This window comes from Elgaria multicarinata, chromosome 4 (genome assembly GCF_023053635.1).
Source record: "Elgaria multicarinata webbii isolate HBS135686 ecotype San Diego chromosome 4, rElgMul1.1.pri, whole genome shotgun sequence".
Classification (NCBI taxonomy): Eukaryota; Metazoa; Chordata; class Lepidosauria; order Squamata; family Anguidae; genus Elgaria; species Elgaria multicarinata.
In genome coordinates this window covers 142,789,320-142,933,498 of record NC_086174.1, presented here as the reverse complement: position 1 = coordinate 142,933,498, position 144,179 = coordinate 142,789,320, and the positions used below count along the sequence as shown (strand labels likewise).

Genomic DNA, 144,179 nt, shown 5'->3' with positions numbered 1-144,179 from the left:
TTGTTAGTATTGAAGGGAAAAAAACAACTGCCAGTCCAACCAGATTTTGTAAATGGAATAGGAGAGGGCACTCTTTTGTCCTTCACCTCAGGCAGCAAAATGTCTTGAGCTGGCCATTGTGGGCTCCCACTTACTGCTCAGATTGGTATAGTTAAATTATGGAACTCACTACCATGAGATGTAGTGATGGCCACCAATTTGGATGGCTTTAAAAGGGGGTTGGCTAAATCCCTGGAAGCGAAGGCTATCAATGGCTCCTAGCCCTGATGGTTGTGTGCTATCTCCAGGATTAGAGGCAGTAAGCCTGTGTGCACCAGATGCTGGGGAACATGGGTGGGAGGGTGCTGTTACACTATGTCCTTCTTGTTGATCCCTGGCCGATGGCTGGTTGGCCACTGTGTGAACAGAGTGCTGGACTAGATGGACCCTTGGTCTGATCCAGCATCAGGGCACTTCTTATGTTCTTACCTGATAATGGATTGTGTAAGCGGCGTGCTTTCCCTCCCATCAGTTGCTTTGGTTTTGTTGGTGTTTTCTTACACCCCTTTTCAGACTCCTTTATTGGATTTTCCTCGCCTTTGGATCCTGGCTCAAAGCTAGTTGGTGCCTTAACTGTCAACATTCCGTTGTCCTCCCTTCACACTGGAATTCTGCCGGTTTGCTTATACTCCGAATCTGTGCATGCGTATTTCAGTGAATATACAAAGGCTTGTTTCAGTGATCTGGCCATTCTTTATGGTTCTTCTTGGTCATCTGCCTTCCTCCAAACTCTACCTTGGCGCACTTCTACACACAGTGCGCACTGTCGTTTCAGCATTGAGCCAAGGGTGCTTCCAGACCATCCTTCCTCAACCTAGTGCTCTCCAGAAGTTTTGGATGTCAACTGCAATCAGCCCCCTGATTGGAGTAGTCAGGGATGATGGGGATTGTAGTCCAAAACATTTGGAGGATATCAGTTTTCAGAAAGGCTGTTCCAGATGGAGGGCTCTTAGCACTACCAATCAAAAAGCCTTGTGGAGCACCTCCGTCTCTCCCTCTTTAACTGGTTTTCTTTGGTAAGAAAAAAGACAGCAGAAGTGATGGGAAAACATGTGGGGGGGAATGACATCATTACCTGGATCATCTGTAAAATTCTATGAATGAATCAAGGCAATGACACAATAATAACCTTGCTTGGAGACACAAAAAGACTATGATGGTTTCGATCTGGAGTCCTATCTTTGGTTGTGCCTATGTTCATCCCATTGATTCAATAGGACCGGTCCTATATACTAATAGTGAATTCTTTCTCCAAGTGTGGATCATGGCACCATTATTATTATTATTATTATTATTATTATTATTATTATTTTATATAGCACCATCAATGTACATGGTGCTGTACAGATAACACAGTAAAAAGCAAGACCCTGCCGCATAGGCTTAGGAATCCCAAGGTTTAAAAAAGACAAAACTGCAAGAGCAGAATCAACCCCCCTAAACAGCCCAATAAGGACTTCGCATGCGAACTAGCCAGAGAATGCTATCTGTATGTTGAAGGAATGAATGGAAAACTAGGAGGAGGGAGGAAGAATGGGATGGCGTATCCTGAAGACTGACTGGAACCCTGAACAGGAACACTCCACTCTGCAACATTTTGTTGTGGGTTCCACTGCCTAATTTCCACATCTCTATTTCCCTGTGACAACTGAATCAGGTGAGGCTGTGCAGGTCCTGGACCAGTGCCTAGACTCAGTAATGGGCTGGATGAGGGCCAATAAACTGAGACTGAATCCTGGCAAGACGGAAGCCCTGTGGATGAGTGGTTCCCAAGTCCGGGAGACAGGCTCATTGCCTGTTCTGGATGGGGTTGCTCTGCCTCTGAAAGAACAGGTTCGTAGGTTGGGGGTACTCTTAGACCCATTTCTGTTGTTGGAGGCTCAAGTAGCTTCCACGGCTCGGAGTGCCTTTTGCCATCTTCTGTTGGTTCACCAACTACGGCCTCTCCTGGGCAGGGATAGCTTGGCCACGGTGGTACAGGCACTGGTAACCTCAAAATTGGATTACTGCAATGCGCTCTATGTGGGGCTGCCCTTGAATCGGCTCCGGAAGCTGGAGCTAGTGCAGAGTACTGCAGCTCAGCTGTTGTCTGGAGCTGCCCCTTTCCAGCATGGAACTCCTCTGCTGAGGGAACTGCACTGGCTGCCTATTCGCTACCGGGCCAGGTTTAAGGTTCTTGTACTTGTGTACAAAGCCCTAAACAACTTGGGACCAGGATACCTGAGAGAGCGCCTTCTCCCTTACCAACCTGCCCAGTCACTGAGGTCATCCAAGGGCCTGCTCTTGGTGGTTCCACATAGATCCATCCTCCGATTAGAATCCACCAGGGGATTGGTGGCTCCCCTCCTGTGGAATTCCCTGCCTCTGGAGGTCAGGCAGGCTCCAACCTTGTACTCCTTTCAGTGTCTCCTGAAAACATCTTTATTCCAGGAAGCCTTTACTTAATATGCAGCCTTGAATCTCTGTATTTGCTTCTTTTAAAATTTGTTTTAACTGTTTTATTCTGTTTTTATCTTCATTTTATCTTGTACACCACTCCAAAAATTTTCATTGGGGAGCGGTATATAAATATTCTAAATGAATAAATAATAAAATAAATAAATAAATAATTTTGAAAGCAGTTACAGTGTAGAGCCGATTTTAAAATAAGAGCATCATGTGGATAAGTTTTCATATCCATCAAACTTCTGCGCTCAGTTTCTGTAGGTTGATCATCTTCTGGGAACCCTTCCAAAACAGTTGTTTCCCCCTTTCCCCTTCTCTGCTTGTCCTACGTTTATTTTTTATTTTTTATTTATTTATTATATTTTTATACCGCCCAATAGCCAAAGCTCCCTGGTGGGCCACGTTTATTGCCAAAATATCTGCAAATGTTCCACTTCTGCTTTCTTTTGAGAAGCAGATGCCTCCACGATGTATCGCTTTTGAACCCAATCTTGGGAACTTGCTTGCCAACTGTACCTATTTAAGCTAAGACAAATATTTAGCTGTCTAAACTATTTTAAGCAGGTTTGCTGGTTTACGCTTGTGAATTTTGAAAGCTTTAGTTCTGAGATAATATATCTAAGCAGTTATGATGGTAATGCCATGTATCATTTGAAGAAGAGAGCGTCAAGTGTCTCTTGTGACTTGCTCGCTTATGACTTGCTCACCAACACCAATTGCAAGAGTGTTGGAAAGTGTTTAGTTAGTATGCAGTACGTTCAAGGAGCCTGTTTATGAGTCCCCCAGAGCCATCTCTGTTCCTTATCTCTCTGCCTCTGCCTTGGCTCATTGCCCTATGCAGTGGCTCACAGTCAAGTTAACCTCTTGACCCCTGAATCGTCCTTTCCCTTCGGAGTTTTGCCACTACTGTTCCAGCTTTCCCATTTCTCTCTCCCACAATTGTGTTCTCAAGTTCCTGCTCTTATCTGCTATAGCCCAGGCCACTTCTCCCTGAAGAGTGTTCTTGGATGAATACTTAAGCTAGGCTGAATCATCGGAGTGCCAACGGAGAGACGAATGGAAATTGGCATGAGGCTAAATTGGGACGGCGTTACCGTTGACCTATCTAGCTGGACGTGGCCCACCAGCTATGTATGGTGGCCTGTCAGGGACTCAGCAAACAGGGCTGGCCGTAGCATTAGGCAGAGTGAGATGGCTGCTTTGGGCAGCAGATTTTGGGTGTCCTGAAAGGGCAGCAAATTGTTAGTTATTGAATGTGCTATCATTGAACCTCCCAGAGAGCTTTGGCTATTGGGCGGTATAAAATGTAATAAATAAATAAATAAATTGCATTTTTTACTGCCATGGAGGGGGAGAGGTATTTGTGGGGTCCTCTTCCTAGAGTGTCAAAATAACTTGGCTGGCCTGGGCTACTGTGTACCTTGACTTACTGGGGGCAGAGGGGGCACCATTTGTTGATGTGCCTGAGGCAGAAAAATGCTTTGGGCTGGCCATTTAGATAAACCTTCTGTTTTTAACACCAGTGGGCTAGCAGGCCCTCTTCAGCTTGATGGGAATCTGAGGTGATGCAAACCTCATCTACGCTGAGCAGCTTTCTAATGAACTAAAACCACAGTCAGCCCTTTTATCCTTTTATTAATCATAACTTAACATTCTTATAACCCTTTTTGAGGGCTCAAATTTAAAGCATCGTCACAGACGATACCTCCGGGATGGGCAGACATTGGGCTTGTGCAATCTCCATTATTTTTGTTGGTTTGTTTTTACTAGGACCCAGAGGTCAACCAAGTGCAAAATTGTGGCTGTGGGGCAGAGCTAAGTGCAACATGGGACACTTAAGGGGTGGAGCTAATGGCCTGCCCGTGAGCCTGCCTATACAAGTACAAATCTACATCTGAGTTATGGCAGATCAGGGATGATGATGATGATGATGATTATATACCACCCCATAGCTGAAGTTCTCTGGGCAGATTCTGACACCAAACTCAGAGTTGCATAAAGACCTGGTCAAATGCAGCCAATCTTATAGGCAAGTAACACTGAAGCCAGAAGAGAAGTGATTACAATAAAGTCAGTCTTGTTGTTTTAACACGTGCAGTATTACTTGCAGTTTTTAAACGATTGAGAGTCAGAAACCCTTGGAGATCTGCTACAAGTCAATGAGAGAACTACCAGTAGACCCTGGCCAGATCTACACTTCATGTCATAGCGATACGATCCCATCCCTCTTGCACATTTGTACCTTGTAGCACACATAATGACATCTGTTGTGGCAGTTTAGATAATAGGGAATAAAAAGCAGGCAATAACAGTAGACAAGCAGTACATGGAATGCGTAATGTGCCCCAACAGTTATTAGTGCACTTCAATTCCAATAAAAAGTGCCAGTGTAGGTTTTGTCCTGAATTTGATTCTGCCCTCCCCTGCATTATCCGAGTTAATTCTTAACATGCCTGCAAGGTAGACTCATATTACTATTGCCATTTTGCCAGTCTGGAGGATGTGTGGGGAGAGGAGGAGGAGGAGGAGGAGGGTGCTGAGGTGAGATTTAAGCTAGCGGGCTAAGGGCAAGATGGTCTGGATGATTTCTTCCAGGGCAATCAAAGGCATGTTCTCTCCAAGGGAATATTTTGTATTTATTTAAAACAGTTTTTAGGCCACTTTAAGAACCCTCTCAAGTTAAAAATGATACGCAACTATGCAAAATAAATACAATGGAAAACCAGTCAGAAAAGGTTCAATGAAAATGCACTGAAAAGCAAAAATAATAGAAAAACAAACACAGTCTTTGTAAACCACCCAGAGAGCTTTGGCTGTTGGGTAGTATAAAAATGTAATGAATGGATGGATGGATGTAAAGAATGTCAGTAAGTCCCTCTGTGTTCGGTTGGGCTTATTCCCAAGTTAATGGGTCTAGTAGAAGAGGCAACAGGGGCCCCACATGGTCTTCAACTCCAGCCTGGCAGCCTCTCCTGCCAGGCTCTCTCTGTGATCTCGTTTTGCCCAGTACCTGAGGCAGGAAGCCTGTATACACCTGTTGCTGGGGGACATGGGTGGGTGGGTGCTGTTGCACCGTGTCCTGCTTGTGGGTCCTTGGTCGACAGCTAGTTGGCCACTGTGTGCACAGAGTGCTGGACTAGATGGACCCTTGCTCTGAACCAGCAGGGCTCTTCTTATGTTCACCCATCCTGCTCAGCTGTTTTTCTGTAGCTGAGCTGAGCAGAGCAAGAGGTGAAGATAAACCCCCATCCTGCTCCATCGATTGGTGGTAAATGGCTCAGTAGTGAAGAAAAAGACACTGTGGCTGAGCAGTAGGACCTTGCATCTTCTGGTTTCTCTGCTCCTCAGCTGTTTACCAGAGCTCAGCTGAGCCGCATGGGGAATTGTGTGCATGAGAATCGGGAAAGGATGTGCAGAAGGGTGTGTGTGTCTCATTCTCTCTCTCTCTCTCTTTCTCCCTCCTCCTCCTTTGTTGGTTTTGACTACCACCACCAGCTCCCAGCCACTTTCCCCCTGAAGGAATGTGGGCCTCAGGCAGGGCAGGAGAAAGGGTTCCCCACCTCTGGTGTATAGGTTTGTGGCTTCAGTGAGGTTCCCAGTACCACCATCAGTTTATTTGCATGCCGATTTTCCATGGTGAAGCCACGCTAAAAGAGACTTACAACAACATCGAGGAAATTTACACAATGCAATACGACATTTCCAAAGAATTAACCCTTATTAATCATAGCAAGGTTTAAGTAATTGTACACATAAAAACATCACACATTCACAAATATACACTAGGATAAAACAATCCAATAATAATTATACTAAGGTCAAATCAAGGAGAAATAAATCCAAACAGCAAAACTAACCACAGTGGCAGCAACCTTTGTAGCTAGAGTCAGTCAATCAGTCTCACAGTGTCGCATGCAATAGAGATTTTAGTATTGTGGCACCTCTTCATCACAACAGTTCAAGCTGCAGGAGCTATACTAGACACAAATGACTGAAATTTCCTTTTCTAATGCAATTGTTAAAGATACAGGAGCCCTGTCCTCCTTTCCATATGGTCACCCTTGTTTGATCTAGGGATTCTATCTTGCCTCTCCCCAAACAAGTCAGAATGGTAAACCATGGTTTATGTGGCTTATGACTCCGGCTTGTTTGGGGAGGCAAGCTAGAGCTTCCAGTTCAGATGTGTAGATAACCCAACCACAGATGAAGGGTCCATGGTTTGTTAGGTGCTCCCGCTTGTAGGAGAAACACCAGCATGCTGCTTGATACTAATAAGCTAGGGTTTCTGGAAACCTGATTTCTTTTGTTACAATGTGCAAACTGGACCATTGTCTTCTTCCCAAGTCCAGCAAGGTTAGAACTTAAGAATTTTGCTGCAAGAGACCTTATGAATTGAATGTAACACACAGAGTTTAAAACTTTATAGCTGGGATCCTAGGATCTCACAAGTTTGCCTCAGATGTAGAAGCGGTGGGTTCTCTGTTGTCAGTCTACAACTTTTGCAGTCAGTGGGCACATTGATGAAAGAGTGTTGTGGACACTGCAGGGGGTCTTGCCCATTCACAAAATAGCAGAGGTTGGGTCAGCCAAACCACATAACCACTCCTTTGAACACACACTTTTCTGCTCCAACAATAATTGGAGTTGGCAAATCGTTGAGTCTGAGAAGCATAGGACCTTGAGGCATTCATAGAAATAAAGATGGTGCTGGTGCTTGACATTTCACTTTGTAGCATGTCAGCCTCCCAGTTGATTTTTTTAAAAATTAAAAGAATCTTTAAAAATAAAATAAATAATCAGGCATGGCAGGACGCCTAGATGGGTGCGAAGAGAGGTAAACCCAGAGGCATTGCATTCAAGATCTTAGACTTATAGAGCATCAATGTTTGCATTTTCAGCTAGGAAAAGCAGAAGAAACTTTGTTAATATGTTGGGAGAAACCTGGGGCCTAGAGTCTAAATTATACTATGTAAATCCCCCCCTCTTTCTGTTATTTCTGTTTTTGAATGCACACTCTTTTTCTTGTGGTCTGTGGCTTGTGCAATGAAATGTTTAGCCGTCACTCAGTTTATATACAAACATGCATGGCTGACGGTTGGAAACAAAATTCTTCATCCTCCCTCTGCCCATTTCTGTGACAGCCTCAAGTCAGGGTGCCCAACATTTTCCACGCTGGTGACTTTCCCATGTCCCAACTCACAAGGGCAAGTTTAAAACAGGCACTTCACCCAGAAGCTAGAGTACCAGCTCTTATTAGCTCATCTTGTGGGGAGAAAAATGGTTGAGACGCGAAAACATCCGTTCTGCTCAAGGCCCTGGGAGCACGAGGGAGGTGAAAGGGAATGAGCATTGAAATACTTGCCCACAGCATATAACCAGCATCTATTACTTATCATAAAGCCCCTCCATCCCTTAAAAGAGGAGCACATGTCCTCTATTGCAAACCGCTGGATGTCAAGATTGAATGTCAAAGCTCTCTTGGTGCTGCAAGCCCATTGCAGTGAACTGGGCTTTCTCTGGTAACAAGGCTCTGATGATTACAGCGGTGAAAGTGTGTGGCTTGTAGGAATTCATATCTGCGCCCACAGACATCGCTGTTCTGCACAATGTCCATCTGTAGCAAGTGACCTCCCTGTTATACATTCTGCCAGAGATCCACACAGTGCATAGAGTGCATCCAGACAGAAAGTTAATCTAATGTTAGTCCATTGAAATGAATGGATCTACTCTACGTAGCATTGGACTTAAGCCATTGGGCTTCTAGCGCTAACATTCAAAAGGCATTGGGCAGCTCTTCGTTCTTTTCTATCTCAGCAAGACTTTTTTCTGGCTAAGAGAAAAGACAGAAGAAGCAGTGGGAAAATGCAGGAGGGCTACAAATTGAATATGACATCATCTAGACACCCTGTAAAATTCTGTGAATGAGGAAATGTGAATGTACAGGAAAAACCTCATCTGGAAGCACCCTAAGGGTGAAATCATAGATTATTTTAAAACTACATCTCCCCCCTCCATTTTATTCATTTTAGTCTAGAATAGGTGCAGGAGCCATATGTACTTTAGCATAGGAGTAGGGAGCGTTTAAGACCAAGACTGGGGGCCCTGCACCTACTCTGTAGTAAAAATGTAAAGAGGACGTAACTGCTAGACACACATTTAATGCAATGTCTCTTTTGGCGCTTAGATGGCTTTAAAAGGAGATTAGGTTAAGGTCACCAATGGCTGCTAGTCATAATGGCTTCACACTACCTCCAGAATGAGAGGCACCACCCATCTGAATACCAGTTCTGGAGGAACAGCAGTGGGAGAAGATTATTGTCCCCATATCCTGCCTTTGGGGTCGGGCCAGCCCAAGACGTTTTGCTGCCTGTTGCGAAGGACAAGATGGTGCCCCCTCCCAATCCATGTGCAAAATCTGTCTGGACAGGCAAATTAATCTACAATGAACCAATGTTCTCCACGGAACCTGAAGGCAGCAGGCTATCTTAAGGGGTGCAGAATAGTCTGCAAGGCATGCAGCTCTTTCCTTGAACCCCTTGCTGCTGCCACCCAGCAACTGCCACCCAAGGCAGCTGCCTCACCCTGCTTAATGGGAGGGCCGGCCCTGCTTTGGAGTTTCTATAAGCATCATGTTAGCTACTGTCTTTGCTGGTCTTGTGACTGTAATAAATTCTTCTTCTGCTGCTACTGTGGGAAACAGAACGCTGGACTTCATTTTATATATGCCTGCCCACACCCACACACATGCAACTGTACAAAACTCCTGTTGTGGTTGTTCAAATGCTAGGTGTGTCAGGGTTTCCCATGTTATGCAATACCTTCTTGAGCACACACTAAGGGAGAGGCCACAGCTCGGTGGAAGTGCAGATGCTTTGCATGGAAAAGGCCCTAGTTTCAATCCCTGGTATTTCCATTTAAATGAATATCAGGGAGCAAGTGCTGGGAAAGGCCTCTGTCTGAAAGCCTGGGGCCCCACGGCTAATCAGGGTAGACCAGTGGAGGCTGGTGGCTCCAATTTTGGTGGGACTGTAAGTAAGGGAGCTATCCAAGGTGCTGAACCTATTGGGGGATGGTTCAGCACCTTGGGTAGTTCCTTTAGAATTCTGGCTGGTTCTGACTGAAACCCGGAAGGGATTCACAGCACCACCGAAATCAGAGCCACCAGCCTGTACTGGTGTAGATGGGCTCATTCACCCTGCATGTGGAACAGTGCAAGTGCCGCTTTTCCTTATGCATCAGCTTCTTTGGCTCCAATCCAATCTATCTTTAATTATGGCGATGTCTGTGCTAATAAGTAGTTCTGAAATCACTAGCTATGGAAGAGCAGAATGTCCTTCACCATCTCAATTTTAGGGTCAAGCCTCTTGTTCTGGCAGAGTCATAGTAGATTTTGACCATTGAGAGCTGACCACAGAGAGATGTGGCTACAAAGTTTATAGGAAGGTGTAATTTGCCTGGGCAGATAATACTGTATTTAAGAAACTAGCACCGTATGTAATAAGGATTTTGCATGCCTGGCTGTGCATCTAAATTGGATTCACAAAATGTTTTGGGGAGATATTTTGCACCTACCATTAGACATTAATTTTGCATTTGCCGTTGACACAGAAAGAATCTCTTTGTGTGCTATTTTACATACCCCTATTTCCTGCCTCACTTGCTGCATGTAAACAGACACTTTCTATGTCCAAACACAAAATAATCTCTAGGATTGGAGTGAATGGGTGGGAACGGATATGGAGGTTTAAAGGGAAAAGAACAATGTTTGTGTTCTTCTTTCTTTCTTTACATATGGTATGTGTATGTTTTTGGTTGGCAGGTGGAATAGATGCTGTGGATTGTGTGATCTTGGACAAGATGGTGCAGTCCTAGTGTAGGTCACTTACATTTCTCCAAAAAGGAGGATGAGAGATCAAAAGAATTTAAGAAGAGCCATGCTAGATCAGACCAAAAGTCTACCTAGTCTAACCAGATGCCTATGGGAAATCCACAGTCAATAGTGCAATAGCACCCTCACACCCGTATACTCAAGCAACTGGTATTCAGAGGCTTACTGCCTCCAATACTGCTGGTAATATATAGCCATCATAACAAGTAGCCATTGATAGCATTATGTTCCAAGAAAGAAGATACAGATTTGCATTTGCCGATATACACACATACTCACATTCAAATTTGGAAATAATCACTGTAATTTAAATAGAAATATAGCAGGTCTCATCATTAGGGCCGGACTAAGGCCAGCTGATGTCCTAAGCACAGCCCAATAATAGTGCCTCCTTGGCCCTTCCATTGTTTAGCCGGCAAGACATTCTGGCCTTAGCTTGTTGTTGTTTATTCGTTCAGTCACTTCCGACTCTTCCAGACTTCATGGACCAGCCCACGCCAGAGCTTTCTGTCGGCTGTCGCCACCCCTAGCTCCCCCAAGGTCAAGTCTGTCACCTCCAGAATATCATCCATCCATCTTGCCCTTGGTCGGCCCCTCTTCCTTTTGCCTTCCACTTTCCCTAGCATCAGCCTCTTCTCCATAGTTTCCTGTCTTCTCATTATGTGGCCAAAGTACTTCAGTTTTGCCTTTAATACCATTCCCTCAAGTGAGCAGTCTGGCTTTATTTCCTGGAGTATGGACTGGTTGGATCTTCTTGCAGTCCAAGGCACTCTCAGAATTTTCCTCCAACACCACAGTTCAAAAGCATCTATCTTCCTTCGTTCAGCCTTCCTTATGGTTCAGCTCTCGCAGCCATAGGTTACTATGGGGAATACCATTGCTTTAACTATGCGGACCTTTGTTGTCAGTGTGGTGTCTCTGCTCTTAACTATTTTATCAAGATTTGTCATTGCTCTCCTCCCAAGAAGTAAACGTCTTCTGATTTCCTGGCTTCAGTCAGCGTCTGCAGTAATCTTTGCACCCAGAAATACAAAGTTTGTCACTGCCTCCACATTTTCTCCCTCTATTTGCCGGTTATCAATCAAGCTGGTTCCCATAACCTTGGTTTTTTTGAGGTTTAACTGCAACCCAGCTTTTGCACTTTCTTTTTCACCTTTGTCACAAGGCTCCTCAGCTCCACCTCGCTTTCAGCCATCAAAGTGGTGTCATCTGCATATCTGAGATTGTTAATGTTTCTTCCTGCGATTTTAACTCTAGCCTTGGATTCGTCAAGCCCAGCACGTCGCATGATGTGTTCTGCATACAAGTTGAATAGGTAAGGTGAGAGTATACAACCCTGCCGTACTCCTTTCCCAATCTTAAACCAGTCCGTTGTTCTGTGGTCTGTTCTTACCGTTGCTACTTGTTCGTTATACAGATTCCTCAGGAGGCAGACAAGATGACTTGGTATCCCCATACCACCAAGAACTTGCCACAGTTTGTTATGATCCACACAGTGAAAGGCTTTAGAATAGTCAATAAAACAGAAATAGATGTTTTTCTGAAACTCCCTGGCTTTCTCCATTATCCAGCGGATATTGGCAATTTGGTATCTAGTTTTTCTGCCTTTTCTAAACCCAGCTTGTACATCTGGCAATTCTCGCTCCATGAATTGCTGGAGTCTACCTTGCAGGATCTTGAGCATTACCTTGCTGGCATGTGAAATAAGTGCCACTGTCCGATAGTTTGAACATTCTTTAGTGTTTCCCTTTTTTGGTACGGGGATATAAGTTGTTTTTTTCCAGTCTGATGGCCATTCTTGTGTTTTCCAAATTTGCTGGCATATGGCATGCATCACCTTGACAGCATCATCTTGCAATATTTTAAACAGTTCAGCTGGGATACCGTCGTCTCCTGCTGCCTTGTTATTGGCAATGCTTCTTAAGGCCCATTCAACCTCACTCTTCAGGATGTCTGGCTCTAACTCACTGACCACACCGTCTGAGCTATCCCCGATATTATTATCCTTCCTATACAGATCTTCCGTATATTCTTGCCACCTTTTCTTGATCTCTTCTGTTTCTGTTAGGTCCTTGCCATCTTTGTTTTTGATCATATGCATTTTTGCCTGGAATTTACCTCCAATGTTTCTAATTTTCTGGAAGAGGTCTCTTGTCCTTCCTATTCTATTGTCTTCTTCCACTTCCGCACATTGCTTGTTTAAAAATAATTCCTTATCTCTTCTGGCTAACCTCTGGAATTTTGCATTTAATTGGGCATATCTCCCCCTATCACTGTTGCCTTTTGCTTTCCTTCTTTCTTGGGCTACTTCCCAAGTGTCTCAGCAGACAGCCATCTTGCCTTCTTGGTTTTCTTTTTCTTTGGGACGTTTTTTGTTGCCACCTCTTGGACAATGTTGCGAACTTCTGTCCATAGTTCTTCCGGGACCCTATCTACTAAATCTAGTCCCTTAAATCTATTCTTCACTTCCACTGCATATTCATTAGGAATATTAGTGAGCTCATATCTAACTGATCTGTGGGTCTTCCCTATTTTCTTTAGTTTGATTCTAAATTGTGCAATAAGAAGTTCGTGATCTGAACTACAGTCAGCTCCAGGTCTTGTTTTTACTGTCTGTATAGATGTCCGCCACCTTTGGCTGCAAAGGATGTAGTCAATCTGATTTCGGTGTCGGCCATCTGGTGAAGTCCATGTATAAAGCCGTCTTTTCGGTTGTTGGAAGAGAGTGTTTGTTATGCACAGTGAGTTGTCCTGGCAGAATTCTATCAGCCTATGTCCCACTTCATTTTGTTCTCCTAGACCATGCTTACCTGTAATTCCAGATGTCATTTGACTGCCCACCTTAGCGTTCCAGTCTCCTGTAACGAAAATAACATCTCTTTTTGGTGTATTATCCAGTAGGTGCTGCAGATCCTCATAGAACTGATCTACTTCTGCTTCTTCAGCATCTGTGGTTGGGGCATATATTTGGATCACTGTGATGTTAAATGGCTGAATTCAAATTGAGATCATTCTATCATTTTTTGGATTGTATCCAAGCACTGCTTTAGCCACTTTATTATTAATTATGAAGGCTACTCCATTTCTTCTGTGATCCTCTTGTCCACAGTAGTAGATCTGGTGGTGATCTGATGTGAAGTGTCCCATTCCAGTCCATTTCAGTTCACTGACACCCAATATATCTATATTTAATCTTGACATCTCACCAATAACCACATCCAATTTGCCCTGGCTCATAGATCTTACATTCCAGGTTCCTATGGTGTGTTGATCTTTAGAACATCGGATTCGTCGTTCACCACCAGCACCGTCGGCCGCTAGCCGTCCTTTCAGCTTTGAGCTAGCTGCGTCATCACATCTGGGGCTAGTTGAACTTATCCTCTGTTCCTCCCCAGTAGCATTTTGACCATCTTCCGACCTGGGGGTCCCATCTTCCGAAGGTATACCGACATATCTCTGGTTGTACTGATCCATTTAGTTTTCATGGCAAGAATACTGGGGTGGGTTGCCATTACCTTCCCCAGGGATTTACCTGGCTCCATGTGATTACTCTCACGGAGCCAGGAGCCACACACGGGGTGCAGCACTGGGGGTAGGGTGGGGGGAGTGGGGAAATAAGTTGAATGTTAAAAAAAACCCTTACGTCTGCGCACGACCGTTTGTGAGCTCTATTCCCCCTTTTTTTAAAAAAAAAAAAAAAAAAAAGGGCGGGTGCAACGCTTCTCTTCTTGAGGTCGTCACGCCTTACGTATAAATGGGGGTGACGTCCCGCATTAATTTCAATGTGAGGTCTCCCCTCCTCTCCCCCAGACTTTCAGGTAGGTCTAGCTAAGGCCTAAGACTCAATAAGTGCTGAAGGTGAAATAAGACATTAAAAACTCAGTTTTCTGCAAGGCCATCCCCCACGCCAGAACCCATAACTATATTAAATATAAACGGTTTTATATTATATTTATTTAACACAAAATAGCAGCAAGCAATGTAAGCCAATTACTTACTTATAACTAGGGCAACCAACAAAAAAATACAAGTTTTCATCACTGTTTTGTGCATTTTTTAATAAAACTGTTATAAGGGGGGAAATGCAAATGCAAAAATTAATTGAAAACTATTTTTTAATCTGGATTTCCTTAAAATTAGATGGCTACAGCTATGGTGACAGTACTCTGTGGTGCCCTCCCTTCCCTTGGTGTCCTAAGAATGTGCTTATATTGCTTAAAGGTTAATCCAGGGCTGCTCATCATAGTGGAGAAAAGTGTGACCAGGTGACCTCCTATGTGCTTTCTCAATCTGCTGCCCAAGTGCTACTGATGGACAACTTCAATGCCTCTAAGCTCGCTCTCCCTTCTTCTGGTTCTTTTTAAACCGGACTTGAACTGGACAGGCCTTCAAATAGAGGATGCCTTCAAATCAAGCCTTGTCCTCTGTTAAGTAGACGCCAGGTGAACACCTTTTTATTCTCCCAGCATTTTAACAGTCTATAAATAAATTTTAACTTGGTGTTTTACATTTGTAATTTTGCATTGCTGCTGTTTTTATCTGGTTGAGCTTTTATATTGTATTTTATACTATGGTTTTATACTGTTGTTTTATACTTTGAATGTTTTTAATTTTTGTGAACCGCCCAGAGAGCTCCAGCTATTGGGCGGTATAGAAATGTAATAAATAAATAAATAAATAAATAAATAAGTAGAACACATGGTCCACCGACCCTACAGCAACAAGGCACACAGTTTCTAGGGAAACCGTGTGCATTGTATGTGCTGAATATCATATTGGAAGCACTTTTTTCTCTTTCTTCCACCTACAATATTGTTGCTACTGCTGCGGCAGCTGCTACAATTGGATGGACCTGCGCCGGATCTACACCAAGCAGGATATAACTGTTATAAACCATTATAAAGCAGTAGTGTAGATCCTACCCTGATGAGGTTAGCAACTAAGGTAGTTTTTGGGAACAAAACTTACCCAAAATTTATAGCCCCTGAATTTCAACTTAAATTCACCTCCTGAGTTAGGGGCCTTCAACCAGCCATAAAGCCAAAGTTAACAATAACAGCCAAGGTGGAAGACCACCATGTTCACAAGGTCACCTAACATAAATCAGCTAGTTTTTGGAACACTTGAACACATGGTGGTTGGCCTGCATATTGCCTGTTCCATGTGCATTTGTGGGGAGCACCGTTGAGTCAGTCAACTACAATAATTTGCTTTGGTAATTCTGTGCTGCATATTGTAGCAGTTTGTCATAATGGCTATCTGGCCAAGGACTCACTAAGGTGATCAACCTGTGTCTGGGCTGCAGGTGGGAATTCACATGTTAGAATGCTCCTCCCTACAAAATAAGTAATAACAATTCCCTGCATGTAGAAAACAAGCACATCAGGGAAAAGATAGGCTCTTTCTCCTTCACATAGTGTTGTTTTTATGTGCAGGGACTTTAATGTAGAAGCACTCTATGAAGAGAGCCCTCACCATGGCCAGCTCAGGGAGTAATAAGACTGGATAATGCATTGGGTGTATCTGATTAAGAGATCTTGGACCAATGTAAGCTGCTAAAAGGATCATATGTAAGAAGAATGGATGTGGCTGAACAGTTCCACTGAATAATCTGACTTCTTGAATAACAAAAGTGTTTCTGGCATAGCACATTGTCTATTTTTGTTCTGAGTGATAGCTTGACAGCTAAGCAAATTTAAACATTCTTTAGCTGGCAAATGGCACCAGTTCCTGTCTCTTCTTTTCCCTCTCCCCTCGTCCCACCCCAATTGCATAAGAGGAACACTTATGAGCTATTTCCAACTCAATTTCATCATTTCTTTCATATATCCATGCAATTAAAAACTGAAATAAATGAACATTCTATGACTACAGCCAGGATTTGGCCCAGAACTGATTTTCAGTGCCAATTCTGAAATAATGTTTTAAAAATGTAAATGGAGAGTGAAAAAGTTCCTTACGTTCAGTTATAAAATGTATAAATTAACATATCATTACTGAGTAGCCATAGCCAAGTCACCACGTATTAGCCACCATAGCTACATGGTTCATGTTTTGATAGCCTTTTTATTGAATATTTATTTATTGTTAGTTTTGTCGTTTGTTTATTTATTTATTTATTTATTACATTTCTATACCGCCCAATAGCCGGAGCTCTCTGGGCGGTTCACAAAAATTAAAAACATTCAAAGTATAAAACAACAGTATAAAACCATAGTATAAAATACAATATAAAAGCTCAGCCAGATAAAAACAGCAGCAATGCAAAATTATAAATTTAAAACACCAAGTTAAAATTTATTTATAGACTGTTAAAATGCTGGGAGAATAAAAAGGTTTTCACCTGGTGTCTAAAAGCATATAATGTAGGTGCCAAGCGAACCTCCTTAGGTTCGTTGTATTTGTTTTGCATAGTTGTATATTGTTTTTATCTTGAAATTCATCTTGGGAGGCCTCTGCCCTTAAAAGAAGCCCAAAAATAATTTTAAAAACAACATAAATAAATAAATAAATAAATAAATAAATAAATAAATAAATTCAGAGGCAATAATGCCCCAGAAAGACACTGTGGCCCCTTTCAGACAACACGTTAAACCATGCTGCTTAACCTTAATGCATCCTATTAACCATTTTGTAGTTAAGCAGCATGGTTTAGCATGTTGTCTGAACGGGGCCTATGTTGGGGCGTTCTGGCGATTACAAAGAGTGACCAGATCCAACCACCATTGCTGCTCGGAGTGGGGCATGCATCCAGGAAGAGTGGGGCATAGGATTGTGCTGTGGCTAGTTACCCATATGGTGTGGTTATTTTTCTTGAGCAAGCCGTCTTGAGAACCCATGGTTTCTGGTTGGGTCATTCAGGGTGATTAACAAGCCACAGGTCTGGTTTTATTAAGCAGCCAGTCTGAGTGTTAAAACACAGGAAACAAAAATATTAAAGGGGTAGAAAAGTTAACTGAGCAGATTTGTTCTTGGTGGTTCTGATGCCTTTGTTGGCAGTACAGTGCGTCCATGGAAAAGCAGGTGGATGGGAGAACATGCCAACCAAAGCCAGCTTTGGAAGCACATGTACAATGTCAACAGGCAAGGAGGAAAGCCAAAAGTCATAGTGAGAAGGCAAGCTAGACTCTGCTACATCTTGAAACCGGAGAGGTGCTTCTATATTTGGCCCACGTTTTACATACTCGTATTATGCCTGAGACTAATGGTAGTGAATGGTTGAGCGAAAGGGAAGAACGTGACTTGGGGGTCAGTGGTGGAGACCCTGCTTTGACCGCCTATGATTTCATTGTTTTTTGAGCAGACTACTGTAACAACCATTTGAATTGCCCCGAGGAAGGACGTTTTTTGTCCGAAACGCGTAGGCTGTCTTCAGTAAATCTTTTTTCAAACAAATAAGATTTCTTAAGATTATCCTTGGTTCCGCCCCTGCCTTCGGCTTGTTTTCTCACTCCATCTCCAGGTAGGGCTGGGAAATTTCCTGTCTGAAACCCTGGAGAGGGCCATTGCTGCCAGCCTGTGCCAACAATACTGGGCTAAGGGTCCAATTCACTGTCAAGCAGCTTCCTATGCTTGTCAGGCTTTTACCCAGTGTTGATTTGCTGCTGGTATATGTCTGATAAATGAGCTTTGAAGGTAGGCTGGACCCCATCTGAAGAGCATACTCTGAGCTCTGCTATGCCTCTTACGTCTTTCTTTGACTTCAGTCCGACTCAGCCACCTGAACGCAACAATCAAGCAGAGTTTCCTAAATGTCACAAAACTGTCACCCCAGATCATGGCTTTAGGTATTTGCTGTGTTGTCACTTGTGCAAATCCAGATCAGTGCATTTCATATCCACTGTACGAACAATGATTTCTAAAGCACCAAAGCAACAATAAAAACCCTGCAAACAATCCAAATACTGTATTATTTCCTAATGTGAGCAGAACAACTGATGCTCATCCATTTTAGATATGTAGTGATTCGACTCGCTCTTCTTTTTCTCTTTTCCACGAAAAACCCATCTCACTTTTGCACACACTCCTCCCACTAGCACCACAAAAATGTACAGGCATTTTTGAAGCGAGTTACAAAGGTAAAACGGATACAGAAAGGAAGCAATGGATCAGCATTGATTAACAAAGAGATCATGTCCTGTTTTGAGGCAAAAATATATTTTCCAGACAAAAAGGATAAAGAAGGAAATGAAGGCATTTATATTTATGATACTAATCACACATGCACCTACTTATGGATGGGGGCTGTTTTAGTGTCATATATAAATGTTGCCAATCACCATAAGAATTTGAAAGAGAAATCAAAGAATTGGAAAGAGAAATCGGAGGATGGCAACAAGAGAGAAGGCCTTTTCTGTGGTGGCCCCCAATTCTGGAACAATCTTCCTGACGAGGTCAGCCTGGTGATGACATAGTTATCTTTTCAGAGCCAGGTCAAGGCTTTTCTCTTCTCCCAGGCGTTTAGCAATATGTAATTAACCTGGGTTTGTTTTTGTATGTTTTTGTGGTTTTAAATTTTTGTATGTTGTTTTGAAGTGTTTTTAACCTATGTAAACCTCCCAGAGAGCTTTGGCTATGGGGCAGTATACAAATTTTAATAATAACAACAATAACAATAACAATAACAATAATAATAATGTGCTCTGTGGCCAATAATATAAAGATTCCCAGGGTTGAACGATGTGTGGCCCTGCCGATGTGGTTAGACTGCAACTCCCATGATCTCACACCATCGGGTATGCTGGCTAGGGCTGATGGGAGTTGCAGTCCAACATTCATGTCAGAGAAACTCACTTGGAAAAATGGTCTTCATGTCTTTAATGTTTTCTGCCTCCTTGGCCCACCCATATACTCAGCCCCCTGCACCTGTGTCTCCTTGATTCCTTGTATCCTGAACTTTCAATTTCATGGTAACCTCCTCCCCCATTCTGTATACATCAGCCTGTAATTGAGAGTGGGGAAGCAGGGAGGGAAAAGGCAGATTTTGAACTACCTCCACTCCCTTGTTTTTTGGCCGTTTCCCCCAGTTCCTGTTTCTTTTAACCCTATACCCACTCACCCTTCCTTCCTTCCTTCTTTCATTCCTTCCGTCTTGCCTTACATCCTCAGTAGCATCTCAGTATCACAGCAACTTAGCCGATATCTGATAGTGGGCCTGGTCTACAGCTGACCACCAGTTTTAATACATATCACACATCTGCCCATGCTCCATCTCTTCCCACCTTTTGTGAAGGATAAAGGCAAACTCTCCTAAATTGGCTTTTTCTTTTTTCTTTTATCAAAGTCCCTCACATTGCGTGTCACACAAACAAAAGCCTTACCCAAACTTCTACTTCATCATCTTTTGTGTAAGTGACCGTTCTCCTTTGACACCCATAAACAAAGATGGTGTCATTAGTGTGACTTCCACAGGACACAATAGAAAGGGGGCTGGATCCAGGATCTGCCCTTTATAGGCCTTAGCTAGACTGGGCAAAATCCCGAGGCGAATCCCGGGATCATCCCACATGGCGCACAGGGGATCCTGGGATCAGGGAGGGATGATCCCTCCCTTGCCCTGGGATCTCGCCCTCCACTTTGGGCCCGCTTCTTCCATGGTCCTGGGCTGAGCCTGAGACCATGGAACGTGTGGCCCGTTGCCACAGCGTGACCCAGCTCCGTGCGATTACTCGCGTGGAGCTGGGAGCTGTGCAGGGACGCAGCGCTCCTCAGGAGCACTGCACCCATCAGGGGTAGGGTGGGGGGAGTGGGGAAATTAAGTTAAAATTTTAAAAAACCTTACCTTCGCACACGACCATTCATGTGCTCCCTCTTCTTTAAATTTTTTTAAAATGGCGGGGTGCGACGCCTCTCTTTCTGAGGTCGTCGTGCCTCACGTGTAAACGGAGGAGGGATCTTGCGTTAATCACAACTCGAGATCTTCCCACCTCTGTTGTGGGATAGAAGGTAGGTCTAGCTAAGGCCGTAGACAGAAGGGCTCCACTCAAAGAAGGTACCTCCACCTAATATTCAGGAATTCCCCTTGCCTTCGTCCCCAGCTCGACCCATTCAGCAGGGTCCCCCAACCCTCTGAGTAGCATTTTCAGGGGCCTGAAAGGGCCTGCTGGGGGAAGGAAGGACGGATATGTCTGCTTCTGCCAGCACAGTCAGATATGCAAATCTGGATCCAACCCAGAATTTGTAGTCTTCATCCTTTTTAATCATTCACTGCTAATTCCTGATCCTTGGTCTCCTGTGCTGAATCATACTGTAAATGCTGGTGAGGATACTGCCTGAGGGAGAAATGGCTCTATCCCCCATTTTGTTCCATTACTTAGTTCCTCAGATGAAATGGCTTTGCTGTGGATGTACAGCTGATGGATTTTGTCATCTGTCACTTTCATGTATCTGCTACCATTCAGGGCACCCATGAATCTCTCCTCAGTAGCTGCATCTGGGTGTAATTAAGTGCTAGTGAGTGATGCTGCTTGCACACAGCGGAGCCAACTTCACTTGCATCTACAATAGTCATGAGGGCATGGGTTTGTGTGCAGCTCTGGAACCTGTGCACATACAACTGTGCCAATGCTTCCATGTGACCTGGAACTCTGATAGCAGAGGTTCTTAGGTTGCATGGAAGTCTTTGAGAGCACAGTTGTACATGCCCTGCAGATGAATACAGTGTAAGCATTAACATCAAGGGGAGGAGCTATTCTGAATGCACAATGTTGGGGAGGAGCCACTTGGAACAGCCCTGTTCTGTACTCATGTGATCAATTTACCTGAAGTTAGTGCCTGAATAGGGTTCTAGTCATAGCTAACATAGTTGGACATGTCACAATAGGATAAAGTCTATGAAGTAGATCCCACAATAGATATATTACTATTTAAGATGCCAGTAATAAATATATTTAATAAATATATGAAATAGTAATAAATATATTACTATTTAAGACTAACATACCAATCCCACTGGAGTTATGCCTTTGTTTTTCAAGCTGCATTCCCAGGGCTAAAACATTGCTATGATCATATGCCTAGCAGTTACATCTTCTTTTCATTTTTTCTCTAGAGTAGTTTCAGAGGGCCTACTCTATGTTTAATCACTGGATTAAACAGGCTCATGTCTCTGGATTAAATGGTTTATAGAGCTGGTTGCCCAATTTCACTCCACATACAATGGAAATTGGGGCATTTACATGTCAACCCACCATAGAGCCAAATCTAAGCACTAATATACAGGCTTCAGCAGTGTGTCGATTATACTTCAAGTCTCAAAATGTAAAGTTATTTCAGTTGAAAGAAGGCTGTTCATAGAATATCCAGTGGTGAGAGTGTAGGGGAAAATAGGAAAAGTGGGTCTTAGTTAAAATGTGACTAGCTATGACAAATATTTCTAATAATATGTCATTTTATGGATGTTCCCATTAACTGCAACAGTGAGAGTACAACTTAATTTAATGTCAAGGAAAACAATTTTGTGATGGAGTTCTCAGCTCAAAACATTTGTACAAAAAATGTGTATATTAGGGGAGAATGTATGCAAAAATTGGTATTTTATGGTGAAAATCTGTACAATTCAATGCAGATATCCATAGTTTTGTTTGTTTGTTTTTCAAGTTAGCAGAAAATGGGAAGGAATGGGTTTATGATTGAGCACACCTGAAATTGACACAAACCCAAAATAGACTAGTCTTAGTATCTGCCGAAAGTGGAAAGATGGCGAAGATTAGCATGTGGGTTCTCCTGCATCTTATGCAAGCTTTCATTTCAAGAAGTCAACCTCCTTCTGAGCCTAGATGCTTATCATTGAGTAAATAACAGAAAGGATTTCATTTGGTTCCCATTGAAATCAACGGAAAACCAGTTAAAGTTTGAGCGTGTTCAGAGGAGGACAACCAGGTTGATCAGGCGTCTGGAAACAAAGCCCTATGAAGAGAGACTGAAAGAACTGGGCATGTTTAGCCTGGAGAAGAGAAGATTGAAGGGAGACATGAGAGCACTCTTCAAGGGCCAGGATCTCTTCTCGATCCTCCCAGAGTGCAGGACACGGAATAACAGGCTGAAGTTGAAGGAAGCCAGATTCCAGCTAGACATCAGGAAAAACTTCCTGACTGTTAGAGCAGTATGACAATGGAACTAGTTACCTAGGGAGGTTGTGGGCTCTCCCACACTAGAGGCATTCAAGAGGCAGCTGGACAGCCATCTGTCAGGGATGCTTTAGGGTGGATTCCAGCACTGAGCAGGGGGTTGGACTCAATAGCCTTGTAGGCTCCTTCCAACTCTGCTATTCTATGATTCTATGAAAACATGGCCAGTTTGTCCAATTGATTTCAATGGTATCTATTAGTTCAACTGACTTGGATCCATCCCAAATCATTTGTGTCATAAACTTGATTTTTATTTTCATCCTGGCAGAAGAAAAAAGTTGTAACTTGATCTATTTGTTACCCTTTCAGCACTCTTTTTAAAAGACATAACACACTCTTCTGAAATAGCAGCCACCACTGCTGAAGTCTCATTAAGCTAACCTTGCTCCAAGGGAAGTGAAGGACCCATTCATTATTTTAAATCCTGTTGCTTTTCAATTGTCAAATGAAATTAAGGGGCCATTTGTGGTTTCATTGGGAAAAGGGCAATGACAATAAAATAAAACTTGAACTGCTGGGAATTAAAAACAAAAGCAAAAAAATATAGCCACTGCAATATGATATCCAAGTTACCTTAGGCAGTGAACAGATAGTGAGTGGGTTCTATTCATAAAATGTAGTTATTTACACAAGTCGAGCAACAAAAATTGAATTCAGAAAAACTACGTTATAAGACCCACAGCAGCCATGGGTGGGCAGTGTCATAATGATTATACTGGCCCAAATCTAGACATTATTTTTGTCTCTCTACCCAGAATCTCTTTCTCACACACCCCATTGAAATCAAGGTCACAAGCTTGTCGCAGAATGCTCTGTGCAGTGTGACATTTTAAGCAGTAGTGTATCCATAGTCTGGGCTTAATTATACAAGGCTTTTCTTGCACACTTGTCATTGGCCACTCACAGACTTTTGTGGTTCCTTTACATGACGTTGTCGACCTCCAGAGCATCTTCCATGCATTTGGACCTTTATCCCACTTTCAAAAAGATCGGGGAGAACCTGATAAGAAGACTTCAAAATGTCCTTAAAAGGAAGTGCTTGAAGGGCAACAAATGGATCAAGTCACTACTTCTTTCTTCTGCCAGAAAAAAAATGACACAAATTATTTGGGATGGATCCAAGAGAGTTGAACTAATATGCATCATTGAAATCATTGGAGCAAGTTATTCATGACAGTGGATTGATAACATTTGGGAGGCGATGTTTATGTGTAAAACTTAATCATCAATTGCAGCAAGCAAGGAGTCCTAATTTTTTTAAAAAAGTTATTATGGCACCATGGTTTCCTTTTATTTCCTATGTGGAAGCTCTTCAAATTTCTTCAAACAAGTATAGTTGCCTATAGTTTTTCTGACGAATACACATGCACCTACACCACGAATATGCTATACCACTTGTATTTTCATTCTTTCATTCGACAATGAGCTTCTACTTAGACTATTTTATTCTAAGTGTTTTACAAGCATATTAAAGATAGAATTATAATTAGGGAGTTTCTTTAGTGATATTGTTATGTTATTATGTACATTCATTTTTGTTGCCTTTACTTTTTAACTTTATTTCAAAATTATCGTGAACCACCCAGAGACCTTTGGCTATTGGGCAGTAAAGAAATGTAATTAATTAAATAACACAACATAAAATACATTTTCATGGAAAGGGGGGGGGGAAATGAGAAAGTTCTATCAAATTACTTAAAAAGCAAATTGGGCTACACTTCCTCCTCCCTGCCACTATCCACTAGAGATGCAGATTCACTTTAAAATATATGAAAGGAATCAGTCCCATTCATTTTAGTTGCAAAAATGCCTGGGTCCAGCTCCAGCTGAGAGCCCCCTCCCTCCTGCTACCAACTGTCTCTGGAGAGGCCACCAGTGAAGGAGGAAGCAGCAGCCAGGCACCTCTCCACCGTGCCTGGCTCCAGCTCCAGCTGAGAGACCCCTCCCTCCTGCTGTCAACTGTAACTGCTGACCTTTCCAACTAAGATTGTAGTGCCTGAATTTGCTTTCCTTTCCCCCCTCCTCCTCCTCCTCCCTCCCAATCCCCTTTCCTTTTGTGTCATGTCTTTTAGATTGTAAGCCTGTGGGCAGGGACTGTCAAGAAATACTTTTGTAAGCCACCGTGAGAGCCTTTTTTGGCTGAATGGCGGCATAAAAATCCTTAAATAAATAAATAAATAAATAAAAAATGAGTGGGATTTGAAACAAATGAGCTCCAAATGAAAACCAGTTCATTTCTCATTCATTTGTATTTTCCTATTGGTTTCTGATTGAAACTATGGATGAATAATACTTACATTTATATCTCTTCTATGAATGCCTATAAAATGGGTATTGCTTTTCTCTGAAATCTGGCATGTCTTGAGGGTGTAGCAGAATACCAGTAAAATGTATGCATTTTAGATGGCAAACAACAAAGTTACACACAGCAGAAGACTGGCTAGGTATCCCATTGAAATAAATGGGAAATGACAATGAATGGGAGTTACTGAAATGAGTTAACTACTCCTAAATGATGAATGAAACTCGAATATAATAAGTGACTTGCACAATACATGTTTACTCAGACGTAAATCCCACCATGCTCAGTTGGATTTATTCCCTAGTAATTGTGTTTTTGGATTGCAGCCCAATAATGCAAGTTTATATATCAGGGGTGGGCAGCCCGTGGACTTAGGGCTACATGTGCCCCCAGCCAAATTTCACATGGTTCTCAGCATAATTTCAAAAGCTGTCTATAAGCGATCATTTCAGACCTCTGGCGATCTGTCCATTCCTTGGTATCCTGCTAGGTGAGGAGGGAGAGGGAAGACAGTGGCCTTCGTGGATGGTCCCACCCACAACTGCCTTTGGCTCTGCCCACCACTGGCAGGTGGCCCCCAGCAGGCTATCCTCCAAGGGAGTACGGCCCTTGACAGAAGAAAAAAAAAGGTTCTCCACTCCTGCTATATGTGTAAATTCCATTCAGCTCAGTTGGACGTACTCCCAGTTATGTGACAGCAGCCTAAACAAATGATCCTTTTTTTTTTAAAGGAAGCAAACTTGTTTATTTAGCACACAATCCTATCTGGTTGCCCATTAGCCTCCAAAATCAGAGGCTGAGGATTATGCAATGCAGGGCAGGAGGAGTGTGGAGGTGATCATTGCCTCCGCACTCCTCTTGCCCTACATTTCCGCTAGATGGGGAATTTTGCCCATCTAGCTGGAGCTCTGCAGGCCAGGAAAGAAGGAGGTGGGGGTGGCTGGAGGATTCTTCATAAGCTGGCCACCTCAGTCTCCTCCCCCCACCCACCCACCCACAGAACCACCCCCTCTCCCTCATCTCTAAGCTCGTGTTTGCAAGCTCATAGAGGCAGCCGGAGTGATTCTCTGGAGGGGGCAGGGGGCCTGGACTCCTGAGGGGCCATAGGATGTTCTGGATTCCTAGATCCAAGGCCCATGGCCCCTCAGACTTTGTCTAGGGCCATAGGATTGCTTTCTTATTTATTTATTTCGCATAATCCTGCTATCTGCTCTTAAACGGATCTAGCTTTACTTTCTGTTCCCTTATGTCATGATCTGTTAGTGAGCGATCATGAACTAGCCGCACTGTGGTGCTCAGTACAGCAGTTTAGAATGGCAACGATTTCCCCTCCTGGATTGCTTTCACTGTTCATTGCATTCTACCTTCTCCAAGAGGTATTTCTTAAGCAGAACAAACTGCTCCCAAATCCAGAGCCATGGAGTTCTCTTGCTTAAGGGATAATCTCCTCAGGCTGTCAGTGAACTTTGGATGCCATTGACGCATCACATTTGATCACACTCCTTCCCAAGCAATGGTCTATCAAGCTGCAGTCAATGGCCCACTGAATGGTTGACCTGCAATGTCTGCAGCTGCTGAAGTGTGGGTGGGTGGTGGTGATCTGCTCCTGCTGTTAGAATTCAGATTCTCAGATTGCTGAGGAAGCTGCAGTCCATCATATTAATTCCTCTGTCAAAACTGAATGGTTGGGGTGGGACCATAGCTCCATGGTACAAAACACGCTTTGCGTGTAGAAGGTTCCAGATTCAATCCTTGGCAGGGCCAGCATCAAGGGTAGGCACATGTCAAGAGCCCACACCACAGCAGGAGTCCATTGACAAGTGCCCTGTGGACTTGCTCTTCGTCTTCATCATTGCAACCTGAAATATCAAATCAGAGCCTCCATCCCCTAGGTGTCTCTTATGTGTGGTGTTGGGTGTGGTTCCCTGTAACAGCACTCCCCATGTAGTTCTTTGGATCAGGATACTTATAGTATGCATGCTCTCTCTATGGCCTAAGCTACTCCAAGCAGGATATTGCACTATGCAGGGGTATGAAAGCAGTATATAAAAAGCAGCGTATAACTCTATGAAAGCGGTATATGGGATGTGTCAGTGGGCCCCAACAGTTGTCGGTGCACTTCAATACCGCTATAAAGCAGTCATGTGGCTCTTGCCTTTTATATACCGCTTTCATAGAGCAATATCCTGCTTGGTGTAGATTAGGCCTCTCTCTTTTTCTCTTTCATTACAAGAATCTAGTTATCAAGTTGTATGTGGCCCAGTGGAAGCTGGTAAAAAAAATGAGAAGCAAGTTTAAATTGTTCTAAACTGTCCTTGGCTTCCGAGTAAGAGGAGGATAGTTTTGAGATACTACAGAGCTCGTTGGGGACACCAAACAAGCCGAGAACTGCTTTCTTTTGCATTCAGGTGACATTGTTTTAATATTGTACTAATGTTTGCGAAATCACAGTAAGGTGTGTTTTCCCCAGCTCCTGTTGAAGGATGTGTTTCCAAAACGTGTAGAGCAGATCAAAGTAATCATTAAAGATTAAAGGAAAAGATTGTTTCATAGCACCAGAGCTTGGCTCTCATTTTTTCATTGGTTCGGTGGTGCTCGTTTCCCTGTCTTTTTTTCCAGTGGAAGCTGGTGCTGTATGTCAGTGGGGCGGTGAATCCTCTCTGGTTTTCAGTCAGAACCAGTGAGAACTCTAAGGGAGTTATCCAAGGTGTGAAGCCCTTGGTTTGACTGAGGCCACAGCTAGACCTAAGGTTTATCCTGGGATCATCCAGGGTTCACCCCTGGAGCACTGGATCCCCTGTGTGTCACCTAGGTGAACAGGTTTGACCCCTGGACGATCCAGGGATAAACCTTAGGTCTAGCTATGGCCTAGGTGACACACAGGGGATCCAGTGCTCAGGCAGGGGAGAACCCTGGATGATCCCAGGATAAACCTTAGGTCTAGTTGTGGCCTGAGCTGGCTGCCTATTTTCTTGGTAATGAATATGCAGCTAATGAAGTTCCTTCAGAACTGATGTGACATGGATCCATCTTGGTATACCAGTTGGAATTCTAACAGCCAAATTCTGTACTATTTGAAGCTTCTGAACTGTTTCCAAGGGGCAGCCCCACATATAATCTATCCTGGTGGTTACCAGAGCATGGATCGGTGTAGCCAGGCTATCTCTATCCAGGAAAGGCTGCAGCTGATGAATCAACTAAAGTTGGTAAGAGATGTCCTTAGCCACCGAGGGCACTTGAGCCTCCAGTGGCTATGTCAGATAGGTGCGTTTCAAGGGATACAAACAGACTTACCTCTGAGAAGACACGTGTAGGATTGTTCTGTCGATGCCTTTTACTTCTGAGGTTTTTTAAATAATTCTTTACCCATGGCCCAATATTTGGCATATGTTCAACCTTCATCAGAATCATAAGATAATTAAATGACATTTCAATAAAACCTGGAGGCCTTTAGTAGCTGGTGAGCCAGCTGGAGTGTTGGATCTGTCACTTCCGAGGAATGTGTTGATTTGCATTCCTATTCTTTTTAGGAGGAGGGCTTTTTGGGTTTTTTTAAAAAATGATTTCTTTTGAAGAAGGCTGGCAGAAGGACCTGCCTACAATCCCATTGTTTACCACCCAACAGCCGTCTGCCATGAAATATCTGCGATACTGTGAGTTTCATATTTTGAAATAACCGTGATCAAGCTGCATTTCTGCAATTTAAAAACAAACCTTCCTGATACTACTAATTTTTCAGAAAGCTGAGAACACTTATTAGGAGTTGGTTATTTCTGATTAAAACCACTGTATAAATGTAAAAGGTGTAAACAACAACAACAACAACAACAATTTTTAAAATGACAATTTTAGTTTCTAGTTGTATTTTCTTTTTGTCCTGCTGTTAAAAAAAACCCAATCCCAATGTATTCTGCATCTTAAATAAAAAAGTCCCAAAATCATAAATGGAGATTATGAATTGAAATTCCAAGGCCCAAATGTCCCTCTCTATCTAGTGGCTTTCAAGGCTTACTCTAGTAGAAAGAAGTGGGAAGTGCCTCAACATATCCAATGTTTGAGATTTAGGCCTTAGCTAGACCAGGCTACTACTGTCACTGTACTTCTGATCCCCAGTTCAAACTGCTGTCCATCTTTAAACCCCTAAAAAACCTGGGACCAGTTTATTTGAAGGACTGCCTGCAGCAATATGAGCCTGTCTGGCCCTTAAGACTGGCCATAGAGATCCTGCACATAGGGCCACTAGTAAGGTCCATCAGGTTGGTGGGCATAAGAGAAAGGGCTTTCTCAGTGTTGACCATGTCATTATGGAATTCAGTTATCCAGGATGTGGTTCTGGCTCTGTTGTTGACTGTTTTGATATGGAATCTAAAGACTTGGTTGTTTACAACCTAAAGTTACCATATGAAAAGGAGGACAGGGCTCCTGTATCTTTAACAGTTGTGTAGAAAAGGGTATTTCAGCAGGTGTCATTTGTAGGCATGCAGCACCTGGTGAAATTTCCTCTTCATCACAACAGTTAAAGCTACAGGAGCCCTGTCCTCCTTTTCATATGGTCACCTTAGGTTGTAAACAACCAAGTCTTTAGATTATATATTGTATATATTTATATGGTCACTAATATAGCTTTCAAACTCTATAGAGATGGAGAATCAGCCTACAGTGGAGGGAGTTTGCTGTGTTAACGGAACTGGAAGAACATAGTCCATATGTGCATAATGTTTCCACTTCGTTTGCCATTTTGAAACGTTTCGCACAGTTTATAGTAGCTCAAACTCATTATCAGCAGTGGAGTGTCTTACTCCTCATTTCAGCTTAATTAAATCTTTCAGTCAATTGCTGGCAGAAGAGAAGAAAAGTATTAGGGACACTGAACTATTAATTCCACCATCTCACTTTCTGTGGCAATTTTCTAACAAACAGCTCTTAAGCTGTCAGCCAAAGAGATTCAAAAATTCTGTAATTTCCTCAAACAATGAGAGAGATTTCCCTCCTAAAATTTCCTGGGATGTTAAAATCTGAGGGGTCTATTTCATTCTATGGGGATTTGTGGGTTATTTTTAGACAAATTCTCCAGTTTTTCTTTACAGTCACACGACTGAACATTGTTGACAAAGAAACAAGTATTCTACTAAATTGCTGCTGACTTTTAACAACTTAAATTATAAAATTTAAGAGCCAGTGTGGCGTAGTGGCTAAAGTGTTGGACTGGGAGTCAGGAGATTCAGGTTCTAGTCCCCACTCAGCCATGGAAACCCACTAGGTGACTTTTTGCCAGTCACAGACTCTCAGCCCAACCTACCTCACAGGGTTGTTGTTGTGAGGATAAAATAGAGAGGAGGTGGATTGTGTATACCGTCTTGGGTTACTGGGAGGAAAAAAGGATGGATATAAATGCAATAATAAATAAAATTAATAAAAAATAATAAAAGAGTAAGTGTAACCAAGCCTCTTTTGACACTAATCACTATAGGTTCTAGTATTATGTTCCCAGTTCTTACATCCCAGGATTCCCATTACATGTCGAGCGGAGCTTTGCAATAAAAATCATATGATGCACTCCATTTTCATAGTAAATCTCAATTATGGGGCTGACGGGTTCACCTGTCCAATGCAGGCAATGATATTTGCCTGCAGGATCTGCATGTGGGCCTTTAGGATTTTTTCTGGGCTGGTGGGGGTAGGGCACCATAACTGAGGTTTGGCACCCTCCTGTGGCAGAATGTGTGGGAATTGCACGATATTACAATAGGGACGGTGAACACTCTGGCACCTTTTCGTGATTGGCATATCCAGAGGTCCTGCTCCTCGGGGGCTGTGCAGCTCTCATGTCTGGATATGGTTTGCCATTGGGGACCTTGAAGCTGTGCAGCACCAGATGGCGGTGATGCAGGCCGGTCTCCCCACACTTTCAAAGTGTCACATAAGAGAGGGGCCGGGTTTACCCAACTCCTGGCTTTGGAGAGTGGCTCACCCATAATGGCCGGCTAGGTGCCTGAAGAAAGGATCTAATAGATTCCCGCACTTTCAGATGCAGATCCAGGGAGGGGTAAAGTTCCCTTATTTAAATTATAGAGGCCCTAGTTTATCCCAAGCTCTCGTGTCTGTGTCTTTATTCCATGCTTCCTTCTCCACTCTTAAAAGGATCTCAATGAAAAAATTGTTCCAGAGTGGAGTGGATTTGAAAAAAAAGCAATTTTCATGTTAGTGATCTAAGAAAGAGATTGGAAGAGATTCTACAAATATATTGTGTAACCACTATTTATTTATTTATTTATTTATTACATTTTTATACCGCCCAATAGCCGAAGCTCTCTGGGCGGTTCACAAAAATTAAAACCACAGTAAAACACCCAACAGGTTAAAACACAATTACAAAATACAGTATAAAAAGCGCAACCAGGATAAAACCACACAGCAAAGTTGATATAAGATTAAAATACAGAGTTAAAACAGTAAAATTTAAATTTAAGTTAAAATTAAGTGTTAAAATACTGAGTGAATAAAAAGGTCTTCAGCTGGCGACGAAAGGAGTACAGTGTAGGCGCCAGGTGGACCTCTCTGGGGAGCTCGTTCCACAACCGGGGTGCCACAGCGGAGAAAGCCCTCCTCCTAGTAGCCACCTGCCTCACTTCCTTTGGCAGGGGCTCACAGAGAAGGTCCCCTGTAGATGATCTTAAGGTCCGGGTAGGTACATATGGGAGGAGGCGTTCCTTCAGATAACCTGGCCCCAAACCGTTTAGGGCTTTAAATGTCAATACCAGCACTTTGAATTGGGCCCGGACCTGGACTGGCAGCCAATGAAGCTGGAAAAGGACTGGTGTGATGTGATCTCGCCAGCCAGTCCCTAGAAACGTAAAAATTTCCAGAAATTTTGAGGTCATGTAAAAACCCTGTTTTTTTCCCCCACAGAAAGAAATCAGGCATCTTAAAGCAACAAAATGATGTCAAATCTTTAAAATAAATTTAAAAATTAGCAATACTTTTTTTAAAAAAAGAGCTCTTTACAGATTTGACGTCATTTTATTGCTTTAAGATAGCCTTCCCCAACCTGGTGAACTCCAGGCAGCATAGTCAGGAATACTGGGCACTGTAGTCCCAATCCAGAGGGCACCAGGTTAGAGAGGGCTGCTTTAGAAACTTAACATTGTGTTTATGTTCTTACAATTATTTTATATATAACTTAGGCAGGATCTACACTGCTGCTTTAAAGCACTTTATAACAGTTTTGACAACTGTTGAGGCCTAGGACACACTCCATATACTGTTTTCAGAACTGTTATAAAGCGTTTTAAAGTGCTTTAAAGTAGTAGTGTAGATCCAGCCAAAATTATCATTATATTTTAAAATGTTGAAAAGTAAACTCAGTTAATACATTTGTTATTATTCTCTGAATAGACGAGAACTATGTTAAATGACAGCTCCATCATCAGAAACACAGTGTTCTATAGAAGAAAAACCAAACTGTCAAGAAGGCACATTTACTGGCAAGGAATTAAAGAACAAAGAGGAACACAATAGAAATTTATAAAATTATACATGGGGTGGAGAATGTGGATAAACATTTTTTCTCACTCTTACATGATATTAGAGTCGAGGGTCATCCAATGAAGCCAAATGGGGAGGGGAAGAGGAGGGGGGGATTCAGGACAAAAGGAAGTATTTTCCTTACACACTGCATAGTTCAGCTATGGAACCTGTTGCCACATGATGGGGCGCTGATAGCCACTAGGTTAGACGGCTTTAAAGGGGGATTAGGCAGATTCATGGAGGATAAAGTTATCTAAGGCCACTTGTCATGATAGCTATCTGCTGCCTCACCAGAGGCAGTGTGTCTACGCCAGTTTCTGGGGAACATAAGCAGAAGGGTGCCAGTGTATTCATGTCCTGCTTGTGGGCTTTCCAGGGGCATCTGATTAGCCCGTGTGTGGACGCTGGACTAAATAAGCCTTCCATGCGATCCGGCAGGACTTTACTTCTGACATCAATTAGGGCAAATGAAGTTGATTGAAATAGAAAGAGAGAAAGGGTGGGGTGGAGGATGGCGGTGCCAATGAACAGATGCACATTTTCATAAGCGCTGCCAAAAAAACCATGAAAAGGAGGAGTTGTTTTTTCAACACGGTTGAAAATGTTCGTCAAAGACAGCAAGTAGTTTTGGCTCAGCAACAGTGTATGCCACCAATCTTTAAAATATTGAGTAAAATGAGTTCATGTATCATGTGCTAGTAGGAGAATGAGAGCATTATAATTCCTTTCCTTCCTGTACCTACCCCAAATTACTTAGAATGTCATGTTGTCACATTTCTCAAGAATTATACTGATTTTATAGACGTTCTTATCACCATAAACAGTGATGTTCAAAGGCAGCATTCGGTTTCTGTAATACAGTGTGTGTGTGTGTGTGTGTGTGTGTATACACACACACACACACACACACACACACACACACACACACACACAGGCATGTATCTCATATGCCCTGAGATATATACCTAGGCTGCAATACTAGACACACTTATCTGGGAGTAAGCCCCATTCAATTCAATGGGACTTCTCGCTGAGCAGGTATGCACAGAATTACAGATTAAATGTAATGGAGTGGGGAATGTAAGCCTGAGATTAGAGAGATAAATTTTCCCATTTTCATTTCGGGTTATCGTGACTAAGATCTAATCTATTTCCTTTGTAGAAATATACGTTGTGTCCTTGAAGCAGAAACAATATTATGTAATTGTGTGTATCTGACAATCTCTGATCAGAAAAGCCTTGCTCTGGCATTCCAATTGAGTCAGAGCTTGTGGTTCTCTGGACAAGACAGGGGCATTTGGAGGAACAATTATGAAACAGGCCCTGCCTGCACTGAACCAGCCTTGCCAGGGAACACAAGTTTAATTTCCTGAAAAGCCATTTCCTGGGGCTTCAGACACAGAAATATCTTTGATTTCCCCCTCCCCCCCCCACATACACACACTAGAGAGGGACTGGAAATGAGATGAACTCAAAGTGTTAGAAGCTTTGTTCAAAAAGAGGATTCATTTGCTTAGCTAGGTGCCTACTTTCATTTACTGTTTATAGAAAGATAGATAGATATTCCTAACAAAGCCTCCATCTATCTATCTGTATTCTCAACAGAGCCCATGGTCATGAATTGCCAAAAAAGGAAGCTTTATTTTCTACACAAGGTAAGCCAGAGGTGCTACTGCATAAAACAAAGGAGTCTGGAAGTCAAAGCTTGTTCTTCTTCTTTTGACCTGTGTATTGACTGCTCTGAAAAATCAGCCTCTTAGACAAAAAGAGTGACATGTGACCCATGTCTGGCATTAAAGGCAGAATGAAGCATTTTCCCTCTTCACTGCACTTTCCCAGCTGGCTTGATTGGGCTGGAATATTCTGGGGTGTCGTGTTAGTTCTTTCATGCCTTTGCTCTGAAAACAAAACAAAACAGCCCTTTTCTGCTCCTCCGTATTTGGTACTGCAGCCTTTCTCTCAAACGGAGTGCTTTCAGCAGCAGCCCCATCAATCTTTGCTTGTATACCTTGAGGCTCTTCGGCTCTCACAGCTATATGCTAGTTAAAATAAGTAAACATGGAGCAAACTGGTTTATTATGATTGACTATTTATACATCCAGGAATGAATGTGTGTCCTGCATTGAAATATAGTGTGCAATTCTCACTTGATGGGCTGTTTTACACACACAATACCTCAACAATGAAGGGGAGGTTCTTCTAGATGACAGGAGCTGTCGCTCTGGTGTTTGGCCTGCAGTGCAAGATGTTGCAGTGGTTCTGAGAGGAACAGCTGTGGGTTCACTGTGTTGGGTATAAGGGGCACCTAGAAAGATATGGACGTAAGAAGCTGCCTTATACTGAGTCAGATTCTTGGTCCGTCCAGCTCAGTAGTGTCAACACTGACTGGCAGCAGCTCTTCAGGGTTTCTGGCAGGAGTTTTTTTCCCAGGCCTACCTGGAGATGCTGGGGATTGAACCTGGGCCCTTCCTGATGCACAGCAGGTGCTCCACCACTGATGTGTGTTTTTGTTTCATGGTAGATGTTTTAAGAACTCACCATTGGGGAAGTGGTTCCAATGATATTTTCAGCCCAACTGCCTTAGGGGAATGTATTTACAATCCCTCTTTTATCATGTACTGTTATGCTCATCCATAATTTTACTAGGCCAATTAGGGCCAGATCTACACCAAGCAGGTATGAAAGCAGTATATAAGAGGCAGGAGCCACACCAAGCAGGATATAGCGGTATGAAAGTGGAATATGGTATAGGCCAATGGGCCCCAACAGTTGTAGTGCTCTTCAATACCGCTACAAAGCAGTAGTGTGGCTCCTGCCTCTTATATACTGCTTTCATAGTGCAATATCCTGCTTGGTGTAGAACTGGCCTAGGTCTTATGGGAGCTCTGCCACTTATGCAGAGTGTGGATTCTGCCTCTTTCTGAACCAAATGGTTACAGGTCCATTTCCCCCCTCAAAAGTAGGGATATCACAAGATTCAAACCTGCCTTGAAAAAAAGCTCTTAGTACTACACTTTTTGTGACTCTTTGCAACTGTTTGCAGACATGGATTCCCTCCCACATTGGCTGCTACTTTGGTACCCTTCCCTTTCGCTGTTTCATTTCTCCTTGAGTAAGTCCAGCCAATCAGGGACTGTGTATTGGGTGTGGAGACATCAAAACACTCCCCAGCCAATCAGATTTAGCTAAGTGCTGATGTCACTAAAGGCCCATCAGCATGAGAGCAATGCTTCCTGTACACCATAAAGGTGATCCTAGTCTATCAGAGATCTCTAAGAGTCAAAATATTCCTTGGGCCACTGTAACAATCCCTTAAAAAAAATCACCAAAAGGAACAGCCCTCTTTCAAACCTGATGAAGATTTTTAGATAACGGCTCTTCCACCACTGTACTTTTAGCTCACCATCTCCATAGGTTTCCTACTGTTTAGCAGTTTGGTAGATTAAGGCCACACTAGACCTAAGGTTTATCCTGGGATCATCCAGGGTTCGCCCCTGCCCGAGCATTGGAACCCCTGCATGTCACCTAGATGAACAGGTTTGACCCCTGGACGATCCAGGGATAAACCTTAGGTCTAGCTATGGCCTAAGGCTGCAATCTTATACACACTTACCCGCTGAACTCAACAGGGCTGAGTAGTCATGCATAAGATTGCACTGTAAGTCATGTAGGAAACCAGACAAAACAAGCAAACACTGGAATCAGTTCTTTTTGACTAGTCTTGGAGCACCTGTAAATGTACCCGGAGCAATAAAAGCACCAGAGGCAGAAGTGCTTCTGGCAAATTTAATCAAGTGCTCTCCCCCCTCTGATCAGGATGATGAAGGCACACAGCCAAGAGTCATCCCTCTGTTTGCTGCCTTTTGACACTGATTGACAGACGCACAGTGGGAGATTTGAAGCCTGATTATCTCTTTTCTTTCATCCGTTTTCTCAGAGAAAGTCTTATTATAATAGCACAGTATAGTTACAGCTGCATCCAACTATTTCCTTCAAAAACAATAACACCTCGGGAACCATAGAGGACAGAGGAAAATAGAAAACAGCATTATAAACCAGAGACGGGCTGCGCTTTCAGCAAAGCTGTTCTAAGGAAGTCACGGACAATTCCATTTTCAGGACATCTTCAGGAAATTATGATATGGCAAACTGAATGGCACACACACACGTGCACAGTTCTCTCTCTCTCTCTCTCTCTCTCTCTCTCTCTGTGTGTGTGTGTGTGTGTGTGTGTGTATGTGTGTACTTATCTGCTCCCATAAATCTGTGAGACCCAACCACATTTAAATGACTCAACCATGTGGGTCATTTAAGCATTTCTAGCCTTTAACAAAAATGGCATCAATACAACACAGAGCTAAGTGCAGAATTTTTCAGAGCACATTTAGGGGCATCCGGGAGGTTGCAGGAAGGCGGGGGGGGGATTCATTCTAACAGTGGTTTCCATTCCACTGGTAGATGGAAAGGATTAGATGCAATTCATCATTCTGAAGAGAGAGAGAGAAAGCACCCATCATTACTTTCTTTTTAAATGGTGAGTGTACTTTGCAGCAGATTTTCATTTATTTATGAGTGGATTTGTAAATAAAAATCTACATAAAACAGCTTAACAGTAAACTACAAAATTCACAATAATAAACAGTGACATAAAAACAAATAATTCCAAAACCAGCAGTAAAATCACAGCAGCTACAATCTAAACTTAAGTGTACGCATCAGAATCATGAATCAATTGAAAGTGGTTATACTACTAGTTGCATGGGGACCTCTTCCCCAAAACAAGAGTCCACATCATCAGAGCTTGCAACTAAATACAGGAATAGCATGGATAGGGCCAATTTCATGGGTCTTTCCAAGCAATGATTTCCCTCCCACCCTGCCAAGTGACAATTGGATAAGAGGGACCTAATGAGATTGGCTGTGCCTGGACGAAACAAGTATCCAGACAGTACTGAAGTGAAACAAAATGTTGCCATGGAGAAGCAGCTCTAAGGTGGCTATGGGCATGTCTACACCTTTCCTATATCCCAGGATCATCCCTGTGCAGCCAGATGACACACAGGGGAACCTGGGAGCAAGCAGGGACGATCCCTCCATTTGCCTGGGATAATCCTTGGGTATAGAAAGGGCCCATGTGTCCTACTTTACAAAGGACTATACTCTATTTGAAGGCTGCCAACCCTCTAGTTGAAGGCATCCCCTAGTTGAAGTGCTGTCCAGTCCAAGTCTAATTTAAAGGCAGTGGGGAGTCATGAGAAGGAAGAGGCCGTGAAATTGTCCATCAGCAGCAGGCACCTGGACAGCAAACTGAGCAAGCAAACCAGTCCCCTGCGCTAGATCTACACTTCTGCTTTATAAGGGTATTGAAGTGTACTGCTAACTGTTGGGGCACAGGACACATTCCATATACCGCTTTGATAGTGTTATTTCCTGCTTTTTATTCTACATTATCCAAAATACCACGACACATGTCATTGTGTGTCCTACGAGGTATAAATGTGCAAGAGGGATATAGCATTACCATGATGGGATCATAATGATATGACACAAGATGTGGCCCTGGCCCTGGTCACAGGCTTCCCCCACAATGATGACATTCATTTTACTGTATATCTCATGAAATTTCTGCTGTCCTTCCTAAATTTACAGCTCTACATATCAAATAGTATATGCAGATTGTATGAAAATCTGTGATCTCTGTTATTCTCTTGAGTTGGTAGTGCCTCTTATTTTTGTTTGGCAAGATATGTGGCCACCCTAAGCAGCTCCCACATCACTAGTGAACGAGGCCTAAGTGAATCAATGGGTTTGTGTTTCCTTAGCACTGTATCAAGTTTCAGCGAATGTTGAAATCTCTGCATTGAGGACTGAAGGTTATATGGTAGACCCCTCTGCTGGCACTGACGAGATATGACTATGAACTGTATATATCGCATGCCAACCAAGTGACAGCCACAAAGTGCTGCCTCTTGGACTTGCTGCACTTTTGTCCACATGCATGAAAGACAGGCAGCGTCTATTATGAAAACTGAAGTGAGGCAGTCTTTTAATAGACCTTTCTTTTAACAGTAATGAAAGGCTTCCTCATTGTGTCAGCTTTTGCACCAGTTTGTATACCTGCATATTTTACAGGTTTTTTTTTTTAAAAAAAAATTAGATCATCTGCACAAATAGCATGTGGAAGAAGACCAATCAACTTTGCATAGCATTTAAAATTGATGGTGATGGGTTAGTCATTCTTAGAGCCTTAAGTTAGTAATAAACCAATTTGATATCAACTGGATTATTCTTAGTAAATCTAATTCCAGTCCAAAGTCATCTTATTCCATTAGATTACCATATGTTGATATTTACAATAAAAAGTCACGTGCACAGATACTGTTATTTCATTTTCTGTTTTAGAAAGGAAAATGAAATCTAACAAGTGGGATTTGCCGACAAAATGTTGCAGCGTGAAGTGCTCTGTTCCATTTTCGAGCTGCTCTGTTCCATCCCCACAGCACCCTGATTTTCAATCAGCAAAATGGATCAGTGAAACAAATGGCAGGGTGAAGGAGAGATTTCACAAAATGATTTTCTCCTTGGTTTCAGGGTGTGTGTGTGATTCCTTTCTGGGTTTTAGTCAGAACTAGCCCTAACTTCAAGGAGCTGTCCAAGGTACTGAACCATATCCCAAAGTGGCTTCAGCTCTTTGAGTAGCTCCTTCAGCGTTCTGGTTCAAAAGCGACTGATTCCATTCACATTACCAGTTTTCCTTTGCAATGCAAGTCTCACCTGCTATTTTATCACTAGTGAAGCTTTCCTTCCCCCCACTCTCTCCTCTCTATGGCTGGCTCAAAAGAATGATAATCTAAGACGTCTTGCTCATATCAGAATGAGTTGTTTCAATTAGGGGTGACATTAGAATCATTTTTATTGTTTGTAGCCAATGGCCATTACAACATCATAACCATTAAGAACATTAAAACATTAATCTGTTTAAAACTGTTAAAACAATAAAATAAATTAACACATTAAGCTAAATAAGGCAGCAATAGAACACGTCATCTTGAATCAATGCCATACTCTTCGTGTTATTATCTACCTTACCCAAGGTCAGAATCCAGACTCGCCACAAAAGCTTTCCTTAACTTTAGTGCTGCTAGGGCAAATAGGGCCACCCTATAGCTTACAAAGTTGTCCGTATTTGCCAGCAACCACCTGATTTTAAACTCCTCCGTGTGACCTTCAAAATAATTTAGGAAGGGAAGGATGAATTTAATACGTGGTGATTTATAAAGGCGGCAGTGAAGAGCATAATGAACCAGGTCCTCAACTTGGCCTGCTCCGCAAATGCATAGACCCTCACTTACGGGAAAGTTACCATGTCTCCCCTTCAAGAGTTCCATGGGCATCTGTTGAAGTCTTAATTGCGTGAACGCTCGCCTGACACTTTAGGATCATGACAAATTTAAGGTCAGCAAAGTTGATTAAAAAAACTAATTGATTTTGTGTGTGTGTGTGTGTGTGAGTACATACAATCTCATTCTTTCCCATTTTCGCAAGGAAATTAATAAAATAATTGCAACAATGTGTAACAACAAAGATGTGCAGAATGGTTTGCAGTAATATCCAGTCCTGGCAGTATGATGAATATAAGGTAAAAAGATTACTTCCTAATAACATAATCTTGTCCATGTTTACTCAGCAGTAAATTCTAGAGCTTACTGCCTAGTAATTTTTTTGTATGTTTTTTCCGTCTAAATCAGTTTTGTGTTGGAAACAAGATGCAATTGCATTATCCAAATGCTCTGATATGTGCATATTGATTGACCAATATGCTATTGATTTACTGATGCCAGTGCTCTTTTTATGCTATTGATTTACTGATGCCACTGCCCTTTTAACAGAATGGGTTAATAAAACTCTAGTAAACCACACTATAAATTACAGACTCTGTGTCTTAGAACAAGACAAAAGACCACAGTTCTTTAATATCTTTCAGGGCCTTGTTCTTCAGGTAAGCATTCATCATGAGAATCATCTTTGTGATATTGGAAAGGGAATCGCTACATGATCTCACAAGCTTTTAATAATAACATCTTTCAACATAGCACTGCACTAAAAGCTGGAGTGCATGTTTTTGTCTGTGCAATGGTAGTGAGTGAATTTTTAATGCCATTTTCCAAATGCGAGGAGAGCAAAAGAGCAAAATGAGAATTTTCACTTAGGAAGTGACAGAACAAACATTTGCAGTATCAGCATTGCAATATCAGGATCCAGTTAATACATATATATGAAAAAATGATGGTGCATGGATGCAAGGATGGATTAATCATAGTCCATATTCAAAGTCATTGACACAACTTTGAGCCATTTTGACATCAAAATACTTTTTACAAACACACAACACATGTTACATGAAACAAATAATGATTGTTCTATACAGTTCTCTGTCAAAAAGGAAGACTAACAGTGCAATCCTCTGCATTTCTACTCAAAAGTAAGTCCAATTGTGTTTATAGGATTCCAGGTAAGTGTTTATAGGATTCCAGATTTAGGGGTTATCTAAACAAGTGATTTATTATTATTATTATTATTATTATTATTATTATTTATTTATTTATTTATTTATATAGCACCATCAATGTACATGGTGCTGTACAGAGTAAAACAGTAAATAGCAAGACCCTGCCACATAGGCTTACAATCTAATAAAATCATAGTAAAACAATAAGGAGGGGAAGAGAATGCAAACAGGTACAGGGTAGGGTAAGCAGGCACAGGGTAGGGAAAAACTAACAGTAGAAACTAACAGTAGAAGTCTGCACAACATTGGATGCTTGTGATTGGATGCTTGTGATTGGGCACTCATGGAAGTTTTGGGGGCAATTTCATGATGCCATCAACAACCATGATATCTCCCACAGAATCGTCTAGAGATCCCACAATAAAAAAAGAAACACTTTTAAAGTGGTAATAGCCAGGAAACAGCAGGGTCTTCTGCCACTAGATGGTGCTGTCTCATTAGAACTCAATGGAACTGAACAGATGGGAAGTATTCAATTCCAACCCTTTATTGCCCCTCTCCTTTGTAATGCAACCCATAACAATCACACCAAAGAACCAAGAAGCACAAAAGCCCCAGGTAAACAATGCAAATTCCATGAATGTAGAGACACTCTTACTCATACCCACTTACCTGGGAATAAGCCCCATTGAAATGCAATGATTAGACATGTAAAGCATTGCTCTGTTAGGGAGTCATCTCATGCAATGCAATCCTGTACATGTTTGCTAAGAAATAATTGATTTCAGAGTAAGTGTGCATAGGATTGCTGCCTTAACAAGGGTTACACTGAATATACTCCCATTTTCACTGTAAGGTCAACAAAAGTAGTGTTGTTATTATTAGTGAGATGAAATATTGGTGTCTAATCTGAATTGTGAGAATCTTAATCTTTTTTTATCAGTCTGAAGCCTTTGTTTCTCCTCTCTACCACCACTGTATCACTTTTTTTTTTTTACTGTGTCTTCTCAGTTAATCATGCAAAAGTTCCCAGCCAATTGGGGATTGCGTAGTGAAAGGATGACATCACAATGCTACATAACCAATTGGATTTGGCTAGGTGACAATGGCGTGGAGGTCATATGACCAATTAAAATACACGAACCCTGCTTCAACACAACTCCCAACAAATCGTCAATGGGAGGAAGTAGATTGGGTTCTCGGGCGGGTGAAAATGTTAATGAAAAACACCCCTCTCTCCTCTTTTGGCATAACCCTACTCATAACTAATGGTATATTTAATGTGCATATACTGCCCTGATTTAATTTAATATACAGGATCCCCCCATAAAACTGCATGAGCGAGCTGGTAATTTACAGTCACAACCATAAGTATACAAGAATGTTCAAGGAAATTGAGAAGTCTGATGTCAACTGACCTGTTCCTCACCTCCTGGAGTAATGTGTGAATCGGAACATAACTATCATTTGGATTTCTCACTTCTGCAAATTTTACAATGTAGTTCTCAGCTCAAAATAGAACAAAATGAATCTAAAAATGAATATTCCACACACAAAAGGCTCCATCTATTCCAGACAGTGGTCAATCAGCTGTTGTCCAGGAGCCTACAAGCCTGACATGAGTGCAACAGCACCCTCCCACCCATGTTCCCCAGCAACTGGCATACATTGTCATATTGCTTCTGATATTGGAAGTAGCACATTGCCATGTAGACTAGTAGCCATTAGTAGCCTTCTCCTTCAGGAATTTATCCAACCCCCTTTTTAAAGCCATCCAAATTGGTGGCCATCACTACATCTTGTGGTAGTGAATTCCATAGTTTAACTATGGGCTGTGTAAAGAAGTCCTTCCTTTTATCTGTCCTGAATCTCCCACTGATCAGGTTCCCACTGATCAATTTTGAGAGAGGACAGAAAATGTCTCCCTATCCACATTCTCTACACCATGCATAATTTTAAACACATCTCTCATGTCTCCCTTTACCTCCTTTTATCCAAACTAAACAATCCCAGCTGTTGTAACCTTCCCTCATAGGGGAGACGCTCCAGCCCCTTGATCATGTTAGCTGCCCTTTTCTGCCCTTTTTCCAGCTCTACAATATCTTTTTTTAGGTATGGTAACCAGAACTGTATACAATATTCTAAGTGTGGTCCCACCATAGATTTATATAACAGCAGTTATATTCTCAATTCCTTTTCTAATTATGCCTAGCATGAAATGTGCCTTTTTTTACAGCAGGCCAAAGCAACCATATCAACCCTGGCAATTAGTAGGGTGACAGATGCTGCAACCAGATTGCCCTCACATCCAATGTGAAGCCAATCTGACCGGGATACCTTTTTACAACAGCCACACACTGGGTTGACATTTTCATCAAACTGTCTACCACAACCCCAAAATCTCTTTTTTGGTCAGTCACCACTAGCTCAGATTCCTTATGGTCATACTTGAAGTTGGGATTTTTGGTCCTTACGTGCATCACTTTACATTTGCTTACAGTGTACTGCATTTGCCATTTGGATGCCCATTCTCCCATTTTGGAGAGATTTGGGGGGGAGCTCATCACAATCCCATTTTGTTTCAACTACCCTGAATGATTGGGTGTCATCAGCAAACTTGGCCACTTCACTGCTCCTTCCTAATTCCAGATCAGTTATGTTTCTTGTTTTAGAAATAAGATTTTTACTATTATGTAGCTTAAACAATAGATCAACCGACTAAAACTCATGATATTTTTTTAAAAAATGTTGTTTTAAAATATATATTGTGGAGGAAGCCACTGAAACCTCTGTAGGCTTGCATCACTTTTCTGTTTCCAAACATGGTTTTTTTCTTGGGGGGGGGGGTAAACTTCCGAGCCTGCTTATATAAAAATAACTTGCCAGTTCAGTTTCACCATTCCTAAATACAATAAACTTTAAGCAAACAACTAAATGACCTAGCTAGATTGATCAACTAACAGTGAAGATGTTCCGGGCAAGCCTATATGTGTCTTCTTAGAAGTAAGTCCTATTGTTTTCAATAAGGTTTACTGCCAACGAAGTGTGTATAGGATTGCAGGCCTTAGGCCTTAGCTAGACCTAAGGTTTATCCTGGGATCGTTCCGGGGTCATCCCTGTTCATGTAAATGACACACAGGGGATCTCGGGAGCAGGCAGGGACAACCCTGGGACAATCTTGGGATAAACCTTAGGTCTAGCTAAGGCCCCAGTGTATGGCTTGGGACCAGAGTATCTAAAGACAGGTCTTCTCCCATATGTACCTGCTCAGACCCTTAGGTCATCTTCAGAAGCCCTCCTCTGGGTACCACCACCAAAGAAAGATAGGTGGGTGGCTACCAAAAAGAGGGCCTTTTCAGTGGTGGCACCTCACTTAAGGGATATAGTCCCCAACGAGGTTTGCCTGGCACCTACATTGTTATCTTTTTGGTACCAGGCAAAGACTTTTCTTTTCTCCCAGGCATTTAAGAAACCTAGTTCTAATTTATTGTGGCTGTTTTATTGATTCCTGTGCAGTTTATTATTTTTCATTATATTGTATTTGATTCTTTTAAATATTTATGTTGAAATTCCTATTTTTAACGGTCTTTTCAAATGGCATTTTAGTTTTTTAACTGGCTGTAATCCGCTCAGAGAACATTAGTCACTGGGAGAATTAGAAATGTACTAAACAAACAAAAATAAGTATAAGATCATACTGTGCTTTGATAGCATTGTATTTCAGCTTTGGTGAAGGACACTGTCAGCAGGAACCGTGCAAATTTGTATCACTATTCTGTGCTTATCTCATCCTGAGGAGCAAATAACCAAAGGCTAAACGAAAGAAGGAAAAGGGGTTCTATAGCATTGTTTTGTATATTACCACTACTGCTTCTCTGAGGATAGATTTTTGAGGAGAATATTCTAACTCAAGACCTAGTTGTGTTCCAGATCAGGAATGGGTAGACATCAGGCTTGTGGGACCTATTTTGTTTTTTGTTTTTACTAGATCGAATCCAACAGTCTACCGTCAGAGACAAATGCAAAATCAGTGGCTGAGTGGGCAGAGGCAGATGCAAAATGGTGAGTCAGGGGGTGGAGCGATTTACCTAACACACGCACCACACGATCCTTCATATACAAGTACAGTTCTGTATCTGAGCTACTATAGATCACAGATTTTCTTAACACTAAACTAAAACTGGTCAGTTGTTGTGCCCAAAGACCTGGTCAACGTATCTCATATTTTACAGGAGAGGAACATTGAGTCGGAGCATGAAGTAATTAGCACAAGGACAGCCATGGTGGAGACTTTATGTTTTTACTTGCAGTTTTGCATGCAATTTTTTAACTACTGACAGTTGGGAACCCTTGGAGATGTGTGGCATATCACTCAGAGATCTAGCAGTAGATCCCTTTTCTAGATGTTCAGAAATGGATGCTATCCCAAAAACGGTGCGTTTAGAACCTGCTGCTGTTCAGGAGGTAAGTGAAACAAAAATCTCATTTGCCATTCTGAAGGAGCAGTTCTTACACACATTGACACAGATCTAGATTGCTTTGAAATTCATGTCTTGCCTGTACGTTAAATTATCTCTCTGCTGCAGCAGAATTCAAGTGTCCGGTGCTTTACATTAAAACAAGGCAAAAATGGTCTTGGTTTTAGCTTGAGTAGGATATATCAGGCTTTCCTCCCACTGATAAAGCAAAGCTTCTCAAATGATATATTGAGGATTCTGTCTGCTTCCGTTGCCCTCTTTTAAGGTGTTTGTAGTCTAAGCTAATTCCCCAAAGCTTGCAGGTACCCCTCCCCTTGCACGAGTACCCTTTGATCAAGTATTATTGGAATGAGTTAAAGGATTCCTGTGAGGCTAATATTACTACATCACTCAGCATAACAATTTGACTCACACAAATGCACAGGAAAGGACAAAACTGTAACTATTTTTTTTTTTTAAAAAAAAGATATTAATCTGGGAAATCATTACTGTTTAGCAAAACATCCATGTTTGCAAAGTACCACATCTATATGGAAGCTAATGTGACATTTTAATACTTTTATTACATTTTTATCCTTTGCTCTATTCTCTCTCTCTCTGTCCTTCTCTCTCTCTGTCCTTCTCTCTCTCTCTCTGTCCTTCTCTCTCTCTCTCTCTCTCTCTCTCTCTGTGTGTGTGTGTGTGTTAGGTAGGGGTGGGTGAATTAACCTATTTTTGGTCAATAGATTGAATCCAGTGTTAGTCCTGCTTAGAGTAGACTTTGAAATCAAAGAGACTGCAGTTAATCACTACTAAGTTGTGCTATCGATTTCAATAGGTCTACTGTAAGCATGGTTATGTTTGCATCCAGCCGCATGTCAGTTTTGGTAATCAATCATAAGTTTGTTATGTCCAATTTCCACATTTGTTTTTGATTTTTTTTTAAAAAAAAACAGCACTACAAAAATTTGCATTTGCTTTTGTAAGCAGTTTTCCCTAATATGTGTATTCTTTTATGCAATCTTTGAGCTGAGGAGTGCATCACAAAATTCAGAAAAGCAGAACTATTTTCTTATCCATATATTTGTCTGGGAAGTGTAAATTAGGTTGTTTCACTTAAAGATCTTGACCAAATGTAATTCTTCCTCATCCCTACTGTTAGGCACATCATGCACAACAACCATTTCATGCCATTCCAGAAGACAAATCCAATTGCATGGTTGAAGCTGCATGCTGTAGATGACAAAAGTCTTGGATCCAGACTAAGTTAGGTTGCAATCCTATGCACACTTAGGGCAGTATCCAATGCAACACAAGCGCTAACATAAATTACAATTGCGCTAGCAGGAGGGACCCCTCACACAACACCAATAGCTATAGCTGGTGGAACGAGATAACCCAATACGCTATCAAACACTATTGACATTGTGCCTGAGGTCCCTTATGATACCGCAACATCATTTACATTAGTGCTCATGTCGCATTGGACACTGGCCATACCTGGGAGTAAAGCCCACCCAACTCTGTGGGACTTGTCTGAGTATGAGATTATATAAGATGTATAAGGCTGCACTGTATAAGACATGTAGACACGTATAAGATTGTACTAGTACACACATAAACCCCATTGAAATAAATACAGAAATGTAGCCGTGCTCAACTTAAGTACCTTTAATTTCAATGGGACATGGGCCTCATCTACACCAAGCAGGATATTTTTTATTTATTTATTTATTACATTTCTATACCGCCCAATCCCTCCCTTGCCCCGGGATACAGCCCTCCCCTTTGGGCCCAGTTTTTCCATGGTCTCGAAGCATGTGGCCCGTTTCCGCAGGCGAGATCTCGCGTTAATCACAACGCGAGGTCTCCCCTCCTCTCCCCCGGACTTTCAGGTAGGTCTAGCTAAGGCCACAGACTCTCAGCCCAACCCACCTCACAGGGTTGTTGTTGTGAAGATAAAATGGAGAGGAGGAGGATTATATACACCGCCTTGGATTCCTTGGAGGAAAAAAGGCAGGATATAAATGTTATAAATAAATAAATAAATTTTGTAGGCAGCACTTGTGTTGTTTACTTGCGTTGTCAGGCTGATGTGGTCTATTGTGGGGTGGGGTGGGGGTGGGGGAGGGATCTAAACTTTTGTCAACACTTCTTCTGCCCCCTTGATCCACACATTCATTATTGGCATCATGCTTTGGTTCCATTGCAGGCTGCATTTACTTATTCCATATTTGTAGAAATGGTGTTTAATTGCAACTGGTGGGGTTTCTAGAAGAAAGGCTGCTGAGCTTAGCAGACATTTTTTGAATGGAACACCTTGCCTTGGTCCAGGCCACTGGCGAAGATCAGTACCGTTGGATGCTTTCAGCTCCACTCTTTCTTTGGTTCAGTGAAAGATGGAAGGCTGTAACGTCGGGAATCATCCTGAAGATCTAGCATCGAGATCCTCCACAGATACAAAACCAATGATTTTAGTGGAGCCATGCCAATGTTCATCAGCTGGGCATCGTTAATACAGGAGATGCGGTTTTCTGAGTCAGTTTTGAAGACTCTTACAGCTTGAATGCAGGGCAAATTGATTTCACACTTCTTCAGCAAGTATATCATCATCATTTCAATTATAGAAAGGCTCAATTAATGCTAATACATTTCGTTAATGCAGAAATAAATTTCAGACTTCTGGCTTAAATTTTTCCCTTAGGCAACTGCAAACATGTATTCATTATTCTCTCCCTTCCCGTCTCTGCACACAGACATCTTTCTCCCCTGATAAATCTCCATCTCTGTCCTTGACACTTCTGTAACGTTTCTCATCTAATGCAGAACAGTAAAAAGAAAGATCAACAAATATTTTGGCTCTTGCAGTCATTAGGGCTGTGCACTCACCCCCGATCTGCCTCGGAGGCTGATCCGGAGCCCCTGAAGCAGCCCCGATCCGCTTCGGATTCGAGGTTCGGGTCCAAGGCGGTGCACAGGGGAAGTTATTTGAAGTGCAGAACGTTTTCTTTTTTTTTAAAGAAACATTTAGCATTTTGTGAATCTGTTTGGTCAGAGACTCAAGCTTCAATCCTACGCAGTGTATAGGGTTAAGAAGATCTATACCGTGTCTAGGGTTACCTCGGAGTAAGTCACATGGAAGTCAGTGGGGCTTCCTGAGTGGACATGTATAAGGCTGCACGGTCCCTTACATTAAAAGTGGTTCAAATTTGCCCATTCCCTTTCACAGCCTTTTAGTACAACAGAGTTTGGAGACGTACAACCAACAATTTATTTATTTATTTATTTATTTATTTATTTATTTATTTACAATATTTAAATACTGCTCCCCATTGAAAATTTTGGAACGGTGTCCAAGATAAAATGAAAATAAAAACAGAATAAAACACTTAAAACAGATTTTAAAAGAAGCAAATACAGTGACTCATGGCTGGACATTAAGGAAAGGCTTCCTGGAATAAAGATATTTCAGGAGGCGTCGAAAGGAGTACAAGGTTGGAGCCTGCCTGACCTCCAGGGGCAGGGAATTCCACAGGAGGTGCGCCACCACGCTGAAGGTTCTTCCCCTGGTGGATTCCAATCGGAGGATGGAGCTATATGGAACCACCAGGAGCAGGCCCTCGGATGACCTAAGGGACCGGGCAGGTTGGTAAGGGAGAAGGCGCCCTCTCAGGTATCCTGGTCCCAAGTTGTTTAGGGCTTTGTACACAAGTACAAGAACCTTCAACCTGGCCCGGTAGCGAATAGGCAGCCAGTGCAGTTCCCTCAGCAGAGGAGTTACATGCTGGAAAGGGGCAGCTCCAGACAACAGCCGAGTTGCAGCATTCTGCACTAGCTCCAGCTTCCGGAGCAGCTTCAAGGGCAGCCCCACATAGAGCGCGTTGCAGTAATCCAATCTTGACGTTATATGTGGTTGTCAAACACCTGTAAGAAACAAGAATTAACCTTCTGAACTGTGAAACCGCTTGTGAACTAAGAAACTGCAAAGAATATGTACTGTATAATGCCATAGATAGTAGCATATAGTTATAAATTATAGAGCTATAATGTATAGACCTATAATTATAGATTTCCCTTCAATGTACTTCCTGTAGAAGGTGTGAGGGCCTAGTCCTAAGGTTTATCCCAGGATCATCCCGTAGTCATTCCTGTTCATGTAAATGACACACAGGGGATTCCGGGAGCAGGCAGGGACAACCCCGGGATGATCCCAGGATGAACCTTACGTCTGAGATGGTAAACCTATGTCTGGGCCATACCACATGCAGATGTGGGCTCACATGAGTGAATGTTCTTTTCACCGCACATAGAAAACTAGAGGGGATCTAGTCTAGTCTTCTCCATGTCAAGGTGTTTTTGTTTGTTTTATTTTTATGGACGAGTATTAAGAACACGAGAATAGTGTTTAATCTGGTATTCTGATCACAAAGTGTCCAGCCAAGATGCCTATGGGAGGCTCACAACAGAATATGAATACAATGGCACCCTCCCTATCATGTTCTCTCAGCAACTAGTATTTAGAGGCCTGCTGCTTTTGATATTGGAGGTAATATACAGCCATCATGATTAGTAGCCATTGATAATTATTGTTGATGATAGCAGCCACTGATAGCCCTATCATCCATGCATTTATCTACTCTCTCTTTAGAACCATCCATGCTGGTGGCCATCTTGTGGTCGTGAATTCCATATGCAAGTCTCTACCTGCAGCCTGAAATGGCCTGGCCCAAACACACGTAGACCATGTCTGTGAGAACGAGGCCTACTTCTCTCTGGTGTAAGACTGCGTGCTTCACTCTGAAACCAGAAGTGGGAGTTAGTTACATGTTTCCTAGGCAACCGTGGCATGCTTCTCCCCTTTTCTTGATGAAACATGGAGGCCAAAGTCAGTTCAATAAATGTCATAGATCTGAGCTATATAGTGGTGTAGCTGTTGGGGGCGAGGGTGGCACCATCAACATTGCCATGACCAATAGCTGGCCCTACGACAGACCTGAAACAGAAGTCTAATACAGACCTCACTCTTTTCGTCAGGAAATCTTGTTTGAGAGAATCTGTTTGCTAATGTCAGCTGAGGCATCAAAACATAGCATTAAAAGATTGGCTTTCAGTGAGGAGCAGGTGGATCAATGTTCTCCAAACGCCAACAATGTTTCTTTGTTGATTCTGTGCCACCAGCTTTTACTATTGCTGTACAAGCCCGCCTTGTCTTTTATTTATTTAGTTGAATTTATTTCATTGTGCATCTCTATTAGATGTTGCTCATGGGTCAGCCGTCCCGAGACACCCTGCTGTGCTGTGGTGTGACCAGTGAAGGCATTTTCAACAATAAACAAGGTATTGTGTGCTTGAGAAGAAACATTGACAATGACAAGACTCAGATGACTTGGAATTGTTTCAATGTTTCCTTCATTGCAGATTGCGTTGATTGCAGTAATTTCGTGGGGTGTGTTGGAGGGGAGGGAATGACCAATTGAGGATACATTTGGAATACAGACTGACAAATTAGATTAGCAGTACTCAAAAGCAGTGTCCGCTGCAGCTGTGTGCAGATGTTCGTCACGCTTTTAAAGGAATGCTTGGAGGGAGATTAGGCAAGGAATCATGCCTGCTAGCCCTCACCTGAACTTTCAGAGGTTGGATCCAATTTTGGTCATACTTAGAGCAGATACATTGGAATCAATGTTTTCCATAGCTAACTTCACTCTCATTGATTTCAGTGGGTCCATTCTGTATGATCACATACTCAAGTTGGTGTATGAACAAGGGCCTATGTGTGTGCACTTGAATCAACACATGGTTCGTTTTTGTTTTTTGCATGGGAGGGTTTAACACAGGGGTCCTCTGGATGCAGGATTTTGGATTTACAGACAGACTGATAGATTTGGAATGGATTGTGGAGGCCATCCAGTCCAACAACCTGCTCAGTGCAGGATCTACAGTGCATCTTAGCTAGATTGGGCATAGGACCAGCAGAATGCTCCCAGTCGTCTCCTCCACACATTCCTTTGTACCCTCAACATTGCTTGCACATGGCTTAACCCTCAAGGGATGCTTTTCTTTTCTCTCCAGCAACCTCTTCACCCTGTTCCCTTCCCTCCACAAGCGTGGCCCATTAAGAACAGGGGTGATTGCTATTAGCATTGCTTACTGCTGCTGAAATACATGTGGCAGGCTGAGGAGAGGCAGAAGAGCTGTCCATGCCAAAGATATTCAGGGAAATTACCAAGCAAGCTTGACTCAGGAGAAGTGGGAGGCCGGGGGTATTGATGAATGTGAAGCCTTGAGAGCTGAGAAACCTGGGTAAACAGCACTCCCATGTCTCTCTCATAAGATGGGCAGAGAGTTTGCTAACATTGAAAGTGTTTGACCAGTAACAACCAGTGGGGGCTGATGTCTCCAATTTTGGTGGGGCTGTGAATCCATTCTGCGTTTCAGTCAGAACTGGGCAGAACTCTAAAGGAGCTTTTGAAGGTGCCACACCTGTTTTGGGGATAGGGTTCAGCATCTTGGAAAGCTCCTTTAGAGTTCTGACTGGAACCAAGAGTGGATTCACAGCCCCACTGAATACAGAGCCACCAGCCTCCACTGACAATGGCCACCAAGAAGAAAGCATTGGCTCACTGAATTACACAAAGACTCTAGGATCCAGATCCAGAGCTCCCTGACCTACTTTAGAGTAAAAATGGTGGGGGAGAGATGTAGGTGCTAGATACGGACTTAAAGTAATTTTTGTTTTGGCCCTCTGTCTATGCAGTATAATAAAGAATTAGTCAAATACATAACTTGAAAACAATTTAAAACAACAACAACAACAACAACAGAAGTTTTTTCGGGGGGAGAGAATTTTGCAAGTATATAGAGCAAGAGAGGCACGTTCCAAAATATCTGCTTCAAGCAGTACCATAATTCCAAATCATGTTCAGGAGAATTCCATTGCCACGTATGGGACATTTATACTCAAGTTCAGGACAAAGAATCTTTTGCATATACTACTAATGTTTAAAGTGAAACGATTTATTTTGCAGCATATGAATACAATGGTCATTACTAACAGAACAGGGTTAGTAACTTTAAATTCAGCAAGAAAAAATTATCTTAGATACTATTAATATTGTGTCACGTATGGGACACAAGAATTTCCATTTTCGTGCACTTGGTTATCTTCAATTAAATATTTCTGTGAACTGTGAACTTGAAACTAATTCAACTTTTTTCTGATAATTCCTGAGATATCACCTCACATTTATATCCATGTTAGACTCAATTTTTACATTGTAGCTCAGTCAAAAAAATGTTTTTTTGATGTCACGTATGGGACACTGTCTGCACTACAATATAAAAAACTCACTTAGGACTACTAAATATGAATTATTAATTGATTTAAGACACTAGCATCAACAAATAATGTAGTTAGTGTTTAAGCATTGATATTTGAAAAGTTCCCTTACATTAGAATAATTCTGAAAATTTATACATGGTGCAGCGACGAGAGTTCAGAGCCACAGTTGGTGGGTCTTTTGTTTTGGCCCTCTGTCTATGCAGTATAATAAAGAATTAGTCAAATACATAACTTGAAAACAATTTAAAACAACAATACAATTGTATTACTGATATGTAATACAATCAGGAGTGTGGGCAACTTATAATGATGTTTGTTGGCAGGAACCATTACACTCACTTTAACTCCATCCATGCCACAGACTTCCATAACACTGCCTGGGTAGGCCACCTTATTATAACTAACCAAGCACCAAGCACCTATATTGAATTTCACATTTGAAGTAGGCCTAGTAACAGGAACAGATTCTTCACTCTCCAGGGCATGGTGTTTGAAGGAAACTAGACCGTTTGGTTTAGCCTGCACAATATGATATGATGCTATCCCAGGCACAATGATAGTTCCTTCCCAAGGCTTGTCTTTCTCTACTTGGGAATGTATTTCACTCTGGGAAATGTACAGAGTGCATGTTGAGGGAGCAAGTTCATTTGCTAACTGTGCAAACTCCACTGCATTCTGTACGACACTGACATTGCCTTGGCTCATGGTCTTTTGTCGTACAAGCCTTTTCACATTGCCTCCCACACCATCAACTATTCCTTTACCATGTGAGGTGGCAAAATATTTCCAACTGAACTTTCTTTGGTATTTTTTTGCTAGAAGCTTCAGCACGTGCACCATGTATTTGTTCTTGAACTCAGATGCAGGTCAATCACTCCAAATGATGTCCTGAGTAACACCAGTTTCTTCACTCATCATCTCATAGAGTTTCATCAACATTACATGCACAGTGTGTTCGTCCTTCTGTGTTATATCTGAGCACAAGAGGAAGATTCTAAAAGATCCATTTAAGAAGACAGCTGCAGTGAAAAGCGTTACACTTGCTCGAGACCAAAGGGCACTCTGAATCTTGTTCCGATACTCACAGCTATAAGACATAGCAAAATCAATTTGCAGCACTCTTACATTTTCCAGTTTTTGATCACTTAAGAAAGCATTTGCTTGTATTCTTATTATGTGAACCTGACCCAGAAAGTTTTCATAACTTGAAACAATATCTTCGTGTAATTCACCAGCACAACCATCTTTCATGCTTAACACTAGTCTTCCATCAGCATCCTTTTCCCACTGCTTCCATGTGACGTGCTTTGCTGGCTCTTCAGGAAATGGAATATTTTTTCCACTGGAACATTTTTCACATGTATTTAGTTTTTTTCTTGTGTGCTCTCTGCAACCTCTTTCGAACTCTTTCATACTCTTTAGCCCTATTTGAAAGGTTTTGTGAAATGGGGTTTCCTGTTAGGACTAGTACCAACCCAAAATGGCTAAACTGTTGCTCAGACTGGTGCTTCCAAGGTAACGGGAGCCAATTGTCCTTTTAATGTTTCTAGCCGCAAGGTTCACTATGGCTCCTCATTGGATAAATGTTCTTTCAAGATCTACAATGCCACACTCTGATTAAACTTTTATCAGTTGATCAGGAAAGATGTGCACCTGGGAGAAGCTTAATGTGAGGTGCCGTCTCTTGTTTATTACACCTTTTGCTACTTTCCTTTATCCAAGATTGGTTTCTCGACTACGTAGTTTACTCCTCAGGTTACAAAATTGCATGTGCCACAAAAGCTGACCTGCATATCCATCTGATGAATTCAGGACAAAAAGAAGGGGTTTGTGCAAAAAGACTGACATTTTTTTCCTAAGCTGGACAAGTCTTAGCAGCATCTATAATACGATGTTTCTATATTAAAAGTTGAAGTTCTGTATCACTGTGAACTATTCAGGGATGGGCACCATGCTTTTATACTGTCTGTTTTATTCTTTGGTTTTAATCTTTGTGAACCTCCCAGAGAGCTTCTGCTATTGGGCAGTATAAAAATGCAATAAATAAATAAATTGGTAGCCCTCCATGTGGTTTGGCCTACAACTCCCAGGATCTCTCACTGTTGGCTAAGGTTGGGCAAATGAGCAATGTTGAAGATTGCCAGGATGTGCCCTATTTCCATTCACAATTAGGAACATTGGAACATAGGAACATAGGAAGTTGGCTTATACTGAGTCAGACCCTTGGTCCATCTTGCCCAGTATTGTCGACAGTGACTGGTCACCAGTTCCAGGGTTTCAGAGAGGAGTTTTTCCAGCCCTATCTGGAGATGCCTGGGATTGAACCTGGGGCTTTCTGAATTATTATTTTATATTTATTTTATTTATTGCATTTCTATACCGCCCAATAGCCGAAGCTCTCTGGGTGGTTTACAAATCTCTCTGGGCAATTGACATCTGCATGCAAAGCAGATGCTCTATCACTGATCTATGGCCCTCTCCCATTTGCAGTCGCTACTTGTGTTGCACGAATGGGAAATCTGCACAAATTGAGCAGTGATCAAACATGAAATTTCTGCAACTTCCCTTGTGAAATTTGTGCAAACTTCCTAACTTTAGGCAACTCTCCTAAATTTACTCAGCTTTTCTCCATAGACTAAACCAGAGCTGATTCAGTCTACCTGGGAGTGGGGGTGGGGGATTGAGCAAATTACAAAATTTGCATAAATTTTAGGCATTTCTGTAAATTCAAGAAATGTGCATAGATTTGGAATATTTATACAAATCGAACATAAGCGTATGTTTTCCAGTTTATAAACATTTTCAATGGACATGGGCTCATGCTCGTGATGATGTTCAGAGTTGTGAACAGGGCAGGTTCACAAGTTTTGCAAACAAATCGAAATTTTCATACATACTCACTATTGGTTATGCTGGCTAGAACTGGTGGGAGTTGTAGGCCAAAACATCGGGGGGGGGGGCGCAAGTTGCCCACCCTGCATACTTCATAGTGATACAGAACTTCAGACTTTTAATATAGAAATATAGGATAGTATCCATGATGATGGTGGAAGCAAAGCTTTGTTTTTGATATGATTTTGTCAAAACAAGGAAGTGTCTACAAATTGCTTTGGAAAAGCATGCTCAACTCTTGCTACGTCTTACTCAGTCTCCGAACCAGGTAAGCCATTAGATCATGGCAAACTGCAGCCCTCCAGTGTCAGGTTTCTGGGTGAGTGAGCCAAAAAGTGACTAGAGGTTTTTCTGCCATTATGACACATAAGGAGAAATCCAGATTAGCTGGTGGTTTTTTCATGGCCAAAGTGATTATTGCACCTACAGTTAGGTGACTAATTAAGAGCAGCTGGAATGGTTTGCTGACTCACAAAGAGTGTGGTAAAGCTGATGTAATAATACCACATGGTAAGAATGCCACTAACTGATTGGCTCAAAGGACTATAAAGAAGAATATGGACTATGGATAGTGTGGAGAAGAAGGGTTAGGTTTAGAGTAAAAGTCGTTGTGTATGTTGATGTAAATATCTACTGCTGCACTGCCATGCTGTAATGATACTGCACAGTAAAGGACTTAGTTGAGCACCACTGATCTTTGTCTGTGTGGTCTTTCATCTTGAGATCAGCTTCTTTGTCTTGACGCTGGACTTCCTGAAAAACTCTGCTTGTGTGAGTTGCATTCTGCACTAGCTTGAAAAAGTGCATTACTATACTTACCACATCATCCAGATGTTCTTGGAGTCCAGCTCACAGCTTCCCTGGCCATGCTGCCTGGAGCTGGTGGAAGTTGCAGGCCGACAACATCTGGAGGGCCACAGGTTGCCCCCTCCTCCCTTAGACATATGTAACAAATAATAATTTATATGAAGTTAAAAAATGGAAGATATCCCTAACATAAAAAATGAAGCCCATACTGTGAAGAATGTGAATGCATGGCCTGTTTTCCTTCTATTAAAATCTAACATCAAACACCAAACAAAATATTTTATAATTATAATAAAATATTTGTTTGTTTGTTTATTTAAAATATTTATTTCCCACCCTATATCACTAAGATCTCAGAGCGGCGTACAGATAAATACATACAGTATAAAACAATAAATATACACAGTTAAAAACAAATTAAATAGGGTGACCATATTTTGGAAACCAAAAAGGAGGACAACATGGTCACCCCCAAGGGGGCGTGTCCAGCACCAAGGGGGCGTGCCCACCCGAACATAGCCTTGGTCACATGTCTGATTTTACAGCACACATTTAAGACAAATTTGTTCTACATAACATCTTAATGTTAAAATCACTGAAATAAAGAACAAGTGAGAGATTCAATGTATCTGAAATTAACTTCACTCACTCCTACTTTTGTAGGTTTTGCTGTACTTTGAAGCTGTTGCTATACTCTGTGTGTTACATTCTCCCTTTCCCTCAAATATCTTTTCTGACTTTATCTTCACTCATTGCAAGCTGCTGTTGTTGTTAACAGGGTTTGATACTGGCCCCAGATCTGTTTCAAATTTGGTATGGCTAAAGCTCTATCTAAAAGCTATCATGGTGCCAACTTTCAGCTCTTTATCTTTAAAAATGATGATTTTAAAAATAATAATTTTAAAACCTCAATTTTTAAAAAAATCCTAAAAAATCAATGGATGAAAAGATCTGTTTCAAATTTGGTGTGGCTAAAGATCTACCTAAATCCTTTCATGGTGCAAAGTTTCATCTCTTTATCTTTCAAAAGGACAATTTTAAAAATAATAGTTTTAAAACCTATTTTTTAAAAAAATTCCTAAAAAATCAATGGATGAACGGATCTGTTTCAAATTTAGGATGACTATATCCCTTCCTAAGAGCTACCATTGTCCCAAGTGTCATGTCTTTATCTTAAAAATGACAGAGTTATAAGCATTTTTGTTAATTCCCATTAGAGCTGCTCTTTGAAAAAAAATCCAGATTTCCCCTCCCCCTCCCAGATTTGCCATCAAAAACCCGGACAAATCCAGGCAAATCCGGTCATATGGTCACCCTAAATTAAACCATGATCCAAGTTAAAACAATATATAATTTAAAAGCAATAGATACAGTTAACCACTCACTAATGGCAATTTTTCAGAAGGGAGAAACAAGCTGGAAAGATGCAAATGTTTAGTCTGGAGAAGAGAAGATTGAAGGGAGATATGATAGCACTCTTCCAATATTTAAATGGTTGTCACACAGGATCTCTTCTCGATCCTCCCAGAGTGCAGGACACGGAATAATGGGTTCAAGTTACAGGAAGCCAGATTCCGGCTGGACATCAGGAAAACTTCCTCACTGTTAGAGCAGTATGACAATGGAACCAATGACCTAGGGAGGTGGTGGGCTCTCCCACAATAGAGGCCTTCAAGATGCAGCTGGACAGCCATCTGTCAGGGATGCTTTAAGGTAGATTCCTGCAAATGAGCAGGGGGTTGGACTGGATGGTCTTGTAGGCCCCTTCCAACTCTACTATTCTATGATTCTATTAGGGGTGTGCACGGACCCCCCGCTCCGCCCCTGGAGTTATGCACTATCCTTACACTTGTAAAGTTTTCCTTCTTGCTGTTATCTCAGCATGCAGCACCTATTCTTACTGAGCTTCTGGAAAACGCAGGAAACTAAACCTGCCAAGTAAATCACTCTGTTTCTGATTTAATAGTTCTGAAAGTAAGTTCCGAATGTGCACCATATTACTCTAGTAAAATACATTGCAATTTACAACACTGTGCCAAGATAATATCATTTATTACAGCAATTAAACAGTGAGTATATGTGACAGGTTTATAAAGTGCTGGAAGGAGCAATTCAATTTCGGCTCAGTTCTTTTCGCCCTTTTGCTGTTGGGAGCCAAAATGCAGTTTCACAGAACGTATGGAACTGGTCCTGTCTGTTTTTGCCTTGATATATTCACTTAGGGCTGTACCTCACATTGATCTCAGAGCAGACCCATTGAAATGAATGGGACATGTTAGATATCATTGGATACAAATGTTAAGACACAATCCTATGCATGTTTAGACAGAAAAACTGCCCTGCTTCACCTTGCATTCCCCAGACAGCTGGGGACTTTTTTTGCTGTCTAAACAGGCTTCGTTTTGCAACCTGGGCTGACTCCGCGGCATTACAGATGTTGCTTTTGTGTGCACCTAAGTCAGCTTCCAGTCAAGCTGATCGCAGAGGACGTGGGCTTCAGGGTGCTGAACAACAGGTCGTGGTGTGCAGTCAGAAGGCCAGATCAATGCACTGCACAGCTAAACACCCCTTGAACTCTGATGCTCAAGGGCAGAGCCTGGAGCAACGGGAGGCCACCCCAAGTTGGCTGTGTCAGTAGAGCACTTCCACAGGCTAGCTTTATAGCGATCAGAAAGCGATTCATAGGGCTGTGAGCATGCCTAAGGCAGTGCAGGCTGATGGCTCCGATTTTGGTGGGGCTGTGAATCCATTCTGGCTTTCAGTCAGAACCAGCCAGAACTCTAAAGGAGCTATCCAAGGTGCTGAACCTATTGGGGGACCAGTTCTGGCTGGTTCTGACCACAACCCAGAATGGATTCACAGCCCCACCAAAATCAGAGCCATCAGCCTCCATTGGCCTGAGGTCAGGGAGTTCTGCACGTGCAGGTTTCAGCCACAAAACGGGACGGCAACAATAGCCTCTCAACTAAGGCCTTAGCTAGACCTGAGGTTTATCCCGGGATCATCCCTGTTCATGTAAATGACACACAGGGGAGCAGGCAGGGACGACCCCGGGACGATCCCAGGATAAACCTCAGGTCTAGCTAAGGCCTAAGTTAACAATAAAACTATTTAAAATTACTCTGTTCATTTTCTGTACTTTACCAAAGCTTTTTCCAGAGAAGATGCTACTGAAAATATAATATATTTATATTTAAAGCCACACTTTAAATAATTAATGACATGTAGTGGTTAGAGTGCTGGACTAGGACTGGCAGAAACTCCGTTTTAGTTGCCACTCAGCCATGAAGCTCACTGGGTGTCTTTGGGCCGGTCCCTGACTCTCAGTCTAACCCACCTCATAGGGTTGTGATGATGATAAAATGGAAAGGAGGAAGTTCAAGGCCTTGGGCTCATTGGAGGAAAGGCGTTATACAAATGTAACAAAGAAACAGAAAATATTAATGCAATCTTGCAAAGGATTCATAGATCAATTCTAGTTGGGTTTACTCTATAAGTCCCATTTTATTCGGGGGAGCTTATGTCTAAGTAATAGTCCATAAGACTGGCAATCCTATACGCATTCATCTGGGAGTGAGCCTCATATAATTCATTGACCCAGTTTGCATGTTCACTGTGGCTTAAACAAGCTAAGGTGGCTTGTTTAAGCTGCAGCACATGCCAGCAGGTGCTATTTGACTAATTATCTGCCCAGGATCAGCTTGTCATGTCATCCAAACCCAAGCAGCATGGCTTATTTGAGGGGGGAACAACCCTCAAATAACCAATGGCCTGTTGTTGGATTATTTCAGAGTTGTTTTCTCTACTATCAAGCCATGCTGCCCAGGTTCAGATGACACAACAAGCTACACCTGGGCGGGTTTAAACCACAGTGATTGTGCAAATGGGCCAGTAAGGCTTACTTTATTTATTTATTTGTTTGTTTGTTTGTTACATTTATATCCTGCCTTTTTTCCTCCAATGAACCCAATGTGGCATACATAATCCTCCTCCTCTCCATTTTATCCTCACAACAACAACCCTGTGAGGTAGGTTGGGCTGAGAGTCTGTGACTGGCCCAAAGTCACCCAGTGGGTTTCCATGGTTGAGTGGGGACTAGAACCTGGATCTCCCAAATCCCAGTCCAACACTTTAGCCACTACGCCACACTGAAGAGACTTGCATAAGATTGCATTGTAAGACAGCTGTTTTGCAGAAATCCACATTCTTAGGCTGCGATCATAAACACACTTACTAGACAGTAAATCCCACTGAATTTAGAGAGTTTCTTCTGAGTAGACATGGTTAGGATTGTACTGCATGTAATCATCTTCTTCTTCTTCTTCTTCTTCTTCTTCTTCTTCTTCTTCTTCTTCTTCTTCTTCTTCTTCTTCGTCTTCTTCTTCTTGAAGCTGCAGGGGTTATGGCATCTTCCTTAATAGTGAATCTCTCATTTTCCCTGCAGCTTTTGTTAAAAATGTACAGTCCGGTGGAGGGGTGTCTCTAAAACCAAAAGCAAAACAACATAAAAATCATTCTGCAAATCTAGAAATTACTATTATTTAAATAGAAATACAGTATTTATTTATTTATGATTGTATTTTTGTACTGCCCAATAGCTGAAGCTCTCTGAGCAGTTTGCAACAATTAAAACCATAAAATGTAATGCAGTAAAATACAGGATAAACACTTAGAACTACAGTACTCTATATAATAAAAATAATAACCAAATGGAATCTAGCAATAGTGCAAACATTTAAAATACAGTACCAGATTTAATACAGAAACTGAAAAACTAAATGCTTGGGAAAATAAAAAAAGGTCTTCACCTGGTGTCGAAAAGAGCACAATGTAGGCACCAGTACCTGTTGCCATAATGGAGAATACTGTAGCCAGGTGCATGTCTACACTATACTTTTTTCCCTGGGTCATCCATGTGCGTCCAAATGATGCACAGGGGATCCCGGGGTTAGCCAGGGACGACCCATCCATTTCCCTGGGATGACTGCTTCTGCAGTTATCCTGAATTTCACCGCAGTCCTGAGACCATCCTGAGGACTGCGGGTGGTGTGGGCCCCATCCCAGCTTCCCCCTTCCTCCCCGCAAGTAGCAGGGCTGGGCACAGAGCTGTTTGGGGGAGCTCTGTGCCCTTTGGGGGGGCAGCAATTTTGCCATCCCAGGGATGGGGGGGTTGGGGCATGTTGCGTGGTGGCCATGCCGCTGGGAGAGGATCGCGGAAGCAAGTAAGTCTGCGATCCTCCCCCCTCCCTCCCTCGACAGCCTTAGGGGTAGACATGCCCCAGGTACAGTGTGCCTTTCTCAGAGTGTTGTCCAGGTGTTGTTGATGGGCAACTTCAGGTCCCTAAGCTCACCCTCCCTTATGGTTCTTTAAGCCAGACTTGGCAGGACAGCCCTTAAAAATCTGACCACCACTTGGACACACAATAGATCAAACAGAATGTCATCCTTCTAGAATTGTTGCCCATAGCCCTCCCAGAGCCTGCATGACCTTTGTTTTTACTTCCCCTTCTCCAGTTTAAGTCTGCTGGTCAAAATTTGTTTTCCTTATCCATCTTCTAAATTACTTCTCCCCAGATGGTGGCCTGAGCTTCCCTGTATCTTGCACTGTATATTACCTCCTAGAGCTATGCAGCTGCACACAATTGGCCTCCTGCTGATTTTCACACTTTAACCATGGAGCCAAGAAGAGCAGGCCGGCAAACTGATTAAAGTTATTTCAAGGCCACTGGCAGATAAGGAAGTGAGTAATTTTGTCAGAGTGAGGAGAAATAGGACTCCCATTTCTCCTGCTCTTATAAAGAACTAGATCTTATCAGAGCAGTTTATGCTCCATGTACTGTTATATCAAATGAATACTCTATTTATTTATTTATTTATTTTTACCGTACCTTTCTGATAAAAGAAACACTCAAAGCAGCTAACAACAGAAATAAAACAACGTTGCAATTCTGTACAACCTTATGGGGTAGTAAGTTACACTGAACACAATGGGTAGAGATGTGTAGATTTTGCACTGTAGCGCCTCATCTACACCAAGCAGGATATTGCACTATGAAAGCGGTATATAAAAGGCAGGAGCCCCACTACTGCTTTATAGCGGTATTGAAGTGCACCGACAACTGTTGGGGCCCATTGACACATGCCATATATCGCTTTCATACTGCTATATCCTGCTTGGTGTGGCTCCTGCCTCTTACATACCGCTTTCATACAGCTTTCATAATGCTATATCCTGCTTGGTGTAGATTAGGTCTAAGGCATAACCATACAAGCAACAATGTTATATAGACAAAAGCTAGAAATAAAAGTTGACAGATTTTTAAAAAAATGTCAGAAGCTAAAAAGTCAGAAGATAAAAAAACACCATCCTCTAACTGACAGGTCAAATGCCTGTTTTGAGAGGCCTTCATGCATCAACAAAATGTGCTTCCTTAGGAAGGGCATTCCAGATCCTAAGCATGGCCATAGAGGAGGGGCCTTTTCATTCAATGCAATTTTATTCCATATATGTTTTGAATGAACTATCATGTAATGATCACACTCTCAACTTTACAAATGGGGACAGTTGTGATCTGAAGGGAATTGCCTTTCCTTGATTCACTGGACATGGCCTCCTTCTGTCCCGTCCCCCCCAATGAGCCTAATAGAGGGTTTGAATGTGGAGGAGAGTTGGATCAAGCAAAGGAGGGAAAGCTTTACCTTCCTCTCTTAGTACTGCTGCCTCAGGCCAAGTCAATCTCCTGCCACAGTTGCACAAGTTCCAAACACAGACCTCCTGTATCATGTCTAGTGTGGCCCTGTGACAGATTGTTGGTCAACCACTGTCTAAGGCCTTAGAAGGAGCTCCCCTGCGGCCCTGCACCCTGCTGTCCTTTTACTGGAGATGTCAGAGACTAAACCAAAGGTCTTCTGCATGCAAAGTGTGAGCTTTGCCACCAAATTCTGGCCTTTCCCCCTTCATCTATGGCACAGCTTCTCAGCCTTGGGTTCACAGATGCTGTTGGACTTTGACTCCCACCATCCCTGACCTTTGGGCACATTGGCTGGGGATGATTGGAGTTGTAGTCCAACAGCACCTAGGGATCCATGGATGGGACCTACTGATCTATAGGCTAGACATAAACTTTTGATCTAAATGAAAACATACATTTTAGCTACTCCCCTTGTGTCCAAATGACCACTCTAGTTGTGAAACATCTCCTTTCAAATATTTTAACATTGGTACCTTCTGTTCTGGAGCTGGTCATAATGCAGATTTCTCAAGTAAGAGTCTTGTGGCACCTTAAAGACTAATGCATTTATTATGGCATAAGCTTTGGTGGACTAGAGTCCTCTTAAATCAGATGCATAAAATGTTATCCATTTCTCAGTTATCCAGTAATGCATATTGTGTTTTCTCAATTATGGAAAATACCATAATGCAAAGATTCTCTCTCTCTCTCTCTCTCTCTCTTTCCCTCCAGGTTTTCCCACCATGTTTGGAAAGAAAAAGAAAAAGCTTGAAATTTCCGGCCCCTCAAATTTTGAACACAGGGTGCACACTGGGTTTGATCACAGGGAACAGAAATTCACAGGACTACCTCAACAGTGGCATAGTTTACTGGCGGACACAGCTAATAGGCCGAAGCCTATGGTGGATCCTTCATGCATCACACCCATCCAACTTGCTCCTATGAAGGTAGTGCTGAATATTTTTTTTAACCTATTTGACTTTAACATGGTTTCTTTGTTTCTGGGATGCCTAACATTTTATTTAATCCACAGGGCACTTCCCATCTCTAACCTTTGGACTAGAATTATCTTTGTCAATCTGGTGCCCTCCAGATATTTTGGACTTCAACTCCCATTAGCCCCAGCCAGCATGGCCAATAGTCAGGAATTCTGGGAGTTGTAGCTCAAAACATATGGAGGGTGTCAGGTTGGGGATGGCTGCTCTGCTGTAAAAGGCATATAGAAGTAGGCTGCCATGGTGAGTCAGCAATTTCTTACAAGGATGCCATATTATTTGAATTGGAAACCAGAGATCCCCATGCCAAATGGACATGGCCACAGTCAGATGCTCTGTGCATGAAATAGCATTCAGGAGGACCTGGATCAGGGAACAGTCTCCATCCCAAATACTGCAGCCTGGCATCAATGTTCTGATGCAATCAGTGTGGCTTCCATGACAGTCGGACAGATTGGATTTCCTGTGCAGATATTGTAGTTCTGATGATGTAAATGTTTATCCCGAACCCACTTCCATTCCAATTCTAATTTACTTTCCACTAAGGCCTTAGCTAGACCTAGCTAAGTTTATCCCGGGGTCATCCCTGCCTGCTCCCAGGATATCCTGTGTGTCAAGTGTGTCAAGTGGCTGAAACAGAGGCCCCGCCCAGGCCTTCGATGAGGACCTGGAGACTAGCAGCTACAGGCCTCTTAAAGGTACATACATCCACATATCACATCCCCCCTTCTCCATAAAAACAATATCTTTTGTTCAATTAAATCTTAACATGTCAATCTTCGCTCTTCACCACTATCCCATAACATAGTCCTTAAACTTTGCTGGTAGTCTCACTTCTCGCCCACTCCGTGTCCGTTCGATTCCATCTGCTGTTACATCTGACGAAAGCTCCAGCTCACCTTGAGGTCCTTCTGGCAAGACCGCTGCCTCAGGGGATGCCAGCTCCTCTGCAACCCCCAGATCCACATTGGTTGCACCCACAGGGGAAAAGCAATCCCTCCCGAGGTGCCCCCTGTTCCTTCTATTAGTTTGACCTTGGGGAGTCTCCACTACATATGAGCGTGGCTCTCTTCTTTTCTGAGCTACTGATGCTGGCATCCAACCTAAAGCGGTTTGCAACCTGACCCTGTCTCCTACTTGCAAAGGTGGAAGAGGTGCTGTGTGCTTGTCATAATATGCTTTCTGCTGCCTCTGTCGATCTTGTAATCTAGGGTGCGCTCCACGTGGCACCCTGGGCTTCTGGGTAGATGTAATAGCTGGCAGTGTGCTCCTTAGTAAACGTCCAAATACATATTCAGATGTACAAACCATTCAAGGTGATGGAGAGCATCCAGCTCTGGACATGCATTCTGGGAGCCATGTCACTTTACACTGCAGTTCCTAAAATCAAGGATATCTAAGAGTAGGGTGACCCTATGAAAAGGAGGACTGGGCTCTTGTATCTTTAACAGTTGCATAGAAAAGGGAATTTCAGTAAGTGTCATTTGTATATATGGGGAACCTGGTGAAATTTCCTCTTCATCACAACAGTTAAAGCTTCAGGTGCCCTGCCCTCATTTAAATCTGGTCACTCTAGTATAGCTCCTGCACTTTAACTGCGGTGATGTAGAAGGAATTTCACCAGGTTCTCCATATATGCAAATGAGACCTGCTGAAATTCCCCTTTCTATGCAACCGTTAAAGATACAGGAGCCCTGTCCTCTTTTTCATATGGTCACCCTATCCAAGAGTCTTTACAAAGTTTTAGTAGATCTCTAAGACCACTGGGCAGAAAAGCCCCCCAAAAAACAAACTTATCACCACTGATTCCCAGCCCGCCCCTAACAAAAAATATTGAATAATTTTGCTCTCACCCTGAAAATAATCTCAATTCATCAGCTGTGAATGTAGTGGTGAATTATGTGTGCATTGGGGTCAGGCTGGGATTTTCATCCAGCCCGAAATTACATAGCCAAGCGATGGAGAGTTCTGGAGTCAATATGGATTAAAGATCCAAAATGCTCATTTTAAAGCTTCATTTAAAGCTGCATGGTCATTTTTTAAAAAAGGTAAAAGAGATCCTTGCATGCATAGAACTGTTACCACTAGAGAGGAATCCTTTGGCATCTGTCAAGGCTATGAACAAAGACAGGCATTTGCTTGTGTGCATTTGAGATGAACTTTTCAGCCGCCATAAAATGTTTGTCTCTACCAATGCAGTATCACTTTATGTGGATTACAAAATCTGTCTCTCTGGCAAAAATTAATATTACTTACCCTAAATCCTTAGACAGTCTTAATTTAGGTGGTACAAGAAGTAGCAGGGATAATGACCAACTAGGTTCATTATTTTTAAAACCGAGAACTGTCTGAAATACTGCTCCATTCCGACATGCATCTAAAGCCACTGTGAACTATTTTACTTTTGGAGCTGAACAATGCAGGCCTCTGTTAATTGGTCAATATTGCAGTGGCTACAGTATCTGGAAACGGGCAACCAGGAACCACTCAGTAGCCAATTAGTTTGTACAATCCAGCCACACATAAGCCCAGCATTTTCACTCTCTGCAGCTGCTTCAGAAAGTAGGGGAGGCATAATAATTTGTGGGTTACCCTGTGGCTGGCTACTACAAACAACCACTTCTCCATGCCGTATGCTTTTAAATATGTACCATATGGTTCCCAAACAATGCTTTCATCCCGATCGGTAAGAGTAATTTAGAGCACTTCCCTAAATGGCCTTTAAGTGGATTTTTTTTTTTAAAAAAAGAAGTCCCTTCACTGACCATCTTGCTTGTTGGCCATTAGGAAATCCTTTGACGTTAACAAAAAGATGCTGCTGTGAGAGGGAGAATTTTAAAATTCATGCGAAGAGGTACTTTTTGTTTGCTTGTCTATATTAGGCACGAGGGATAAATTCATTCTGTTCGCATGTTAATGTAAACTTACCTAATTTGCACCTTCTGAATGGATACATGCACTGAAACAGTTACACTTTGATATTCTCATTTTTCTGAATTTTCCAGTGCAATTCTCCAATCAAAAATGCATACAAAACTGTGCATCATAGGGGAAAGCATGCACAAAAATCCGTACATTAGACTACTACAAAAGACATACACAAGCACACTATATATCCTTGCAAAAATGCTCATATTAGGCAATTTTGCGGCTCATTTCGGGTTCCTGCATAAGTGTTTGAATGAAACAGGCATCTTAGGGCCTGGAAATACTCAGAGGGGTGGCAGATAAGAGATTCATTATAGGTTTTGGACTCCATGGAAGCCTAGAAAAAGAGGATTAGGTCAGGAGATTAAGAATAACTCAGGCCTTAGCTAGACTGGGCGAAATCCCGGGGCGAACCCTGGGATTGTCCCTGTGCATCCACATGACGCACAGGGGATCCCGGGATCAGGGAGGGATGCTCTCTCCCTTGCCCCGGGATCTCGCCCTACACTTTGGACCCTCTTTTTCCGCAGTCCCGGGCTGAGCCTCAGGAGCGCTATGCCCATCGGGGTTGGGGGGGGGGGAGTGGGAAAAGTAATTTTTTTTACCAAAAAAAACCTTACCTTTCGCGCAAGAGTTTCGTGCGCTCCTTCCTCTTTAAAAAAAAATGGCGGGCACAACGCCTCTCCTCCTGAGGACATCGCGCCTCATGTGTTAACAGAGAAGGGATCTCGCGTTAAACACAACGTGAGATCTTCCCTCCTCCATCCCGGATTAAAAAGTAGGTCTAGCTAAGGCCTCAGACCATCTAGAGAGGTCACACTGCCCGGGGGCAGGAGCAGGGCTGGAGAGGCCATAGGATACAGTGGATCTCAACTTTTCCTCTCCCCTTACCCACCAAAATGTCCCCCTTTGAACTCTGTGAGGTCATCTGAGGTTGCTTTTCCAACCTCAGGAAGTAACTGCTGTAGTTCTTTCTGTGGCTGCTGTGAGGTGGAGGGGGGCGGGAAATCAGTTGTAGGAGTGTCTGTCTATGGTTTCAGCAGGGAGACTCTGACATATCCTTATGGTCCCTAGGATGCTCCCTGAAGCAAAGCATACTTTTTATTGCTTTAGGCTGAAGCCTGTTGACAACATGGGATTCCATCTCCTCTGAGATATATGGTTGTATATGAGTATATGACATCTAACTGCCAACGAACAAGGGCAGCTGTGGCAGATTCAAGCAGGAAGAAGTATGCCAAATATTCAGTGAAACTAAATCTATGGCACATTCAGTCTGGTGTTTTGTTTTGGGTTTTTTAAAAAAAATATCTAATGTTACTTTAGCTTTTTATACCATTCCAGTGGGATAATGGTTTGCTGTTTTGAAAGACAAGCTCACACTTTAAAGCATTTAGTTTCCAGGTATGGGGGGAGGGGGGGGGCAGAGAACTGCAATTGGCTTTTTTTTTTTTTTTTTTGGCAAAAATTAGAGTACCTGCTGTATATACAGATATGAGACACCGTATTCACTAAATGTGACGGATGCACATTTGGCACCAGAAATTTGCTTCCTCTACCACTAACCCTCTCATTTGTAGATTCCTCCAATGTATTTCCTTGAATGTATACTTCAAAAAAAGCTGAGTCTTATTGTTAGTATTACATTAACATCTGATGAATCTACAAGAAAAAAACTCATTGCCAAGCAAACCAGCTTCATTTGCAAAAGGGATTCCCCCCCTCCCCATCAATGCATTATTAATGTGTTTATTTTGAGTTCATTAAAATAACAAATGAAAATGAATAGTATAGGGTTACACTATAGTGTTTGGAGGAGAGAGAGGAGGGGGGAAATTCAAGAATAAGATATTAAAAACAAAGACTTATGGGGGAGGGGGGAATCCAAGCATGGGTCCGGCCTTTATTAGGACAAACTGTAATTCCACAAAAATGTACAAGTTTATGAGTTCTACAGAACTCATAATCAGGCTGTGGGATCCAAAACACAACAAATGGCAGAAGGAATGGAGAAGTCCAAACATTTAACCAGATGTGGAGGCCGTGAAGTCTGCAGTCTAGATAGATCCAGTCTCAAAATGGAGGTTTGCAGACTGAATTAGGGCCTTGCTAGACCTAAGTGAGAATCCGGGGGAGAGGAGGGGAGACCTCGCGTTATGAATAACATGAGATCTCGCCCTTATTCAGACGGGAGCCGTGACGAGCTCTGGAGGGGAGCTGTCGCGGCTGCCATTTTTTTTAATTTTTAAAGTGGCAGGAGGCAGGAAATGTAAGTAGGTTTTTTTAAAAAATTCTCCTCCCCCCCCATCCACGATCTCCCCCCCGGCCCCATTCTCCTTCCCCCACCCCCCACCCCGCCCGTGATGTCCAATCCCCTGCCCGCCCACCCCGGCCTCATTCTCCACCCCCACCCCCGCCCGCGATGTCCGATCCCCCGCCCGGTGTCCCCCTCGCCTGCAATTCCCCCCTGATGTCCCCTGGGCCGCGATTCCCCCACCGATCTCCCCGGCCTCCATTTCCTGCCCCCACATGTCTCCACCATAGCCCTGATGACTGCAGCTCTCCTGTGGAACGGTGCGGCCCATCCACTGCTTTTCCCAGCTACTCGGGAGTAAATCTGGTAGCCAGGAAAAGCGGCAGACCTGGCTACATACCCTGACCTGAGGCCGGGACCGCAGGAAGGACCGCGCTACAAGCGGTTCCCGTTAGCGTGGTGCCAGGGCAGCTTGAGGCATGGCTTAGGCCAGGATCCCCTGTGCGTCATCTGGACACACAGGGACGAGCACGGGCCTCGCACCACACTAATCCCTGGTCTAGCAAGGCCCTTAGTCACTGGTAGGTGTGTTGGAGTCAGTTTACACCTAGCCAGGCATTCTGGGATAGAGACGGATGTGGTAGTCTACAAAGAATGGATTCCCTTACTCAGATCCTGTTCATGTTAAATGGTGGAAATAAACTCCCTTAATATCAAAAATTTCCCAAAATTGTATCTCCTAATGGAGCGGGGGAGGGGGGAGAACACCGTTAATTTTCAGGTTAATCTGAGGCAAGTTCATTTCTGTAGTGAAATGAATGACCAAGCCATCTGCCCTGAGAAAATACGCTAAAGCTGCTGCCCTATACATACTTCCCTGGGAATAAGCACCATTGAACTCCATGGGACTTTCCCCCCAGTAGACATGGATAGGGTTGCGCTGTAAGAGCCCTGTCGTTCAACAGTCCTGCTTGTTGTGCCCCTGAGGCCTATTCTTTCATCTGGCCTTCCATCTAACCACGTTTTCCTAGGTTGCAATGCTGGCTTCCCATTAGGCCATAGCATCTTGTTCTTTAATGTAAGGTCAGTGGAAGAGAAATATGCTGTCATTCATGATGTTATTCTGGACACTGTGCTGACCTGGCATGGATCATGGAGATTTGGGTGGATGAGGGTGATGGGTTTTTATATGATTGCACCTGTATGCACCAGGTTATTCAGTGATACTGCAGCACAGAGCCAGTGGGTGGGGAGGGTTAGGGTTGTCATTGTTTATCATCATACCTTTGCCAGTTTCAGGAGTCCTGCCCATCAATCTACAGGGTATGAGTGCTTGCATCTGAGACTGAAAATCCAGGACAGGATAAGGATCCTGTGGGTGTCCTATCCACCCCACTTCCCAACATTTTCCCTGCCTGAGTTGAGGTCATTTCCTGGGTGGTGCTTTAGACTCTGAAGCTTATTCTCCTGCAATCACTGATTTGTTAACTGCAGCTCAGGACTGCTTGGCCACCATGGACCTGTTTGACTTGGAAACTGGACCCACTCATGATGTAGAGTAGATGTTTTGTTCTGACCAAAGAGGAAGTGATCTGAGGGTAGAGGGAGTAGCAGTGCTGTCTTTGCCATGAGCCTGGTTAAGTTTAGACTTCAGACAATCTCTAAAACACTCTGCTCCAGCCTGGTGCCTTCCAGATGTTTTAGACTACAGAATTCTTGACCATTGGTCATGGTGGTTGGGGATGAAGGGTGTTGGTCCAAAACATCTGGAAGCCACCATTTTAGCGAAGGCTGGTGACAACCATTAATCTCTGCAGGGATGATGGCAAACCTATTCAAATGGTCCACCTTGGAGACCAATTTATCCAGATGTATTCCTGAAGGCACTGGGAGATGGCACTGGCCATCTCCAAGCAAAAAGTTACTGCTTTGGATAAGATATCATTAATGCCGAAATCATTGTGCCCTGTTTTCCGTTCTCACTCAATCATCCAACTTTTCATGAACCAGTAAGCTGAAGGTCTTAAACACAACAATGGAGTCTAAATAAATTCAGGCCTACCTTTTGAGTTCATTTAAAATTCTGCTTAGCTTTTTATGCCTTTATGGGTGATTGCCAATTAAATTTTCCATGAAACCATGTAGAAAATTAAACAGCAAAGATGTATCATTCCAGTTGCCAGGACTGTTTGTTTGTTTTAAATCCAAGCAAACATCCAAAGCCTTGCCAGTGGAATTCGTTTGCAAAGAACAATGGTTATTGAGGCTTGACTGGATTATCTCCTTTTCTTGACTTTTCCTTCCTGAGTTTTCTTTATTTCTTATAGACCATACTCACTATCACCTGAGCAGCACTTTGGATGGAGAACAGCAATTATTCTGTTAGTACAGCTTGACTAAGGCCATAGCTAGACCTAAGGTTTATCCCAGGATCATCCTGGATTTGTCCCTGCCTGAGCGCTGGATGCCCTGTGTGGCACTTAGATGAACAGGTTTGACCCCAGGACAATCCTGGGATAAACCTTAGGTCTAGCTATGGCCTAAGGCTAGCATCACTAGATGCTGGGCTAACTTGCTTGTTAACCACCTCACATGTGCTGGGTGCAGCCCCCTGATTTCCTTAGGATGCAATCCTATGGGTTGCCCCCTCAATGATTGGATGCCTTCCTTGCCTTTCTGTCCTGAATTTTTGGCTAGCAAGGGTGTTTCAGAGGGGGAAGGAAGGTGGCTGGAGAGGCCTGGGGATAGCTTGCATGGAGTCCAACCCCCTGCATTGAGCTGGAGGTTGGACTTGATGGCCTTATAGGCCCCTTCCAACTCTACTATTCTATGATTGTATCCTGGCCTCTTCAGTCTCCTCCCCTCTGAAACACCCCCTTTTCCCTCTCCCTGAGGTTGATTTCCCAACCTAGGGTGGGTGGGCAGCCAGAGTGGTTCTTTCCACACCAGCTGGGAGGGCGATCTACAGTTCCCTGCTCTGACATCAGAGCACAGTCTCTTGATAGTAACTATTTTAAAATATTTGATTCGACAAAGAAGGAAGCCTGGGTGCAGAACATAGGAAGCCAGTGAATCTACATCAAGCAAACCACTGTTTGTGTCATCACATTTACCCATAGTATAGGATTAGGATACTCGTCTGTTTTCCAGGTGTACATTTATTTTATTTTATTTTTACCAAAAGGTTCCTATAGGTTCTACGTCTCATGCAGAAATACCTGGGAAGGGAGACAAAGGGCATGTCTTCACCAGCCCTATATCTCAGGATCATCCCGGCATCGTTTCTGTGCATCCAAATGCCACACAGGGGATCCCGGGAGCAGGCAGAGACTATCCCTCCATTTTCCTGGGATAATCCTTAGGTGTAGAAAGGGCCTGTAATGCATCCCAGTACTGACCTGTTAGTTAGATTAGGCTAAGAGTCACTGACTGGACCAAGGTCACCTCGTGTGCTTCATAGCTGAGTGGGGACTTGAACCCAGGTCTCTTAAGTCTCAGTCCAACATTCTAATCACTACACCAGCCTGGCTCTTCATTATTGCAATGGATTGGATACAATAGAAGACAGCAGTAAACTTTACCTTTCTTCTAGGATCTTGAAGTTTTGCTGTCATCTAGTGGTCATGTCCTTTATTGTCCAGAATTAAAGATATTCATTGTCCAGTTGTGGGTAGTATTTGGTGATGGAGGGAGTTCTTTATCCCGTCTTCTTCTTATGCTTTTGTTGTTCAGAGATTTTGATCTCCTACAAAGCACTGCTTTGCTGTTTTCCATGCCATGTTACCTTTCCCTGATGGGATATGGTAGAAATGGCAAATGTTAATTAACATACTTTTATGCAAAGTTTCTACATTGTACACAACTTGAGCCTTGGGTGAGGAGAAGCTAAGGCTAAAAAATACAAGAAAAAATACTTCCTATTTTTGATTGCTTAATTCTGAGGACAAACTAGCATAAAAACCTGCCATGTGGTAGGAGAACCCAGCCAGCCTGCTTTACAGCTGGTTGGGAACCCTAAATCCAAGCATTGGCAAACTGGAAGTCAACATTTAATTAATGTATGTAATTAGATGGTGTATGAGTGCCTGCACACATGCGCCTTTCTATGCTTTGAAGACATTGGTGAAGGGCTTTAAGGCATTCCCTGGCTCACACCCAAAGAGCAAGAAGTTGGATCCTAAAGAGTGACTTGTAGTCAGGCAACCAATCCAGGCATGGCTGAAGTGCAGGGACATTCCCAATGCATTCCGGTGGATTGTTGTTTAGTGCAGCTCTGGGCAGCTGCACTCCATGTGTTCCACTGTATGCCAAGAGCAATCCCTGCTGAATGAAGCTTTCCGCATATGGAGCTTTGAATAGGAGCTCAATGCACGTATGGAGTTTTAGGCCATAGCTAGACGGGGCTTTATCCTGGGGTGATCCCTGGGATCGTCCCTGTGTGTTCACATGGTGCACAGGGGATCCCGGGGTCAGGGAGGGATGATCCCTGCCTTGCCCCGGAATATGGCCCTACACTTTAGGCCCGCTTTTTCCGTGGTCTCGGGCTGATTCCGAGACCGTGGGATGTGTGGGCGGGCCTCGCACATGGCATCACACTTACTCGCGAGCAGCTGGGACCTGCACACGGGGCGCAGAGCTCCTCAGGAGCTCTTGCACTCATCAGGAGTGGGGTGGGGTGAGCAGGAAAAATGTTTAAAATAAAGAACCACTTGCCTTTTGTGCACGAGTGCTCGTGCGCTCCTTCCTCTTTAAACAAAATAATGGCAGGTGCGACATCCTCTCCCTCTGAGGTCGTCGCGCACCACATGCAAACGGGGAGATCTCGCAATAAAATTTCGTGAAATCTTCACCCCTCCATCATGCTAGACCGGTAGGTCTAGCTGAGGCCTTAGACTACCATCAATATTTATTAGCTTTAGAAAACTGTCCAGTATATAAAGGGTTAGATCCCACCAGTTTTGTTCAGCATGCACAGGATATTCACCTTCTCCCATTGTCTTCCAGAGGGTCTGCAACCCTCCAGAGCAGCCTTTCAGAGGCACTGCAGGGGCATAGGGAGCAGCAGAGGGGGAGGGAGTCTCTGAACACACACACATTCTGCTAGTGGAAATACTCTGTTGGATCAAAAGCATTCTGCAGGTATAATAAGTCCTTCCATTTGGAGGAAGGCAGCATCTTCTTGATCCAAGCCAATGTGCTTTACAAAGACCTCACAATAACACATGAACACGTGGAGCCATGTTTTCCAGCTCAGACAATGGATTCAATATCAGCACATATTTTTTACTTGAACAGACTACTAATAGAAACTCTAATAGAAGCTTTCCTGCCCCACCCTGTGCTGTATGTACTTTATAGAAGAGTTGTTCTTGCACAGCTGTCTAGAAATGGTGTTAGTGCGCCACCTAGTGCCAAAGGAGAATGTGGCTGATGAATTATGGTGAGTGAGTAAAAGCAATAGTCTCGTAGCACCTTAAAGACTATTAGATTTATTGGCCCCGTTCAGACAACACACTAAACCATGCTGCGTGTTGTCTGAACAGGGCCATTGTGGGATAAGCATTCGTAGACTAGATGCACAAATTGCATCTGGCATTTGCTGTGTGTTTGTGCATGCACGCACATGTACACATGTATGTAAATGTGTGTTTACACACACACACACACACACACACACACAGTATTTTAAACTGTTGGACTAAAAGGACATGAATTGCAAGAATTCCCATATTTCATGGCCCTTTCGTCCCCATTGTTTAAAATAACTAAACCATGAAATCCACAGCAAATCTGTTAATCTTCAAGGTTCTACAACACTCTTTGTTGTTGTTTTGCTGTAATAGACTAGCCTGTCTACCTTTATGGCATTTGCTATGAGCAGTGCAATCCTATGGGGGGAGTGGCAGCAAGTCCAGTACATCTGAAGTCCAGGTGGCTCACTGCAGCCAGAGTGGGAGGGGGCAAGGCTGAGGCTTTTTGCAGAGATCTAAGCTGGTGTTTGTTTGTTTTTCACTTTCCCCTCCCTTTGTAACCACTGGGAAGGAATTATCTGTGCCAGCTCCAAGTATGGTGTATTTACGGGCCTGTTTGGGGGATCTTGGGGGCCAGAGGAAGCTGAGAATTCAGTAGATCCATCACCTCCCCTGATGCATCCCAACATGTCCCTGGAATGACCCATTGTGGGCCCCCTCTGCCCTTGGAACAATGCAGGTGAGGTCTGCCACAGCCACAGGAATTTCCGTTGCCCCACATGGGAGCCCCACCTATGGAGAGGGAGACCTCCATCACCCTGAAGCCCCCCAGCAGCCCACCCCAAAAGTTCAGAATTGCCCCTTAAGGGGACTGATGATTTCACCAATGTCCAAGATGTAAATAGCTCCCTGCAATATGTTAACTTTAAACTGCAAACACTTTTATTATAGTTCTGCTCTAATAATGAAGCATCACAGAAAACGTTCTTTCTTGATCTCCAAAATGACAAGGAGATGCTAAGGATGAGGGGTGTGGGTGTGGGTGTGGGTGTGGGTGTGGGTGGGTGTTTGTAGAAGTTAGACAGTGACAGGAAGGTTGAAGCCATCAAAGTAGCAAGGGAAATGCTTTGAAGTGGGACAGTTCTTAGTTCCCTGTACAACTGTGTGGCAGTGTGTCAAATTGTCAACCCAGGATGTAGTTCCAAAAATATGAGCAGCCAGTATAGACAAGCGCTGTACTTTTACACCTCTCTCTCTCTCACTCACTCTCTCTCTCTCTCTCTCACACACACACCCCTTGATTCCAACGATGGAAATGGGGTGGGAGGGGAGGAAACGTAAATAATCCTCTCCAAAAGCACCACAGTCCCTATCCAAATTGGGATGTGTGTGCTTGCCCAGAGTCCGTGAACAGAGAGCGTGCATCATGGCTGAGCAAATAACTTCAATCCTTGGTTCATTTGAAGAGGAAAAACAGAGGTGAGGATGTGTGTGTGTGTGTGTGTGTGTGTGTGTGTGTGTGTGTGCTTTTTGTGGAGTTTGCTTTCCTGAGGACTGGAAGACCAGCACAGCAATCCTACCACTAAGGTCTTTGCATGTTTTTGGTTGGAGTGAAAGGGGTGTGTGTGTTGTCCTTGTGATTCTGTTCCTATTTACTTAATGGTGGGTTTAAAATTAAAAACATGATTCCCCTCTGTCAGAACATTGCTGTTGCTTGACTCCAGCACAATCCTATGCATGTACACTCGGAAGAAAGCACCATGGAGTGCAATGTTTCTTACTCCCATGTAAGTGCATAGACGATTGAAGCTCTATTTAGAAAACAAAAAGCCTTTAACTTGAATGAAGGGGTGGTTGGGTTTTGGAATGGTTCTCTTGCTGTTCATTTAAAGATGGATTTATACTTGATTTTTTCCCCCCTCTGGCTGGTGTTTGCTGTTGCTTTACTTAATTTTAACAATTGTGGTGTTGGTGGTGGCGAATTAATTTCATTTAAATCCATCCATTATGAGCCATCTTGGGGGAGAGGGGTTTTATTTCTAGCTTGAATATAGAGGGGGTAAGGCGGGGGGAATTTATAGGTACATTTCCTTCTCTGTAGCTGTATTAATTTAAAGCCTCAGCTGCTGCAAGATGATGGATTTCTGGCTTGAATGTAGGGGGACTGTGCTGGGTAACGACACCTGGGCTGCTTAAGATGCTTAGAACTAGCTGGTGATGCTTGCTCCCATGTAATCCAGCCCTGTGTACTTGTCAGAGGTCAATAAGCTTGGTGTTTGTCTGTTTTACTGTGCTGCTCATTTCTAAGGCATTTGGGAGAGGGGTGGCTGTGGGAATACTCATGTAAAGAGACGTTTGCTTGGAGGCTCAGAACTTTCTGGCCATACTTAATCCTGAGTGACCCAGTCGTTTTGGCTTCGGAGTATAAAAAGGATTTATTTTTTTCATACTGTGTGTACTGCTTTCTGCTGTTGCTTGAGAGGGTTGCGGAGACGTATGCTTGGAGGCTCAGAACTTTCTTGCAGTGTGAGGCTCTGGGACGAGGATGATCTCTTTTGCAATGGGATGCAGCTGGGTTCCAAACGCTGCTGTTCGGTATGGTTCTGAGGATTATTATTATTATTTTATTTTATTTTTTATTTATTTATTTATATAGCACCATCAATGTCATCATCATCTTGTGTGGCTTTGTGGATTCTCCCACAGTTTTGTACTCATGGTTCTCTGTGCAGTGGGAGCTTTTGCCGGAACAGGAAAATGTGGGTCTAAATACATGCTTTTTTCTTTTTCTTTTTTTGGCTTTGTGAATCCTGCACCCCCTTTGGATTTAAAGTGGTGGGAATGCACATATAAGGAAGTGGATTTTGGATGCTGTGCAATGGCTTGCTGCTGCTGGTGCAGGATAATGTGGGTTCAAAAGGACATTTTCTGGTAGTGTTTTATTGGTCAGAGACATCTCCCAGCCCTTTGCCTCTCATGGCCCCTTCGGCCTGCTTCTGCCCACCAGTCACAGTAGCCACCAGCTGCCACTGAATCCTTTATTATACAGTTATCTGGGATGAAGTCTCATTGAACTTACCAGGACTTGCCGCTGAGTATACTTGCATCAGTGTACAGAACTTAGCACTGCTATGTGCTACGGTCCTTAATCAAATTTCTACTAGGGATGGCTGTTGCTGGGAAATCTGGTCCTTCTGGGGCCCAACAGATCCCCGCAGTGCCCCGAGCACAGCTTGCATTTGCGAGCCAAGTGGCTTGTCAGTTCCCAGAACTTGGGAGTTTTGCCGACTTTTGTGAGTCACAATTTGCACAAAATCGCAGCTCGAAATATGGATGGAAATTGCGCTTTTCACAAAATCATGGCTATAAAGAGCACAATTTGCGCAAACTTGTGGGTGTAATGGTCTACCATTTATGCCCACAATGTTGCACAAATTGTGCTGTTAAGGCCTCCGTTTTGCACAAATCACTACTTTTGCAATTTTTTAAAAAGTGGCTAAAAACTGTGAGCTGGCCCATCTCCTCATGCAATGAGCTCATGGATGAGCAAGATGGCATCCAAGGGGCGAAGCTGACAAAAATGCATAATCAAGCTCTACCCCCCACCCCGATTCCTCCAACATTCACAATTTCTACTAACTCTGTTAGTAGAACATCTTTCATCTTTCTGTTAGTAGAACAGAAAGATGAAAAATCTTTCATCTTTCTCTCCAACCCCTTTGGAGAGTAGACCATTTTGCCATATCAGAATCTGTTTTGCTGAGGTTTCTCTATTTCAGAAATAGTTTTACATGTGGTGGTGGTGGGGTTGCTGTTTGAGAGAATCAAGCCCAATCTCCCCTTTGGTGTGCAGAACTGGTGGTGCGGTCCTTTATGTCTCAGACAATATGACTTAATCAAGAACCATCCCCTTAAACAGGTGAATATCCATCTAAAAACCTGCCCAAAAGGTCTAAGGCTGTAGTCCTATGGACACATACCTGGGAGAGAGCCTCACTGAATAAATGGGATTTATTTCTGAATAAACATGCATTGAATCAGGATATAAAGTGTTCAAAAATCTGCATGCAAGCATGCATGCACACACACATCATTTCAAACTCAAATTTCGAGGCCATTTCCTGAAATTTAATTTCTGATTTTTTTTTATTGTAAAATTTCAACAAAAGGAAAGGAAGGGAAGGGAAGGGAGGAAGGAAGGAAGGAAGGAAGGAAGGGAGCAACATAAATTTGAATATACCAATATCACTGCATACATATCTGCATATATTTCTGGAATTACAAGTTTCTAAGAATTTCTTTTCAGCTCTGATCTGTTAACAGGGGCATTCATTCCCGAGAAAAAGGCTAGAGAACCCAGTGCTCTACTATAAGCTGTTGATTATTGTGGACTATCAGTATCCAACACAAGGGGGCAGCAGAAAGTATCTTAAAGTTCTTATGATAAGGCTTTCATCTACCTGAACAGAAATGCATAGTGGGTTCTGCCAAACTGTTGTTTACAGCTGTTCAGTGTGATGGAGTTGCCAGTTTCACCTGATTGTCCTCTGAGAGCAGGGGTAGGGAACATGTGTTCCTCCAGATGTTGTTGAACTGCAACTCCCATCAGCTCTTGCCATCATAGCCAATAGTGAGGGATGATGGGAGTTTCAGTCCAACAACATCTGGATGGACCCACACTCTCCATTCCTGTGTTGGAGGAATGGGGAACTGCTTTCACACATTGTAATCCTGGGTTGCAATTCAGCCTGTAGTTCCCAATATATGAAGAGGCAGAAGAATAATGGCTGTTGGGATAGGGGGAGGAGTCACCCTCCCATTTCCTCTGAAAAGGAGAAGAAGCTTTTGGAATGTTACAGCTAACACCAAAAGAAACCCTCCCCCTGCCCCCGAAACCCCAAAAGCTTACCTTGAAGCTGGGACAGCCAACACAGGCAAGTGCGCCCTGTCTCCGGTCTAAAGTCATTTCCCATTTAGACTACAACCCCCAGAATTCCCAGGGGGAAAGAGTGCCTCTATATGTGTTTTCCACCCAGGATTCTTGGACATGTTCCAGCCCTAGGCAGGAAACAGTGGTCTTCTAGGGACTGGGAGCTTCCTCTGTTTCCCCTCCTGCCCTTCTGGGCCCTTGAGGCAAGAGGGAAGCAGCAGAGAAGGGTCTATCCATAATCAAAGGTGGTTATCCACTTCTAGGCAGGAAGCAACACAGCCAGGTTCCGATGCAAACTCCAGCTGGGGTCTTGATGGGCATTCAAGCACCATGAGGACCTTGGACAGCTGCAAATGGAGCTCAGACTACATGATAACACACAGGGCTGAGAAGTTATTTTGACAGCATTCGGGAGATGCTCAGTCTTTTCCACTGGGAAAAGACTGCTGTATTTAAATGGGCCTTGCCTGGTTTCATAAGCATTGGCTCCAATGGGGCTGAGAGGATCATGGCTTGATTGTGGGTTCTGGGGTCCTTGCAGTCTGAGAATAGGATAGGGAGGTGGTGGGCAGATGAGCCCCGCCACCTCATGCTCATGCTCCAGGATCGGTATGTTGGAGAAATCCACAACAGATTCAAATGAATTCATATATCTATGAATCCAGTCTTAAGATTCCACAGCGGGCAGGCTTGTTCCATGTCATGAGGATTCTGCAGACTTATGGAAAGTTTTTTTCACTTTTGGGAGGGATTTGCACCATTTCACATTAGCATTAATGCGGATTAGCACCTTTGCGCAAGTGCGCACTAGTGCTAACGTGAATTAGTGTAAAAAGAATGGCATTCTGGTAAAAGTAATCCAATCCCATCAATGAGAAGATGATGGAAGAAAAGACGCCTGACAATCTGCAAAACATTGGATTGAACAAAATCCATACATTCCTACTCCAGGGTCCTGGTGGGAATAATAATAATAATAATAATAATAATAATAATAATAATAATAATAATATATTTATTTATTTGTTACCCGCCTCTCCCTCTGGATTGAGGCAGGGTACAACACAAATAAAAATACCATACAATACATAAAACTAATTCAAACGTTTAAAATCAGTGCATCATTAAAAGCAACAAACCATTAAAAAAGGCATCTTAAAATTCAACTGGGTAGGCCTGCCGGAAGAGATAAGTCTGTATGGCTTTCTTAAATTCTGGAAGACTGTTAAGTTGATGAATCTCTCCTGGCAAGCCATTCCACAAACTGGGAGCAGCACAAGAAAAGGCCCTCTGGGTAATAGTTGTCAGCCTTGTTTTTGTTGGCTGGAGTGAATTCTTCCCAGAGGACCTGAGTGTGCAGGGCGGATTGTACGGGAGAAGGCAATCCCGCAGGTAGCCTGGACCCAAACCATGTAGGACTTTAAAGGTGATAACCAACACTTTATACTTCACTTGGAAACTAATTGGCAGCCAGTGAAGAGATTTTAAGACTGGTGTGATGTGGTCCCCCCTAGGTGTACCGGTGACCAACCTGGCTGCCATATTTTGAACTAGTTGAAGTTTCCGGACTAGGCACAAAGGTAGCCCTATGTAGAGTGCGTTGCAGAAGTCGAGCCTCGGAGTTACCAGCTCATGCACGACCATCTTTAGGCCTTCGAACTCTAGGAAGGGGCGCAGCTGGCGTATCAGTGGAAGCTGATAGTAGGGCACTCCTGGCCATCACATCTATCTGGGCTGTCATTTGGAGCGACGGATCCAGAAGCACCCACAAGCTGCAAACGCAGTCTTTCAGGGGGAGTGTAACCCCCTGAAGTCTGTACTGTAAGTGGATCCTGCCCCCACTCCCCGACTTCCTTGTAATCTGTGGCCTCATCCCCCAAATGCAGGAAGTTCAAACCCACGTTTGTGTCATGGGCACAGAATATCTTGTAACACCTCTAAATGCTCATTCCAGCAGCTGAACCAGACATTACTTTAAATGTATATCTGGCATCTACATCTTCTTTTCATTTTTTACTCCAGAGTAGGTGCAATGGCCCCTGATCCAGAAATTAAAAAGCCCCCTATTTCCTACACAAGGATCCCAGTCCAGATTGGGACCATTGCACTTACTTTAGAGTTAAAATTGAGGGGGGGATAAGTGCTAGACAAATATTTAAAGTAATGTCTGTTTGGCACCAGTCAGCCCAGTCTCAGGCCAGTTATGGCTGGTTCCCTGTATTTGTATGAGTAATGGGGGAAGGTTCTTCTAGTCATCTTTTATGAAAAAGGGTCAACACAGTTTGTGGAGAGGAACTGCCGGCCCCCCAACACACCCCACTGCACTAGTCCTAGAACCTGCTATTGTCAGTGGGTTTGGCATGGTAGATTCTCTTTACTTTCTCTCTCTGCTCAGTTTCCACTCTTCAGCCCTGCACCCAGTATGCAGAAGTATTAGGACAGCACTGAGAAGTTCAGATATCATACCTGTACAAGCAGGTGCCATTATACTACACATTTCTTTTATTCGGTAATCATCCCAAATGGATTCATCCCAAAATCATGGCAGTCTGTGAAGGAGACCACTACTGTCTCCATTTTGCTGTAGGCCAAACTGAGGCCGAGAGATAGTAACTTCCCAAAGCCATACGACCAGTCAGTCCATGGGAGAGAAAGCTTTTGATCCCCACTCTCTGAAATCCAACTATGTGCCCAATAGCCCTGCACTCCAAGCATAATATCATCCTTTGTGACATCACGCTGTCATGGCAATGGGCAAATCCTCATCCTAAACACTGATGTGCTGGCATAGGAGGATCAGACAGCCTGAGCACCTTCCAGCTAAATTGCATTTCTAATTAACTAGTATGTTTTCTAGGTACTGTGCCTTTTTTATGCCTTGATTTGCTATATACTGAAACTAACAAATGCCTCTGAGAGCACAGAAAGTGGCCTTATTACTCAGTAAAACAATATGGCAGGAATAAGGAACATGTGGCCCTTCCCATATTGTTGGACTGCAACTCCCATCATCCCTCAGTATTGACTATGTTGACTAGGGTTGATGGGAATTGTAATTAGTGAAGTACTGAGGTTAAGAGATGGCAGACAACAGATCCCTAAATTTATAGAGGAATGGAAACCTTTCATTGATTATTGGAAAAATAATTATGATAGAGAAATTAATATATATTCTTGTTTTACTATATAATAAAACATTGCTTGGGAGATATGTGATATTCTGATCTTATGTACTGTCTAATCTATTTAGTTCAATTTACATTTAATTTATTTTGGGATGCTTTGTGTAGTGTTATGAAAATTCTATTGGATAAAAAAAAATTCTTAATTTATTCTTAGATATTAATAGGTGTGTTATGCTGAGTGTTTTTTTTTTTGTTGTTGTTGAATAGCTGAAATAATTGACAGTGTATAATGAATATTCTATAAACAAAAAACCTACAGTTTATAAAACAACGTTGAGGACGTACACTTTTCCACCAAGCACCAAAAAGCGGGGAAATGGGGAGTTAAGGCTCACCAGCCTTAACGCCACATCCTCCCTAAGGAGGCAGAAAGTACCAGTGAAAATCTCATTCTGCCAAAGCAGATAAACCATGAGGACAGGATGGAGAATAGGCTATGCAGAGGTGACTGTGGGGTTGTGGAAAACTGATGACGAACAACTTAGAGCCACCTACTTCTTTTTTTCTTTAGAGCAGCCCTTCCCCAACCTGGTGCCCTCCAAAGGTGTTGGACTGCGACGATCCATTATTGCAAGACAGTATGTCCCATGGTCAGGAATGCTGGGACAGCAGGATGGGGAATGTAGGGCGGCGGCTCCAGGCAAGCCCCCCCCCCTACCCCACCCCACTTACCTGCTCTGTCGTCGCTGGGCCCGGGCTTGAACTGAGCGCCCTGGTGCACCCGGAAGCAAGGCCACACCTGCAGCCTTGCTTCTGGGTGGACCCAGGGGCGCTATTCAAGCCTGGGCCAGGCGACAACGGAGCAGGTAAGAACCCCCCCACCTGGCCCCTTACCTGGACCTGCTGCCACCGCTGTACAAAGTGCGGCAGCTCCAGGCAACCCCCCTCCTGCCTGGCCCCTTACCTGGAGCCGCCACTGCACAAACTTGCGGTGGCAGCTCCAGGCAAGCCCCCCCCCCCCCCGCACCCCACCACTTACCTTCTCCGTCATGGCCTGGCCCGTGCTTGAATCGAGCCCCCGAGTCCACCCAGAAGCAAGGCTGCAGGTGTGGACTTGCTTCTGGGTGGACCAGGGTGCTCAATTCAAGCCCGGGCCCAGCGACAACGGAGCAGGTAAGTGGGGTGGGCTGGGGTGGGGCCTTGCCTGGAGCCAGCGCCGCAGTTTGCACAGCAGCGGCAGCGGGTCCAGGTAAGGGCCAAGGCAGGAGGGGGGGTTCTTACCTGCTCCGTCGTCACCGGGCCCAGGCTTGAATTGAGCTTCCGGATGGACCAGGGCGCTCAGTTCAAGCCCGGGCCCAGTGACGATGGAACATGTAAGTGGGTTGCGGCTTACCTGGCAGCAGGGCCAGGCAGGGGGGGGGTTCTTACCTGCTCCGTCGTCGCAGTCCAACACCTTTGGAGGGCACCAGGTTGGGGAAGGGCTGCTCTAAACAAAAAAAGAAGTAGGTGGCTCTAAGTTGTTCGTCATCAGTTTTCCACAACCCCACAGTCACCTCTGCATATCCTATTCTCCATCCTGTCCTCATGGTTTATCTGCTTTGGCAGAATGAGAATTTCACTGGTACTTTCTGCCTCCTTAGGGAGGATGTGGCGTTAAGGCTGGCGAGCCTTAACTCCCAATTTCCCCGCTTTTTGGTGCTTGGTGGAAAAGTGTACGGCCTTAACGTTGTTATATAAACCGTAGGTTTTTTGTTCATTGAATTTCATGGCTTTTTGTAAAGGATGACGAGAGCCCTGCCCTCTTTTAAATGCGGTCACTGTAGTATAGATCCTACAGCTTTAACGGTTGTGATGAAGAGGGAATTTCACCAGGTTCTCCATATATACAAAATGACACCTGCTGAAATTCCCTTTTCTATGCAACTGTTAAAGAAACAGGAGCCCTGTCCTCCTTTCCATATGGTCACTCTACAGGAGCGAGACATGCTAAATCCAGCAGCGGCTTGTGACTCCGATGTCAGTGGGGTGGTGAATCCGCTCTGGGTTTCAGCCAGAACTCTAAAGGAGCTTTTCAAAGTGCTGCACCTATTTTGGGGATGGGGTTCCACACCTTGGAGAGCTCCTTTGGAGTTCTGGCTAGCTATAACTGAAACTTGGCACGGATTCATAGCCCCACTGACATCGGAGTCACCAGCCCCCTCATGACCATATGAAAAGGAGGACACGGCTCCTGTATCTTTAACAGTTGTATAGAAAAAGGAATTTCAGCAGGTGTCATTTGTATGCATGCAGAACCTGGTGAAATTCCCTCTTCATCACAACAGTGAAAGCTGCAGGAGCTATACTAGAGTGATCAGATACAAAACTGGTCAGGGCTCCTACAGCTTTAACTGTTGTGATGAAGAGGGCATTTCACCAGGTGCTGCATGCATACAGATGACACCTGCTGAAATTCCCTTTTCTATGCAACTGTTAAAAATACAGGAGCCGTGTCCTCCTTTTCATATGGTCACCCTAGCCATATGGAAAGGAGGACAGGGCTCCTGTATCTTTAACAGTTGCATAGAAAAGGGAATTTCAGAAGGTGTCATTTGTAGGCATGCAGCACCTGGTGAAATTCTCTCTTCAACACAACAATTAAAGTCACAGAAGCCTTGCCTCTTTTGTATCTGGTCAAGAGGGCAGGGATCCTGCAGCTTTAAATGTTGGGATGAAGATGGAATTTCAGCAGGTGCTGCATGCATACAAATTAGATGTGTGCACGGACCCCCCGATCCGCTTCTCTTCCAGATCCGCAATTTGCAGATCGGGACACTTCACTCCGCCTATAGTCCGCTCCGCTCCGCTGTGGAGCTCTGGATCCGGATCGGAGCTCCGTTCCCCCCCCCCCCCCCCCGTAGGCTTGCATTGAAATCCAAAAAAGTCTACAACTTTTTTTCTGTAAAAGTTAAAAATCTCAATTTTGGCACCATGACACCTCATGGATATATACACACGCATGCCAAGCCTCAAGCCAATCCAAGCGTCCCCTGATTTTTGGGGAATTTATGAAAATCGGACACCCCATTTTCAGACATAGACTGTTCTCCGACAATTTGACAGATAAAAAAATTGGAAGTGAGCACCCTCACAGATGCCATCTAGATCCACAATCATGCCAAGTGTCAAGCAAATCCCATCATCCCCTGATTTTTAGCGGGGTTTAAACCTCTAACGCACCACCCATAACCCCAATTCACACCCCTTTTGATATCTTGTCAATTTTCACGTTAGAAACCTCAAACTTGGCACCATGATAGATTATCCATGGATACACATGCATGCCGAGACTCAAGCCAATCCCATCATCCCCTGATTTTTGGGGAATTTATGAAAATCGGACACCCCATTTCCAGACGTGAACTGTTCTCCGACATTTTGACAGATAAAAAAATTGGTAGTGGGCACCCTCACAGATGCCATCTACATCCACATTCATGCCAAGTTTCAAGCAAATCCCATGATCCCCTGATTTTTGGCGGGGCTTAAACCTTTTAACTCACCCCAAATCAAGTCCCATGCTAGAACTACGTCAATTTTCATGTTAGAAACCTCAAACTCGGCACCATGATAGATTATCCATGGATACACATGCATGCCGAGACTCAAGCCAATCCCATCATCCCCTGATTTTTGGGGAATTTATGAAAATCGGACACCCCAGTATCTCAGCGATTTAAAGCTGCAGACAGCTCAATGGGGCCATTTCAAAGGAAATCCCAACATGCCATAAATTGGGGAGTAGAGATAAACCTATATGAATCTTCTTCCACACTTGACAAAATGGTTTGGAACTTCCAAAAGTCTAAGTGAGCGCAGGAAGGACTTATCCCCTGCTAGGCGGGCAGGCGAGGAGGGAGGGAAGGCAGGCAAGCAGCAGACATTTCTGGGGGCATAAGGAAGTGAGCCAAGGATAGTTTCAAAGCCACTAATGCAAACCATCCCTTTGAGGTGGGAGCAGCACAGAGAGATGCCTTTTCTTTTGCATCCCATAACTAGGAGGCTAGGAGGATAAGAGTAAAGCTTTGTGATCCTTGCTTCAGAGTTGATTGACTGCACTGTGATCACAGCCATTACTAAACAACAAAATAATAATGTTAATAGCAGTACTAATTAATATTAATAGCAACAATAACAACAACAACAACAATAAGGAGTTGAACCACAATGAAAGCCTGCCTGACTTCACTGAAGAGGAAAAGCCAGGAGACCTTGGGCTATGGGGTGTAAATAATATAAAATGGAATAAATAAATAAATAAATAAATAAAGGAGGGGTGGAATTAAAAGTGTTGCTGAATAAACAACAGGAAGAGTTTGGGGGCTCCCAAAGAGTTCCAGGGAAGCCCCCTCACCCCACTTACCTCATCCCTTCAGGGATGAACGCCGGCCGCACTCTCCCTGCTAATCCCCCCTCCCTCCGGGGAATCTGATGGTGACGCGCATGCGTTAGCTTATCAGATTCCTCATAGGGAAACATGGGGATTTAAAAAATTAATTAAAAATTGATGGAATGGTCTTTTGAAAAAAGAAAGGCCATTCCATCAATGGGCTGGATAGGGGAATGCAATCCTACTAATGGATTGCATGGGGAGGCTTCCCCTTTAGCGCTATAAGTGCGCAAAAAAAAAAAGTTGCCAACCCGGAAGTGTGCCTGATCAGATTGATACAGACATGCTTCCCCCTTTTTCTGCTTTAAACTCCCATCCAGCCCTCAATATTCCAGCAATCTCCCTGAAACACGCAGGGTTTGTAAAGCCAGCATTTCTCTCTGGCAGTACTGCGTTTCAGAAAGATTGCTGAAATATTTTTCATTTTAGCCTGCTAGGTTGACCCTCCCCCCAGTAACTCCATTTAACATGGCGGAATGTTCGTTTTACTGACCGTCCTTAACTACACTTTGTAATGTTGCATGGCAGTATGTTGTTTATTTTTTTGATGAAATAAATAAAGCATTAAAACTTGGGGGGGGGGAGAAAAGAAAGTAATACAACAACTCCCACACTCCTGATCTATGGTCTACTACTGGAGTAGGCAATTTGTGGTCCAGATGTTTTGCCCTACAACTCCCTCCAGCCCTAGTCAGCATAGCGATAGTGAGGGATTATGGGAGTTGTCGGTCGGTCGAAACTTTGGGAAGGAGAGATTAGTCTGCTAAGACTGGCAGCGGCTCTCTAAGTAAAGAGACTGCTCCAAGGTACTTTTTTTCCTGGAACACCAAGGATTGAACTTGGAACCTTCTGCTCACAAGCATGTGCTTTACCACTGGTGCTTCCTCGTGCCCTAATCATACATCACCTTGAACCCTTCAGTACTTGTCTTTATTATTATTTTAATTGTCATTATTAAAGATTTTCTTTTACGTGAGGCAAAAAGAAGAAGACAATATATATAAAAATAATGATTCTACAGAAATGTAATGCCTTTTGGGATCGAAGCTCCAGTGACGGGCAAAGCACATGGAGGGACAGCATGGAGACGGAATGGAGCACCTGCCATGTAAATAGCTTCATACAGGCTGCCTGCCCAACCTACACACAGAAAGATGGTTTTCCTGCACTAAATGCTGTCATATTAAAAGAAAAAAAGTTTTGTTGAAAATTTAGGAAGCTGTTAGTTGAAGCCATTTCGTCAATGATCCTAAATAGGACTAGTATATCAAAAGATTCCAGATTAATTAAGAGCACCATCCTATGCAGGTTTAGACACGAAAAAAAATTCCTACAACTCCCGGCACTCCCCAGCCAGTCAGTTGTAGGGCAACTTTGTCCTGTGCAAACATGCATAGGATTCTGCCCTAAAGCTTCCATCTTGTACTCATTCATTCATAGCATCTATTCAGTAGTTCCACATCTTGGGTCCCCAGATGTTATTGGAATAGAGTTCCCCTGATCATTGGACAAGCTGCCTGGGGAAGATAGGAGTTGTCCAATGACATCTGGGGATCCAAGGCTGGGAACTGCCAATCCAACCCCTACTGTCTATAAGAATACTGAATTGGCAGGGAGACTTCGGCCATAGCTAGACCTAAAGTTTATCCCTGGATTGTCCAGGGGTCAGACCTGTTCATCTAGGTGACATACAGGGGATCCAGTGCTCAGGCAAGGGTGAACCCTGGATGATCCCAGGATAAGCCTTAGGTCTAGCTGTGGCCTTAGTGTCTTTGTTACTTCCTCTCTTGCCATGAGGGGGTATCAGGGGGCGGGTCTGTGGAAGGGGAGGGGACTGACCTCAAAGGAAGCATATCATAGAATCATAGAATAGCAGAGTTGGAACGGGCCTACAAGGCCATCGAGTCCAACTCCCTGCTCAATGCAGGAATCCACCCTCAAGCATCCCTGACAGGTGGTCGTCCAGCTGCCTCTTGAAGGCCTCTAGTGTTGGAGAGCCCACAACCTCCCTAGGTAACTGATTCCATTGTCGCACTGCTCTAACAGTCAGGTTCCCTCACCCAATTACCCTTCATGCTTTAAATTATAACAGGGCAAACCATTTTTCACAATGTTGCTATTTTCATGATCACTATGGATGTATGGAATAGGACCTTCCCCTTTATTTTTTGCAGAATTTTCAGTTTGGCCTAATTATGTCAGATATCTTTAAAAACTTTGCTATCTCAGATAACCTTGCTATTAGAAGCTGTGGGTGTACATTGGCTGTATATCAAAATGCACATTCACATCTGAATGCTATCCGTCTTTCTCAATGGGATGCACCCCTTTAATGCACTTCCCCATTCTTACCTACTCAAAAGCCTATATTCATCGAGCTGTTGATATTTTTTGCCCCCTCAATGGAAAGTAAATTGGATAAAGGCTTGGTACAATTATCTGCATCACCAGAATGACAGTATCTGTATCCGAAAGCAATTTATCCACACTCATTGTGAATACACATTTGTTATTAATGTGGGGTGGGGTTTTCCCCCCAGTTGCCGCTTGTGAAGACAAATAGTCAGACATAATTGTTTATACTTAATTTATCTTTAAAGATGTATGTGCCTTTCTCTCCCTTTTTGGAAGAAAGATTATTTTTCAGATGTCCATTAAGTAAAATAAGAAAATCAGTTAGATTGATTCACACTTTGGATCTTGATGTTTAAACAATAAATATACACACCATTTCTGCTGTCACTATATAACATTTAAATGCAGACTTAGATACTCTTGATTATTATTATTTTAAGGAAGGGGAGGAATATAGTATTATTTGTTTAAGGCGAGGTCTTACTGGGGCAAGGCAGTTAATTACCTACTTCTTTATAGTCAACATTAATACAGTGGTTTGAGAACAGAAGCTGTTTTTCATCTCCTCTTTGTAACAAGGTGAGACAGCTGTTCTTACAGACAGATCCATTATAGCTTATCACCAAAGGACAGACCACGAACATAACACCATGAAATATGGGTTTTGTCACTGGTAGCCAGAACAAATGCCGGCACTCTTCAGAAAGCAATGGAAAACAGAGGATATCTGCTCTTCGGGAGAAGTGGAGTTTAAGTCAAATAGATTGACTTTCATTGATTTTAATGTACGACAGTCGCTCGGGCACAAAGGCGTGCCATAACTCCCCATTGTAATATTGATTTCTCCTAAGCTGCACTCCATTTTGCATTAATATATGCAGTCTAACGCTCATCAGATGTCAACGTCTGATAACAAATAGCAACTGAAATTGTATGGTAATGTGTGTTTGGGGATTGACTCTACATAGGGCTGCTATTTGGGGGTGTTCTCTTCCCACTTATTATTATTATTATTATTATTATTATTATTATTATTATTGCCCACCTCTCCACTTGGATCAAGGTTGGATCCACTTGGATCAAGGTTGGATCCACTTGGATCAACAACAGTGAATATAAAACACATTAAAAACTGATTAAAAACATAGCATACATGATTAAAACATCCTTAAAACATCCTAAAAACATATAATTGTGCAGAAGCACACTGGTTATGCACATGGAATAACAACCATTGTGATCAACAATTAAGTGGCCCTACCTATTAGAAATGCATGCCAAAGGCACAAAACCTTTTTACTGTTCATTTCAAAAATACACATCAAAATGATTACATTTCAGAAATGCATACATTTCAAAAATGCGTACACTTCAAAAATGTGCGCAATTGATGTATACACTTGGGAAAATGTGCATGGATTTTCATTCAAAACCCCCCAAAAAACCCAAATCTCTCAATCTCATATGAGGTTGAGTAGGAATGAGCTTCAAGATGGAATTCAGAGAACTTTGGTGAGCTCGGGTTTTGCTTATTTCAATATAGGAGCAAATGAAGAAGAGCCCTGCTGGGTCTTCTTCATATGCTCCTATGTTAAATAGTATGGGGGACGAAATGGAACGCTGAGGGACTCCACAGGCCAATGGCCAAGGAGTCGAACAGAAGTCCCCCTGCACCACCTTCTGGGTCCGTTCCTCCAGGAAGAAATGGCACCACTGTAAAACAGTGCCTCCAAGTCCCATCCCAGCAAGGCAGCCAAAAAGATACCATGGTTGATGGTATCGAATGCTGCTGAGAGGTTCAGCAGAACCAACAGGGACACACTCCCCCTGTCCAGTTCCCAGCACTGGTCATCCACCAAGGCGACCAAAGCTGTTTCTGTCCTATAACCAGGTCTGAATCCAGATTGAAATGGATCTAAATAATCTGTCTCATCCAAGAATCCCTGGAGTTGGGAGGCCACCACGCACTCCAATATCTTGCCCAGAAATTGAATATTGGAGACTGGCCGGTAATAATACATTGGGGATCAAAGAGTGTTTTTTCAACATAGGTTGTACTACCGCCTCCTTCAGGCAGGGTGGAATCCTGCCTTAGTGGAGGGAGGCCCTTGACCACTTAAAACAACTCCACTAGACAGCTCTTTGCAGACACAATAGAGGCAGGAAAAGGGTGTGTGTGTGTGTGTTTTGCTGCCTGTATTGCTACGGAGTAGGCTTTCAAATAGGCTCTAGCCATGTTTGATTGGATTTCTGCCAAGGTTGCTCTAATCACGGTCTCACTCATTTCATCACCGTCAGCTCCCTAGAAAATGAGGGGGCTGGTGTGGCTCCACTTCATAAGAGAGGATGCTCAGGAGCAATTGTGTCCACCGCCCTGGTAATTTCTCCATTCCAGAGATCAACCAGGGCTTCAACAGAATCACCTGACAAGGCAACAGGAAAATCCTCATCAGGAAACTATTCAGTTCCATCAGCCTCCAAGGGCAGACCATCTTAATTGGTCCTCCATGCCTGCAGAGGTTCTGAGTGCCAGCAAGTCTAAAACCCACCAGATAGTGATCTGTCCATGACAATGGACAAAGTTTGCTCCACTCTCAGTTCACTATCACCCTGTCTAACACAGAAAACAAGGTCCAGAGTGTGCCCAGCAGCATGGGTGGAGCCAGAGACCATTTGGGACAAACCCATGGTTGTCATGGTGGACAAGAAGTCATGAGTTGTTCCTGACAGGGCAGGCTCAGCATGGATGTTGAAAAACCCCAGCACAACAAGCCAAGGGGACTCCCATGCCAGCCCCGAGACTACCCTGGCTAGCTCAGGAAGGGAGACTGTTGAGCAGCATGGTGGACAGAACACCAACATGATCCCTATTCTGTCTTGGGCACCCACCCTCAGGTACACACACTCAAACTCTGCAGACCATGGGATAGGGTATCACTACCCCTGAAATTTCTCATCACGGAAATGGGATGCATGCAACAATACTTTTGAGTATATTACTATGACCATGAATCTACAGAGTTTCCAACCATGTTTGGGCACTTTTTTGAGTGGTGAAGAATTCCATGGGCAGTGGTGCCTGAGTTTGGTTTCCTTTGGAGGAGAGGTCATTGTGAATATTCTGTCCTATATGGAGCCCTTTGTGTCTTTATTTATTTATTAATTTAGAACCTGGCTTGAATTTTTCAAACCATCCTCCCAATTAAATGGGATCAGCAATTTCCCAGGAAAATATTGCCACCACCTTGGAGTTGGGCAAGGCGCAATTAGTGACTGGCACAAGCCCGTGTCATCAATGGTCCATGCCAGCTACTACTAAAGGTCTTTGCACATCTACAGCTTGGCTCAGGGCCAAGAGAGGGAATGTGCCTGCAGAATTCCTCCATCTGGAAGCAAGGGGGAGATTTGAACATCCCAGCATAAGGCAGAAATGAAAGACAGCAGTGCCCCCGAGGGAAATGATGCATTTGTGTGCAGAGCAATCTCCTGCTTGCAAAGGGTCCTCTCTGCTCAAATGAGCAGAGAGAATCCACAAGAACAGGCAAAAGAATTGAAGCTCTGTAGCCAAGGAAGAGAAGAAGATCCCCTTCTTTGAAGCATAAACACAGGGAGAATATTAAATCAGCACTTGTATCAGTGCCACACAAGGGAAGCGGATGTCTCTTGGGCACTTCAGTCTCCCATTAAATTATGAAGCATTTCATTTTCAATCGTGCTGTTTTACGAGGCGATAATTAAATATGAATAACACAGAACCATCCTGTCAATGAAAGACGAGCACATCATGAAACACGTCTGTGTCACTGAATGGCTTCAAAGTCACAAGGAAGCCGGTTGGCACACGCTTCTTTGACCGGTCTTTATTAGAATCCACATCTGCAAAGTAGCAAGCTGGACTCCTCATTGCACACAGAAATCAGTACAAGGATCTGTGACAGGTCAATGTTGCTGGGCATTTACTGCACTGACGGATTTAATTGTCATAGATGAATTGGCCAAAAACGTTGAGCCAGGGTGGAATCCATGTGGAAAAAAATATTGATGCTTAGAGACTGGGGGATCAGAAACTAACTTGTATTATTTATCTAGTTGTTGTCCCCAAACCAATAAACTATGGACTCCTCTACCATAAAATAAGACAAGGAACTGAGAATAAAATGGCCTGTATCGTACTGCCCTTATACAAATCGATGGTGCGACCACACTTAGAATACTGTGTACAGTTCTGGTCACCACACCTAAAAAAGGATATTATAGAGATGGAAAAAGTGCAGAAAAGGGCAACGAAAATGATCAAGGGGCTGGAGCATCTCCCCTACAAGGGAAGGTTACATCAACTGGGATTGTTTAGCTTGGAAAAAAGGAGACTAAGGGGAGACATGATAAAGGCATACAAAAGGATGCGTGGAATGGAGAATGTGGGCAGGTAGACATTTTTCTCCCTCTCTTAAAATACTAGAACTCGGGGTCATCCCATGAAACTGATTGGTGGGAAATCCAGGACAAATAAAAGGAAGTACTTCTTCACACAGCGCATAGTTAAATTATGGAAGTCACTGCTATAGGATGTGGTGATGGTCACTAATCTGGATGGCTTCAAAAGGGGGTTGGATAAATTCCTGGAGGCAAAGGGTATCCATGGCTACTAGCCCTGATGGTTGTGTGCTACTTCCAGTATTCTAAGCAATAAGCCTGTGAGCACCAGTTGCTGGGGAACATGGTGGGAGGGTGCTGTTGCACCATGTCCCGCTTTGTTGGTCCTTGGTCAACAGCTGGTTGGCCACTGTGTGAACAGAGTGCTGGACTACATGGACCCTTGGTCTGATCCAGCAGGGCTCTTCTGATGTTCTTATGTTCTTAAACATATCTACGGCCGCCACCAGGTTCCGGGAGCAGGGCCTCTGAAAAGCGCTCAATTTCCCCATCATGCTGATGGCTTTTATATTAACTTTAGTTCTTTTAGATTAACTTTGAATTCTCTGTCAATACTTGTAAGCACAGCTTGCTAATTAATGGGATACAATGTTGATTGTCCAATATCTTCAGGTTAAGGTAAGAAGCATTCCTCTCCATCACTCTGTTCACAGACACCTCAATCCTCAAACACACAAGTCAGTTTCACTGAAATTAATTGGAAGGAAGGTCAACAAAAGATTGATTAAATTAATGCTTATCCTACGATCCATGCCTTTGTCACCTTTGAATTAGATATCTGTCAAATTCATGTCTGCCTCAGTCCAAGACAGGGTGAACCATTTTTTTGGGGGGGGGGGATTGTTCAAATATCCAACATGAAACTGGAGTTGTTTGTTTGTTTTTAAGGCAATTCTCCAGATCAGGGACAATAAAAAGGTATTTCAGAGGTGGCACTTTTTAAAAAAACAATAGGCACAATCCAGTCTTAAACATTTTTAATATTTCAATTCCACACACATCTCCCCAGAAGTAAGTCCCATGGAGTTGAATAGACCTCACTCCCAGGTACGTGGATATAGGACTAAAACCTATGTTGCACTCACTTAAGTGAGAGATATTTAGGCTCCAATCCTATATACACTTTCCTGGGAATAAGACCCATTGAACTCAGTGAGACTTACTTCTGAGTAGACACGTCTAGGATTGTACTGTTAAGCATATGCTTAGTTCTCCTGTTGAATCAACCCTGGTGATTTTAAGGATTGGGTATGTTTATGTTTTGTATCAACTACACATGGCTTATCTTTGTTCTTAATATCGTCCCCCCATTTGAATAGCAAATGGTCTGTCTTACCCAGCCTTATAAACACTGCATTATATCAGAACATCAAGAGATACCAATTCTTAAGAGTTTTACCAGACTGCTTCCGAATGCTGTTGTTTTGCTCTTTTATTTGCCACACCATACAGGTCATTGTGTTGCAGGTTGTATTAGTTCAACAACACTTTTTTTAAAGGTTCCCAGAGAATTTTAGGATCAGATAAGATTTCTAAGGTTATTGTATGGTGGATGGGTCCACCAGACTGAAATTATTCCCATACCTCTATTTCAGTGTTGCCCAATCAGGCAAAAACCAACCAACCAACCAAACAGCAGCTGTTTCACATTCCCTGGCTACGCATAAGTTTGACATGGTCTAGATCTACACTACTGCTTTATAGTGGTATTGAAGTGCACTGATAACTGTTGGGCTGCAGTACACAAGCTATATATCGCTATATCCAAAATACCACAACAAATAACATTGTGTGTCCTACAAGGTATGAATGTGCAAGAGGGATATAGCAAGAGGGATGATGGGAGTTGGAGTCCAACGACAACAACTGGATGGCTACAAGCTTCCCACCCCTGCTTTAAATGGAGATGTTGAGGGTTGAATCCTAGATGACCCATTCTGGCCCTTTGAGAGGGCAGCAAATAATTCTAGCCCAGCTTGAGATACTATGACAGTTGCATAGAGGAGGAAAAAACATCTGGAGTTCTCTCTCTCTCTCTCTCTCTCTCTGCCTTGATAGTCTTACTTTCAATGATCTTTTGTGGAAAATATAAAGTGCCCGGTAATAAGCAGTCCACCGTTTGCTATGCCATTCCCCATAACAACCTATATAAATGAATCCAAACTGGGGAAAGATTTATTTTCATTCAGTCATATGCCAACAAACTGAACGTTAGCTTTGCCTGGACATGATTCAGACTAACATCAAATGGCAATTTATTATAATAGTCTACAGTTGTGTATAGAGTTTGCAAGAGGATGCAATAATGCATCTCGAGGGGAAATTACATTTTTGTCCTAAAATGTTAGATTTGATAGAAGGACGCTGCAGACTGTCAGTATGTTCCTTGCAGTGTCATCGAAATTGCTCTGCTCAATAGTTTTATCGCTGTGACATTAAATCTAAGGCGGTCTTTAATCAAAAGCTATCTTCTGTTCCCAGACCATCGTTAGAGGAAATAAACCTTGCAAGGATACTTCAATCAATGGCCTGCTCGAAGAATTTGACAATATCTCTGTGACGCGTTCCAACTCCCTTCGGAAGGAGAGCCCTCCCATCCTGCACCTGGGACACCCGAACCATGTCGAAATCCACCAGAAGGAAAATGGCTACATCACATATTCTCAGTATTCGAGCGAGTCAGAGACGGCCGCGGACTTCCTTGCTGACAAATACAGGGACAAAACTATTCATGGGGAAGAACCAGACAGATACTTGAAAGGCAGCTGCACTGCCAAACAGAACGGACACGTGGTGAAAATGAAACCCAGCGAAATGTATTTTTCGGAAGCAAAGCCCCTGAAGTCCGACATCTCTAGGTTCTTGCCAGATTATCCTGCCCATATGGAAACGAAAAGTAAACTGAATGAGTTTGGTGGTCTGAAGCTGGAGTATCAGAGGGCTCCTAGTGGATCTTCTCTGGATTACAAAGAGTCTTTCCATTACACACCTACTAGAACTTCCCTTCACAGCCAATGCTCAAGAGAGAGGCTAGAATACAGTGACAGCGACTGGGCCAAGGATGATTATGACAAAAGACCAAAGTCATCCTATGTAAACCAGACAAGCCCTCAACCTGCCATGAGACAGAGGTCCAGGTCAGGCTCTGGTCTGCAAGAGCCAATCATGCCCTATGGAGCACATGCTTTTAAGTCCAATCAGCAAGGCTATTCGTATAGTTCATATACCTACCCTCGATTGTCAGAAACAGCAGCAGGCATTCCAAAGGTAAACTTTTACAGGTCAACATTTTCAACGTTGTGGTCATTTCAGTATTTAGAGCTCAACGCCTATTTTGCGCTCTAGTATGGTCCCAGTATTTCAGTTCTCAAGAAGCGCTTGTTTCTGCTGTTGGTATCACACAAAGAGGTGAAAGGTAGGAATGGGGGGAGAACTTACTTCATTTGCACTGAACCACAACGCAAATCAGAATGCAGTTCTGCTTTGATATTTGCACTTTTCTGGATTTTGCAGTGCAGTTCTCTGCTCAAAAAGGGCATTAAAAATGTATCATATTAGGAAGAAAGTACACACAAACATTTTAGTGAAAACAACATACAAAAATGCATTGTTTAGGGGAATGTGCTTGCAGAAAAAGTGTATATCAGGCAAAACTTCATTGAACTGTGTATTTTAGGAGAAATGCACATGGAAATGCCTATGATTTTCCATGCACCCTTTTAAAAAAACAACCAATGTGGAATCATGACAAAACCAACCTATGGTTAGAAAAATGAGGAACTGAATGAAACTGATATAGCAGATACATCCAGGGCTGAGCAACTTGTGGTCATCCAGATGTTTTGACCTAAAACTCCCATCCCTCAGCACTGCTTATTCTGGCTAAGGCTGATGGGATTTGGAAGCTAAAACACCTGGAGGACCATGCGTTGCCAATCCCTGCAGTAGATCCTGAACAGTTTATTCCACAAGGAACACCAAGACTTTCACAAGGCATTGTTCAAAGCCTTCTTCCATGAGAAGGATTTGAGTGCATCGTAATCCATGCAACCTTCTCAAAATTACCTCTCTTATTTGTGTGTTGTGTTTCAAAATAAATGCTGCAAATTCAGTTTCATCAGCCTGCTGCAACTGATTCTTGATGGGGCTTCCATAAGAATAGTGTTTTGCATCAGAAAAACGGAGGTCCTCCTTAATAAAGGCGGTGATTTCACTGCCATTCTTAAGATTAAATTAAGTAGTTCATCGTGATTCTTTCATTGAGTATATGTGATTGATTTTGGCATTCACCTCCAGAAAAACAAGCAGCCCAACTCTGTAACCTTAACAAACCCCCTGTATATTTTTGAGAGACATCCCCCTCACCTCAGGGCCATTCCAGAATTTTAGCAATTTCACATTTCTAGACTGATTTGTTCACATCACCAAGGGCAGAAGATGCACAGAGAACACTACAGCCTAAGTGTTCAAACATGCACAACATATGTCACAATTCCCTATTCCACAAATTATAGCTGAATGCTGTTGCTGAATTTAGTTTATTTTATGTGAAGGCCTGGTGGAGGGACAGAAAAATCCAGGAAAAAAAAGTGGGGGATTTTCAGGGTTTTCCAAAGGAATGTTTTTGTGTGTGATTTTTAGAAAAAAATGGAAAAAATTGAACTATTTTGGATTATGGTTTTTTCTTTCTTTCAGAATTTAAGACGGCATGTTTATATATTGTCAGCCAGCCTTTACTCCCTCCAAAGCATTTCTGAAAGCTATTTAATAAGAAGGCATGTACAGAGAGACTAGAGAGATAAAATGTCTGGAAATAACGGAGCCATGGGGAGGCAACGTTTTTCTTTTCTTTTTTTAATCCTTTCTGTAGACGGGGCTTTATCATGGGGCGAACCCCGGGTTCGTCCTTGTGCATCCACATGACACACAGGAGATCCCGGGATCAGGGAGGGATCATCCCTCCCTTGCCCTGGGATAGAGCCCTACACTTTGGGCCCGGTTTTTCCGCGGTCTTGGGCTGAGCTCGAGACTGCGGAACGTGTGGCCCGTTGCCGCAGTTTGACCTGGCTCCACACAATTCCTCGCGCGGAGCCAGGAGCCGCGCATGGGGGTGCAGCGCTCCTCAGCGCCCATCGGGGGTAGGATGAGGGGAGCAGGGAAATTAAAGTATTTTTTTAAAAAAAACACCTTTCGACGCTCGTGTACTCCTGTCACTTTAAAAACAAACAAAATATGGCAGGCACGACACCTCTCCTCCTGAGGTCGTCGCGCCTCACGTGTAAACGGAGGAGGGATCTCGCGATAATCACTTCACGGGATCCTTCCCTCCTCCATCCTGGATTAAAAGGTATGTCTAGCTAAGGCCTAAGATTCCCAGCATAACTATTTCTTCCGTTCCTAATTACAGTTATTGATGTAATGAATCTTTTACTGATAGACGTTTAGGGACGCTAAAGTAGAGTCACCATATCACAATATGGAAGAAAATAACTGTTCTTGACAGGTTTTATTGAGCAGAGTTCTGTGTTTCTGGGTTTGTTCTGGTTAGATGCTATAGCAGTCAATTAATTTAATTCTAATATAAAATCCACATGTGGGGGGAAAAAACAATGGGTTCTCCCGCCACTGTCACGAGATGCGACAAATTATCCTACTTATGTTTCATGTAAAAAAAACCAAAAAAACTTTGAGGTTTGGGTAGAACTTACTGTCACAGTTTTAAATAAAACTCTCAATCAGGCTTAACCACTAAAGAATGCCACTGCAGATATAAAACCTTTTAACTACTGCAACTAGAATAAAACCTCTCTTCCTAAAAGAAACTCAGTAGCCTGGTTCATATGGGATAGGCATGGGATTGCCACTACCACTGGAGACAACCTTTCAAAATCAACAACAACAAAAGGTATTCATTAATGGAAATAATTTACAAAAAATGAATATAATGTAACTTTTCAAATAATAGGTTGAGATTGCTTAATGGTTCTTAAATTGAGTATGGTTGCTTATGATTCCTAAATGGAGTCTTACCCAGCTAAATAAAATATCAAAAGTTTGTCCTTCAGATCCAATTTCCCTAAGCTCCACCCACAAACAGGAACAGGTTTAGGAAGTTCCCTAACCTTACTTATAAACATTTGTGTGCCGTCCACCAGTCTTCCTCTGCCTCCAGTTCTTCCTGCTTCTTCTGGCTTCTAGGATAATTCAGATGTGTCAGGGACTACTTGCTAAATTTTCCTCTTACAGCATAGAATAGGAAACTAAAATATATTATGTATTACTTGGTTTGCTCACAAAATGATCATGTTTGGTATCTTAATTTTAGAAGTATAATTTATTCAGAAAATAGTTACAAATTTACTGAGTATTTTCAAATTTTTGTAAATATAATTATAATTTCATGAATAAACCAAGTTCTAAATAATATAACTTTAGGAGGATAAAGGCTGTTTTATATTTCTAAAGCAGTCTTCTCCAACCTGTGCCCTCCAGATGTCATTGGCCATGCTGCCTCAGGCTGATGGGAGCTGAAGTCCAAACTATCTTGGGGCAGCACCAGGTTCGGGAAGACCTGCCCTAGAGCAACAACATGACTTTAGATGAGTAAAAAGTGCTACAAAATTAAGTCTTACTTATTTTTCTATATTTTGCCATATGTGTGTGTGTGTGTATATATATATATATATATATATATATATATATATATATATATAGCATATATATATTTGGTAGCAGAAAAAAAAGGGGGTGGTGAACAGTATTGTTTCTTCATGACTTCAATTTTCCAGACATTTTACATCTCTAAATCAAGTAGTTAAGTCCTCAGCTATGCAGAAGCGTTTTGGACCAATTGGCTGAAGACTTTTGTTTTCCATTACCTCTGCAACAAACCTATTGAACTCAGGACTATTTGAGAGCAGGAACTAGTTTACCTGTCATGAACCTTCTAGGTTTGGACAATCTGAGCTGATTCTGGGTTGTATCCAATGTTAGGCCTTAGCTAGACCTAAGGATTATTTATCCCAGGCAAATGGAGGGGTCATCCCTGCCTGCTCCCAGGATCCCCTGTGTGTCATTTGGATACACAGGGATGATCCCAGGACAGTCCCGGGATATAGGCCTGGTCTAGCCATGGCCTCTGTCACACTTAGAGGAGACCCATTGAAATGAATGGGACTCAAATCAGATTTAGATTGAATAGAACCAATTGGATACAAACCTGTACCCATAAGAACATAAAAGGTACCCTGATACATCTGAGCAAAGGTCCAGCTAGTCTTGTTTCCACCGCCTCAGAAGACCACAATTGATAGATGGAGGCTGCAGCCCTTGTCTGCTGCATACCAGCTCTCTTCCACTACCACCACCACCTGCAATAACTGGCATTCAGAGATATACTGCCTCATTGAAACCCTAATGTTGGCTGTCACAGCTAATAGCCCTTGATAGTGTTAAACAAATTCTGCCTCCACCAATTTGTCTAGTCCTCCTTTAAAGCATCTAAGGGCTAAACTACACACCACATTGAATATGTAGTATGGCACCAGTGGAGTTTTTCTTCATCTAGTCCCTAGGATGGAGGCATATTTAGGGAGCGTGGAGTGGCTGACTAAGAAGGTTTAAGCCCATACACAGTGGTCCCAATCCAGATGAGGGCTCTGTGAGCTTACACTGAGGTAAACAAAACTGTGGAGATCAGCTGCACACAACATATTTAATAGCAAATCCCATATATCTGTTAAGTTTTGTGCAGAGTAGTGCCTTCTTTTGTCTCTTCTGAGCCTGTTCCATGTTTCCGTTCAGCCCTTGATGAAGCGCAGTAGTGCAGCTACGTGACAATTTCAACCCAGGCTGAACCATAGTCAGCAATGCCTGCTGAGAGCCCATCTTCATTTCTATGCCCTAAAACACCCGTGTGAACCAGCTATGGAGTCGTAAAATGGCACTTTGTTCAATTTAACTGAACATGTCATCTCCAGGAGGGAGGGGGGATGGCCACTGTCTGTTTTGGGGAGTTACTCCAGAGGGATGTCAATTGCCACCTACCCAGATAGGTTGAGTTTCAGTGCCTTCATCTGCATTAGAAGCAGTGTTAGTTCACTTTCCCCTGCAGCACCCTCTCACACCTAGTTCCTTTGAAGACTACCAAATTGATGGATGTGGTTGTGGTTGCTGCATTCCCATTCTAATGACTTCTTAAAGCATCAGGGAACATCCACTTCTTAGCAACTAAAAGTGCAATCTGGTGCATGTCTACTCAGAAGTAAGTCCCACTGAATTCAGTGAGACTTACGACCGGGTAAGTGTGTCTAGGATTGCAGCTGAAAAGGCGTTTTGTGCCGGAGGGAGAATGTCTGTTTTTGAGTTACATTAAGGCATGGCAATACAGCTGCTTCTGTGACAGCCTGTTCCGTTTCACTGCTGTGATTTTGATGGATTTCTTGTCAGAACTTAATCTGCTCTGTTGACCTGGACCTGAGAATCTGATTTCCCCCCTCCCCCAACCCCCGTGCACGCTCTTCTCCGGTCTTTAAAAGGATTTCCTTTGTGAGATGTCATCAATCTATATTTATATTTTAATTAAACCTAAGAAAGAGAAACAGACAATGAAACAATACCTAGTGCATGCTGTTGATGCAATCTCGCCACACTCTTGATATCTATGCTTGGACCTCATGACAATGAAGATGTGCCAAGTTTGCTTAGTGGCGTTTTGTTATGCATGTCATAGAAAGCAGAAATGGGAGCATCTTGAGCAAAATGTATGCATGAGTACATTTGTACAAAAGCGTGTTTGTTTTACATTTTTCTTAAACCTGTCTCTTGTAGTCTATCATGCAAAATCTATATCTATCTATCTATCTGCTGCTAATATTCATTAAAATAAATTTCAAATCACTAACATGGAAAGATAATTAACCTGTATCTAATATCTGAGCTGCCTGGATCGTTATCAGAGTGATAAGACTTTCACAGGGGTGAGGGAATTACAATCCATCCTGTTCTCAATATCACACTTAATATTTGCCAAAAGCTTTCTTATGAGGAGAACCTATAACCCTGAACATTTAAAAGGCAGGTTCCTGGAGGAGGAGTGGCAGAGATTCATACTATGAGAATTCCAGTGGTTAGAAAGAAACAGAGCAGGCAGCTGCTATAACTTATCAAGCAATTAATATTTTTTAAGCATGGCAAAAGATCAAAGGGAGCCTCTCAGGCCCTGAAGTTGGATTTAAAATCTGCTTTCCGTGAGAAGAAGGAACCTTCCACTAGGAATGGGCGAATGTTCTCTGTGCAGACAGGAAAATTGCACAAACTGAAATTCAGACAAATTCCCCCAAGTTTGCAGATATCCTAATTTGCACAAATATCCTAATTTGTGCAACTGAGCTGATTCAGTCTACAGGGGAGATTTTCTCAAGTAAGGAAATTTTCACAAACACAAACTACAAAAGTTGTGGAAATCTAACTTGAGCAAAGGTCCAGCGATTTGTCAACGTTTTGGGCAGGCAAATGCTTGCGTTTTCAATCATGTTTGGGGGTTCAAACAGGGCATGCTCACATGTTTTGTGAGCAATAATGAAATCCTCATACATCCCTACCTTCCGTAAGAAGAAGGGCTCCAATAATGAAAGGTCCCTCCATCCATTTTTTTTCAGATTGCCTCTCTGCCCCACAAACACACATACCATAGCTCATCCCATTCAGCAATTTCTTCTGATGCTGTGGAGTATTTTCAGGAGGCTGGAGGGGTTGCCATGGGAAGGAGAGAACAGGGAGGTCCACTTAAATCTGGATTCACTCTAATGTGAGAAGTCATATGACACAGCAACTTTATATAGGTTAAGCAGATATAGATCTGACCACTGCCTAGATGGGAGTCCAGATGGGAGTCCCAGGCACACAGCTTTGAGATCCATCACGGAAGGCACATAGGAGATAAAACAGCTTCTTCATGACAAGCAGCCCTTGCCATAATTCCCATTTGTGTAGGAATCTAGTCAACCACTGCCAGAGATGTGCATAGCCCAGCCTTCCCCAACCTGAAACCCTCCAGATGTTTTGGACTTCAGTCTCCATCAACCTTAGCCAACATAGCCAGTGATGAGGATTGCTGGGAGATGTATTCCAAAACATCAGCAGGCAAGAGGTTGGGGAAGACTAGCATAATCAATGCATGCTTGTTTGTGACCATACAATACTGTGCAGAATTGGCCTTCATTTCTAGGTTTAAAAACTTCATGTTGTCATGGGTGCAGAGAAAAGTTTGAAAATTGATAGGTGATATTGGCTGCAAAGGAAACTAGGTGATACTCGTTGCAAAGAAGACTAAGAAAACAGAGGGCAACTTTTTTGTTGATCACAAGGCAAATCTCTTTGGCTAAATAACAGCCTATCCATCCAGCCACACTAACCCAGTTTGCATGTAATGGTGGCAATTCCTGAGTTATTTAACCCAGGAATTGTCATGGGTTCAGGAAGCAGCAACCCACATGCTCATCACTTCCATTTTTAATTAATAACCCAGGAAACCAATTCCAGGGTTGTTCCATGACATGTGAATCTGGAAAGTGTAGGTTAACTCTAGGTTAAACAACCCACAGTTATCCCATGAACTGCAGTGTTTGTTGTTGGGTTAATTCTGGGTTGTTTAATTCAGAGTTAACCCACAGTTTCTAGATTTGCACATCATAGAAGAACCCAGGAGCGGGGTGTTGCTGGGTTGTTAACTGAAAACTGAAGCCACGGGTGTGTTGTTCATCACTTCCCTTGCCCAGAGGAATTCCTTGGTTAAACAAGCTAGGAATTGTCACCGTTATGTATGAACCAAGTCATAGAATGATGTATGCTGTTATTAGTCTATGTTGCTTAGGGTTTTTTTTATGAGATACTGCTCAGTGTTGCTGACAACAGTACTTGTGATCATATAGACCAGCCTTCGACAGCCTGGTGCCTTCTCAGTGTTTTTGACTACAACCCTCATCAACCCCAGACAGCATGGCCAGTTGTCATCCAAAACATTAGGAAAGGGCCAGGTTTGACAAAAGCTGAAATAGACCGATGGAGAGATCTAGGGAAAACCTCTTATGTAGCCAAGCTGTCATTCTCCCATGTACAATTATAAAGGTCCTCCACTAGTGGAAAAGTCAGAGGAATAGCCATCTATGCACTTAATTTCCAGGAACAGTCAGCCTTCCATGATCCTTATAGCATGGATAAAATCCCCAGTGAACTTACATCCTCTCCCTCTTTTTTGTTTTTGATTCTTGTGAGAACAAGTTCTTCCTAGCAGGCTGAATTAATTTGTGGCCATACTCATTTTGTGTGTCTGCCGCTTGTGTGAGGATTTGCTGCCCTAAGATGCAGTCGGTGGTTCCAGCGGTCAGCATTTTTGGAGCTGTTAGAAGCACTCCGTTGGGGAGGGGGGACGAATCCGGCAGTTCTCCACTTCAGAAATGCCTTCTGAGCGCCAGCGAAAGCTTCTCCCCCATCAAAGCTGGCAAAGAGATGAAAAGACAAGTGAGTCCGCTGAACGCAGGAGGATGCCGGATGCCCATCTAATTCTGTACTTTGAATCCATCTTCCTCTGCTGAGCAGACCTCAGTCTCAAACACTCCCTCGCCATGCAGCAGCCTGCAGTGACAAATTGGTGCTGCAGCAAGCTTTTCTGTCCCCCTGCTCCCCCTTCCCCAGCAGCCGTAGCATAAAATGGTCAAATGATGTTCCACTGCAGAATTCAATTTCACAGTTCAGTTGGGTCCTTGATTACACTGCCAAATGCAGATTAATGTGCATTTAACTAACATGGATCAGGGAACTCCTGGCTCGCAGCCAGCCCTGAAACTAGCAACGGGAAGAGCAATGTAGAGCTTTATACTTTGTCCACCCCTCTGCTCCACCACTGAAATTGATTGATTAAATAAATTCACGGCTATAATTATTTGTAATTGTGCTACATCATGAGCCTGTGTCTCAGCCCCCCACCCACCCTGGAGATGTTACACACATTATCCCAAGCTCTTTTGCTTCGAACAAAGCTGAAGAGGGTTCTTTATCAGGAATGGCTTACAATTCCTTGGTTCCTTTCTTTTCTTTTTATCCCGCACCCCAAGTAGCTACATTTTGCTTATAAAGACTCAAAAAAGCCTATTTGAGAATGTCAAGGAGAAATGGATAGAATTCCAAGCAAGACATGTCTCAAAATGAAAACCCATACAAAAAAATGCAATAGTCTGAATTCTGAAGGCTCACCATCAAGTTTGATTTAAATCATGTAAAAAAAAAGAGTCATTATTAATGTTGCCTTATAAAGACTCTCTCTGATATAATTCCCTCCAAGTCTGATTCTGGTTTTAGATTAATGCTCATCTATTTTGTGACATTGCAGCTAATTAGCTGGTCATTTTAGAAAATAATTCAGGAAATGGCACCTTGTTTTATATCTAAAATAAAAGCCCTTCTAAAACCTTGAGTGCCCTTCATATGCTCATGTTGTAAATTTTCTCAGGGATGAGATCTCAGTGTGATCATCCAGACTATATTTATTGTTCATCTTTTGTACTATAGCATCACTCCACTCAAATTATGTACATATTATTGATGGCTGTCACAACATATCTATATGTATTACATGTGTGCACACACACCCCTTTGTGCAAATGTAAAAGCGACTGGGGAATTTTTTACTTTGCATATTTACTTTGCATACTCTTCATCGAAATAGCTGGCATGACTGGACCATTTCTCCTATACATCTTGGATATACGTCTTGGATTATGAGTTTATGCAGCAGCACTGTCAACCAATTCAAGATTTTTAATCAATTCACTGTTTTGCTTTCACTCAATTAATCCATCAACCCATTAATTTTATCAATATCAAAATAAAGTTTAAAACATTGTGAATGCCCCCACCTCAAGAAAAGTGGCTTTCTGAAAGTCCTGAAAGAAGGATCCTTGTTCAAGCACACCTTTATTCCATGACATCTCCAGTTAAAGGGTTTCTGGAAAGACCTCTGCTTTAGAACTTGAAAAACCAACATTCATCAGTCTGGGCAAAACCAAGCTAGATGGACCAGTGGTGTCATCCAGTATGAGGTAGCTTTGTGTCTCTACAGAAAAACATGCATATGAAGATGTTTAATTATTTTAAAATCAAATGTATATAAAATTCCAGAGTTCAAATGCCTTCCAAGTAGGGATGTTGGAGAAGTCTGCAGTGGATTCAAATGAGTTTGGATTTCTGTGAATCTGGCCTGCTGATTCTGCAGTGAACCAGTTTTTCCTGAGTCACACATATTCCAAAGACATGCAGACCTGTTTTTTCCCCTTTTGGGGGAAATTTGTGCAAATGCAGTCTTGTGGGAGTGTGCATTTGCACTAATGCACGTTAGTCAAGATGTATGAGAATGTTGTTTTTGCTCTCGTAACATATGAAGCTCCAAATGTGAGTACAAGCCTGTGTCCACTGAAAATATTTGCAAATTATTGAACTCATGCTCACATTCATCTTATTCCTGATTCCCAGTTTGATTTGTGCCAATTGCCTATTTTGCACAAATCAGCCTTGCTTTAGTGTATGGAAGGAAATTGTGCAAATTAGGAAATTTCTGCAAATTTGTGGAGATTTGCTCAAAACTCCCATTTGATCACTGCTCAGTTTGTGCAAGTCTCCCATTCATGAAAAGGGAGCACCAATCGCAAAGGGGAATTGAGCATGAGATGAGCAATAGGACAATGTTCAGAGAACCGTAGCGATCTCAAAAAACACTCATTTGCCCATCCCTACACATTTGCACAAATGTGCATTTGCAAACAAATGAAATTCTACCCAGTGAGCGGACAACAGAACGAAAGATGCCTGGGCAATCCACAAAACACAGAATCGATTTAACTAAGTCTGTATATCCCCACTGCCAAGAATAAGGAAGTTCAAGGTCCATCAGTATTGTGGTAGATTCAGATGAAAAAGACAGATGGAAGCATTGGCATTGATTTCAGTGACCCACTGGCAGCTTCAGTCACCAATGGCTCCTAATTAGAAGAACCCAAGATCAACCTTATTGGATCAGACTGCATAGTGGAGCATCCTATTTTCCACAGTGACCAACCAGATGCATCCAAGAAGTTTACAAGAAGTGGATGAAGGCAATAAACCTCCCCAGCTGTTGTCCTCCAAGACCACATTCAGTGGCAAGCTGCCTCTCAATCTGAAAGCTCCATTCTTCTGTCCTCGCCTACACACCCATTGTATCTTCAATGTATTGGATGCAGATTTAATCATAGCTAGAGCACACTCTTTGAAACCTCATGTATTTCAATGGGTCTGTTCTGACTAAATCTGGATCCAACCCCGTGTATTTGTCTAGTTACTTTGTAAAGCCATCTGAGCTGGGGCTGGACAGACTTCAGGCTTTCAGTATCTTTGCTTTTTATTAGAAACCCCGAGATCCATTAATTAGAGATCGGTACAAAAGACATGCATTTGGATCGATAGAATTCAAAGCCCAGGAATTTTGAGTACCAGAACTGAACAGAGTTCACAGTATTTTTTTTCTTCGTTTCAGCAGTATAATTTCGAGCGGTGGTGGGGCAATCTCTGCTATTGTTAAACGATTGTGATCAAACCCTTGCTGATCTACTCCAAAACATTGAGAGATCTAATAGTAGATCTGAAGCTACTTTCCCTTCACCCCTGATTGAATCCTGTGGGCCATCATCACAGTGCCATGTAAAGAATTATTTCCAATCATCAATACTGAAACTACTGTCAATGAAATTTCACTAGTGAAACCCACCTACCTCCAAATTCCACTTTCTTTGCACATCCTTCTTCTGTCACTTTCACCTTAGTTATGTTTCCTCAACTAAAAACCCCAAAGCTTTCACCTTTCCTTATGGGAATGGTGCTCCATCCTCCCAATCATTCTGCTTGCCCTTTTCTGCACCTTTTCCAGCTCCACAACATCCCTTTTTGGGAGTAAGAAAATAAGATGTTCAGAGATGTCAAGGCACCCACCAGGCACAGATCAAAGCAACTCTTCAACCCAGATGTTTATGCTGAGGGGAAAAAAAAAACTTCAAGCAGACAAACGTTATTCTAGTAGTTCGCCTATAAAGTTGAAGCAAAAGCCATTTCAAGACTGTTTTTCATCCAATGTTGGAAGTAGTCTATACTCAGCATTGGGCCACTCAAGAGGGATCCAAGACCCAGCCTTTTCCCCCTTTTGTTTTGCTCACTGTCCATCCCAAAGGTTAATCAGTTGGAAAATTTTACCTCTGCAATTAAACCTGTAAGAGTGCACTCCTGTATATGTCTGTTCACAAATAAGTCCTACAGAGTTCAGTCAGGCTTACTCCCAGGTAAGTAGGTATAGGATGGTAATCTAAATTGATAAATTAACCCAAAGTGCAAGTATGTGCTTGTTTATTATTTAAAGTATTTTTATTCTACTTGTCAGCCAAAAAGGCTTCCAGAGCAGCTTATCTGCAATCAGTTAACCAAGAAGGCCCCTGCCTGCAAGCTTACAATCTAAAAAGACACAACACACAAGGAAAAGGGGAAGAGGAGGGAAGAGGAAGAAATGATGTAGTCTTTCAGCAGGGCTGGTGGAATGTCTCCTTCAGTTCAGCCTGCTGGAATGTTTCCTGGTGATGATAGTTGAGGGAGGAGGACCTTTCATGATGTGTGCTGGAGGGGAGTCCTTTCAGTAAAGCTGTTGGAATAGCCCCGCTTCCCCCTCTCATCTCCCACAGTTCAGCCTGCTGAAACGTGGTAAACTGGAAATGACAAAAGGCTGTTTCTTCAAAGAAACCCTACAAAAGTAACTCATGGTCATTCCCCCTTCATCCTTTTCCAGCTTAATGTGTGGGCTCTGATAAATGTTTGTCCTTTGGCAGATTAAAAGGCCAACAGCCATCAATGTGACCAAACCCAGAGGGCTTTTGTGGTTTTTGTTTAGGAAAAGATATTACAAAGATACAATCTCTTATCAGCCCCCCCTCAAATCCCCAAAACCTAAGGAGGTGGTGGGAACCTCTTTCAATCTGAAAGTCAAAATCAATTACACAGAAGCTCTCTGGAGAAGTATTTCAGCCTTTTAGAATGGGGAGAGAATTGTGTGCAAGACAGGAAATGATCAATCAGTGGACAATTGGGCAAAAGGGGGTGGGACCAGGAAAAGGGGTGGGGCCGTCTGGTAAATCCCAGAGGGCTGGAGTGGGATCCCAGGCAGGGTGGATTTGGCCCACGTGCCTGAGGTTTCCCACCCCTGGCTTAAGACAATGGTTGTCCAATCACAGACTGAGGAAACAACTTGAAATTCAAAGGGGTGCTTCTGTTCTCTAGATACTGGCTCGTAAATGAAACTATTTTCTGGACTGGCTGAGGACAGTAGGAAGCAAACTAAATAGTCAGGAAATCTGATCACATCTTATATTACAAATGTTGCTGAATCAAAGACAAAGATGAACTTCCATCTGTTCGGAACCTGGGTTGCTTCACAGACGCCAACGTATCGATGGATGTTACTCACCAGTCCCCATCACTTCCCCAACTCTCCGTGTCCATCAAGACGGCATCACCTGCATTCATCACGTGCATATGGGAAAAAGCACGATGCGTCTCAGAGGTGTACTCTGCACACACTCTTGGCATCGTGTCTTATTCCAGCTTGTCCTCAAACCAACTGGGCAGCTGGAACTGCTTTTCTGCTCAAACTGTGACTGGATCAGCCCAAGATCCTTCTAACCCAGCGTTCTGTTTCTGGTGGTGGCCAGCCAAATGCCTCTGGGCCCTCAAAAGCCCATGCTCGTGTATACGTGTGTATAAAAAAAGCCGAGTGGGGATGTGAGTAGATTCCTATCTGCAGTATTCACTGTGTAAAAGGACAGAATAAAGAGAGATGTGCTTTGCAAGCTGTGTACCCTAATACCCTAGCTGTCTGCTGGGACAGATGGTACTGAAATGCAATTGAGATTGAACAATGTGCAAGGAAAATGCCCAGGCTATTTTAGACAGGAAAACAGCGGCTATCATTTCCCAGAGCAAGCAGATGATGGCTTCCCATCCTGCAGTCAGACATCAGAAAAATGATTGCTGTCACTTTTAAAGGACTGGTTGCTTAGGCGAACACATTGAGGCACAGTTCTTTTACACATTTAAGAACTGTAAAACCCTGGGTCTCAATCCAGGGAAGAACTGAATTCCTCTCCCACTGAAATCAAGGCAATTGAAGCAGCTTAGCTGTGCACAGGTTTGTAAGCCTGACTGGGATGGCATTCCACACAATATGACCGCACATGTGTTGTGTGAACCTGCTCTGCAACCCACAGTATTGGGCAGGGCTGTTGAATATCTTTCAGCCTGAGGGCTGAATTCAATTTCAGAAAGGCTCTCAGGGGCTGCCCAACAGTAGTGGGATAAGCCAAAGGCCTCAGGTGGTAAGAGTGAAATTTTGTTTAAGGAAGGATCTTTATCACGGTAAGAACAGACCACAGAACAACGGACTGGGTTAAGATTGGGAAAGGAGTACGGCAGGGTTGTATACTCTCACCTTACCTATTCAACTTGTATGCAGAACACATCATGCGACGTGCTGGGCTTGACGAATCCAAGGCTGGAGTTAAAATCGCAGGAAGAAACATTAACAATCTCAGATATGCAGATGACACCACTTTGATGGCTGAAAGCGAGGAGGAGATGAGGAGCCTTATGACGAAGGTGAAAGAAGAAAGTGCAAAAGCTGGGTTGCAGTTAAACCTCAAAAAAACCAAGATTATGGCAACCAGCTTGATTGATAACTGGCAAATAGAGGGAGAAAACATGGGGGCAGTGACAGACTTTGTATTTCTGGGCGCAAAGATTACTGCAGACGCTGACTGCAGCCAGGAAATCAGAAGACGTTTACTTCTTGGGAGGAGAGCAATGACAAATCTTGATAAATAATTAAGAGCAGAGACACTACACTGACAACAAAGGTCCACATAGTTAAAGCAATGGTATTCCCCGTAGTAACCTATGGCTGCGAGAGCTGGACCATAAGGAAGGCTGAGCGAAGGAAGATAGATGCTTTTGAACTGTGGTGTTGGAGGAAAATTCTGAGAGTGCCTTGGACTGCAAGAAGATCCAACCAGTCCATACTCCAGGAAATAAAGCCAGACTGCTCACTTGAGGGAATGATACTAAAGGCAAAACTGAAGTACTTTGGCCACATAATGAGAAGACAGGAAACCCTGGAGAAGATGTTGATGCTAGGGAAAGTGGAAGGCAAAAGAAAGAGGGGCCGACCAAGGGCAAGATGGATGGATGATATTCTGGAGGTGATGGACTCGACCTTGGGGGAGCTAGGGGTGGCGACAGCCGACAGAAAGCTCTGGCGTGAGCTGGTCCATGAAGTCACGAAGAGTCGGAAGTGACTGAACGAATAAACAACAAAAATAATGGTATTGATAACTGTTGGGGCCCAGGACACATTCCATATACTGTTTTCAAACCGTTTTCAAATCCTGTTTGGTGTAGATCTGGCCTTAAGTTTGGTTTTGGCAAGAATTTACCCGAATTCGCAAAGTTCTCCATTTTCGGGACAAAAGGAATTTGAGATTAAAACCTTCAAATGTAGGAGAAAATGCCAAATCCGCCCACCAAGGCCCATGGCTTTGAGCGCTTTGCTTTTCAAAGGCTGGGTTTGAGTCCGCATGAAGTCAGTCATCTTGAACAGCTACATGACTGGCAGGTATATCATGGCCCTCCCCATGCTAGGGATAGATGGGTACCTATTAAACGTGGCCTATGGCAACGCGTGAAAATGCTGTTTCCATTCATTTTTCATGCAAATTTGCCAAAATTTGCAAAGTTCTTCATATTTGGGAGAGAAAGAACTTGAGACATAAGAATAATAACAATTCAAATATGGGGAAAAGCAAATCTGACAGATTCACTTATCCTTAGGCAAAAGGAGAAGCAAAATACACACACACCCCAAAAAACCCTGCATATTTTAGCTTAAAACTCTTACTACCAGTAACTAAGCCACAGGAGAAGCATTTAATGCTTTTCAAATTGGGTGGAAATGCACAGAATCTGGGAAAACACCCAATGAGGAATGGTTGGGCAAAAAGGGATGGTGCAAGGGATGGGGGGAAAGGAGGAGCATGGCCATGTGTGGAAACCCAGCTGGCTGGATTGGGAACCCGGGTGGGCTAAATTTGGCCCACAGGCCTGAGGTTCAGGAACCCTGATATCAGGCACAGACTCCGGTGGGAAGCTCCCTTGAACAAATCCCATTGATTTGAATGGGACCTGCAGCAGGGCTTGTGCAAAGTGGCTTGCTATTGAATTGCAGTCTGCATGAATTAGGAAAGGAAAGGAAAGGAAAGGAACCTCTCGTGCAAGCACTGAGTCATTACTGACTCTTGGAGGGACACCAGCTTTCGCTGATGTTTTCTTGGCAGGCCTTATAGCGGGGTGGTTTGCCATTGCCTTCCCCGGCCGTTATTACCTTTCCCCCAGCTAACTGGGTACTCATTTTACCGACCTCGGGAGGATGGAAGGCTGAGTCGACCCGAGCCCGCTGCCTGAAACCAGCTTCTGCTGGGATCGAACTCAGGCCTTAGGGAGAGTTTCAGCTGCAGAAACTGCTGCTTTACAGAGAACCCTGTATCTCAGAAAAGCAAGGAATCAAGAATGAGGGACGAAGGAAGCTGCCTATTCAAAGTCAGACCTGACTGTCGGAAGTTCCCCTCCAGCTCAGGCAAGGGTCTTGCCCTGCCCTGCCTCAAGATCTTTTTAATCCTGTTTTTGGGGTTCAGCCCTGGGGCTTGTGGCTTCCCACCTAACCCCTGAGCTATGGCAATCCCCTGCTTGAGAGAGACTGCAAGAGGCATTTCTAGAAATGGGACGATGTCGTACCACTTGAGACAAGCCACATTTGAAAGCCAGTCTGAGGTTCTAGGAGCATGGGCGCACAACCTTATTGGCCCCCAGGGCCACTTCGACTGTCTGCTGGAGTACCAGGGCATGCCCATGTGTGCGTATGGGCATGCACAGTGGAGGCTGGTGGCTCCGATTTTGGTGGGCTGTGAATCTATTTAGGGTTTCAATCAGAACCATCCAGAACTCTAAAGGGGCTATCCAACGTGATGAACCCTATTCCCAAATTGGTTTGGGACTTTCTATAGCTGTTTTAGAGTTCTGGCTGGATCTGACTGAAACCCTGAATTATTATTATTATTATTATTATTATTATTATTATTATTATTATTATTATTTATATAGCACCATCAATGTACATTGATGAATGAATCCATAGCCCCACCATAATCGGAGCTGCCATTCTCCACTGCACATGCACATGCACACACGCACACTCATTCACACACTCAAACATGCACATACACTCACATCCAGACACTTATTCACACACATTCCCTCCCACAGACACACACTCTCCTCCCCACCACCAGCAGACAGGTCTTTTGCTTGTCTTCTCTCAGGAAAGAGAAGAGAAGGGTTTCCCTTGCTACCCCCAGCCAGGTGCTAACGCTAACAGTGGAGATTCCAGGTGGGATCTCACAACTCCATGGGCCACACCCAAAGCAACCAAGGGCTGTATGTGGCCCACAGGTATCTCTCATAGGGAATCCATCATACCCCCTTGGTAAAGTGGTCCAACTTGAGTGGGAAGCCAGAGTCGCGAAAGTGCACATCTCATTGCCATTATTGTACTTGAAAATGAAGCTGACTTGTTGACTTGCCTCTTTTTGCAGCTGGATTATGATCGGGCACAGATGGTCGTAAGCCCGCCGCTGTCTGGATCAGACACTTACCCTCGAGGCCCAACCAAACTACCTCAAAGTCAGAGCAAAGCCAGCGGCTACCAGTATCCAGCCGTCTATCACAAATTCTCTCACTACCACCATCAGCCTTCTCTGCAGCCAAGCTCACATTACATTTCCACGGCTTCGTACCCAAGTTCTCCGAGCATCACTTCAAGCGCTTACCCTCCACCAAGCTGGGGTTCATCCTCTGATCAACAGACCTCCCGGGTGTCACACGAGCAATTCCGGGCAGCCTTGCAGCTGGTGGTGAGCCCCGGAGACCCTCAAGAGTACTTGGACAACTTCATCAAGATTGGAGAAGGCTCCACCGGTATCGTTTGCATTGCCACAGAGAAGCACACGGGGAAGCAAGTTGCGGTGAAGAAGATGGATCTCAGGAAGCAGCAGAGAAGGGAACTGCTCTTCAACGAGGTAAGTTGTTTTGGGAACCGGGAGAGATGTTTCCATACCACCATTAAGTAGGTCATAAAGTAGATTGTGCCCAAGGTCTCTGTATAAGACACAAAGAGTCCAGGCTCTGAACTAGCCTTCCCCAATCTGACGCACTCCAGAGACATAAACCATTCTAGCACTATTGCTGATGTAAATTACATTGCACTAGCTAGTACAACATAATTTACATCAGCAGTAGTGCCAGATTGGATCACAACTCTGGTGTTGCGTTTGCTGACATGCCAGGTTTTCCAAGGATGTTTTCCAAAGATGCCCCAAGTGTCTGTTTTTTTTTTTTAATTTTTTTTATTTTCTACAATACTAAAACATATACATACATCACATAAAAACACACACAACATACTACATAATTTTCAGTTGAATACAATATCTTATCTTAATAACATAATCTTAATAACATAATCAATACACCTACAGTGCACCCCCCACCACGGGATCTCATTCCTGCTTCCAAAATCTCATACTTTCTTCTGCTGGTGGATTCCCACTCCCTTTAGAAAATACAAATATTAGGAACTGTTTCCAAATTCCTTCAAAATCATTTGATTTAGCTATACCTCTTCTCCATTTAATATTACTTGTTAATTTATCATTAATAGCTATATCCCACACTTCTTTATACCATTCTTCAATAGAATATTCCCCTTGTATCTTCCAGTTCCTAGCTATAATTAATCTTGCTGCAATCAACAAATTCGTTATCAGTTCCTTAATTTCCTTTTTACATTTAAAATCTTCTTCAAATAGCGACAGCAATGCAACTTTTGGTGTTCTTTCTATCTTCATTTCAACAATTTCTTCAATCTCCAGAAACACCATCTTCCACAAATTCTGAACATAGTTACATTCCCACCACATATGCATATACGTTCCTTTAACCCCACAACCTCTCCAACAATTTTCCGATTGCTGATTGTTTATCTTATTCAATCTAACCGGAGTTAGGTACCACCTCCATACAATTTTATAATAATTCTCTTTTATTCTTACTGACATATTTCTCAACGCTCTTTGCCTCCATAATCCCTCCCAACCCTGTTGTCCTATTTGTACCTTCAAATCTGTCTCCCAAACCATTTTACCCGAATTATCCACTGTCCCTTTCTCCACCAATATTCTGTATATTTCGCTCATCAACCCTTTTAACACTGTTCTTTTCCCCCTTTCCTTATCTTTTTTATCTATTAATTCTTCAAACCTTGTTAATTCTCTACACTCTCCATTATCTCTTACCCACTTTTTAGTCCATTGTTCTAATTGCGTATAGTTTAACCAAGTTAACTTTTTATCCTTCAAGACTTCTTCTATATCCTCTCTTGTACCCATTCCTCTTAACCAATCTCTTAATTTCATTTTATTTCTCTCTATTAAAACTTTACTTAATCTACTTTTTAATTCCTCCGGGAAATTCTTCAACAATATTACCGGTGACAAGGGAGAGCTGCTCGGAAGCAGCGCCCCTTTATATTTACTCCAGATTTCCCAGTGAGTCCTCAAAAGTGGATTATTTATACCTTCCACCCATTTTTTTTCCCTTCCATAAAAAAAACATTTTCTAATTTAGTCTCTATATTACTCATATTTTTTTCTTCCATCCAATCTAAGTTCCCTAATCCTAAAATTGCCTCCATTATATATCTTAATCTATTGGCTGCATAATATAATATAATATTCGGGAGACCCAATCCTCCCTTTTTTTGACTCAAATACCATTTACTTTTATTTACCCTCGCTTTCTTATCACCATTACAAAAATTATTTATAATCCTTTGCCAACTTTTTAACTCTAGTTCTGAAATTTTTATTGGTAGCATCCTAAACACAAAATTTATCCTTGCTAAAAATCTTCATTTTTATTAATGCTATTCTTCCAAACCAGGATAAATTTAACCTTTTATATTTTTCCAATTTTACTAAAATCTCTTTTTTAAAGACATTTAAATTTTCTTTCTCTAGATTCTCTAACTTCTGCGTAATTTTTATTCCCAAATATCTAATCTGAGTCTTAACTCTCATTTCTCTTCCCTTTTCTTCCCAATCTTTCTCTTCTTTTTTAGTATAATTAAATAACATCAATTCTGATTTAGACCAATTTATTTTTAACCCCATAACAGCCTCAAATTCTCTCAAATGTTGTTTAATTCTCCCCATCTTCTCTATTGGATTCTTAATCGTCAACAACGTATCATCTGCAAACATATGCAATTTAATTTTTTTTATACTACCAATTCCTTCAATCTCCTCATCCTCTCGTATTGCGTTCGCCAATAATTCCATTACCATTACAAATAGGACTGGTGAGAGCGGACATCCTTGTCTTGTCCCTCTGGCTAGTCGTATCTTATCTGTCACACCATCATTCACTACCACTACGGCTGTATTCTGAGAGTATAACTGTTCTATTATCGCTTTAAATTTATTTCCAAATCCCATTTTATTTAAAACCATCTTTAAAGCTTGCCAGCTCACACAATCAAAAGCCTTGAAAATATCCAATGCCAGAATTCCCGCTTTAACCCTCGACTTATTTATCACCTGAATTGCATTTAATACTCTTCCCACCAAATTAGGCATCTGTCTACCTACCACAAATCCACATTGATCCTCCCCTATATATTCCTCTATAAATTTATTCAACCTCCTTGCTAAAATAGTTGAAAAAAGCTTAGCATCCTGATTAATTAATGAAATCGGTCTATATGAGTCAGGAGCAGTCAAATCTTTATCTGGTTTTGGTATTAAAATTATTAATGAGTGCTCCCATGATTCTGGCGTTTTATCCCCTTCCAATATGGAATTATACAAATTTATTAATTTTGGTATTAACATTCCTTTAAAAACCTTATAATATTCTGGTCCTAAACCATCTACCCCCGGTGATTTACCCGGCTTCAAATTCCCAATTACTTCTTCAACTTCTCCTTGAGTTATTACCTTCTCCATTAACTCTTTATGCTCTATTTTTATTCTCTTCATTGTATATTTTTCTATATAAGCTTCCAACTTTTGTTCTTGAGTATCCTTTCCCTTATACAAATCCTGGTAAAACTCCTGAAATATCTTTATTTTATCCTTCATTGTGTGACAATACTTCCCTTGTTTATCTTTCAAAATCCCTATCCCATTCCTTGCTTTTTCCTTTTGTGTGAGTCTGGCTAGCAATTTAGAATTCCTGTTACTGTTTTCGAAATACTCCCTTTTCATATATATTAGATTCTTTTGGACCTCCTCTAAATTTAAATTTTCTAATTGCTTTTTCTTTGCCTGTATTTCTATTAATTTATGCTTATTTTTATATTGCCAATAATCTTTCTCCATTTTCTTAATCTCTTCCTCCAATTGTTCTTGCTCTGCTACTTGTTGTCTTCTCAAATTACACATTTCTCTAATACATATCCCTCTCGATACTGCCTTCATGGTATCCCAAACTACTGCCCTTGATGTTCCTCCTTTCTCATTAATTTCCCAAGCCTCCGTCAGTTCACTTTGTATTTTTTCTACCACTTTATTATATTTTAATAGTTTTGTGTTTAATTTCCACCTAAACGCTTCCTTGTAATTTTTTTTAACTGTAAATTCTAAATTTAACATTGCATGGTCCGTTACCTTTATTACTCCCATTTCCATTTTACACACCTTACTTGCAAACTCTTTTGAAATCAATATATAATCTATTCTAGAATATGTCTGATGAACTGGGGAGTAAAAAGAAAATCCCGGATTCACGCCATTCAGTAAACGCCAACAATCCACATAGTCTTTTTCTCTTACTAATTTATTCAATATAGTAATGTTATTTCTTTTTTCCACGTTTGTGGGGTTTGATCTGTCCACTCTATTATCCATTACCATATTAAAATCCCCTGCCAAAATTAAATATCCTTCCCTAAACTCCTCTATTTCACTAAATAATTTCATAAAAAACTCTCTATGTTTCTCATTAGGAGCATAAACATTTACTAATGTATATTGTTCACTTTCTATTTGCCCCTTTATCATAAGATATCTACCATTATCATCCTTTTTAACAGTTTTCAGTATAAATCCACTTTTTTTTGAAATCAAAATTGCTACTCCATTTTTCTTTGACGTCCCCAATGACTTTTCATAATAAACAGACCATCTTGTCCGGATTTCATTTACTCCATCAGATTTTTGGTGTGTTTCTTGCAACATAATAATATCTGATCTTTCTTTATTTAACATTTGTTCTATTCTCCTCCTTTTCACGACTGCCCCCAGACCTTTAACATTGAGCGTTGATACTTTAATATTCTTATCCATAATCTCCCTTTTGATTTTCCTTCTGATCCCGCGTGCTCTGTGACTCATAAACAAATACAACAACAATTATAACAATAAACCCTAACCCCCCCATCATCTCCCTCCCTCCCCCCCACCCCCTCTCCCCCCCCTACTTTCCCCCTCCCCATATCCCCGCGAGTCTATTACTCCGGCCACCTAATTAGGGGAGAGGGGGGAGGCGGTGCCCCGCCACGACGACCCAATCTCTGTATTAATTTGTTATCATATCAATTATCTCATAAAACATTTCTCTTTACCCCGTCCCAGATGCTCCTGCTACTGCTCCATTCTCTTCCCCAGCCCCAACACTTCCATTCTTCATTAACCCCAATCTCTTCAGCAGCTCCCTTCCTTGCTCCAAAGAGGTTACTCTATATTCACTCCCAGCATGGGAAAACTTTAAGAAAACCGGGTAACCCCAAGCATATTTCACTACATTTTTTGTTAATATCTCAGTTATTTGCTTGATGCTGCGTCTCCATTGGAGTGTTTGCTGACAAAGATCGTTGAAAACTTGCACTGCTTTGCCTTTATATTTGATCATAGCCATGGCCCTCAGCTTCTTCATTACTAACTCCTTCTTATAATAACTGCCAAATTTCACAAGCAAGTCTCTAGATGATCCCTTATACTTTACTCCTCCCACTCTATGAATTCTTTCAAAATCGCTGTCGTTTATATCCGCGTCTGGCATCATGTCGTTGAACCACTTCAGAACTACTTTCCTCAAATCTTCTCCTGGTTCTTCAGCAAATTGCTTGATGCGTATGTTACAACGTCGAAGCTCGTCCTGAAGCCGAATCAGCTGTAGATCTTGATCTTTTGACTTTGCCTCAGAACATTTTTCAAATACTTCTTGTTTTTTTGCAAGAGCTTTAACTTCAACCCCAACTTCCTTTATCTCTTTCTCATTCTCAGCCAGCCTGTCAGCTAGCGCCCCCATCCTTGCCTCTGCCTTCTTTTCATTATCAGCGATCTGCTTGCTGAGAGCAGCCCTGGTTTCCAGAATCAGCTTTTTAAGTTCATCCATTGTAACAGAAGAAGCTGGCACCTTGCCAGAACCTTCCGCCATTTTCACCGACTCGTCAGAGCCTGAAGCTGAATCGCTTCCCGAGGATTGTAAATCTTTTCCGACAGGCACTTTCTCAAGACGGGCCAAATTATGATTAGAAGGGTGTGCTCTTTGCCAAGCAGCCTTTCCCGGGGTTTTTTTCTTTCTAATATACGGCATGGATTATGTTTACGTTCCGTCAAAGTCCCGCTTCAATCCACCGCGTCTCCCCCTTCTTATCCAATAAAGTCCTGCTTCAATACTTTTTTTTTTTCCTTAAGAAGGGTGAATTTACTGCCAAAACATCTCTCTCAGATTAGGGGTATATAAATCAGCATCTATCAGACTGGAAAACAGGAGAGCTCCAACATTCCAAACATTCCAAACTTGCTTTGCTCCCCCCTCCTTCCGTCTGCTTACAGTCAGAGAACAGCCAAGAACAGGCTAATTTTCACCCCTTAATCTGTGATTTCTTTCACAAAAAACAGGATTTTCATCTTCACTCAATACTCATAAGCATCGTCCATCACTTTGATTAATAATCCACGCCTCATTAAGTGAGATAATAAGCTTTCCAGATCCCCCCCTCTCGGGAGTTTTCAAACAGAGATCTTACCCGTCATGACGTCCGGCTCCGCCCCCCGCCCCAAGTGTCTGTGACTACAGCTCCCATGATCCCTGGCAATTGACCATGCTGGCTGCGGCTGATGGAAGTCAAACACATTTTTTTTTGTTCTGCAAATCACATTGCAAGTTTGGAAATGTACAGACTTTGAACGCAGATTTGGTCCGAGTCTGTGTTCGATCTGGAAGGTGTGAACTGGGTAAATCCTGATCAAAAATGAACTCAAAATGTCTCCTCCACAGCACAGCTGTGGTGCAGCAACAGCAGGAGGCAGATACTGGCACCAAAGCGCTGAGGTCTGCTGCAGTGCTGGCAATGGTCACAGCATGCCGCCCATTTGGGACCAACCCATGTAGACAAGCAATGCCATGGTCTGCCAAATGCTCCTCATAGAAACATGTACACACAGGCCTGCTGCCTTCCTAAATGCACACTTTGGTCATGATTTGGAAGGCCTACAGAAGGAGCTGGAGGCTCCGGTCTTGTTGGTTGGTTGGTTTCCTGAAAATATTTATATGCTTTCCTTCATTATCAAAATTTTCATTATCAAATAGTTATATACTTTCTTCATTATCAAATCTGTGGAGGATTTGATGGTTTTAAATTTCTGTATATTTCTTTTTAATGTTCACTGTTTTTAACTTTTGTAAACTGCCCAGAGAACTTCAGCTATGGGGTGGTATATAAATGTAATAAATAAATATGATAATTTTTTTGAGTTCATTCTTGATCAGGATTTACCCATTTCATACCTTTGTGACCAAGCACAGATTCAGACCCAATTTGCATTTATAGTCCATACATTTCCAAACTTGCAGTGTGATTTGCAAAACAACAACAAAAATGTTTTTGACTCCTATAAGCCCCAGCCAGCAAGATTGCCAGAGATGATGGGACCTGTAGTCCCAGACACTTGGGTCATCCTTGGAAAACATCCTTGGAAAACCTGGCATGCCAGCAAGCACAGCACCAGAGCTGTGATCCAATCTGGCACTATTGCTGATGTCAATGATGTTCCGCTAGCATTAAAACAACAAATAAAATGAACTGCAAAGAGAAAAACAACTGCAAAGAAAATCTACCAAACTAGATATTAGAATCAGCAAATGCCCGGGTCTACATCTTCCCATCCATTTGGGACACAGAGGGAAAGGAATACAGGTATGGTTGTAGCGACACCCACCCACCCCCAGACGATGACTCACCCCGTTCAGCAAGGTCTGTGTAGCATTTTCAGGGGGCTGCTGTGGGAAGGTGCGGGGCCCTGTAGCTGATCCAGACTAAATCTGGATCCAACTTCAGGTCCGTATAATTTGGCATATGCTAATAAAAAGAAAGAATCCATAAGTGGGGTTTGTTCTTCTCCTAGGTTGTTATAATGAGAGACTATCATCATGAAAACGTGGTCGACATGTACAACAGCTACCTTGTGGGCGATGAGCTGTGGGTTGTGATGGAGTTCCTGGAAGGCGGTGCTTTGACAGACATTGTGACTCATACAAGGTAAGTTTGGATAGCGTGCAACAGGCACATGAGTAGACAAGTAACCCCTTGGAGCAAGCTGGTCCTTTGCAGAGTTCGCAGGAAGGGATATTGCGTCATTCTGGAAGAGAAAATAGAATCATTAGGAGGAAGGGCCATAGCTCAGTGGTAGACCTCTGCTTTGCAGGAAAAAGGTCTCAGGTTCAATTGCTGGCTTCTCCATACAGGGCTGGAAAGACTCCTGCCTGAAACCCTGGAGAGCCGTTGCTGCCAGTCAGTATCTACTGTACTGGGCTAGATGGACCAATGCTCTGACTCACTGTAAGGCAGCTTCCTACGTTCCTAGAATTCTGCTGACTGCAACAGCTTCCCAGTTCACTCCAACTAAGTGTCCGGAAACCAAGTGGATCCCTCCATTTACATTTAGTTACTTGTTACATTTATGCCCTGCCTTTTCCTCTGCTGAAATTAATTTGATGTTTATGAAAAGGGGCACCATGCCCGCAACAGAGCGAACATGGAGAACGTGTACAAGGGAAAGGTGCTGAACTGATGGCAAGGAGAAGAGCAGGCACATCTCATTGTGCCGTACTGTCATTAGCAGCAACAATGGAAGACTTGATGGAGGAGTGAGTGCTCATTTGGTACACCGTCTACCACTAATTCCTATTAATTCCCTCAACTGTTTCTATGGCAACCTAGGAATTTACTAAACATAGTTTGTACCAGCACCAGCAGGTGTATCTGCAAGACACTGAAGTAGAGAAGTATGGAAATCTGCCAAAGTGGACTCAAGGCATGACAGAATGTGCCCTGGGATGCGGCCAGTGGCGGCTTGGTGGCTCCGCTTTCAGTGGGGCTGTTGATCCATTCTGGGATTCAGTCAGAACCAGACAGAACTCTAAAGGAGCTATTCAAGGATCTGAATCTTCTTTGGGGATAGGGTTCAGCACTTTGGATAACTCCTTTAGAGTTCTGGCTGGATCTGACTGAAACCCGGAATGGATTCACAGCCCCACCAAAATCAGAGCCACCAGCCTCCACTGGATGCAGCATCCGTCAGCAATGCAATACTCCCAATGGGATGTGGATTCCCATTCAGAACAGGTGCAACTCGGGATTTATGGGCGTTCAACGCCTTTAATCTTGTGTTAATGGGGCCTTTACAGCCACCATTTATGCAAGGTAGGAAATTCCTGAGCCTCCATTGTGCACCACAATGGAGGTTCTGGATGAGGGCAGATGGCTGCCAGGCGCTGATTGGACCACAAGAAGCTCGAAGAGTGGGCTTGCAAATGCTCTGTGGCCCAGCGAGCTGGGTCTGGGTGGGGCAGGCATGAAGGAGTCTGTTGGACTCCCAGACCCAGCTGGGCATCCATAACATTCTGGATCCATGGGCTGGATTTTCATGGAAGTTCTAGAAGGTGGAGAGGGGCATTCTAAAGTGTGGTTTTCAGCACACCTATTCTCTGCACTGAAAATCAAATGCCCAGGTGAAGCACATCTGTGGTAAGAAACCTTCTGCCACATTTCAGAATAGCCTTTTTCAATACCTTCCACAACTACTCCCATCATCCCCCAGCTAGCATGGACAAAGCCATGTGCTTTAAATAGTCTTGATTTGAATTAATTCAGCCATGAAGCTACATCCAGGAAGCCTTTGCATAGTTCTTCAGTTGCCAGCACGCAACAAGTGGGAACTTGGTCACCCAGGGCGAGGAAGAGTTCTGTGCAACTTGGAAGTTTGCATACTGAATTTTGCATGGTCGCTAGTTCTAAATGAGCGCATTATCTTGCTTGTTATGTGATTTTTCCTTGTGGAACCATGGCTATTTTTAAAGTTTGGCTTCAGCCCACATGCTAAAAATTATCCCAGCTTTCACTAAGAGCTATTTTCTGAAATGTTAGTCACCATGCCAAATATTTTGACAGGCATTTAATTGCAAACAGATGCTTCCAGAAAACTCTCTCTTAAGTGCTGTCATTAGGGCCGGATTCATTAGAATCACTTCTTAATCGTCGTTTGAACATTTCATGACCTCCTCTCTAAGATTTTACTGAAGTGTTTGCAACATTTACATAAATAGTATAAGGCACGGGCAAGCAGAGCATCAATCAGAGCAGATGTATTGACCGTGGACTGGGCCCCAGTAGACTACTGACTGTTGCTGATGGAGGAGACATTGGGAGTCGTCTTCTGCTCACACTCCTGCCTTAACTTTGACAGGCCAGGCATGCTCCCCTTCCCCAACCCAGTCTCATAGACTTCCCATCCAGCCATTTCCGTCTCCTTGGCAGCATCACAGCCACTTATTTCAGTCCACAGGTAAGCTCGTGTATGTGCACATGATGATGCTAGGCCATGAAATGGTGCAAGGGGGTGGGAAGGTAATAGGCAGGTTTCCGGCCAGTTTCCAGTTGTGTGACAGTTGTAGCAAGTTTGTATGCAGAAGATCCCAACTTCAGTTCCTGAGATCTCCAGTTAGGAACATAAGAAGTTAAGGTTTAAGGTTCTTGTTCTTGTGTACAAAGCCCTAAACAACTTGGGACCAGGATACCTGAGAGAGCGCCTTCTCCCTTACCAACCTGCCCGGTCACAGGTCATCCGAGGGCCTGTTCCTGGTGGTTCCACATAGATCCATCCTCCGATTGGAATCCACCAAAGGAAGAGTGGTGGCTCCCCTCCTGTGGAATTCCCTGCCTCTGGAGGTCAGGCATGCGCCAACCTTGTACTTCTTTCGGCGCCTCCTGAAAACATCTTTATTCCAAAAAGCCTTTCCTTAATATGCAGCCTTGAATCTCTGTTTTTGCTTCTTTTAAATTTTGTTTTAACTGTTTTATTCTGTTTTTAGTTTTTATTTTACCTTGTACACCTCTCCGAAATTTTTCAATGGGGAGCGGTATATAAATATTCTAAATAAATAATAAATAAATAAATAAGAAGTGCCATACTGGATAAGACCAAGGGTCCATCTAGCCCAGCACTCTGTCCACACAATGGCCAACCAGCTATCGACCAGAGACCAAAGAAGCAGGACATGGGGCAACAGCACCCTCCCACCCATGTTCCCCAGCAACTGGTGCACACAGGATTACTGACCCGGATACTGGAGGTAGCACATAGCCATCAAGGCTAGTAGCCATTGACAGCCTTCTCCTCCAGGAATTTATCCAACACCCTTTTAAAGCCATCCAAATTGGTGACCCTCTCTACATCTTGTGGTAGTGAATTCCATAATTTAACTATGCACTGTGTGAAGAAGTTATATGGTGATGGGCATCTGTCCAGTTGCTTTGAATCTGAATAAACAATACAACTGGGCTAGATGTAGTGATGTCACGGACGCCCAACTGGTTCCGGGGGTCCAGCGGACTGCCATGCGTCTGCCCCCCTGGAGCTGTCTTGCCAGACTTTGTGTGTCCGCATGCTCCAACAAGCGCCCAGCAGCCATCTGCCCTCGTTCAGAGCCTCCATTGCTGTGCACAGTGGAAACTCCCAAAATTATGTATTTTCCCTATTGCATAAATGGTGGCTGTAAAGGCCCCATTTATGCAAGATCAAAGGCATGAATGTTCCATTTTATTGAACTTCATCAGATGCTACCATTGAATAACCAGGTGGATCACTTCCTTATACTTATTAGTATACAACTTGTGCCTCCTCTGCCAGATACCTACACCTCTTGGACAATAGTCCAAGTTGGATAGGATTGCTCCGTAACCTCTTCTCTAACGAGCACATTTGTTGTTGTTTATTCGTTCAGTCGTTTCCGACTCTTCGTGACTTCATGGACCAGCTCACGCCAGAGCTTTCTGTCGGCTGTCGCCACCCCCAGCTCCCCCAAGGTCAAGTCTGTCACCTCCAGAATATCATCCATCCATCTTGCCCTTGGTTGGCCCCCCTTCCTTTTGCCTTCCACTTTCCCTAGCATCAGCCTCTTCTCCAGGGTATCCTGTCTTCTCATTATGTGGCCAAAGTACTTCAGTTTTGCCTTTAATACCATTCCCTCAAGTGAGCAGTCTGGCTTTATTTCCTGGAGTATGGACTGGTTTGATCTTCTTGCAGTCCAAGGCACTCTCAGAATTTTCCTCCAACACCACAGTTCAAAAGCATCTATCTTCCTTCGCTCAGCCTTCCTTATGGTCCAGCTCTCGCAGCCATAGGTTACTACGGGGAATACCATTGCTTTAACTATGCGGACCTTTGTTGTCAGTGTGGTGTCTCTGCTCTTAACTATTTTATCAAGATTTGTCATTGCTCTCCTCCCAAGAAGTAAACGTCTTCTGATTTCCTGGCTGCAGTCAGCGTCTGCAGTAATCTTTGCGCCCAGAAATACAAAGTTTGTCACTGCCTCCACGTTTTCTCCCTCTATTTGCCAGTTATCAATCAAGCTGGTTGCCATAATCTTGGTTTTTTTGAGGTTTAACTGCAACCCAGCTTTTGCACTTTCTTCTTTCACCTTTGTCATAAGGCTCCTCATCTCCTCCTCGCTTTCAGCCATCAAAGTGGTGTCATCTGCATATCTGAGATTGTTAATGTTTCTTCCTGCGATTTTAACTCCAGCCTTGGATTCGTCAAGCCCAGCACGTCGCATGATGTGTTCTGCATACAAGTTGAATAGGTAAGGTGAGAGTATACAACCCTGCCGTACTCCTTTCCCAATCTTAAACCAGTCCGTTGTTCCGTGGTCTGTTCTTACCATTGCTACTTGTTCGTTATACAGATTCCTCAGGAGGCAGACAAGATGACTTGGTATCCCCATACCACCGAGAACTTGCCACAGTTTGTTATGATCCACACAGTCAAAGGCTTTAGAATAATCAATAAAACAGAAATAGATGTTTTTCTGGAACTCCCTGGCTTTCTCCATTATCCAGCGGATATTGGCAATTTGGTCTCTAGTTCCTCTGCCTTTTCTAAATTCAGCTTGTACATCTGGCAATTCTCGCTCCATGAATTGCTGGAGTCTACCTTGCAGAATCTTGAGCATTAGCTTGCTGGCATGTGAAATAAGTGCCACTGTCCGATAGTTGGAACATTCTTTAGTGTTTCCCTTTTTTGGTATGGGGATATAAGTTGTTTTTTTCCAGTCTGATGGCCATTCTTGTGTTTTCCAAATTTTCTGGCATATGGCATGCATCACCTTGACAGCATCATCTTGCAATATTTTAAACAGTTCAGCTGGGATACCGTCGTCTCCTGCTGCCTTGTTATTAGCAATGCTTCTTAAGGCCCATTCAACCTCACTCTTCAGGATGTCTGGCTCTAACTCACTGACCACACCGTCTGAGCTATCCCCGATATTATTATCCTTCCTATATAGATCTTCCGTATATTCTTGCCACCTTTTCTTGATCTCTTCTGTTTCTGTTAGGTCCTTGCCATCTTTGTTTTTGATCATACCCATTTTTGCCTGGAATTGACCTCCGATGTTTCTAATTTTCTGGAAGAGGTCTCTTGTCCTTCCTATTCTATTGTCTTCTTCCACTTCCGCACATTGCTTGTTTAAAAATAATTCCTTATCTCTTCTGGCTAACCTCTGGAATTTTGCATTTAATTGGGCATATCTCCCCCTATCACTGTTGCCTTTTGCTTTCCTTCTTTCTTGGGCTACTTCCAGTGTCTCAACAGACAGCCATCTTGCCTTCTTGGTTTTCTTTTTCTTTGGAATGTTTTTTGTTGCCACCTCTTGGACAATGTTGCGAACTTCTGTCCATAGTTCTTCCGGGACCCTATCTACTAAATCTAGTCCCTTAAATCTATTCTTCACTTCCACTGCATATTCATTAGGAATATTAGTGAGCTCATATCTAACTGATCTGTGGGTCTTCCCTATTTTCTTTAGTTTGATTCTAAATTGTGCAATAAGAAGTTCGTGATCTGAACTACAGTCAGCTCCAGGTCTTGTTTTTACTGTCTGTATAGAGGTCCGCCACCTTTGGCTGCAAAGGATGTAGTCAATCTGATTTCGGTGTCGGCCATCTGGTGAAGTCCATGTATAAAGCCGTCTTTTCGGTTGTTGGAAGAGAGTGTTTGTTATGCACAGTGAGTTGTCCTGGCAGAATTCTATCAGCCTATGTCCCGCTTCATTTTGTTCTCCTAGACCATGCTTACCTGTAATTCCAGATGTCATTTGACTGCCCACCTTAGCGTTCCAGTCTCCTGTAACGAAAATAACATCTCTTTTTGGTGTATTATCCAGTAGGTGCTGCAGATCCTCATAGAACTGATCTACTTCTGCTTCTTCAGCATCTGTGGTTGGGGCATATATTTGGATCACTGTGATGTTAAATGGCTGAATTCGAATTGAGATCATTCTATCATTTTTTGGATTGTATCCAAGCACTGCTTTAGCCACTTTATTATTAATTATGAAGGCTACTCCATTTCTTCTGTGATCCTCTTGTCCACAGTAGTAGATCTGGTGGTGATCTGATGTGAAGTGGCCCATTCCAGTCCATTTCAGTTCACTGAGACCCAATATATCTATATTTAATCTTGACATCTCACCAATAACCACATCCAATTTGCCCTGGCTCATAGATCTTACATTCCAGGTTCCTATGGTGTGTTGATCTTTAGAACATTGGATTCGTCGTTCACCACCAGCACCGTCGGCCACTAGCCGTCCTTTCGGCTTTGAGCTAGCTGCGTCATCACATCTGGGGCTAGTTGAACTTATCCTCTGTTCCTCCCCAGTAGCATTTTGACCATCTTCCGACCTGGGGGTCCCATCTTCCGATGGTATATCGACATATCTCTGGTTGTACTGATCCATTTAGTTTTTATGGCAAGAATACTGGGGTGGGTTGCCATTACCTTCCCCAGGGATCGTATTTAGTCTGACCTCTCTACCATGACCTTCCCGTCTTGGGTGTCCCTTCACGGTTTAGCTCATGGCATCCTTGAGGTGCTCAAGCTCCAGCACCACGACAAGGTAATGATCTCCTTTGCTGGAGAACGAGCACATAGTCTACCAGAAACTAAGTGACTGGGTTTACACAACACCCAGTGGTTGAGTGTGGATTGTGGTGAACTGTGGGTTGTTTGTTCAACCATGGGTTGGTGTGTTGTCTGACCCTTGGGCATTTTTCACAGGGTGGCTTGTTAACAATTCAGCATGGCTTATTTTTCTTGAACAAGCCATCTTGAGAACCCATGGTTTGTTGTTGGTTTGTTCAAGGTGGTTAACAAGCCGCACAGTTTACAAGCCATCCTATGGAAAATGTCCTGTGTTTGGACAACATGCTAACCCACAGTTCAACAGCAACACACACTCAATCACTGAGTGTGAGTTAGCATGTCACGAGAACCCAGCAATTGTGTGTCCCTTGTGTACTTTTCATCTCTCTATTGTCTTCATCTATATATTTCTGAATATTCAACCAAATATGTATTTGAATAAAATAAGCTATTAATAAATGTTCTTTCCCTGATGGCAGTGGATGGTCTCAGACTGGATTATTATTTGATATTATCAATGTCTGTAAATTGAAATTTACCACTTTGAAACAATACATTTATCACAGATTATAAAAATCTTTAATGAGTGTTGTTCTTTGGGGATGGGGGGAGTCTCAGACAGTAATGGGTTGTATCTAATGTTACTCCTCTTTGGAGTAGATTCATTGAAATGAATGGAACTTAAATTAGAATAAGACGAGATACAACCCATTATTACTGCAAAATGTGTTTTATATGTTGCCTTCTTAATTCCAGAATGAATGAAGAACAGATTGCTACCGTCTGTCTGTCCGTCCTAAAAGCACTGTCCTACCTTCATAATCAAGGAGTTATTCACCGGGATATCAAGAGTGACTCGATACTTCTCACAAGTGACGGGCGAGTAAGTGTTTGACATTTCCTCTGTCATTGATTTTAGGCTGGGATCGTGAAGATGGATTACTGTATGCCTCATTGGAACATAGGCCTGATTCTGAATATATCCTACTTACAGATAGAAAGAGGTTCTGTGCACATATAGAGGTGATCTTTCTTTCTTTCTTTCTTTCTTACTTACATTTTTATACCGCCCAATAGCCAAAGCTCTCTGGGTGGTTCACAAAAATTAAAACCATGAAAAGCACAACAAAACAGTGAATAGTCTAAAAACACAAATACAAAATACAATATAAAAAGCACAACCAGGATAAAACCTCACAGCAGAAATTGATATAGATTAAAATACGGAATTAAAACAGCAAAGTTTAAATTTAAGTTAAATTAGGTGTTAAAATACTGAGAAAATAAAAAGGTCTTCAGCTGGCGATGGAAGGAATACAGTGTAGGCGCCAGGCGGACCTCTCTGGGGAGCTCATTCCACAGCCGGGGTGCCACAGCAGAGAAAGCCCTCCTCCTAGTAGCCACCTGCCTCACTTCCTTCAGCAGGGGCCCACAGAGAAGGACCCGTGTGGATGATCTTAAGGTCCGGGCAGGTACATACGGGAGGAGGCGTTCCTTCAAATAACTTGGCCCCAAGTGGTTTAGGGCTTTGGATGTTAGTACCAGCACTTTGAATCGGGCCCAGACCTGGACTGGCAGCCAATGAAGTTGTAAAAGGACCGGCGTGATGTGGTCTTGCTGGCAGGGGCAGGCAGCATGCTGCCCCCTGGCTTTATGTGTGCCCCCTTCCAGCCACCAAATATGTTGTGGTGCCAGGGGCAGTCACAAAACAGCTGCTACCCAATGTCAACGCCAACTGCAACAGTGGCCTAAAAGCGCCAAATGTAGCTTTAAAGCCTTCGTTTAAAGGTAATTAGGCCACCATGATTGTTTGTTGCCAAAATTCAGTGGCAAACCATCCATGTTTTTTTCCATTACAGCTGCTTCCAATATTTGGCAGCCGTGAGGGTTCTGTGGCTTCCATAGTTGCCCACCCTTGAATTACAGTGCTACCCCACACACACACCACTCATGGGATGTTGCTGCTCCAGAAGGCCCCCTCTCCTTATGGGAGGAAGAGCTGTTTTTAGAAAGGGAGCCAAAAAGCCTTCATGCATAACTGGAATGCCGCCTACAGCCATATTTTAATTCCTATTTACTTTCTGACTAGAGTGCCACGCCACTACTTCCTATCATCCGGGGGCGGGGGGGGGGGGGCAGGGAATGATACAGCCAAGTGTTTCAGAAGAAGTTGTTTCCCCTAACCTTGCACTCTTCAGATGTGTTGGACTACCCCCAAAGACCAACACATCTGGAGGACACCAGATTGGGGCAGGCTGAGGCCATGCTGGCTGGGGACAATGGGAAATGTATTCCAACCCATGTGGAGGGCAGTGGGTTAGAGAAGGCCAGTCAAAAACATCTGTAATGCAGCAAGGAGAACCATGAACAGATGTTGATGTTGTTTACACGCCATCAAATTAGCTCTCCTTAGTGATTAATTTGTGCACTGGATCAAATAGCAACAATGACTTCGAGGTAGGGAAATGAGCTCCTGGATAACCAAAGGCTCTTTCATCTCTTCTGCTATCACATCCAGACAATTAAGCATGTAAGCAATGGGCAAGTGTGATACCTGTGTAAGCAAAGCTTCACCGTCTCCAGCCAGTCCAGAGCAATTGGGTCCTTAGCGATCTTCCTGGAGAGTTGGCGAGTGAATGTGGATTCTCGGTTCATGTAAACACACCAGCGAAAAAGTTTGGGAGAGCCGCCTCCTAAGCGACCTTCATTTCTGTTATCGTTGTAAACAAGCCGTCCACAGCACAGAGCTAAAATGCTAAGCGTCACACAGAAAGAGTGAAATGGAGTGAGATTGGAAGCCAGAAGATGCAATTAAATCCATTCGGAAATGATGTATTATAACTAAAATGCAAAACAAAGAATATCAATGGTAGCAGTGTTGGGGACGTTTTGCGACTTATCCTCCCACACACACACACACACACACTCTTTCACCATCATACACAGGATTCTATGGGCCTTTCTTTGGGAACTGCCAGGACTGGTGTAAAAGAAGCACCCGTTAACATAAGAGTTTGGGACTCTTCTACACAAGACTGGATTCAACCCTTTGTATTGGTGGCTAGTGGCGCACCTATGCATATTGGGCTCAGCCAAATGTGAAGTGGAAGCTCTGTCAGCTGAAAACTGCCATGAACAGACCGGCAGCTAGACTTGCTGTCTGGCTTCCAATCCGCTTTCATGAGAGCCAAAAGAAGGTGGACTTGAATGGTCTAAGTCAGTGGTTCCCAAAATTTTAGGAAACGGCCCCCTTGGTTCCACAAACTCATGCCCAGTGCCCCCTACCCTACACTATAAAAATCATTATTCAGAATAGCGGTTTTCAACGACCCACTAAGGAAGATAATAACAATAAAATTCAAAACAGTAACAATTAATTGAATACTTTATTCAAAATCCAAAGCACCTGCCGCAGGCTTGCCGAGGGAGGGAGGGAAAAGAGAGCGATCACCTGTTTTGCAGCCGGCGTGGCAGGGCACACCAAACAGGGTATGTCTCTTCATTAGCGTTTTGGTGCTTTTGAAACATTTCAATTCACCGTTAAAAGGACTCTTCTTAAACGGTATTAATACATGTGTGGATTCTTCCCCTATATGGCTTGGGACCAAACTACCTTCTCCCATAAAAATGTCCCTGGGTTTTAAGACCTTCTGGAGAGGTGCTTCTCAGAAAAGACCACCTTGAGTGCCTCCCTGCCGCCCCCTTGCCTCTTAACGCCCTCCTATGCAATCCCACCCACCCCAAGGGGGCGGTACTGCCCACTTTGGGAATCACTAGTCTAAGTCAAAGCTGATATCGAACAAGTGTGGTGGTTAATGTCATTAATCCATTTGTGTGGTCACTTCCCTTATTCACACACGCATCCTATAGAGTAGTTGAAATTCCAACAGTGAATGCAATAAGCTGTTCTGCTGCACTGGGAGCATGAGCAAATGCACTGGGAAGTGGGGCTAAGATAGCCAGCTGACTCTGGGTTTTTCTACCTGAGGTTTTTATTGAGCACATCATTCCCTACCCACGGTTGTTTATGGGTTCCATTTTCGCTTCTGTTTTTAATTAGCAAAAATTTGGGGAGAGAGAGAGATATCCAGAAGTCCATGGGCTCTGCAGTAGATACCATAGGTCGGATTCTTACAAATCCAAAATCGTTTTAGTCCATGTCAGATTTCTCAGCAGCCATAATCACCCTACAAAAGGTGCCTCTGGGTACATGGAAAGTGTGTAAATGATCAAGACTTCAGATAGGTGGGTTAAATCCCATTGAAACTGATGGGATTTTGGCAAGCCTCACTGAATGCAGCAGAATTGCAGGCAAAGTCTAGAAGGAGAATGATGTGATAAAGCATTAGTTCAAGGGTATCCAATGTTAGTCCTACTTAGAGAAGACCCACTGAAATGAATGGGACTTAAGTGAGTAATGACTAACTTGTCCCATTCATTTCAATGGGTCTACTCTAATATTGGACTAAAATAAGTTTGGATTTCTAAGGATCTGATCTATGGTATCCGCTGCAGACCAGCCTCCTTAAGCTGCACAGAGTCCATGGAGTTTCGGATCTCTGTTTTGTTTGTTTTTACCCAAATTTTTGTAAATTTATTTCTAGGAAAATATGCAAGTTTCAGACATATGCCATGCTGGGAAATATACGTGGGGAAAAGTTAAATTGAACAAGGGAACAATACACTAAATGTTATGTACTAACATAAATTATGTAAACTGTTGTGACCCCTGTTATGGAATCATTTGTGTATTTTAGGGAGGGTTTCGTATCCATCTGTGAACAGATGCTGGAACAAGTGACACGGCACAATCCGCAAAACACACACAGGATGGATTTCACAAAATCCAAACATCCCTAAGGGTGATAGACCTGCATAGAAAAAAGAATATTATTTCATTACAAATATTCTTTGGGTTGTTTTTTTTAAACTAATAGTAGTGCTGCTAAAAATCAATCTGATCTCTGCTTTGTAGATCTGCTTACAATTCCTCATTATGCTTATTACTCCTGTGCTTATTATCTCCAATGCACATTTTGTCAAAAGAGGTTGTAGAATCATCTTATTTTCTCTCTCTTTAATTTTCTATTTTAAAAAGCAACTTTTATATACTTAAAGGAGCCAAAGAGAGGCGAAAAGCCTCTTGTGCTCTGAAATAAAGGGAAAATGGATCTGGCACCCAAAATACGCATTGCCTCGTCTGTCTATTATACATAGTATAAAAAGAAGCGTTTTCCATGTTTTGAGCTTTGTTTTATAAATAGAAATAATTATTTCTATTTCTCTCCCCCCCCACCCCTCTGGTGTGGAGTTGAGAGGTAGAAGAAATGGGTGAGAAAGCCTTGATTAAAAGTCATGTCTGCACTGAGGCCAAAAAAGACAGACAATGCCCATAATAAAATGTCGGTCTCCACAAGGCAACAATGTACAAAGCTTCCTTATTAGCACTCCCCACTGCTCCGTGCTGTAGATTCCCAAGTGCAGCCTGACATGATAAATGAGCTGGCAATCGGATGTGTTGCCTTCTCACAATTGCGGGACTCAGCGCTCTATCGCCAGCCCGTGATTATTCTGTACAGGGCACCACAATAGGTGTTATCTTGGTGCACAATAGTGTTCTGCAAAATTGCCTTTGCCACAGATTGATAAAGAATGCCTCTTCATTTTGCTTTGAGTACGTCCTTGCCTCCAGTAGGAGAACTGAGCAAGCCATTGTACATACCCTCTCTTATGACCAGTGCAACTTAAAGCCAAGAGTGAAAAAGCGTTAAACAAAAAGTTCTCGCATATATTTTTATGCATATACTACTTTCTGTTAACAGAGCAATGCTATGGATGTCTAGCTCATATGATGGGGCGCTCCAACATTGGAGCATTCCAACATCAGAATGCTCCAACAATTCATCGTCCTGCTGGCAAAAGCAGGCATTTTCACCTCTTGTGAACATTTAGAGCTAGACAGGTTTCTGCTTATCTGGCAGTGGGTGGTGAGCAGGGACAGGAATGAAGAGGCTTGTGGATGCAAGCGATCTCTCCCTCGTCTCTCCATCCACCAGCGTGCTTCCTTTCCACCCTCCGCGTCCTCATCCAAGGTTGGAACAGTGACTGGAAGAGGAGGCACCATGGGACTTTCCACAGTGGCTGGGAGAGGCTGGTGGTGGGGAATTCTCATTCAGATTTGACCCCCTCTCGAAAGTTTGTAGGTCTGTGTATAGCTGGCCAGGGGGGGAGGAGGGAGATCCAGCATATCCTATAGCCTCTGGGATGCCCTACCAGGATTGCTCTGTAAGCATATAAACAAAAATCTGATGGATAGTACAATCCAAAAGCCACTTATGGAACATGGATAGATGGATAGATAGATAGATAGATAGATAGATAGATAGATAGATAGATAGATAGATAGATATCACACACACACACACACACACACACTTCAAAAAAGCAGCAAACCAAACTTAGATAATTCATTGAGGATTTGTTCATGTAAATTTTGAAAATGCAGTTGGTTGCTGAAACTCAATTATGCAGATACAGTAAAGTCTATCATGCTGAAGCATAACTAAAAGCATCTTTGCACAATTTACCATGGGTACTTTGTGGCCTTCTTGTACAGTCTTTGTCATTCATAAAGTCTATCAAATAATACCAGGTTGTCCCAAAGTCATCTGTTTCTTGTTGTCCTCTGGTGGCTTTCAGCTGTTTTGTTAGCTTTTCTGCAGATATGATATTCCATACATTAGTGTATCACATCTATTGTTAAATGTAAGTGAGACTTGCAATTTGTTACAATAACTTGGCACGCTGCAACTAATAAGAATGTAAGCACTTCCTTGCATGGTAAAGATCCAGTATTAGGGCTTTCCTGGGATGGGAAGGGGAGGAGACTAGGGCCCTTTCTACACCTAAGGGTTATCCCAGGAAAATGGAGGGGTCATCCCTGCCTGCTCCCGGGATCCCTTGTGTGTCATCTGGATGCACAGGGATGATACCGGGATGATCCCAGGAAAAAAAGCAGGTGTAGAAATGGCCTAGGATAATTGCCTATGCCCCTCCCCCAGCCTCCTTCCCTCCCCCTTCGAAATGGGTAGAATCATCCATCTAGCAGAAATGCAGGGCACCAGAGGGCAGAGGTGAAGATCACCTCCATGCTCCAGTCACTTTGTATTGGGTACCCAGCAGCCTCCAGGTTCAGAGGCTGCCAACTATCGACATAGGACTTCATCGCTTATGTCTCTTTCTGCCTTTTTCAAGCTTCCTTCAGCCCTTAAAATTCCTGATCCCCTTTTCCCTCCAGATACTGTACCACCACCTTCCTTACTACTTTCAAGCTGTTTGGTTCATAGCTGCACCTTCTGACACTCTTCTTCAAACCACAGCCTTGATCTATAGTATGCAATTAAGGTGATGGACATCGGATGGATGGATGGATGGATGGATAGAACACTCATTGCCCACCTGATTATCTTTTTCTGGTGTGTTCTTTATTTTTCAGATAAAATTGTCAGATTTTGGGTTCTGTGCCCAAGTTTCAAAAGACGTTCCCAAAAGGAAATCGCTTGTTGGAACCCCATATTGGATGGCACCTGAAGTGATTTCTAGATTGCCTTATGGAACAGAAGTAAGTAAAACTGATGTCTTTCCCCATTCAGCAATCTATATTAGGATTTGCAAACTAAAACAAAATCCTCATACATCCCTAGCAATAGGGTCCTCCTTTCCCTCCAAAGTTTCCTTCAGTTCTGGGCTGGTCCTTCCAGGAAGGTGGCAGCTATAAAACCATTACATCATTAAGGCTGCAATCTTATGCATATATATCTACAGGGAGGAAGTCCCATTGAATACAATGGGAATTCCTTCTGAATAAACATGCCTGAGATGCCGCTACATAAGTGACCCAGTGCCCTCCAGATATGATGGAACACAATTGCCACACTCCTTGACCATTTGGCTATGCTGTCTGGGTCTGATGGGAGTTTTAGCCCAAAACTTTTGGGGTTGGATTCAGACTCTGCCTTCCGCAAGAGGAAGGGACCTTCTGTGGTCCCTCTACCCAACTTTTTGCGATCCCCCCTCCCTTTCAACTCACCCCATGCTGCAGGGATACCAATCCTTACTCTCTGTGTAGAATTTTCAGGGGGTTGGCAGGGCTGCCATGAGAAGGAGGGGGCAGGAAAGTCTGTCTCCATCAGTGTCTTTTATCCAGTGTAAATCTGGATCCAACCCACAGAGGGCACCAAGGCAGCAGCCACTGAACTTCATATCTGCTAGCTAGCCAGTCTCAAGGCTTGATTGTCCATTAATGACATAAGGAATCCTGCAATATATTTGCATCACATATGATCAAGCAAAGAAGCCAGCTGACACATACGTGTAAGAAGAGAGAGGATCTGAAAGGGAAAGTATGCAAACTCTGAGCTTCAGAAATTGAGATGACTGGAAAATCTTCCGAGTAGGAATCTTTGCTCATGGCATTGCAAATAACTTGTACTCTCCCTGTTGTCCCCTTTTCTAATATACCGATTTGGATGTATTTTATATGTGTATTTTACACTGGTAACTAAAAAACATGACTCCATGCAAGTGAAATATGCATCATGCAGTATAGCTGTATGTGAGATGATGAGAATGAATCACAAGCCTTTCCTTATGATGACGCTTTTCTTGCTTTACACTTTATTGTATTTGTGCCACAACATGTTAACAGTATAACAACTAAGAGTATAATAAGATGTTGTTCATGCATGGTATGGGTACAGTCCTCTCTAAAAGATCTGTGCAGAACTTCTCCAGGTCAGTTCTGGCAATAAGCCTTTCCAAAAGGAACAGGCAGGACAATGGGGTCTTTGAGGTCTTGACTGTCTTCGTTAACGTGCATTACTAATGGGAATCAGATATCAGGGAGTTGGCTTTGTTTTGAAAAACCCCGTATATGTTTACTGCTCAGATCATGGGAGCTGCCACATTCCCGCCAGGCTGCCCTGGGGAGACATAACTTGATTCAATGTTGGCTAGTGACTCTGATTTTCGTGGGGCTGAGGTTCCATACTGGGTTTCACTGAGACCTATCCAAAATTCTAAAGGAGCAATCCAAGGTGCTGAACCCGAACTCCCAAAATAGTTTTAGCACCCTGGATCGCTCCTTTAGGGTTTTGGGGGATACTTGGCTCAGCAATACTACAAACGAGAAGGATCTTGGAATTGTAGATCACAAGCTGAATATGAGCCAACAGTGTGATATGGCTGCAAGAAAGGCAAATGCTATTTTGGGCTGCATTAATAGAAGTATAGCTTCCAAATCACATGAGGTACCGGTTCCTCTCTATTCAGCCCTGGTTAGGCCTCATCTAGAGTATTACATCCAGTTCTGGGCTCCACAATTCAAGAAGGATGCAGACAAGCTGGAGCGTGTTCAGAGGAGGGCAACCAGGATGATCAGGGGTCTGGAAACAAAGCCCTATGAAGAGAGACTGAAACAACTGGGCATGTTTAGCCAGGAGAAGAGAAGATTGAGGGGAGACATGATAGCACTCTTCAAATACTTAAAAGGTTGTCACACAGAGGAGAGCCAGGATCTCTTCTCGATCCTCCCAGAGTGCAGGACATGGAATAACGGGCTCAAGTTAAAGGAAGCCAGATTCCAGCTGGACATCAGGAAAAACTTCCTGACTGTTAGAGCAGTACAACAATGGAACCAGTTACCTAGGGAGGTTGTGGGCTCTCCCATACTAGAGGCCTTCAAGAGGCAGCTGGACAACCATCTGTCAGGCATGCTTTAGGGTGGATTCCTGCATCGAGCAGGGGGTTGGACTCGATTGCCTTGTAAGTCCCTTCCAACTCTGCTATTCTATCATTCTATGATTCTATGATTGAAACCCAGAATGTATTCACAGCCCGACTAAAATCAGAGCCACCAGCCTTCACTGCTTGATTGTGATTTCCAACAAAGCAACATCTCCAGGAAGTTTGATGCTAGAATAAACATGACCAGGTCTTTGTAAATACTAACCTTGAGTTAGATCCAGATTTAGTCATACTTAGAGTAGACCCGTTGAGTTAGTCATGACTAACTCAACTCCCATAGCTTTCAGTGGGTCTCCTCTTAGTATGATTAAATTGGGATCCAACCCTTTGAAAATTAGGGACAATCAAGATGGGAGCAAGAAGATTTTCATAAATAAATAAATAAAACCACCAACTACTCAGGATTTTCAAGAGGTCAGAGTGCTTATAGATCAAGCATGGGAAATGCCACCTAGTGCAATTCAGTGCATGAAAGCAAATAACACTGTGTTTTCCGATAGGAGAGCAAGAACCAGGTGGGGGTGGGAACCAAGGCCTTGGCTTAGAATTTATTGTCATCCTAGCCATCCCTTGCACACCATAGCATCAGTACCCCAGGGGAGATGCCCACCAAGCAAGCCAACCAACTCTCTCTCTTTAAAAGAATAAATAAATGATAAGACCAACTTACTATGAGGATTAAGCATCTGTAGAAGGCTTCCTGACTACAGCCTTCTCTTTCACGTGGTAATAAATTTATTTATTTATTTATTTATTTATTTATTACATTTCTATAAATGGATGTCTATTGCAGGTGGATATCTGGTCCCTTGGCATTATGGTAATAGAAATGATGGACGGAGAGCCCCCTTATTTCAATGAACCACCTCTCCAGGCAATGCGCCGAATCAGAGACAATTTACCACCAAGAGTGAAGGATTTACATAAGGTGAGAGTGTTCATGCTTTCATGGACTCTGGTGCTCTTCATCCTCCAGCCCTTTCTTGGCAAATAGGACCCCAAATCGGTGACTTCCTTTGCCATCCTCCACGAACTTGGGGCCCTCCAGATATTTTGGACTACAACTTTGCCATCTGGAGGGCACCAGGTTTGGGAGGCTGTTTTAGCCCATAAAACAGGAAGCCCAGAAGACAATATTCTCCTTCAATCATGCCTTCCTGTCCTGCTGGATTTCCACGTGTAAGCATAAGGTTTTAATGGGGAAACTGTGCGTACCTGTAAATACCACAAATGGTATCACAGATAAAATGCAGGCATTGACAGATAAAATGCAACCTGCACACATAGGCCCTTATCTAAATGTTACACCCACATATGGACATCCAGCAGGGCTAGGCCTGCCCAGTGGGTGGGAGGGTGCCATCTTGCTTCCCTACCTTGCACAGGAAAAGAGAACAGGGGCGGGGGAGTGATATTGCCTGAGCTAGCAAGAATGAAGTGTGCCAAGGCCCAGTGATTCCCATGGGCATAAGATCATTCAACTCCATGCTTGTTAGACTGTAGACTTGGGGCTAAACCACATGTTACCTTAAAAATGCATTGGACCCTTGCTTTGCCTGATGCTGCAGTCCCAATCTGGATTTCCCACCCACCCAACTGTGTCTGCAATTTATATTGGTAAAAAATGAACCATTAAAATAAATGGATCCCTTTTTGGCAACACAAATTGCAGGCAAAGATTCCTTCTTGGGGTAAATTGACAGAATGCAACAGTCGGGACTGGTTAGTTTGGGGGAAAAGTGAGTATGGGGAGACATGATAGAGGTGTATAAAATTATACATAGTGTGGAGAATGTAGATAGGGAGACCTTTTTCTTCCCCTTTCGTAATACGTGGACACAGAATCATCCCATGATGCTGATTGGTGGGAGATTCAGGACAAATAAATGGAAGTACTTCTTCAGACAGCACATAGTTAAACTATTGAATTGACTACCATAAGACGTGATAATAGCCACCAATCTGGATGGCTTCAAAAGGGTGGTAGACAAATTCCTGGAGGAGAAGGCTATCAATGGCCACTAATCCTGATGGCTATGTGCTACCTCCAGTATCAGAGGCAGTAAGCCTATGTATATTGGGTGCTGGGGAACATGGGTGGGAGGGTGCTGTTGCACTCCTGTCCTGCTTGTGGATTTCCTGTGGGCAGCTGTTTGGCCACTGTGTGAACAGAATGCTGGACTAGATGGACCCTTGGTCTAATCCAGCACATCTCTTCTTATGTTCTTATGATACAATGAGCATCATGTTCTCCTCAGTGGGAACATGATGCTCTGCCAGAGAGCTGGAGGCTGCCTCCCCTTTCTCCTGAGCCAGGTATGTTTGGGGTCCATGCAGGGACAAGGAAAGGGGAAGGAACCAGTGAGCAGACACACATACTCCTGTGCCATCTTTCAAAGGAGCTTTGCTGCTACAAGTACCTCTTTTCAATTTCTTGCCACATTTCTAGTCTGAAGAGGCACAATCTACTTTCCCACCTCAGGACTTGACCACCTGTTTCTCATCTTCATTGTGTTCCATGTGTAGTCAGAGACTGTTCAGAACGCTTTTGTACGTTTGAAAACACGTCTCAGGGCTATGCACTATTATTTAACGATTCCAGGGTGCAGGGCCGGTCATTTAGACATTACCTGCTTCACACTGTCAGTTTGGCTTCTCTAGGTCTCGTCAGTACTCCGTGGCTTTTTAGACTTGATGTTGGTGAGGGAACCTTCGCAAAGAGGAACAGCACAAGAACTCTTGAGACACCCATTTCTGAAATTGGCTGGGCCTCCTTCTTGCATAGTGCCTCTGATGAGGCAGTACAGGCACCACTGAATTCAGCGGTTGTTTTTCCTTTCTGTGAAATTCTGCACGGAAGCAGGATGAAAACTGCTGACTCAGCAGAAAGCACCAGTGAGCCACAAAATGTACCACTGCTGATATGACTCAATAAACAATGACGGAAACTTCTCCAGGTTTATGAAGGTATTTCGTTCCTTGACAGCTCATACTCCTGCATGAGATGCACCTTCCACAGTCAGCCGCTGTTTTTAGCCTAGCAACATTCAAAGCGGAAGGTCATTACTTCATACCCCACTTGCAGGAGGGGTGGGCTGGGAACCCTGTAGCACAACCCAGATGGAACACCAGGATTTTGTTTAAAATCAAAAGTAAAACCGCACTTCTACTTCAGAAGGACACTTTTTCTGATAACAAAATAACAAAAGAAGAAGCACTTTTTATCTCAGTGGTAGCAGTGTGATGTATTTTGAAATGAATTTGTAATTTTCTGTACATCGCTTTTGATAATTTACAGTACTTTGATGTCATGGTGATTGTGCTAATAGAGGTGATCGGTGTAACTTAGCAAGCATTTGAGCGAGAACTTTCCTACTTTTTTATCCCTTTTGAAGAGAAAGGAACACACACACACACACACACACTAGCAGTTCAGAATGCTAAACGAGAACTTCTCGACTGTGCCAGTCCAACACATCTCTTCATTTTGCAAATGTTCAAATTGCTGGGCAATGCTAGATCCCTTTCCCCCTTGAAATAATGCGTGAAGGTTTCAGTCTTGTCCTGAAGTGTTACGTACCTTGCAAAATACATAGGTGTTCATCTTAAGGGTGGCTTCACATATCTGTCTTTTATCAACTTTTGCATGGTGGTAGTAGCAGGTCATCAGCACTCCCAGAAAGAGCATAGGGGAGGCTTGCTGTGGAAGAGGTAAGCGTGCCATTTGATAGCTACAGCCAACTCTAAGGGCACAATCCTATGCATGTTTAAGGAAAGGAAAGGAACCTCTCATGCAAGCACTGAGTCATTACTGACTCTTGGAGGGACGCCAGCTTCCGCTGATGTTTTCTTGGCAGGCCTTATAGCGGGGTGGTTTGCCGTTGCCTTCCACGGCCATTATTACCTTTCCTCCAGCTAACTGGGTACTCATTTTACCGACCTCGGGAGGATGGAAGGCTGAGTCGACCCAAGCCAGCTGCCTGAAACCAGCTTCCGCTGGGATCGAACTCAGGCCGTGGGGAGAGTTTCGGCTGCAGTAACTGCCGCTTACCACTCTGCGCCACACAAGGCTCTTTATGCATGTTTACACAGGCAGAAATCAAACCACTCCCAGCATTCCCCAGCCAGCTGTCTGGAGAATGCTGGGAGATGTTTTTTCTATCTAAACATGCATAGGCTTCTGCCCTAAGTTATTATTTATTATTATTATTTATTTATATAGCACCATCAATGTCCATGGTGCTGTACAGAGTAAAACAGTAAACAGCAAGGCCCTGCCGCATAGGCTTACATTCTAATAAAGTCATAGTAAAGCAATAAGGAGGGGGAGAGAATGCCAACAGGCACTGGGTAGGGTAAGTGTGTTACATCGGCCCTGAGTATTGTCAGCAGTCACTGCAGTTGCGTGACGCCTTACTGCAGGAGTGAGGAACATATTTCCTGTCATGTTCCAGTTTATGTCTGATGAAACCTGCCAGGGAGTCTGCATTCCAGGAGTGGGCGTGGCCAGAGCCACAGCAGGTGGAGCCAAAGGCGTCAGGGCTTGCAAAGTGGGCGGAGCTCTGCGTAAAACTAGGCTGATGTTTCATATCTGGCCTTTGGGTTCCCCATGCCTGCCCTGCTGCATGTGTGTTCAGCTGGGTGGATTTACTTATATCCAAACACCAACA

At 43.0% G+C, this 144,179-nt stretch overlaps 1 protein-coding gene across 1 annotated transcript; it reads left to right on the top strand.

The window, feature by feature from the left end:
* The first annotated feature begins 50,558 nt into the window (after positions 1 to 50,558).
* PAK5 (p21 (RAC1) activated kinase 5) lies at positions 50,559 to 142,485 on the top strand. The gene is made up of 9 exons (XM_063125863.1): positions 50,559 to 50,632; positions 63,800 to 64,014; positions 96,470 to 97,255; positions 114,754 to 115,236; positions 122,629 to 122,762; positions 130,462 to 130,588; positions 137,201 to 137,326; positions 140,303 to 140,437; positions 142,171 to 142,485. The coding sequence occupies exons 1-9, from the start codon at positions 50,560 to 50,562 to the stop codon at positions 142,324 to 142,326; spliced, it is 2,235 nt and encodes a 744-aa protein (XP_062981933.1). The 5' UTR covers position 50,559; the 3' UTR covers positions 142,327 to 142,485.
* Positions 142,486 to 144,179: the final 1,694 nt, after the last annotated feature.

Coding starts and splice junctions, on each gene's coding strand:
- PAK5 (XM_063125863.1), top strand. CDS start 50,560: ATGGGTCAGCCGTCCCGAGACACCCTGCTGTGCTGTGGTGTGACCAGT. Junction 64,015..96,469: donor TCCAACTTGCTCCTATGAAG/GTAGTGCTGAAT, acceptor TTCTGTTCCCAG/ACCATCGTTAGAGGAAATAA. Junction 140,438..142,170: donor GAGTGAAGGATTTACATAAG/GTGAGAGTGTTC, acceptor TGGCTTCTCTAG/GTCTCGTCAGTACTCCGTGG.